Genomic DNA, 136,399 nt, shown 5'->3' on the forward strand with positions numbered 1-136,399 from the left:
AGTTATCCAACTGAACGCTAAAAATCAGTTCGAATGAATGTAATTTCTCAGCCGATAGGCTTACAGTAGCCTGGGAATATTTAACCTTTAATTTTTATTTGTTCCGCTATGTTTTCTTGCGATCAAACCAGTTATCTAGAAATCCATTATTCGCCTTGAAAAACAACAATTTCGCCACTCGAAAAAACATCCGGGAGACTGGGCACCAGCTTTCGGCACAATGATTTCTGGGACTGTTTGGCTTAGTGACCAGCGTGAGTTGTGATTGGTTAATAGTATCCAAGGACAATTTTAGTCTTTTTATAGAATTCCTTAACAGAGCTACGCAACAAACGTTTTCATTACTGTTTTATTAAAATGTTGATGTTCAACCTATTATATTCGCCGTCCCTCATTTTTGAGGAAGATTTGAAAAGTATCTGTCAGGAACTAGTCTATTTTCGTCAAAACAGGGCTTACGCCTTGTTTAAATGGAGAAACGTTGTCCCTGGTAGGAAGGTTACCCCCCATACCGAGCCACCCTAGGCGAGAGAGCTTTTCATTCATTTCTTTATAAAAAGCTGCAAAGTTGGCTCGGGGGGCTGGTTGATCCTGGGTAGAGGGTCACTCCATTTGAAGGTAGGGTAGCCTTGAAGGGTGAGCCAACGTTTTTCCATGTAAACATTTTGGTCTTTTGATCCGCCTACCATGGCTAGGGACAATTCTGGACGTACAGGGCTTGCGTGAAATCAGGAGGGCTAATTTTGCCTCGGTTATCAGGGACAGCTTTTCTCATATACAAACGCTCGGCGTTAAAAGGGGGCTCGGGCGAGAGAGTAACCCTCCTACCAGGGACACCTCTCTTCATAAAAACCGGTCTTTCGTATTGCTCAAAAGACTTTTGAGTGCATGTATTATCGTGGGAATTTATTATCGAAAGGAAAGTCGTTGGTCAAAAATAGTTCTGTTGATATGTGGACCCTAAAGGGTTTGCATTTTAATGGGGACTTTAATTTAAAGCTTTTAGTTAGTCGTCATTTGGCCGTTCGACCGTCTCTGGTATATAAATAGGTTGTAAATCGGCCGGTTTGTGAGAACAATATATTGATGCCGGACACCCTACGACAATCACGTGATTTTTCTTGAGCCAAAATCTCCACATCCCGTTGTGGAATCCCCTTGCATCCAAATCCCACATGCGTAGACATGTAGCCACGTGCTTCCAGGTCTTGAAGTCAGCAATGCCGTCCATTCTTATGTAAAACACGTACAACTCATTTTGAGTGTCAGGAACGAAATCTTTTATCTTCAAGCAGGATGTTTTGGATACGTCCAATACCTTGGCTTTGCTGTGAAAAATGGGAAAATACGATAATCTTTAATAAAACACGCAAATTTTAAAACATATGATTTACTGTTTCAGGGTAGACTCATATCAGAAGACGTGCGAAGAAGCCAAAGCTATGCACAGTGTTATACTGTCACAAAACACCGAGATCGCTTGTGTACACGTTTAACAGTGGGATTGTACCAGCAATGTAGCAGCTCTCGTAAGCTTGTTAAGTCTATTGGTCTTCTAGCTTAGCAGTAGCTATTGTTTTGGGGGCTAGGGCCACTGTTCCTGTTTGTTCTTTTTGTTCTGTTTTCTTCTCGAAGGGTATAAGGTAGCATGAAACCTTTTGAGAGCTTCTACATGACCGATTTTTTATCATGGCTTATGCCTTCGAAATTTCTCTATTGTTCTCAACAGTCTGTCGTCTTTTATGATAGTATAATATATGGAATAATGCATAACTTTGGCCCCTACATTTGTTAAAAACTGTGTTACAAAACAGAAACTACAACGACACTACACGCTTTGCAGTCTAGCAAGAAATAATATTATCAATTAGTTAATTAATACTTCAGTAATAGTTCGCATGAACGTTATCAGGATTCCTGGACGAGAAGTGGCAGCAATACTTATAGAAACATTGTTTCCCGTTCTTTTGTGAGGTAGAAAAGAAGCAATGTACTGTGATTTCCATTTGACACTGGCGGTATAAGCTCCTCAATCTTTGAAATCCGCTGACAGTGTAGTTAAAGTTAAAAATGACTGAGGTCGGCATTTAATTTTGTTTGGAAATCACTTCAGCCTATTAGAACAACATACGCTAAATTTTTTATCTACCAAAACAATCCCAGACACCCTAGCGCGCTCGTACTGGTGCCCAGTCTCTATCCACTCACCTCAGAAGACTATTAATCTCTTTCTCGTAGTTGTCCTTGTACATTTTATCTACATCCAGTTTTACATGTGGCTCTTTGTTAAGGGTGTGTTTCTCAAAGTAACGGGCCTGCATAGAACCTCCAACGTTGAGTCCCTTTCCTCCGAAGTGATAAGTCCGAGAGATGTCAGGGATGATACACTCACGTCCTTTTCTGTTGAATGATGCTCTCATCCACATGTCCCAGTCAACAAATTCGTCTGGTTTCGGCCATTTCTCCTCCAGTTCGTTTTTAAACAGCTTACGGCTCAACACCCTGAAGGAAATCAGATGATAATCATTTAGAGCGGGAACACCGTGAACTCCCGCTGTTAAGCCCCCTCCTCCCCTCCCCTCTCATACCCCAACCTAACTCAACCGTACCCTCACCCTAGCGCAACCGACGCAAACGCAAACGGAAGCAAGCGAAGCGTGACTTGTCCGCCATCTTGGAAAAAGACTTCAACTACGTGTGCGTATCTTGCGTTTACGTTGTACATGTGAACGTCGCTTGCATCTGAGTTTGCATTTGCGTGGCACGTGTGAGTCAGGCTTGAGTTATCACACTCTATTACCATTTGTTATGTCTTTTTTATCGGGTATCATCCGTGCGAGACGTAAAGTGAGCTAGTGAGAAGCCAGTGGAACTCTGGCCGTGGTCTTTGTGTTGTGTTCTTAATTGGTTTAAGACAGTCTTCTTTCACAATGCCTCTTGCTACTCAAAAATAAAAAGGGGCACCGAAAACTTGTTTTAGCAACCTGACGAAGTGCTGCGAGGTTACTAGAACCCCACCCCACTCCGGGCCTGTATGCGATGGACTAGTATCCCATTCAAGGCCCGTCTAGCACCACTATATAATGAGTTCTTGCTAGAATAAGAGGTAATAGCTAGAAGGCGAGGGTTTCAGCTGTTGAAAAGGTTGCTAACAATCCTCATTTTATAATTGCCACTTACCATCCGAGTCCTGGCATTGTATCCACTCTGTACAACATGGCGGGGTCATTACAAACATGATCATAACCCTGAAGTAAATTTAAAGATAAGTGCACGTCAAAAATAAATAACAAATCACTAATATTGCACTGATTTTGGCAAACTTCAGTCTATTTGGTTCGATCGCTGAGTTTTCAGTTACTTACTTCAGTAACAGGAAAATCAGTCCCATAGAGAGACTAATTATGTAGGCAAGCGTGGCCGAGTGGTTTGGGGTGCTGGTGTTGAAATCTGGAGGTCCCCGGTTCAAGACCTGCCTTGGCCACTAGCTGGATTTGTTTCTCAGTTGTCCCGAGTTCAAATCCTCGACCACGCTTTGTATATAGCCATTTGGTCTGCCTCCTGCCAGATGGATTTTTAACCTTGTTATGTTCATTTAAAAATATTTGTTTCCTCTGTTTCAGTGGCATGCCTGTAAACTAGCTATCTCGTAGAGATATGAAGCTAAGTGCATGACCACTATAAACACCATTTATTTTTATATTATTTTTATTTTTATTTACGAAGCCACGGGAGATATATGTACGCGTTGCAGACCGATACAAATTCTTACTCGCATTATGGTCACTCAAATAGACATTTTTTACCGATAAGGGTTTATTTTGATTTTCATTGTTTTGGAAGACATTATGGGATGCTCACGGCGCAAATTAATATACATTTTCCCCTTGGGCATCCCATAATAGCTAGAAAGTTGTCATATTTGTACCTGATCGTTCCAAGCTGATATACAGTACACAGTTTCGTCGTTTTCATAGACTGGAAGAAGCTGTTTGAAGTAGCTGAGAATATCCACGGAGACATCCAGATCTTCCTCAAGGATTAATAAGAAGTTTGCATTCGGATGTTGATCAAAGGAATCAATTATAGATTTCTTGTAATGCTGAAAAAAATAAAAAGCCATATTTAGAAAAAATATTGCAGCAGCAAAAACTCCCAGAAAATAAATGCGACTTAAACTGAGGTATTTAAGATCTCCCGAGGAATATCTTGCATTAAAAGTGACGGGGCGATCGTCGTACCATTTAGTCTCCATGGGGATTTTGTGCCCCGTAGGTGCCAGTCCATCGCAGGGTTATTCCCTAGCATTAAGACCGTCGGTACCCATTTATACACCTGGGTATCTCGTTATTCTCCGCGATCGAAATGTAAAGTACTAAGAAGAAGACCACTACGGATTTCATTTGAATTTCTGTTATATCTGAATGAATCGACAATTGGTCCATGATTGCCATTTCACGGGTAATAAGCTGTGCGAACGCGTGCGGATTTTAGCCAACCGGGGAGCTGTGACGTGCGATCATTGCTTCTAACGGCTTATTAAAGCTGTTAAACTAGCTTACCTGGCCTATTCTAGCGTTCAGCCGGCTAACTCCAGCATGTTGTTCAAGTTTGACTCCAAGAAGCCTGGTGACCGAAGCTGGTTCTGGCCAAAAACCATCGATAAATACAGTCATCATACTCGGATCCAGTCCCTCGACCTTCTGTAGCCCCAGAAGCATGCGCAGTAGATAACTTGGTCTGTTACTCGCCATAATTGCTATCGGGATTTGGAAACGGCTTCCATCTGGGAAAGGAGGTGGGTCAAGGTCCAAAGATACGGGGTCTTCACCTTAATTCGGAAAAGATAAACAGTACAGTTTTACCTAAATTTGCTGCAAAACATCAGGATCTGTTTTTGTCCGAGAATTCTTGAATTGAATCAAGTAACGGCTAGCCAGTCTGATGAGATACTAGTCCCCCCCCCCCCCCCTCCACTCCTCTGTAGCTGTAGACGTATTTGCGGAGGAAATAAGAGTGACCAAGGCGAGAATGAAGTAGCGTATTTTTATAACTCAAACAGTAAACGAGAAAAAGCTGACAATGCTCGATAACATTAGAATTGTTATTATTGAGAAGATCTCGGTACGCTCGCTCGACTACACGCTCCCCTGAGTTCCATGTGCTCTGTCACGTGACAATGTTTATGAATCCCATAATTCCACTACATAGCATCGTGTCAGGTTGCTCTAACTCTCCACTGGTAGTTATTTGTAAATCAGAGTGAAGAAACACGTTAAGAAGGTAAAATACCTTTCTCAAAGACACAATGCGAACGGACCCGGTAAGCGATTAAACCCGAATCGCTCGATCGGCCGAAGTCCAACTATTATACCACTGCATGCTGTGTCCTTTCCCCACTCTACGCCCTCCATCGCCAAATCAAATGAACAAGAAAGAAAACAAAACAACTTACATCTACAAACATCACCATAACCCTCGTATATGTCGCAGAACTCTCTTCTCCTCCTGTTAGCAATCGTGTCTTCCCAGTTGCATTTGACGACATTTTCAGGTAGAAGTTTAACCAGGGTGCGTATTTTAACAGGACTCGCCCACCCGCCAGATTTAGGTGTGTTCTGAAAGCTCTCCGCGTGAACAATCCGCTGATTGTTCGTTCCGGACACAACAAACGCCCAATTGGAGCGAAACTGGAGATGTTTTATAAAAGAACTGCCGTAACTTGACAAATAACTTACAGCCTCCTTTGACAGCTGAGCGGCAGCTTCATCCTAGGGTAAAACAAGATGGTAGTAAACCAGGGTATAATTTACACTCTTTCAAATTGACTTTGTTCTAAAAGCCGGATCACTTTTGTTACGGTTACCTACGTTTTGCGAAAAAATCTATCGATTAACATTTTGATTTTTTAGTCCCACGTACTTTCGAATTCCGCTCTTTGAGCTTTTCGCTTTGCTGTACGAATTAATTACGCAATAGACGCATGCCCATTTCTACAAAATATGACTCAGATCGTTTGCCTCCGCTAACTCATCTTCGATAATTTGAAAAACATAAACCCTGCAAACCATGTTGAACTACTTGCGCCAATTTTTTAAAATAAGGGTAGTTTTCCACACGTTTTCTGTTTGAAATTAAGTCAGTAAACCCACCTTTTTCATTTCTGACACGAGTTATTCATTATCTCTCCGCAGTAAAAAAATTTTAAAAAATCTATTGACTAGAAAATTTTCGCGCGAACGTCCTTAAATTTTCGCACGCAAGCGACAACCAATCCGAGTTGAGTAGGTATCGAGCGTGCGAAGAAAAACGTTCCTTTACTCCGGCAATGCTTTATTAACTTTACCTTTACAGCGAAACAGACGATCCTTCCTTGCCTTAGACCTTTTAAATACTTCACAAGCAAACCGCTGTCCGCTTTAGATTCATAAGTATCGTACCATCTGGACGACATCACAACGCCTGTTACTTCATTTAAGACCACCACGTTTAGTCCTCTTAATAACATTTCAGATGTATCCCACCTCTGTAAAAAGAAAAGAAAATATTAACTGAGGACTTATTTTCCTGGCTAAAGGTCATTTTCTATGTAAGCTATGTCTTTAAACTGAAGCGGGGTTGTTACGCAGCGAAACTCTTGGCTCAGGTAAAAAGAAAGACTTTATAAAATAGACCATACCACGACTTGAAAACCGTTCAAACTGAAGCCTATATTGGCACTTAACTTCGATTTCTGTAGCTTGATTGACTAGAAGTATTGATTCCCCCCCCCCCCGGATGAAATGCTAGTCCATGACAAGTTACCCCTGGAATTTTGTCAGTCTCCCCTATCAGTCTTTTTACCCCTGGGTAGAGATAAAAGCCGGAGGCTGTGTGAAAGAAAAGTCTGTTGCCCAAGAACACAAAACAGTGATCCCGAGTCCCGACCAGGGCTCGAACCCAGACCGCTCGATCCGGAGTCCGGCGCACTAACCATTAGGTCAGCGGCTTATAGTCGGTTTTACAGAGTAGATGTGTGCCGTAATAACAAATATTGCTGGATACTTACCCTTTTTCCATTTATTGTTAGCGTTACGTTTTCTTTGCTGGAGTACACTTCCAATTCCAAGTACTTCAACTCTAGAAAGTAAAAGTGGGTACTGACAAAATATACATGTGACTTATGCTGTTACTGTTGGGCCTTAGTTATCCTAGCTTTCTTTAAGGTGTTTTATAGAACAGATTTTAATTGAGTGTCGTAAAACCAAAACCAAAGTAATTACTCTGGCCAATCACAAAGAACACAGACAATCCAGTGAACCAATCAAAACTCGAAGCAAATACATGTAGCTGGCACGAAGCGCGGGAAAACGTGCGCGAGCGAGTCATGATTGGTTTTGGTTTTACTTCTGATTGGCTGAGAAAGTGGCGCGAAATTTTTAAACCAATCACTAAGCGTAGGGAACGCAAAACCAAAGCAAACGCAATTTAATTTCGACACTCAAGTGAAAACCGCTCTATGATGCGCTCCAAACACGAGTTGCTGACAATTTGTAATTTGTACGTACGTCGTTCAGAACTCCCGAGCCATTTGGGTTGTTGGGAGCAATTTTGTCTTATATATTAGAACACGGAAAATGATTACTTGGACCTTAAAATTTACCCAGTAGAGCGTTTTTGCACTATTTCAGTTTTGCCTAAATTTTGTGACTTATTTTTACTGATTTTTTGTGATTCAAATTTTTTTTTGAAACGTTTTAAGTATGCATGAAGGAGTTTATATTTTTCCTAGAAAGCATATTTTGTGCCCTTTCAAATGAGATATTGGAGACTTTATAGCTGTAAATACTTTTGGAGTTATTAAATAAAACGTGCGACATGGTCAATTTTGTATTATTTTTGTTGTGACAACAACGAGGTAAGGGAAAAGAAACTAAATGCCGGGCCACGTAGCCTGAGACACGTGAGAGAAATAATGAGGCTACTTGTAGTCAACACATTTGTAAGGCCACGAAGGATGGGCAACAAATTCTACACCAGTTTTCTCAAAAACGTTTAACATTAGAAAGCATCGAAGAACGACAGAAAAAGCTTAAAGTCTATTGGCCAGGTAAGGGTTTCTGTAAGTACTAGTGAGATATAGCATGCAATATATTTGTTATGTATTTTGTTTTTGGAAATGAGAATTTAAGAGAGAATGATCTTGCTAGCTGCCGGAGAAAAAATATATTGCGCCTAGTGCCTCTTGATTTCCATGGTCATTCGTGCGAATGGCGAAGGTCGCACGAGACTGAGAATTAAAATTATTATTAAAATTTAAATTATGGTTCCATTGTCACCATTATGAAAGACTGATCGTAACTCTTTGTGTTCGGGCACGCTAAAACAAATATAAAAAAAGTAATGGTCATTAATTACTCTTGGCAGATACAGAAAAGATAAAATTATTCCGTCTTCTGACATTTGCTTTTAGGTTTGCGACAAATTTTCCTCACAACACTTGTTGATTCCACAGTGAATTTCTCCTAAGAAGTTGTAGACAATAAGTTAAGAATATTGCCTCAGTTAATATACCACACAATTTTTGAACATTCACTGATTAAAGGAAACATTTGGCATCCAGTGGTGAGCCGGAGTTTTCTAATTCAAGCTTTGAGCTCACTGATAGCGCTAAAAGCGAATTATTTTATAGAAGGACAACTTAAAATAAAAGTAAATTGAAAATCTTACCTTTGGATGTCGGACTCACAGGTGATTCATTCTGAGTTCTTTTCTCGGCGTTGAAAATTGAAGGAAATGTCGTTTTATCTTGCCCTGTGTTTTTTAATATGGCCAGTTCTGTAGCAGTTTGAAGAACGAAAACCATGTTAAAAATGATAATTCCCGCAGCGGAAACGAAAAGAATCCAAAATACTAAGCGACCGATGACTCCGCGGCTTGATCTCTTCAAAACCATGATGATAATTCACTGTTCCGGTGATATGTCGCTTCTTTTACTTTTGCAGTGAAGTTACTTTCCCGCAATTTTTTTCAATAAACGACCATAACGTATTCTTCGCTAAAACCAGCGTCGGAATATCATGAAAGTCAGAGAAACTGCAGGTAAAATTCTAAATGCTGCAGATATCTCGATATTTCAGCGTTGAGTCGTTTTCCCGAGGCTGTTCTTGAAAGCGACTCTATTTCGCCACCATAAAGGTCTGTTTCAAAAGCCAACAATTTCGTATACCTCGAAAAAAAACGAAGCTTTAAAATTTTAGCTGCTAAACGGTGATGGATTTTGTATAGATGTTAACAACAAAAACGTGAAAATACAATTTCGCTTTAAATTTGGTTGTTTCTTAGTAACGGAATTTAATTCTTTGAAAGAATTTTTCAACGTGTACAGTCAATTCATATGCCGCGACAAATGTATTCAGAAGCTTTATTTTGTTGAAGTAATGTAAATTAAAAAGAAATCCTGCTGCAAGAGCTTTTACGATTAATGCAGTTATAAACTGTTTATGGGCTTGACAATATTTTTAAACGAAAGAATCTTCCGTTGCTAAAATTCCCTTTTGTATAAGAAACTAAAGGTAAACTCAAAACAACTTGCTCACAATTGATAAAAGAAATCTTGGTTGTTTACCATTTACACAGGGAAACTGGTTGATTCATTTTTTTTCTTTTTGCAAATTGTAAGCAAATTCCGAACGTAAATTCCGAACGACATTTGGCGTGTTCAATTTAACGAAACCAACCTCGTCCCCAGGGTCTTCTCGGCGACGAGTTTTTAAGCCTCCATCTTGGAAGCGGAGTAGACCCTGGGGACGAGGCTGTACCAAAACTTACTCGGAGCGCCTGGAACTGAGCTGAGTAGCCGAGTATATTAACCGCGTATACTGGTCGAAACTGGTGAAAGGACTGGAACTGGTAAAGCAAATAATAAGCACATTTTCCGTTCGGTTATTCCGGTTGGTAAAGTTGTAGCTTTTCAGACAACAGCTGACAATGTTTCCGTACAAGCTGCATTGTACCAACTTTGTTTTCTATCGAGTCATTGAAGATCAATTTTAACCCAGTGCAATCCGTTTGACCATGTCGTTGTCCTTGTTAAATTTTGATCATTTATATTCCGTTTAAGCTTTCAAGCATTTATTGGCTGTTCTTCTGTCGAGTTAGGTGTTACATCACCCTTGCGAAGTTTCAAAGAAATTTATGACCAGTATGTCTTTGTGGGAGGCGCGGTGGCCTAATGGTTAGCGCGCTCGACTCCGAGTCGAACGGCCCCGGGTTCGAGGCCTGGCCGGGGCGCTGCGTTGTGTTCTTGGGCAAGACACTTTACTTTCACAGTGCCTCTCTCCACCCAGGTGTATAAATGGGTACCGGCGAATTTACTGCTGGGGGGTAACCCTGCGATGGACTAGCATCCCATCCAGGGGGGGAGTAGCAATACTCCTAGTCGCTTAATGCTACGGAAACCGGGATAAGCTCCGGCTGTATGGGCCTCATGGCTCGGAGACAGACTTTACTTACTTACTATGTAACAGAATTACTCAATAATACAGCTAGCCTGGGGCTTTCCACAAGTTGCTCGGAAACTTTTTGGCAACTTTTCAAGATTCGAGCAACTTTTTCCCCTTCGAGCATCTTTTTTCCTCTCGAGCAACTTGTTGCGTTTTGAGCAATTTCCAGACCTAAGATCTCCGAAGATTACCCGAGTGTTGTTCAAAGGCCATACGAACGTTTCCGAAGATCTACGAAGTTTGACGAAGATTTTCGAGAAACGTAGACGTTTCAACTTTCGGCTCATTCTGCATTAAAACGTTACAAAAACTCCTCAGCAAACATGACGTCATCATTTTACAAATTTTCCTCTTGATATGTTATTTAGATACTTCTTTTGCTGTAAAATTGCATAAAACTGCTTAGAAATCTTTTTTTTGGTTAGAAATCTAACCCTCAAAGGGAAATTAGCATATATTTAAAGAAATTAACTTGATTAGAAGCAGCGTTTTGGATTTTTTGGAGCAACTTTCGAGCAACTTTATTATCAGAAGCAACTTTTTTTTATTTTTGGAGCAACTTTTGAGCAACTTTTTGAGAAATTACGGGCAACTTTTTGAGAAATCTCGAGCAACTTGTGAAAAGCCCTAACTCCTAGCCTAGTTCCTCTAAAATGACTCTTTTAAAGTTCACAGATGAATCAGCTAAATAGACCGTACACATTTTTTTATTCCTTCCTAACATAAACACAAACATATGATTTATTCAAGATACATCTTGAAAAGGGAAACACGAGGTTGACCCTATAGCGTTTCCCCAAATAAAAAAAATTAAAAATCATAATATACTATACACACTATTAAAAAATAACAAAAACTTTGTTCAAAATATTTAAAGCTATTTAAAAACTATTTAAAAACCTATTTACAACATGGCTAGCTTTACAACATGTTTACAAGGTTGTTTGATTGCTTGGTTGTAACAAGCGAACTTCCATGGCCCGCACTAGGTAGAGCTTCTCTTGTGCGCTTCTGTCGACCTCATCCTTTAGAAGTTTCTCTTCTTGTAGCTTGGACACTTTTTCTTTAAGTTCATCATTTTTATCCCGAAGCAATTCCACAAATCTGTCTTTCCTTTCCACTGACATTCTTAGTCTTTCCATTTCAGCTAAATACGACACGGTGGGCACAGAATAGCTCAAAATCGCTCGCCATTCGTGTGACTGGTCGCCATATTGGATGTGTACAGGCCCGCAAATGATCCCGACCCGCAAATGATCCCGGGACTGCAAATGATCCTCAAATTGGACCGCAAATGATCCCGGGACCGCAAATGATCCCAAAATTGAACCGCAAATGATCCTCGGACCGGAAACAGTCGCCTAACCGTAAAAGTTGGATATGCGTGGACTAAAGAATTTGGACAGGGGATTTAAATTTATTTAACCCATTTCTTTATTAATAATACAACAATTAGAAAAACAATTAACGCGAGAGAGTGTACCGTATTTGAACGATTTACTAAAGTACCGTATTTTCTCGATTAAACGCCGGGCCCCGAATAAACGCCAGGTCTCCAAGCTGTATTTGAAAATAAACCCCTTTAACATTTATTTAAAGTGTAATATATATGCTTTGGAAATGATGCCTACATATATGGCTGTTGTAAATAGTGAATGAAAATGATTTCTTAGAAACATAGAGCTTGAACAAACTGCTGGAATCAAAGAAACGCCGGCTCTATCGGGCCAAGTTTGAAATAAACGCCGGGGGCGTTTAATCGAGAAAATACTAAATTTAAAACCACAACTGTATCAATATAGCTGATAAATATGCTCCGATTAGTAACCTAAAACGTGACATAAAGTTTAACAATCCAACCAACAGAAATATGAACTCTCTCCAATCAAGGGATGATTTATTTGCGGCGAAATGCTTTAAGCTGATAGCCATTCACACGCAGTCACGCAGCGTTCATAGCGACATTATAAATGTCTAGACGTAAAGTCTGGAAGAAAGTTGAGTTTTGCTGCTGATTTCTATCATATCGATCTCCGACTCTTGTTATCGAGCTACTCTCTTTCGAAATCTGTGGTAATTTTTTTCTTTGAATGTCCTCATCAAGTCACTGAAATAAATTCTGACACAGGCAACTAAAAATTTTCCCAAAAACTGACTTCATTTTCGCGTAGCTTTCAGTACAGATTAATTGACAGTAAGAAATTTGCACGTGCAAAAGTTGACAGCTCTATGCGTGCGGTATGCAAATAAATTTACCCAGAGACGCTGTAACCGTTTACTGTATTTCATTTTATATTTGCAAGAACGAATTGTGAAGGAAAATGTGTTTTCAAATAACGGTTTCAAAATCTGTCATAATCTCCAAAATTCGCACGTAGAAATTTTGTGCGCTTCCAAGGAAAAGGAGACTCGTGTCTACCAAGGCAGCATTGTACAGGAAGTGGTAATTAGACAGCAGAGACGTCTTCGAAGATTCATGTTTATTCTTTAGGTGTGTTTTCTAAATGAAAAACTTAGATGGTCACACGTTAATTTTGTTATTTCGCGCGTTATTTTCACCGCTTTTAATCGTTGCGTTTTATAATGCCTGAGGCACTTGGTCTTTTACAAAAATACATCCATAGACGATTCATAAAGTCCACGCCATTCCAAGTATTCTGTTGTATCATATACACAAATCATTTCCGGTACTGGGATCATTTGCGGACCAATTTGGGATCATTTGCGGTCCCGGGATCATTTGCGGGCCGGGATCATTTGCGGGCCTGTACAGATGAGGTCTATTTTCGGCAGACTGGGTACGAATTTAGCGGAGCAGGAATTGACGTTTTTTAGCCCTTCCCAGAGGGCCCTATGAGGTTGGAAGCTTAATGCAAGGAAGCCATCATTGAAGTAGGAGGAAAGAGCTTTTATTTGGTACCAAATAAAGGTAGGTTTCTCTGTTTTTGTAGACATCACGGCTTTGATATTTTAGCCGCTTCGTGTCCCAGTGCTTCTAAAATGAAAAGTGGCTTTTTTCGGCTCCATTCATTTCCGTCAGTTTCTGCTAAAACCTTTTGATTTTGCCATCATAGCATTTACTTAACAATTAGACTACGAGCCCAAGTTTTCTATGAGCAAATAGTCAACGAGGCGCAGCCGAGTTGACTATCGCTCATAGAAAACGAGGGCGAGTAGTCTAATTGTTTTAGTAGAAACTCTAAAGGATTGCAGTCCAAAACCTACAATATTGTGCACTTTGAAGACAAAAATCAAGAGAATTTACCGCTTAAAGAGCTACGCGAGCGCGCGACTGTTTTCTATCGGCGAATAGAAATCAGTGGGAGAACCAATCAGATTCGCGGATTTCCAATAGAACACAGCTAAGTTTCTACTAAAGTAGGTTAAATTTCGATCGTATGTTTTTAGTTTTTTAAGAAAGAAGCCTGCGCCTTTAGGGTTACTCGTGTTTAACGGTGTAATTTTGCGATTACCTTCGAACAGAGACCGCTACTATGGTTACATAATAAATCGCGCTTTTCGCAGCGAAATAAAAACGATTTGGCATTTTATTGGCGTTTATATGATAAATAGAATATTTCATGGCTGCTCAGAGATACGAAATTTCTCTTCATGCATTGAAAAATAATTTTCAACACTCAAAGAGCCATGTAATATCCTGTAGCTCAACAAAAGATCACAGTATTAAACATATTTTTGCAGTTTCATCTACCTTGTTTGCTTTGTTTGTTTATATTTTGTTTTGTGTTTTTTTATATATAAGCACATAGTACAACAGTACATACACCAACTATACTGCTGTTTGTGAATATTTCAGAAATGTAATAGTACTAATGAGGCCCTGTTAGGGGTGGGGGGGGGGGGAGTCTTAATGTCCCCGTCTGAATTTCAAATCTTTTCAAATCACTATTTCAAAAGTTTGCATGTCGCTGTCGGAAATTCGAGTTCGTCCATAGCCACTGATACTGACGGAAATGTTTGAGTCCAGAAATATTTGTCGCCAAAATATTTTCTATTCTTGATTATGCCAAGTTGATTTGTTGGCACAGAGTGAGATTTTGACTTTCACTTTGGAGAGCGAATCAGTTAATTGTGACACCAAAGAAGACACCTTCCTATGGGGTTGGGGGCATGCTCCCCCACAAAATTATGAAAACCAGAAGTAGCTAAGACATGTTTTCCTTTGTTCTGAGCGGGTATAAAGAGAACATGGAGAGAGTTGTTTTCAGAATGATGGATCATTTTGTATTTATTTAATTAACTAAAGCAGCAACTTTCTACCTCAAAATGAACTTTCAGAGCACAAGATTGCATTTGTTCAATGCATGAGAATGGTCTTTACAAAGTACATGATTGGAACACAAAAGGGTAAATCTGGAAAGATGCCGCATAAAAAAGTGCCAATTTTGCTGTCGATTTTGCTTTTTTCTTTATCATCGTCATATTTTCACGGGAGCATCTTGTCGTTCGTCATCATTTCAGCTTCTTCATGTTGCCATTTCAGAGCCATGTTGCCGGTTGGAATTTATCCCTAACAGGGCCTCACTAATGCGCCTGTCAATGTCAAGCCCCAGGGAGGGGGAAGGGGGCAGACCCAGGGGATTTTGACATTTATTGGAAGCCAGAGTCAACTTCCCCACCCCTGGGCACCTAATGAATGTCAAATTTCACATATCTCCTCTTATATTTCTAACCCAGTAGACCATTTTAGATGAGTGCAATGTTTGAACATGGCGGAATCAGTTTTTAAAGGTTATATTTTGCTCTTAATAGTCTTCTATAATAAAACCATTATGACTGCCTAACAGAATAAATGTGCTATTGTGATTCTTCCTTTTTTCTGCATCTAGTCAACTTGTCAACAAATCACATTTCTGTTGGCAGGGGGATCCTGTGAAAAGATCATGTGGCTCTCAGCGGGCAACCAACTGATCAAGCAGGCAACATAGACAAAATGTCACCTTCACATTTTGAGAGGAAGGAATATTTTGTACGTATATAGTAGGGCAGTGCAAAGAGCAGGGAAGGGTCAGTAGCTATTTATGCATAATTTCATCTTGTAACAAGCAGTCATGCTTTTAATTGTTCAAAAAAACATTAAAGTTTAACATAGCTTCTTTTTTGAGCAGATAAGTGTAAGGTTTGAAGTGATTGTGACTAATTTAAAGGTCATATAGATTTTAATAACAGCAGTATTTTTCAAATATAGCACAGGTAGTTATAAATTTGAATCACAGCTGTTATTAATCCTTTGAGTCCCAAGAGTTACCAACATGAAATTTATCCTAACATTAGACACAAAATAACATTTCTTTGATCTTTCAACAAATTGTCCAAACTTATGCTACAGGGAAATGTATGTGGATAAGTCAGGAGTATTGGATACATTGGATATTGGGACTTACTGGTAAAAAAAATGTATATAAACAATGTTTCCCTTGGCTCCACCTTGGCAAACATTAAGATTCTTTTGAAACAAAATAAAGTTTTGCCTTCAAGTCCAGTAGTTAAGTTCTTAAAATTGCATGTGAAGTGCTTTCTTCTCTTACATACAAGTACATGTATACAGTCTGAAAAGCATGGCTCATATGCTTTATGGTGAAGTCCTTTTAAACAAATAGCTCTATAGTTTTTTCTGTGCCAATGCAGTATAATGCCTTATACTGCATAAAGTATAAACAACAGCACTAAAAGATTTAATGTGCTGATGGAGAACAATGGCTTAAAAAGGTAAAGTTTTTAACTTATTTGGTACAAAGTATTTGTAAACAACACCACTAACATTAATTTTTCTGTGCTAATATTGAACAATGGCTTTAAAAGGATAAGAAATACTATAGAGTATTTGTAAACAACAGCACTATTAGATTTTCTGTGCTGATGTAGAATGATGGCTTAAAAAAATAAGGAATAACAGCACTATTAGATTTTTGTGCTGAGGTAGAATAATGGCTTAAAAAGAAAAAGAATAAAATGTTTTCAATTTTTATTGTACTAAGTATTTATAAAAAACAGTATTATTAGATTTTTTGTGCTGATGTTGAATGATGGCTAAAGAGAATAAAAATCAGTGATTTTGACTGACATGTCTACATAGTATTGTTTTAGCACTGTACTACCTGTGACTGTGAGTAACAGCTTTTTCACCTACATGGTTAGCACGCCCGACTCTGAGTCAAACGGCGATGGACTAGCATCCCGTTCAGGGTGGGGAAGCAATACTCCCAGTCTCTTAATGCTGCGGAAACTGGGATAAGCTCCAGCTGTGTGGGCCACTTGGCTCGGACCCTTTTAGCTAAATGTAGGTCTTGATGATTGACTGCACAATGGTGTTGTGAATTCCCGGGGGGGGGGGTACTCTCTAAAATTTACTACCGGGGTGTGCTGTTGAGTCTCTGTTTCAGAGTTTCATTGATAAACTTGATCAAGATCATGTTTAATCAGTATTCTGGGGAAAAATCACCCCTGTTCCAGAGTCAAAAGGGTGATTTTTATAGCCTGTTCCAAAGTCAGGGAGGCAAAAAGAACTGATACCCTGTTGAGCCGCACATACTTGAATAGCCCTTATATGCTCCCCCCCCCCAGACATGAATTCACAAAATATCACAACATCAAGTATGATTTATTAATGGCAATTTTTGTGCTTAATGAATGTGATACTATATTTCAGTCTAAAAAGGGCACGTAAATATCATTGTAAAGCATATGTTAAGCTACATATTTCCCGGGGGGGGGGGGGTTTATGTCAATTGTGTTGTGGAAAGCCATAAGTGTTCCATTCCCCAAAGTAATATGAAATAATTAATTGGCCTTTGGTAATTTTATACATGAAGGCCATGTCCTTTTCTTCAGAGGCGAGGACTGAAACTTTGCCTCCACACTTTTTTTCAGTCAAGGTTCGTTTGAAATACGACACCACCTCTGCCTCTGTCATCCCGGAAAGTATAGAAAAAAGCTGCTTAACCGGTCTTAAAGTGGTAAAGGACACAACTTCTGCCTTCTTGTTGCTCCCAAAGTTTACGAACGGTTCACAAAATCCATCAATACCCTTTATCATCCTCAGTAGGACGTTAAAAATACCATAGGGAATGTCACGCGAGATTTCGGCATAAAAAGGGTTTCTCACCCGGCGTCTTCCTGCAAGGCGTCGATAAATTGCCTCCAGCCAAAGCCTTGATTCCGTATAAAATATGGTTCCAGCGTATACGGGGTACCCATTCAAAATTTTAGCAGCCTGTGTTGTGCCCGGAACGTGGTTTCCGATCAAGCCGAACAGCGGAACCAAAATTTCCACACTGGCATCAACAAAATAGTCGCCATTTTCGTGGCCCTTTCCGAGTCTTTGTAGCGACTGTTTGAGCGTTTCTGCTAACAATTTGTTGTCCTCGGATGCACCTTCTTCCATTTCTTCATTTTCAATATCCAAATCCATATTCTCCGACTCCTGATCGTCTTCCAGAACTTTTTTACGAGCTTCCTCAACACTAATCGAATCCGCCATGTTTTAAAAATTTGCAGCATTCGCGCGGGAAACCGCTGAACACAATGAATGGCGAACATGAGCGATTTTGAGTGGGCTTGTGCCCACCGTGCGACGCTGAACTACTCGAGTACAAGAAGAAAATAAACAAGGACCACATCAGGGCGATGACCAAAATGGCGTAGTTAACTCGTCCAGAGGCAACCATTTCCGTAATCTGTGCTGCAATATCTACAATTAGGAAAATAGAGGAGAAGAATTACGACGCCTTCAACCAACGCAGAAACTATACTTTCGTTATCTGCAAACGTCAAAAATGTGCATGGTTCAAGTTTTATCGTTCGTGAACAAAAGCAAATAATTTTTTTCCTTTGCAGGAAGAACTCCTGTTTAACTTCGCTCTATACAGTGCATCCCCAATATACAGTGAACCCTGCATGTTTAAAACGAAGTCCCTTGGTGTAACGAACGATATTCTTCAGCCTGATCAAAGTTACAAACAGTAAAATGCCGTATTGAAACAGAACCCCGGTATTACAGAGCCATGCAGGCCTAGCCTGAATTTTCTGAAATCTACACCGCGGTCAAACGTCTCAGGCAGCTTTTCTTTCTCTATTTCGGCGAATTTCGTTCGTGGTGAAACGTTAGTATGAGCAAGGATAGATAAAATAGTTGCTGAGTCCAAACATATTCCCATTTCCTCAGGTAAACGAGTATTTTTTTTCTTTTTAGATGTTCCGCATCCGAACCAAAGTGCTTTGACAAATGGCGCCGACAAGTCCATATATATCGCCATTTTCAAACACGTAGAACATTTTTAGTAAAGCTCCAAAACACAAAGTAAATCCTCAGGATATCGGTAATGTATCGAACTTTGAACTGTACAAATTAAAACCTTATCTTTCAAGTACTTTTCTTGTTTGTTTTTTTTGCAATTTTTTATCGTTTGACCGCGGTCGAAGCCCTAGTCCCAGTCCCTGTCGGGGTTTCACTGTAAGGCTGAGAAAAGAGAATTTATTGCAAAAAGTTCAATGCCATTCATGAGTCTTGCTTGATTAAACATGTTTTGTAACAGGGGCAAACTATATATATCTCTTTCTTAAAAAACAAATTTATGCAGTTTGCCGCATGTTCCTAATGTGCTTAATCAAGCAAGACTCAAGAATAGACACGCAATTCATGGCAATTTTTTTGCAATCTCTTCGAGTCCCGAGTCAATTTTTCTTCTGATTGGGATCTCTAGCGCTAGCGATCGTTTTTTGTAAAAATTGCCGAATCGAAACAAACAGTGAACGTTTCGAAAGTTCATTTAGCTTTCGCATTAACTATACCAGACTATTACCATTTGCATGCACTTAGTTTATACCATTGTTCGTTTATAACACTTACTTCTTATATGAATTTCAGACCATTTCATCTTTCTTTTACTATACCGCTCGAAATTTGCAGTGTTTCAAGTTTTTCACCAAGTTACATTCCGTTTGCATTTCTTGAGGGTCTATTAGAGGGGGTCGTTCTGTCCGCAGGCCGCCATGTTTTTCTCTTTGTAGACCGCCAATTTCTTTTATTTTCTGCTGAGACCGAGGCCGCCATAATTTTCTTGACCGTAGACCGCCAGAAAATTAAGAATTTGTCCGCAGACCGACGCTCAAAATCGGCTTAAACCGCCAGACCGCCAGAATATAATAGACCCCTCTTTCTCTTGCCGCTTTTTCAACGACCTATCCAAAATATTTGCAGGCCAAACCTATTAAAATGCAACACTCTCGTTCCTACAGAACTGACTGTGTTTTGATTAATTGCTTTAAGTAAAGTCGTAAATTAAAGTGGTAGCAGGGAAAAATCACAGCAAGTACTCACAGAAAATGTATCGCATTTGGAACATGTCGCTACAACAAGTATCTTCTTCTGCTACATGTCACCGCTACAATTTCTCGGTGGGTGTGTAATAAAGCCTTGTTCTCATATAATCACCCCGATCGTTTCTATCGCCTCTGTCACTTCAAATAGTTTTCTTGCGATCGGGGCGATTATATGAGAACATTACACAGACGCTGCTAACGTCTGCGGCGATTGGGGCCATCACGATCGCTTGGATCGCCCGTGTTCTATCCTTCTAGCTTCTCTTTCCCTTCTTCGCCGTAAAACTGCAATAACTGAGAAGATAGCCAAGTTTTGCTCTTTCATTGAAGGTTCTCGTTGTGCTGGATATAGGGCTAAAGTTTTTGTATTTCGTAAGTCTTCGCTCATGATACCAGGCGATCGGGACGATCATATGAGATCTAGAACCCCCTGATCGCTTCCATCGCCTACGATCGTCTCAATTATTTGCAAACGATCGATGCCATAGAAACGATCGGGGTGATCATATGAGAACTAGCCTTAAATGTTGTGATTTTGTCCCTGCTCCGAGTCGTTTCAATATATCCCTGCAACATGTCCTTTCATCAAGGTATATATCAACCTATACTCTGCTTATGGCCAGCCTATTGAGATATAACAAAACTGGGCCTGTCCTTACAAAACTGAATACATGTTTTGCAAATTATAAATTAGTAAATGGGTTTGCTGGTTACATCGTCTAAGGATTATGTCACGCTAAAAATGAGTTTGAACGCACCTGTAAGCTTGTGCTATGTGTAGCCGGCAGATTACGGCGATCAGACAAAACCGGTGGACCTCAGTCGCCTTAACCTTTCAAACTCCTCTAATAGTCTGCCAACTATGGTTCAGTTTATAGTTTTACAACAGCAGAAAACTTCGATCGATTTGCTTGCATTATAGTTTCATTTAACTGCCACAACAGAAGATCTTTGACCTAGTATTTTCAATAACACATCGTTCACACTTGGGTGCCTTTACAACAAAAGACAATTGTAGATGAATTCTTAACAAACTTCAAAGAGAATTGACTACAGAGTCCATTCTTGATAACTTCATGAATAACTGAATTAAATCACTTGAAAGGCCAAACATAATGACCGGATTTTAAGGAGAGGGTGGGAGGAGGGGGGGGGGGGGAGGCAGGAGAACTATCGCGCGCGAAATGCGACCACGTAAACAAAAGAAACGGTCTTAAATCTTCCACAATTTAAGGTGGCTCTGAAACTGCTCTCGCGGAAACCCCACTCTTCCGCCCGCTTCTCTCATTTTTTTTTTGTTTTGCGGAACCCCCACTCGGGAGCCTGTTCGCAGGCTAAATCTGACGAACCTTCCTTTTTTTCAATTTTCCACACATTTAGTAACGAGTCAAAGTGCAAGGCGTTTAATAGTTACACTAACGTAATACACAGAGAACAGAAAACATATCTGTAAGCTTTTCAACAAAGCTTGCAGTAAAATTCAGGGGCAAATGTCGAAATAAGTTTCATCTTGTTTTTCCAGCATCTCTCAGTTGGTGCCTTGGTGGACTTGCCTTGCCTTGCTAGACTGATACACAGTTTTCCACGCCAAAAAACTGCGCGAAAAGCGTCACGTGTTTGGAACGCGCGAGGCCCGGTAGAACGCGCGCGATGTGTTGGTCGAGCGCGCGAGAGTCTAGCGCGCAACGTACTTGTTCACTTCCTGTCGGCTGTATTTGAGTCCAGGTTCCCCCGTCATTTTACGCCATCCTCGTCATTTTTTTCCTTTTCCCTAACAGCGAAAGAGGTTTGGAAGGAAACCGGATGGATGAGCTGTTTTTGAGAGACAAATTAGTCTCCGATCAGTCAGAATTTCGGGCTTTGCTACTTCATAACGTCGTGTTATTGCTTGATTGATACATACGTACTTCCTTTACAAGGTACATTTTCTCCTGTGCGCTTTTCTCGACCACATCATTACGTTTCTCTTCCTGCAGCTTGGACACTTTTTCTTTAAGTTCATCGTTCTGATCTCGAAGCAATTCCACAAATCTGTCTTTCCTCTCCACTGACATTCTTAGTCTTTCCATTTCAGCTAAACAAGATGCTGAACTATTCGAGTACAAGAAGAAAATAAACATGGACCACATCAGTGCCATGACTAAAATGGCGTAACTAATTCGTCCACTGCCGACCATTTTCACAGTCTGTGCTTTCTAAAAAACCTGATCAACATAATTTAATTCTTTAAAGCTGCAGCGGTCGTTGGATGGTAAAAATAAAAGTTGCTCTTTCTGTGACCTGTCCGTTCGTCTTTGTAGTTGATTTGAAAGTTCTTGAATACACAATCTTGGTTTTCGTTCGCCGTTATTGCTGGAAATTTCGTCAGAACGTCTGCAAAAGTATTTATAAAATATGAGATTCCATAACCACAAATTCTTGCCACACAAAAGTGACCGAACTAGTTCAAAATTTATGCTAGTTAATAGAAGGAAGGAATGATAGAGAGAAAAAAATAGAAAAGTAAATAATCGCTCACCACAGCTGATCTAAGTAATGTTCACAGTGTCTCCTATATATAAACTTTAAACACCACGTTTTTTGGTTATCAGCAAACGTCAGCTTGTTAATTTTTGATTCTGTTTACTTTTCCTGCAATCGTTAAATAAATACATTAATCAGGAAAATCAAAAAAAAACACTTAAACAACCAATCGCGATATAACTTGCTTTCAGTGTACAAACGGCAGAAGGCAAAAGTGGGATTTTTGCAGCAAAAAAAAAACGAGATAAATTTTGCTGTACTTTCGACTTAACTTGTGAAATTATCAAGTGGAAGAAATAACAAGACTATTTTTTTATTTAAGAAGATCCACTCCTTTATGTTGAATTATTATAAGTTAGGCCAAAACTTAATTGTTAAGGCAAAACAATAAACAGAGGCAATATTCATATTATACAATTACACCAAACATGTCGTTGTATGCTAAAATTCGTTAATTCGTTTTTTCTCGCATAATCAACGTGTTGACCAAAACCAAATTATTCCCCGTTATAGCTAAAGAGTTTTTCGCCACGTCAGTAATATTATTGGTTCTCACAAATTGGAAATATTTGTACAGGAGAGAAAATGTTAATGTTTCACCATGCATCGCACTGTCCGTATCATATGACAACATCCCGCTGAAAATAAATATTTTTGACCGACCTCTGACCACTGTTTAACTCTCCAACGTGTTTTCCTTTTTTGTGGCAAAACAATGTGCTGAATTTTGGCTCATTACCTTTTTAAAAATTGTAAAGTTATCTTGCCTTGAATATTTACTTGAAGAATTTATAATTAATAGGCTTTCAAGCTAACATTTATGGCTGAATTTCAAGTAATGCCGCAACTCACTTCTTCGGGGTGCGCGCGCGGTTCAGACAAAAAAAAAAGTCAAATACAAATATGCAAATCAGTAACAAGATTATTCATTAGCGTTTTTCTGCCAAGATCGACCAGCTGTTTAAATAAGAATATAAATTCACTTTCCAAATCCCCAATATATTATTACGAAACGAGGAAATTACATGCACTTCTCAACCGAAATGAAACACGCTTATTAAGCGAGCGTTTTTAAACTGATCAAAATATCCATCAACATACTGGCTGAACAGAAAATATGGCGAAAATATAGAATTATCCTAGCTAACCAACAGACTGCGCAGTGGGGTGTTGGACGAAAAAAAATCGGCGAACGAAGCTAGCTGAAGAACGGCGAACGAAATGTGGCCTACGGGCCGGGGAGAAAGCTCACCGAGTTTTTATTTCGCCCTATACGCCAATGGGCTGTTTGTTCGCTATACTTGTTTTTATGCAGTTCCCCGAAAAGATAAAAAATATTGATGGCTTTTTATTTTGACTGACGTTGTTACACAGCTTCAAAGTGTACTAAATTAACGTACCTTTTTTTACCCCTGGTAAACACCTCTAAGAAATTGTGTCCTGATGTTTAGCAAGGTCATATACGTCAGTCTTTTCAATGAGTGAACGTTGCGTCGGATACTGTGAATATCTCCTGGTTCATCTATGCATATTGATGAAGTTTTAGTGGGTTGTATACATGTACGAACACACAACCGTATAATTAATAATTATAGTAATTTTAACTTATTAACTATTTATTATTTATAACCATAAATACTTCACCCTGCAAGCTAACCTGAAATCATACTCTCCCCTCCCTTCGTCTTTGCAAGGGAAAAAAAATGCCTGATCGCAGGTTACCTGCAAGCAGGCTCGCGTTTTGAGAATACACACGTGACTGGTAGCCTGCGAACGCAGACGGAGCCGCGAGAAGTGCGAGACTTTTCAGATCTTCTCATTCGCTCGCCGCCACGTTCTCGCGATCGCAACTCACGCGCGTGTATTTTGTTCAACATTTATTATTATTTTTAATTATCGTTTTAGTGAAACGGCTAAGTATCAGTGAGACAACAAAAATTATTAGAGTTGGGCCAGATACTTCTAAAACACTTACGCGGAAATGTTTTTTTAGAGAAGAAAAAGTCGAAAAGAGATATTGGAAACAATTGACTTTTCGCTATTAAAGTGATAAAAATCATGTTTTAGTTAGTGTTTTGCTATAGATCCCTTTAGATCAAATTGGTACGGCTCTTAGGGGTAAAAGAAAGCTCGACCTCCACCGCTCTTTAAAGTAATCGAGCCTAGGGAGTAGGCCTGGTCCCCGGGGGGCACTCCCATATGAAAGGGGCGGGGATGCTCGTCGGAAATTTTGAAAAGAACCCCTAAAAGAGACCAATCTGGGTGTGGCTCAAGCCTTTCTTGACCCCTAAAAGATACCAAAAAACTAAGAATGGAGTTTATATTTGTATATTTCTTCGTGTGTAACCCTAAACGAGACCATTATGGCTAAAAATATTGGCGTTTTGGGCGTTTTTTCCCGAAACACCCTAAGAGAGACCAAAAGTCCGAAATTTACACCCCTAAGCGAGACGACGAGCATCCCCGTCACTTTCATATGCGAGTCCCCCCCCCGGGGCCTGGTCCGATCGTGCTCGTAAAATGCTAAAAAAGTTGCTCACTGGAATGCCAAAAAGTTGCTAAAAAATTGCCAAAAATCCAAAACGTTCCTAACTAAGTTTCTTGATATTTTTATATAAACGTTTATTTTTCGCTTTACCTTTCGTGCTTGATATGTGCTCTAAACCTATATTTTGCTCAGAAAGGTAAAACTTGATCGAGGTTGCTATAACCGCAACGAGTTGCTCCAAACACCAAACGTTGCTCAAAAGTTGCCGAGCACAATCAGAACAGGCCTACTAGGGAGTGAAACATAATTCGAGCCACACCCAAAAACCAGAATCTGCTTTCAGAGTTTTCTACGACTTCTTACAATCGTGGACAAAACCAGTTGAGACATACAGTAAGTTAAGCGCATAACTAAAAACATTTTCAAATTTTGCCATTTCAGCCCCCCCCCCCCCCCCCCCCTTCAAGGTTGCTTTTATACACGAGGCATGATTTTAGGTTCAAACCAACATTGAGAAAGAAAGACAGCGTACTCTTTATAACTTAACGAGTTTTGGGGTTTGGTGGTTTGTAGCCTGCGAGTAGCAGACGGCTTTTTCGGCTCGAGTTAAAAGCCGTCTGCTTTCGCAGGCTATGGGCTTTGCGGTATTGGTTATTTTTTCTTGCGGTATTTCGGTAATTTAAATCACGAACTGCGATTTGGGATGTTCTTCTGCGGGAAGTGTATTCTTAGCATTTTAGTCGACGATGGTTGGTGCAAAAACGTATCCTTCAGGCCGTTTTCCGACTGTATTCGGGCTTCTAGTCGTTACGAAAACAACTGAAACAGTCCTATTCCATTTTGTCACACGAGTTATATGAAATGGTAAATTATTCTAATTAATCTCCAATTTTATTGTTTGCCCTCGATTTTGCCTCTTTTTTGGCCGCGACAACGAAACCGCTGGCTACGCAAATTAACTATGATGTTGCCTTATTTTCCAAATTTTTCGCCGTTATTTTTATTTTTCGGTATTGCGGTGTTCGGTACCCCCTACGGTCCCCCTCAACTGAATAATTCACTTTGAGTCTCTCTTCTCCGCAGAGGTCTCTTTCGTGTTTCGTACGGGCTGGGAAATGGGGAGAGGAACGGGGAGAGGTGAAAAGTAAGCGCGCGGAGCCTGAAGAGAATCGAAACCAAAGCGCGCGGGGGACACTGCCTTCCTCCCCCCGTGTTTTTCCGCCTTCCCCCACGAACGGAGGCCTCTGCGGAGGAGAGAGACTTTGAGTAATGAGTGACAGCGAGCAGAGGTACAACAAATCAATCAGTTAGCTGAAGTCCCCATAAAATAGCTCATTCTTGTTTGAAAGGAGAGAGCATTCTATTTTAAAAACATTTGAACAGATTTCATGTAATGCAGAATTAGCTAATTCATAATACAGGATCGCGTAGTGGACAATGTGGGACACTCGCTGTGGGCTAGAAATTTAATGACATATAACACGCTGGCTTGGCGACGTCATTTGCGATAAAAAATATGTCAAATGCTATTTGTCATTAAACCCTGTATGCATTCTGCCCTCTGCTTCAGACAGACTGTCAAATATTTATAACTCATGAGTGATCCACTCTTTTATCAGGTCTTTAGCTGTACCATATCACAAGACTATTGTAAAGGTCAAAAATTTAGGATTCTTAATTAGTAGGATAACTTAATCATTTTGTGGGTCTTGTGTAAATCGCAAGCTTGTTCCATTCATGGTGCATACAGTCGAACAACTCTTTGCTGCAATGTTAGTTTGTAACTTATTCAGTACAATTTGTTTTTGACTTATTTATGCCGCCACTAGAGCCTAGGATATTAGTGCGGACATCTCTACTAACCCGGTATACCGTTTAACAACATTCGAGTCTGTTCCTTCGATGTTCGTGTTTAATACTTAAATATAAACGAGATTAGACTGTATTTTTTTTACTCCTAATCTTATCTTACTCTCTTTTGACTTACCGGACGTTTTCCATGGCTTCAAGTTGACATTGTAAACAAGTAACTGTGGTCTGATATATCCCTGTAGTCGGTTTAAAAAGTCACGTCACGTTAGTCACGCAAGAGTTCTCTCACGCAATAGAGTCTGGAACGAGCGAGTTTCCCCGTGACGAGGGAGAGTCACGCTTGCCACCCGGTACAACAAGAAAACTTTATGTCCGGCATAAAATGGGCCACCACAGTAATGATCCTCGATATCTTATAAACTCTTCGAGTATTTTATGTGTCATCCGGCAGAAAAAGTATTTCTCTCTCTTACGCGTGCGGACATTTTGTGAGATGTTACATCAAGTAGTATTTGAGGGTTTACCTCTGATCGATCTGCTTTGCACGCGCGTTTTTCGCCCGGTCGGCTTTCTGCAGCCCTGCAGTAGAAGTTAGCGATTATATATGGCGACCAAAACAAGGACTTATGGCCGAGGAATTCTGCGTTTTACTTCACTGGAGCCCTGCAGACTGCCAGGGCAGACAGTAAAATCAAATGGGGTTCTTAAACGTGAAGTCGACAATTCCCGCGTTCAAAATGGCGGCGAAACGCACGTGCAGAATGGTACTGCAGGTAGGCTTAAAACGCGTTTAGTCTTTTCCGTCCCAGACGTAAAATAGAAATTCTCTGTACTGATTTTTATACATTTTATGAAAATCAAGTGGTTCATCAAGACAATATCCACTAGTTAATGAAATATCTTTCATTAACCTAGCTTAGTTTTTTTTTTTTCAAAATATGCCTCTCTCCAGGGCATTTTGTGGTTGATCAAAATGGTTAGAAGTCCCGTCTATATATCTAAGGGCAGGCCATGTACTGCTATCAAACAGACCTCTTTAGCTACATAGGTAACCTGACTTATTTCAGATCATGTGTTTTTCTCCAGAGAATTGTTAATTTGTCTACAATTTTGGAAGTTATTCATTCATTCTAACGTGAATGTGTTGGATTTGAAAGAGAGAATTCTTCAAGGTAACATCACGTTGCCTAAAATCCCGGGGGGGGGTACTTGGGTAAATTTTTGTTGGGTATGTGCCGCTGGCCTCTCAGAACCCCTACCCCATTATAGTCTTATTCTATGGCCAATTATAGACCCCATCTTAGTCACTTTTGGGTAAATTTAATTTTTACGACCTCAACTTAGTCACTTTCTGGGAGCTGTTTGTCAAATATTGAACAACAGCAATAAATACGGTAACATTTTTTTCAGCGAATATTTCCGTTCATAAATCACAACTTGCCAGATTTTTGTACTCTCAAAATCTCGGAAAAGTGTGACCCCATTCTAGTCACCCTATAAAAAATGCTTGAAATGGCGACCCTATTATAGTCAGTCCAGTCGTGAAAATGCGACCCCATCCAGCGGCACATCCCCATTAGCCCATTTATAGGAAGTGCCCCCCCCCCCCCGGGCCTAAATTGGGACATCAAACAAACAAAGCTAAGGAGGTCTTTTTACCAGCTATACCTGAACTCCTTCGTCCCCAACCCCCACCCCTCCCACCCCCTGAGTTAAAACCGATAGCCTCTTAATAGGTGCGTTTAGAAAAGATTAAGGCCATGTAATGTTTTCCCCATCTCAATTGAATTTTGGCATTTTCAAAAAAAAATCATCAATTTGGGAGTTGTCTTGTACCACTAACTTCGCCCCTATGCCAAAAATACCCCACACCCCTACCCACGGGCATTTTGCACTCTCCCCAGTTTTTGCCCGCATACAGGAACAACGATGGTAGCCTGTCAAACTAAACAATTGATCTCTACGACTTCATGGAAATGTAAGGGACTGTAATCACTAAGGAAATGTAACTAACTAATGACTGAAAAGATACAGTCATGTAAACTAACACCACATGTTTTATGGCTCGCTGGCATAAAATTTTTGTACCTTTTGTTTTTATGGTGTTTTATTTTGATGGTTTAGCAAAGCAAAGACATTCCTGACAACTTAACTGCATGAGGGTTCAATTTGCATCAGTTAAAAATACTGCAAAGGGAATAAAATTTATTTATCACCAGTACACTTGGGCAAATGATCAATTAGCAAATGTTTTGAATAGACCAGGTCTACAAACTGCACTGAAATCAGCTGTAAAAGCAGAGTTTTGTTTCTAATTTTTTAGAAGGAATGCCAACATTACCAGTACAGAAAGGAGATAAACCAGTAAGACTTCTTGCAAAGTACAACTATAAAGGAAACCCATCCAAGCCTGGTGGATTTGACGAGTTGACAGTAACACAAGCAGAGAAACTAGAGTTTTGTAGAGCACATTCTTCAAATCCTCATTGGTGGGAAGCAAAGAACACTAATGGAGAAGTAGGATTTGTACCTGCTAGTTATATGATGGTAAGGGAGTAATAAATATTGTGCATTTTTTAATATTTTATTTTATTTAAGAAATGTATCCTCGATCTAAATTTAGCAAAGTCAAACAAATTTCTAAATAATATTAACACCACAGATTAAAAACTCTTAGAAGAGTTTTGGGACTCACCTACAAGTACATGGAGTGATCTTTTCTTGTTAAAATCCCAAAAGCTATTTTTCCAGTTTTTAATTTGATAAAGCTGTGGCAAGGTACTTATGTACATGCATGTGTGCTGCAGGAGAATCTTCACGCTACTAAAAACAGATTGTTTACTACCTTACTGTAATTTTTTTTTTGCGGGACTTAATGTTCGCAGTTTTCGCGATTTTCAAAAAATCACGAAATTAAAGACCTGCGAACATTTATTTTAAACCTTTTCTATTGTATTTTTTATGTTTTAAACATATTTTTTGGCCAAATCGCGAAATTAAGTCCCACGAAACATGCCTGTTCCATTTTGCGAAATTCAGTTTAGTAACAATAAGGTAGTCTGATTGCTTATCTCTTGCTATCTTCTTATCTTATTTTGTTGTGTTGAGATTAGTTACTGATTGTTTCACATATTGCATGCACAAGGCCTTAGTACCTCCTTGAAACTTGAAATAAATTTTAAGCGAGAATGTCTAAAACATTTTATAAAAGATAATCACCTTTGGTGTGTGTGTGTGTGTCAATGGGAGGCGCGGTGGCCTAATGGTTAGCGCGCTCGCCTCCGAGTCGAACGGCCCGGGTTCGAGGCCTGGCCGGGGCGCTGCGTTGTGTTCTTGGGCAAGACACTTTACTCTCACAGTGCCTCTCTCCACCCAGGTGTACAAATGGGTACCGGCGAATTTACTGCTGGGGGGTAACCCTGCGATGGACTAGCATCCCATCCAGGGGGGAGTACCAATACTCCTAGTCGCTTAATGCTACGGAAACCGGGATAAGCTCCGGCTGTATGGGCCTCATGGCTCAGACACAGACTTTACCTTTTTTTGGTGTGTGTAGGTTCTTGAAGAGAAAATTTCTGAACTGCCGTGGCTCGCAAACAAGAAGCAGGAAGTAGAAGAGGAAAGGCCTGTTGGAAAATTTGGTGAACCCACTTTCAAGCCATATGTATCAGGTGAGGTAGTCTAGCTGGGATAAACTATAAACAAGTTATTTATTTCTTAAGAACTTAAATCATCTATGTCTGCTACATGTATTTGAATGCTTTAATATTTGAAGGGATATAATAAATTGTTTAATGTACATGTATAGGATATATATTTACTTTTTCACTCTCTTTCACACTTGTACATGTATTTGACAAATTATTTATCACATAAATAAAAGCTGCTTTCCTACTATGCAATGGTGTAACATCAGTTGCTATTTGTAATACTCCTAATACTCCTATGTCCTCCTGAGGTAGGCATGGTGGCCTAATGGTTAGTTCACCGGACTCCGAATCGAGCAGTCCGGGTTCGAGCACTGGCCTGGGTCACTTTGTTGTGTTATTCAGGGATGTCACTAAGGGCCGGCTGCCGGCTAATTTCACCAGCTGAAAGAGAACTTAAATCCAGCTGAAATTTCACATGAAAACAGAGACTAAGATTAACTTTTAGATCTGCCATGGCCAGAAAAGCCAGCTGGGTTTGTTGATGAGCCGGCTTAGTGTTTTCTTAGCTACATCCCTGGTTATTGGGCAAGACACTTTACTCTCATAGTGCCTCTCTCCACCCAGGTGTACAAATGGGTACTGGCGACATAATGCTAGGAAGGGTTACCTGCAATACCTAGCATCCCATTCAGGAAGGAGTAGAAATATTCCTAGCTGCTTAATGCTACAGAAACGGGGATAAACTCTGGCACTATGGGCCCCATGGCTCGAGGCTTTCCCCTATGTGCATCTAATGCATCCTACAAGTAGCTGGAGATTTGTTTCACTGGGTTTAAAGTAGACGTTCCTTTTTTTCTTTCTTTTTCACAGCATACGGCAACAACTTAAACAAGTCAAATGCAAGTGAAAATTACTACTGTGAAATTTGCGACAAGAAGCTGAATGGACCAATTCCTTATGACGTACACTTAAACAGCAAAGCACACAAGGAGGAAGTGGCTATAAGAGAAGAGTTTAATTATTAAAAAATATTATTTATTGAAACTCTTCATGTATATGGACATCAGATTGAAGGGAGCCTTTACTTGCTGTACATGTTTTATATAAGTTGTCTGAATTATTTCGTTGCTGTTCACTTGTAGTAACAATCAATTTGAAACTTAAATGCTTACTTGCTTAAATGCTCTTGAGGCTTGCTTGCATATTATAGTTAGTCAAACTTGATTGAATGATTTTATCTTGAGTGCTACATGTATAAAGAAGGCATGTTCATCCGAGCGAGATAAAGTTGGCAGTGATCCAGATAAGAGAGGGGGTCTCAGGGCTACTTCATTGCAGCACATGTTACAGTTTGTGTTTAAAAATGCAAAAAGTGTTTTTGTTCAAGTTTGTCCTCTGTGAGTTTGTTGGTCAGAGGCATTGCTGAGTGATTTGATTATTTTACACATAAGATAACTAGCTGCCTGATACTTCAAAATTGGACAGTGAGAATTTCAGAATGTGTTAAGTACCTTGATTAGAATTATAATGATGCATTTTATATTTTGATAGTTATTTTTATAAAGAAAATCTCACTAATGATTATTTAAGACATATTATTTAAATAAATTATAATTTATACACTTCAAGAACATGGATGTTGAAGGTTTTAGTTGTTGTACTTGATACCTTAGATCAGCTTCCTATCAAGCTTTCACTGTACTCCTATAGACCTTTCCCGCATACCACTTCGGTGTGTATGAACGATAGCACCAGAACGAGGGTTGGGTGGACATTATGTACATTTCTGGTATTTTTGTCCACCCTAATCTCGACTCGGTGCCATTGTTGGTTGGGATGCATGAAAGGTCTATTCTGCTTCCTTCCAAACACTAGGCTCCAATGCTGGTTTCTTTAGTCTTATAATGATGTCCCTCTTCTCCAAACACAAACTAGTCAATTATTCTTGATTTAAGTGACGTACCGAGTAAGACAATTTATGTACACTAAATCTGATGCCTACGCCTATCTTTTTTGTGTCAAACATAGCTCATGTAGTTAGCCTGCGCAGCTGGCGGTTTAATTGGGGTTTAAAGTGCACACAAGCAAGCAGCGAAGCAAGTAAAAAAGGGGGCCCTTATCCTGGGGGGAGGCTTAGCCCCCTGCCCCCAATATTTCCGAAAAAATAAAGAATTTCTAAGAAAAGAGTCTCTAAAGTCCCCCCCCCCCCCCGTGATTGGAAAAATTCTCCGCGGCCCCTGTTACAGTCACATTTCATGAGAAGACTGATCCACAGTTCACAGCTATGTAACCAAAGCACATTTCATGAGACAAAATAGGCATTTCACAGTTTGCGGGAAACTAAAAGGGCTTTCACGGATCACGGAAAAAACCCTTTATCACCCCCTACCAAATGCGCATTTCAAGTGTCACAGTCTCCAAAAGAGCGCGGAGCTTGGTTACCCTGTGACTGCGTGGCTACCAAGCAACCTCAAAATGTGGGCAACAATGCAGCCATGTATGTATTCTACTCGTGGGTTTACTCAGCGTTATGAGTCGTTTAAATTGGAACCCTAGATCTAATCGATGTACACTTAGTCATGAAGGAAGCAAATGGTTAAACCTTGTGAACTGAAGAGAAAGAATCGGCTGAACTGCTCCTCATAAGGATCTAACATGAGTTCCTCCTGGCAGCCTAACCCAAATGCGAAACCTTTTACTCCGGCATCGGCCTACTTCACTCTCCCAATTCCTTGCAAGAAGATCCGCATACGAAAGAAAGGGATTTTAAGCAGAATCATTCAGTGGATTTTAGTAATAGTTTTATGTGTAACTGTGGTGATAAATTTTATCTTTATATGGGATACAACCAAGAAATATAGTCGAGACAGAAATGGACTAGGACTGAATTCTAACACAGCTGAAGAGAGAATATCACAATTTGAAGGCAACGAAAAAACAGGTTTGTTATGTAAAGCTGATCTTTTAAGCCGATTTAATATTATATACAGAAATGTAGTCCATCTGCGCTAGCAACAGTTGTCCAAGTCTCTGAGAACACAGAAAAGCTATCGCTGGCATGGGGATAAAATTACTGACAGAGTTTGAACAACTGCCTATTGTTTTAGTACAAGCTTAATTATTGAGCGACACTTGTATTTGCATTTTGCATCAATTACTAGTGATCGTCAAGCTTCCCATTTTGTTAAATTTTGATAAAACACTAGGCAGTTAAATTCAAATCATCTTTTAATTCCAGAATGATTTTTATAGGTAGGTTAATGTGAATACACATTTGGCTCTCTTTCCTTTTTTGACTGCATCAATATTATTATTATTGCAAATCCATTACATATGTTATGACTGTATGTTCAGCTTTTCACAGAGAAGTCACAAAAGAGAGCAACTTGTCACTCAAAAGGTACACATGTATACCTTTTTGAGTGACAAGTTATTCTCTTTTGTAGCTGTTCTGTGAAAAGGCAAACATACATTACAGTTGAACCCGGGGGGGGGGGGGGGGGGGGGGGGGGGACTCGTATATGAAAGTGACGGGGATGCTCATCTTCTCGCGTAGGGGTGTAAATTTCGGATTTTTGGTCTGGTTTAGGGCGTCCGGGCAAAACGCTACTATTTTTAGCCATAATGGTCTCGTTAAGGGTTACACACGAAGAAATATACAAATTTAAATTCTATTCTTAGTTTTTTGGTATCTTTTAGGGGTCAACAAAAGGTTGAGCCACACCCAGATTGGTCTCTTTTAGGGGTTATTTTCGAAATTTCCGACAAGCATCCCCGTCCGTTTCATTTAGGAGTCCCCCCCCTGGGAGTTGAACCTATCCTTACGGACACCTCACAACATTACACACACCTCCTTATTGCGGACAGTTCACTTGGTCCTGAAAAGACCAAAATTCATATAAACTCTTTACATAGCAAGAGAGGACCTGTAATATGGACCATATCTATAAATAACAGTAAAAGCCCTCTAAGAGGACATGTGGTTACTGTCTGCAGTAATAAGAACGACAATCATGAGAGAGGAGTTGTATCTTTAGGTTTAATGGAGAGTACCTTATTGGTACTTAATTTTGCAGGTACGGTACTTAATTTCACAGTTTTGATGAGACAGTATTTACTGGTGTTTTATTGTCGCGATTTGGACAAAAAATATGTTACAAACATTGAAAATATGTCAAAAAACATTAAAAAATACGCTTTAACCTACAATGCACTCTAGTAAGCCTGTCACTGTTAACAGCTCTTTGTATTTGTATGGGAAACGCAATTTTTACTTAAAATTGAACATTTTTTGATTCAAGTAAACTGGTGGAGTAGAGGTTAGAATGGTCGCTCCTGATGTGTTCGACTCCAGGTTCGACTCCACCACTTGCCATGTTTTTTTTCTTTTCTTTTTTTTGTTGTTTTAAACATTTTTTTTTTTCTTATTTTCTTTTTCTAAGTGTCTAGTGCAAATATTGCATTTAGCTGCGCATGCAAGTCCCAAAAACTCCATTTCAAGTTCGTAGTTTGGGTTAAATTTCGTGCAGTGTGTCTTGCTCCTTAACAACGTGCAGTGTGTCTTGCTTCTCCAGGAACGAAGACTTTGAGACCTCAATGTCCACTTTTTTCTACCGTTGAGTATTCTTCAGATATTTATTTATTTATTTATTTTAACATGCAATGTAATTTCTGCTTGATTATGTTAACATTTATTTGTGTTAATTGTATGTAGGTTCTCTAGCTGGGGGTCGGAGGATAACAATTGAGGTTCAATCGAGCAAGGATGTAGCTTCTGTTACTGTGGATGGCACAAAAGTAAGACTTATACTGTTGGTTGTATTTGTTGTGGTTTAATTTTATCTTTAGTTAAAAAAAAAATTTCAAACATGTTTTTTTTTATTTCCCTTTGTTTCAGATTATGATAATGAATATGAGACAATGAAAAATAAAAATCAAACTGAACTGAAAAATTTTAAACCAAAAATAGATTTAAACCACAACACATACATGTACATGTACAGAAACTGGGATAATCTCCAGCAGTGTGGGACGCTTTTGACCTATTGCAGACCTTACCATATCAATATTGAATGTGATAATTGTATTGAGTTCTGAAGTGGCCAATAAATGATGATGATGATGATGATGATATTTTGATGTCAGGTGTTGGAAGCAACTGATGAACTAAAGAGAGGTGTGAATGTTGCAGTCCTCAACCAAATGACAGGTGCTGTCATGGCAACAAGGTCATTTGATACATTTGCAAGTAAAGAAGATTCAGATGCCCTGGTTCTGTTTATCAATATGGTTTCCGATGGAAGAATTCTCTGCTTCACAATAAGGGTAAGCTGAGTACTCGATCCAGGAAGAGTTACCGTAAAAACTCGTGTATAAGCCGCACTTTTTTGCCGAAATTTTTGGCTCAAAATCGTGGGTGCGGCTTATCTACGAGACCATTGCATGCAATATTACAGGGCATCTGGCAGGATGCGGTGGTGCGGCTGTGCGGGTCCACATAAATCTGCATAAATCGCTCACACTGCATCCTCCGCATCTTCTGGGCTTTTTTGCACATAAAACTAAAAAATTGCTCCATATAAGCGACAAAGCAGCTCTTTACTATCCTCACAAACAAAAATTACAAAGAGAAAGATCATTTTGAAAAAGTTTTTCCTCTCAAAACAGCGATGAAAACCACGCTTTTCGTTCGTGCACAATTTTAAACCTCCAGGCGTTCCATGTGTCTTTTGGCGATGGGCTTGGATACTAGTGCCTGGTTACTAAGCTTCGAACGCATTTTCACGAACACAGCGCAAAATTTGATGTTAAAACTGTGATGAATGAAGAAATACCTGTCAGCGAATGGCAGACAAAGATCAAAAATATCAAAGTTGGCAGAAATGATGTTTTTTCTATAAAGTTCTAAAATTCTGGGTAAGACTGAAGTATTTTCCGTTTATGTGTTTATAGTACATCCTGTACATCGATCGGAAAGGCTCAAGGAATCAACTTTAGCTTTTATATTGATTGTTGAAATTTCCACATACGATAATCCAGCATTTTTCATAATCAACTGGGCATTTTTCCGCCAGTTTTTATTTTTTCTCAAAATCATTCTTGAAATTTGGGGGTGCGGCTTATCTACGAGTGCGGCTTATACACGAGTCTTTACGGTATTATTTTTATCTAAGGTAAAAATTATAACCGGTATTAATTAGTTGCAAAATGGAGCTACATGTATACACTGTAGTTGTGTCATGTATATGAATTTCACATTGTATTTTCTTGGTCCTTGCTCAGGATGAAGGAACCTACCAACTAAAAAAGACAGCACGGAATCTTATGAGCACACTTGGCAGTGAAAACTTTAAGAACCTAAACTTCAGAGATACATGGGCATTTGTGGTGCAAAAACGAGGGGCTGTTAGTGCAGAGGGGCACAGGAAGGCCCCCAATTTTGACACCTGGGCTGAGCCCCTTACAATTCAGGCCTTGGTAACTTTACAGTCAAAAGACACAGCTTCTTGTTCGTGGGAAGATAGCGACACAACAAGAAGGAGAAGGGAGTTTTGTGAGAAGTTTGAAGGATATGGCAGTGTGTGTAGCTGTAAGTGATCTGACAATTTTTTTGGTTGTTGTTTACAGCAGTGATCATTGTATATTTTCTAAGCACCATTTAGCACTCAAGGGACAACTGAATGGAGAATTGACTGACTGGCTGACTAACAGCAACAGTAACAGTAACAGTAAATCTTTATTGTGCCTTACACTCCAAAGGGAGGTATTGGTCTAGTTACAATAAAGGTGTTATAGCAACTATGCTAACAAATTACTTAATAACAAACAATGAAATTACAATGCAAACGTTTACGGTAATTATTGGACTATTAATTATACAACTATTTATTGATATAACTTTCAATTTAAAATTTCTTTTCTTTTTTGAAACATTAGGAAGATATATTTAGCTATCATTCTAGAGGTAGCATAACCCATTGACTCCCGAAGGTTTTACGCGCGCACCCACCCCCAAATTCCCGGCTCTTTTGCAGCATTTGACACAGACGTGCGAGTAGAAAAAATAAACCATATGCGCAGTAAATTCAGACAAATAATTCGTTTCTGAAGTAAACTTTTAATGCAACTAGACATGTTAAAAGACTAATTTATGAATTTAAATGTTTATCAACCTTAAGAACTTGATCCCAAACCAAGCTTGAAGGCAGAGGAAAAAAATTATTCACTTCCGCGCGTCATTTAAAAACTCACAAAAACACGAAATCTTTGAACAAAACATAAAGCAATCTTAAAAAAACTCTGATAAAATGTTGGCATATGTTATGTAAAACTGTTACTGGCATTAATTTAACAGCAATGAAGTATTATCCTGGTACAGAAAAGCGGTAATTGGAAGTGATAAAATTATTTGCGAATCATGTTGTGAAATAGAGCAAAACCGCTTTGCAAAACAACAGAATTCCTTCCACAAAATATACACTCACAATGCTTTCTATAAATCTCAAAGTCAATAAAAATACTTGTTTGAATTTTCTGAAGTACTGTTGTAAATCTTTTCGCGTTGAAGGTTGTAAAACACAATTAAAATCTTAGCGACTAATAAATCAACAACGCGACGGCAAGTCTGCCGAAAGAGATGCGTATCAGATAACACCGCGTGCACATCAAATCTGTTCGCTTCAAAAGCCTAAAATTCCAAACTAAAGCTGGACAAATGAAAGAAACTTGAAAGAAAGTTTGTTTAAGATTAATTCTCATTCACGATGAAGCAAATAAATGTCTAAAAAAGCTTAAAATTTCGCAAATTTTAAAGCCGTGATATTCCGCATGCACCATGTTCAAATTAAATATTCGAGCTGAAGTGAAAGTGTTTTATTTCAGTGCGACGGCTTTGGAAGGCATTTTTTAGTCAATCACTGTACCGATCTTCCTAAAAATTCCTTTCAAGTTCGAAGCAAATATTGTACATTACCATTTTGCTTTCTGAAGCTTTGAGAAGCTGCATTAAACCGTGATCAAGGCCGTGAATTGTAGTCAAAACACTTTAGAAGCGCCATGACACGAGGTAATCTTGGCAGCCGAAGGAGAGAAAAATTTCTTCACCAAAGCAGTTTTAGCACTCTGTTATCCATTAGTTTCCATTTTAGATCCACTTTAAAATCAATCCATGTTTTTTCATTCCATATTTAGCTTAAAAAAGGTGTTTCTCTGTGTCCAGAACGGCAAACAAGACCCTAGAAGTTTGTAAATACATCCTGCGAGGCGCCATGCTTTTCTTGTACATTTTCAACGCACGTATAAAGGCGAAAAACCTCCTTTCTAGGACCCCTAGAAATCTCTAAAAATATGCGCAGAAAACGGATTCTGATTGGTTTATTTGCCCTTATTATCTATAGAACAATAGGAGAACCAAAAAAGCTCCAGGGAGGGAGGGAAAGGCCTTTTGTCAACACGTGGTTTTTACGGCCGGTTGAGGCCGGCACGGGAATTTGGGGGGTGGTTTTCGCGCGGCCGGTTACGGCCGGCACGGGAGCCAATGGGATAATTATCTAGTTTAAGAAGGTACTTTATTTATTATTCAGAAAGAAAGATAGACAAGCAAACCGTTTGGCCAACTGACCAACCGACCAACCGATTCACGCTGACTGACTGACAGACTGACTGACCGTCTGTCTGACTAATCCACTGCCCAACTGACTGACTGACCAACTGACCCACGGCCTGCTGACTAACTGACTGACTGACCAACTGACCCACGGCCTGCTGACTGACTAACTGACTGACTGCTTATCAACTGACAGACTGACTGACTGCCTTACTTATCAACTGACGGACTGACTGACTGACTGACTGACTGACTGACTGACTGACTGACTGACTGACTGACTGACTGACTGACTGACTGACTGACTGACTAATTAAATGATTGACTCACCATCCGACTAACTGACTGGCTCAACTTGTACATGTACAGTGTAAATATTGTCTTGATTTACTTGGCTTTCACATTTTTTTTACTACCAAAGTCATGATTAAACCATGCCGTATACTAATTCAGCAAATTTTGTATCCCAACATGATAATCCTCTAGTCATTGATTTTCTTTTTTCTCATCACTTGTTTTCTTGACGAATTATTGATAATGTTAGGAGAAATTACATATTAATCCTGGGATTTCAAGGGTTAACTTATCTCTGTTTTCAGCTGCCTGTGCATCATCACAACTAACACACTTAAATTAACTTTCTAGTAAATAAATAAACTGCATTATTTAAAAAAAAAACTTTCCACATTTTACTTTTACCAGGTTCAAACCCCGCCCCACTGGACATCAAATCAGACCCCCTACCAAATGGTCAGAAAATGACCCTCCCAGTAGCCATCATCGCCAGCAACAGACCAAACTACCTGTATCGCATGATCCGCTCTGTTCTTTCTGCCCAAGGAGCAGATCCCAGCAAAATTACTGTGTTCATTGATGGATATTTTGAAGAGCCTTTGGCTGTGGCACGGTTGTTTGGCATCAGAGGGATCCAGCATACCCCCGTCAGTAGTAAGAATGCAAGAATTTCACAGGTGACTAAGGAGGGAGGGATAGAGGTTTAGATGTGTGTTTGACTTCAGAAGAATCTAGCATACCCCTGTTGGAATCAAGAATGTGGGTCCCTAAGAGAGGGAGGGGAGGGAGGGATTTAGGTTAGGATTTCTTACATGTACAGCAGTAGAACAAGATGATTGGAAATGCTCACTGTCTCATGCTTAAAAAAATTAGAACTGGCTAAAGGTTAATCCCTTTTACAGCTGTTAATTGGGTCATCAGGCAACCCTTCTCCCCATTAACGGCTGCTTAAACCTGAACCACAGTCTTTTCCTTTTGACCCCAGTAGCTCTGACAGCTATCAGCAAAAAAGAGACAGTTGCCATTTGCTGAAAAGCTGTTAATTGGTGTAGTTGGTGAGTTCTGACGCAACTTGCTTAGAATTATATGAGCCAAGTCGTGATTGGCTAATTCGTGGAAAGGAAGGTGGTTCGAGCTGTTGGTGGGGGAAGGGAGCATTGCTTGACAAGCCCAAACAATGAATGAATATGTTGTAAATAAGACGTTCCATTTCTTACCCACAGCATTACAAAGCGAGTTTAACAACAACATTCAACTTGTATCCTGATGCGCAGTTCATGATCATACTGGAGGAAGATTTAGATGTGTCGACTGATATCTTCTGGTATTTCTACCAGTTGTTACCACTACTTGAGTCAGACGAGAGCTTGTATTGTGTGTCAGCATGGAACGATCAAGTGAGTGTAGCTCAAATTTGATAATTTCCCCTCTTTCCTTATTTGTGTTTCTCCCTCTACCTATCCCTAAAAGGCCTATCTTAAATGCACTTCCCTCCCCGCACCTTTGAAAAAAAGCTGAATCTACCACTTTCTGACTGCATTGAGTAAATAGAGAGGTTAAGCAAGACATAAACGGCAAACGGCAAAAATAATTCTGATTTTGCACGCTTTTTCTTGAGCACTTAAATAAAGCCAGTCGAAAAATAGGAAAATAATCCCTTAATCACAGTAAATGCAAACAATTTCCCTAAATTGTACAAACGGCTAAAATCAGACACCAAAAGTTTGATTTTTGCCGCTTGCCGTAAACGTCATGCTTAACCTCTCTAATGTCTCAAGCTAAAGGAGAGACAGGGATATAGCTAACAAAAAACTAAGCAGGGACATTAACAAGCTCATCCAGCTTTTCTGGATTATGTACCTTCAAAATTGCCCCCAAGTCTTTGTTTTTTAGTAAAATTTAAGCCCTTGATAAGCTTTCTTTCAGCTAGTGAAATTAGCTGGTAGCCAGCTCTTAGTTACATCCCTTTGGAGAGTTTGCTAAACATGATCACAACATGAACACAAATTTTGCATATGATTTATCAAATTCTAATAAAAGATGTTTTAGTTAAAAAAAATGTTTTCTCTAAGAAGCAAGTCCGATCCAAAAGCCTGGGGCTAGTGGATTTAATCTATCACTTGCCCTGGACAAGTGAGGGTTTTGGACTTATTTGTTGGCAGATGAAGGAGGCTATTAAGAAAGACCTTTCAGGCTAGCATGCAATGGCTCCAACCTGCCTAAAGGGCAAACTGGAAAATCTGTTTTCATTTCACCCTATTGTATTAATACATACTTTAGAAGTTGTGTCGCCATGTCGCCATGGTCTACAACAAAGCAGCTAAACCTGGTCATTATTATTTTGATTACCCTGTCCTTGTCTGTTATAATTCTGGTAATGTTTTGAAAATTGTGGTGTATTACCTTATTACATGAAATTTTCGCGACACGTTAATTTCGCGATTTTGAGGTGCACATATTTCGCGACACTTAAATTTCGCGATTTTGCGAAAATTTTGTATTTTGAATCACTTTAATTTCGCGTCTTTGAGTGAGACACAATTTACATTTTCTTGGCAATATACTTTGACATGCCTTTGAATTATATAAAACGACTTCATCAAAGAACAATATAACGTCAAAATTAGCAAAATCGCAAGGGGGACTTAATCTCGGTAATAGCAACAACAGAGCAGTTCTCACAATGTCTACAAGTGAGTCAATTGATGACAATATCAATTACTAACATATTTGAGTCACTTAATATTCGCGTCATGTTATGTTCGCGACACTTATTGTTCGCGTCACTTTAATTTCGCGATTTTTTTAGAATCGCGAAATTCGCGAAATTAACGTGTCGCGAAAATTTCATGTAATAAGGTGTTCCCTACTCAGTGCTCATCATGATCAGATAAATTATCCCCACAGTCTGTGTAGTTTAGAAATGTCTAATAATTTCTATTTCTTCAGGGTTATGAGCACACAGTTGGTGACGCAGCCTTGTTGTATCGAATAGAAACCATGCCCGGGCTTGGTTGGTAAGTTGTTTTATAGAGCGGGTTTCAATGGTGAGTGTCGTAAAACCAAAACCAATTGAAAGTAATTACTCTAGCCAATCACAAAGAACACTGACAATCCAGTGAACCAATCAAAACTCGAAGCAAATACATGTAGCTGGCATGAAGCGCGGGAAAACGTGCGCGAGTGAGTCACGATTGGTTTTGGTTTTACTTCTGATTGGCTGAGAAAGTGGCGCGAGATTTTTAAGCCAATCACTAAGAGTAGTAATGCAAAACCAAAGCAAACGCAATTTACTTTCGACACTCAAGTGAAAACCGCTCTAGAGCGGTTTTCACTCGGGTGTCGAAAGTAATTCATATTTGCTTTGGTTTTGCATTGCTACGCTTAGTGTTTGGTAAAAAAAAACCCGTGCCACTTTCTTATCCAAACAGAAGTAAAACCAAAACCAATTGTGACTTGCTCGCACACGTTTTCCGGCGCTTTTCATCGGCTACCTGTGTTTACTTCGCGTTTTGATTGGTTCACTGGATTGTCTGTGTCTTTTGTGATTGGCTTAGTGATTACTTTGGTTTTGGTTTTACGACACTCAACTGAAAATCTTTATAACACAAAGTGCAAAAATATTGACGGATTCTGAATGGAAGAAGTTGATTTTCGTTCGTCGTGACAAAATTACTCCAAAGGGTAACCAAAGGACCTCTGAAAGCTCTAAAGCTGACACAGAAATTGGCAAATATTTCTGTAGATGAACCGAAGACTTATAAGAATTTTAGAAAACAGAGCTGTGCTCTAGCAAAGCCTGAGTTCCACAGGCGACTTACTTTTTTCTTTAGGCGACTTGTGCAACTTTGCTATCGTTAAAGCTTTTAAGAGCTGGGCACCCAAGATTTCTTAGATTCAAGCCCTGCATTTATACTAAGAGCACAGCTTTGCGGAAGCCTTTCAAAGATAACCCAAGAGCTTCCGAAGATTTTCGAACGTTATCAGGAGGTCTGGAAATATTTCCGATAGAGTGTCGGAGTTTGCCGAAGATCGCCTTCAAGCTGTCCTTCATAGTCTTTCACAGTAACTAGTTTTCTATAAATAAGTAATGGCATGTTTCTTCCTAAAATTAGGATTGTTCTCTTGTGTTTTCAGAATTTCTCTAACGAGCGCTCTTCCTAAGCAAGAGAACTACATGTAGACTACTGCCCCAGGCAACTTGAATAATTTTGGTTAGTGACATTTTCTTTTTTTCCTGCAGGGTTTTAAAACGTAAGATGTACAAAGAAGAACTCGAACCAAAATGGCCGACACCAGACAAGTTCTGGGATTGGGACATGTGGATGAGGCTACCTGAGAACAGACTGGACAGGGAGTGTATAATTCCTGATATTTCACGCACGTATCATTTTGGATCAAAAGGTCTTAACATGCATCCGTATTTTCAAGAAATGTACTTCAAGAAGCATGCACTCAACACAGAGTCAAATGTCGAGTTTGACGTGGAAAAAATGAGGAAGGAAAACTACGAGAAGGAGATTGAGCGCTTGCTAAGGTTAGCAATTAACGTTTGTTCTGGTTTTGCATTACCACGCTTAGTGATTGGTTTAAAGCGCTCGCGCCACTTTCTCAACCAATCAGAAGTACATGTAGAACCAAAACCAATCGTGGCTCGCTCGCGCACGTTTTCCTGCGCTTCATGATTCCTACAGGCATTTGCTTCGAGTGTGGTTTGGTCAATGAATTGTTTCCTTCTTTTGTGATCGGCCAGAGTGCTCTAGATAAAGGTATTTGGCGAAATGGTAGAGCGACCTGACATACTGGGGATTAAAGGGATTAAAGCCACCTAGACTTACATACAAAAACATTGGCATGTTGAGTGACCACATCCTAAAGAAAATGCCAGTTTTACACCCGCTTTCAGTGTTACGTGCATAGCGGCTTTTTATCGACATCCATCTTTCGACGTGCTAAACAAACAAGCCGGATCGAAGTCCGCCAACCATAGCCCACTAGCAAGACCTTCTAAACTTGTGGGGGGGCTCATTTCAAACAGCACGTCATAAGACAATGTCGAAAGGCAATACTGAAAGATGGTGGCAGAAAGGTACATGTACATGAAAGCAGGTGTAAAATTTCTGTTTCTTTTGTTTTCACAGCTCTTCAACAACCTTGGATCACTCTAAAAATCCCTGCACAAGCGAGGACTTCGTTCCCGACGAAAAAGCCAAGAACTTTATATTTTACATCAAAATGGACCACCCAACAGATTGGGTCACTTGGAAAGGCTTAGCCAAATGCCTCAAGATATGGGACTTGGACGTGCGAGGTTTCCACAAAAGTATGTGGCGTTTATGGATCAAAGGAAACCATATAATGATTGTTGGCTGTCCAGCTTCCCCTTATTGCAGTCATAAACCGGCTGATGTGACTCCTATCTTTATACCTAAAAAGGAAGACGAGCAGTCATAGTATTTTTACAGCGTTTTTCGGATGACTTTTGGGCTTGCCGAGCTCTTTTATTGGCCAAAATGGAACTGTCAACTGTGCCGCGTGTTGGTAAGACGCGGCTTTTGGCACGCTTTGCCACCGATTGGCGGTTGCATGTGTTTCCCGCGTTTCGTGCCACTCATAACATGTTTTCCCGCGCTTCACTGGTAACATGTTCTCTCGTTTTCCCGCGTTTTCTACTGGTTCCACGTTTTCTGCGTTTGCACTGGTTACCTGTTTTCCCGCGCTTGTCACCGGTTACCGTTTCTGATTGGTCCATGACGCTGTTTGCAGACCACTGATTGGCTGTTCGTTTTAGTTCTACGACAGTCAGTGGAAAACCGCTTTAAAAGTACTTTCATGTCTGGAACAGTACCCCGACTCACATATTTCTCGAAATCCTTCGGGTAATCATCGACAGTGTTCGTTTTCCCGAAGTCTTACGCGTTCGTGGTCGGCAACATTAAGCGTGAGATTTTATATTTAAGAAATTAAAGCAAATAGGTAATTTATGATAATTTTAATTTTGAAAGGTAGATTTGCACTAGCGACGGAGTCCGAATCGGAGTCATGAACGCAGGAGTCCCACAAACACTTCGATTCGCAATCAGAAGCGAAAGATTACACCTCCGATTGTGATTTGTAATGTTTTTATGAACTGTTGCGCTTCTTATTCCAATTTGGACAATATCGCTTGTGTAAACCAACTCGAAAGTGACGAGATAATAACCCTTTTTCGATACAGCAGGCTTTGGAGGTTAAAACTAAAACTTAACTTATATAGGTTTCTTTGATCACTAAGAACTTAACTTGATTTTAAGACTCCAGATATAAGAATGTTGGTTAGCGTTTCCTCAGGATTTAAAATTAACCAAGGTCATGTCGTAATCTTAGGCGACTCTGTAGGTGATTCACGCTTGTCATGTTTTAGTCACGCTTGGTCAAGCGATAGACCTTATGCATGATTACGTCAATTACTCCAAGCGTCGTTTACACTAAATTAATTTAAAACCTCTACCACTTTCATACTGATTCCACAGCTTGCTGCTTTGAGAATTTGTTTACAATAACATTTGCACTTCAAAAGCGAGGCTTGGGGTTAGCTGGTCTGACGTAAACATGCACAAGGACTATTTAAGTAATTCTTATATACAAGCTGGTCTACAAGTGAAATAAAATTCTAGATATATAAAGACCCAGTTTGGTTGGAAAAGTTGCCTGTTGTCCTTTTTAACCTGAGCAAAATAGTGTAACCACAAATATGAATTAAACTGGGGACCGATTTTCTTAGCCATGCGCATAGTATTCGGTTGCAACTAAAAACACGATCCTTATCGTGAGGCCCACCAATTTAAGCAATAGGAAAAAAAGAAGCTTGAAAAAATTCGAGGCTTCAACGGGATTCCAACCGGTGCAATGCAATGTTCTACCAACTGAGCTATGAAGCCACACATTCGCCAGGTCATTTTCGTTGGTTCCTTTGCCTTTGAATTTTGTCTTTTCTTTGACTTACCGGCCAATCAGATTTAAGAAAAAATCGAGGTTCAGACAATCTCGTACGACAATCCGTGGACCCTGGGATTGAGCACACAGCGGTTAAACGCCGCGCGCGTACGCAGTTTCTGCGCAATTCCTGCCGAAATTCTCCATACATAGTTTATGCACTGCTTATGGATGGGAAATCTTATAATATTGGTCTCCACTGAGTTTTCAAGCTTAAAATTTTCTTTCATCTTGCAAAAGTTTTGCACACTTTTAAGTCAAATTTTTAGAAAAGTTCGAGGTGGCGAAAACCGGACGTGACGTCATTTTTTGCGTTTGACCGCTGTGAAGGGTACGGGATTGGGGCTTAGAGGTCGCAGTAGCTGTTATTGCAGTTGCTGCCAGTTGCTGTATATTCTTTTGTTGAGAAGGTATGCAAACGAGGCGAAAGAATCAACACCATGAGAAGGGTTTGTCAAACTGCATGCTGGGAACTGCAACTGACAGGTATTTTTGATGCTGATCAAAAGGATCACGGCCTCTGTCTAAGTAGTCACGTAGTACGAATAAATGGCTCAGAAATTACATGCGCCCTGACGTAAGCAATTATTTTTGCGTACGTGAAAAGGAACAGGTTAAATAATATAAGTTGACGTTATTTGGAAGGCAGGGTGCGGTTCGTGATAACGTTATTGGGAAACGAACGTTTCTGTAAATTTTTAGACTGGATTCGCCTGCCATATAAGGATCTAGGGGACGGCAGGCACAGTATTCTACACGTGCGCAATGCTAGAAGTTCGAATTAAATATTTTCGCTTTTTAATTAATTAAACTTTCTTTGTACAATGATCAACTGATGGAGTGATAGTGAAAATATTTAATTGGTTCTTTTGCCATTTGTGGATTATGATCAGCCGAACCAAGCCGGAAAAACGCTGTATCTTCAAGTTATAAATCAAGCGGTCTATATGCATGATTGCCGGCACGATCGTTTAATACCATTACTTATGTGAGAACATGTATAGAAGGAAAGCTCTGCAGTGTCATATTTTCGAATTTTAATAAAAAAAAAAGATGAAAGCGTTCTGTTAAGTTACCGAAAACCGCCGGGGCCGGATACTGATTGAGTATTCAAAAGTAAAGTTATTTGAAAATCAAACAGGAAATGTGCTGTAATTTTCCAACATCGGCGTTTTAACTGACTGCTTCTCAGTCAGCGACCTTATACGCTTTTGCAAATAACTGGTTTGATTCAGAAAACAATGCTAGTTACAATTCATACCTTTGAATAATTCATCAGCCACAATCTTTACTGCTCTCTATTCAGCCTTGCTTCAGATGCTTCCTCGTTCTTTTAAAGAAAAGATTTAACTTAAAGCCTCCGGTTTTGTTTGGGTTTGCAGAGCTATCCAGAACCTCCTTATTTATTAAACAATTTTACAACCCAAACGCAGGCAGCAAATGTTTCCGCGAGAAGGAGCAAGTCGCACTCTCAGATCTTTTCAGTTGCAATTCCGTGAGTTTTTACATGTAATATATAGGTTACATTTTTGGGTTTCATGATAGTGAGAAATACACCTTTATGTATTAGGATTTCAACGAAATTTCTTTTGCTAACGTTCCTTTGAATAGAAACGAAACCGGGGGCAGGTGGCAATTTCTTGGAAGTTGAGGGGTCGTACTGCTGAGACGAAAACAAAACATCAAATTCCAGTTAAAGGAAGAGAAACCCAAAACAGCGAGTAACAAGAAAAAAAGGAAGTCGAACTCTTCGGTAAAAAGAACAGATTGACTGATACAGCCGTTGTATTTTCTGCGTACATACAGTACTGTAAAACAATTTATGTACATTATATTTACACAGTTGAAACGCATTTTTCACTGTTCAAAATATTGTCGTTGTTTTTATATCTGCACGTCGTGTCAGAATCCAAGCTATATTTGAGGACCGAATTTTTGCTTGGTTTTTCCGAGAACACAAGACGGCACTACCGATGTAAGGTTACCTTCTTATAAAATGAACGATTTCGTTTTACATACCCTAGAAAATATTATTTTACGTGTTATATTTACTCACAGAGTTAAAAAGTTTCACTTAAACTGAAACACAAGAAGCTCCAAACGTTTCTTTGGAAACAATCGAAGTTTTTATCGCTTAGTGAGCGACGAGACATTCAATACACGAACGATCTGCATGTGAACTTTGTGTTATTTTAGATTATTCTAAACTGGATATGGGTATTGGGATAAATACAGCTTTACAGTGTGAGGAACGGCCGGTAAATCTTTAACACCATTGGCGAGGAGTTGGTTGTTCAAAGCTTTACGACACAAATGCTGTAGACTTGAAACTTCTTTATACAACGGGCTCCACAAGAGAAACTTCGCAGTTCCTGAATCTTCCCAGATTCCCGAAGCGCCTTGTTCATCCCCTTGTAAAATCTTTCTTGTCACAAGCATATAATAAAAGACCATTTTCACCACACAGTCGAACCTGGGCGCACAACGACGGTGGAATTCTTCGTTTGTTTTCGCCGTGAAAGTGTCTTTTTTGTCCAAAGAGAACAGGCCCTCGCAAAAAACAATTCGGACGTTTGTAATTCCGGCCGCGGTAACCAGAGTTATGGTGAATAGGTGTTTAGCGTCTGTACTATCACGGACGAGAAATTTTCCGACAGGCTGGTCTCGCAGTAAAGCTTTCGCTTTAATTCCACTAATTGCACCCCAATAAAATCCACTTTTCTCCAACTTTTTGATTGTGGGATCTAAACTCGATACGGCGTTTAAAACGACAGCACACATCGATTCGTACACAGTAGAATACGCACAGTTTCTCCTCTGCTCGCTAGCTCACCACAAAATGGCTAGTGCTTTGTTTTTCTTCTTATCCATAGTTGTATTATATCTTTGCTAATTCCTTGAAATGAGTTCGTTGTTTCTTTCTGAAAATTTGTGAAGTCTGTTTCGTAACGATCATCTCAAGTCGTATTTATACCCGGTCAACGTGAGAAGTTTAATGTTTCCGGGAAATACTGCTTCCTCCCGTCGCCAAGGCGATTCGCATTTCGCAGAAACATACCGGAAGTAATGAGGACACCTGAGTTGCACTGTAAGCATATTTAACCCCAAACATTTCTAGGAAAAGGAAAAACAATTAATATCAAACGTGGACAGTTTAGCATGCAAACTGAAGCAATATAGACTTTAGTTTAGGGCTTACTTTCAGTGAGAAACGTTCAGGTTCCCGAGGAACTAAAATATTTGGAGATTGCTGTGGAGGGCCGAAAATTGCAAAGACGTCATTCACGCCTACGACCTGCCGGCTGGACCGGAACACAAAGACATGCACCCTTTATTAAGGGTGGGCCGATACAGGTTTTTCAAAACGATACGATATCGATACGATATTTGCCTTTTTTCTCGATATCGATATCGATATCGATATTATGACGTCATTTCCGTCCTGACGTCATTAATATGTCACGTGATTTGTTAAAGAATTCAAAAGACAGTCCTGGCGTTTTAGATGTTAGCCACGAATGCTGATTTTTGGTCTTTTTGATTCACTTTTGCATCAAGGCAAGAAAAATTCAAAATTTGACAAGAACAACAATATTTGTTTGAGCAAAATTGCATTTTTAAACCTTAGGTGCTGACCAGGAGACCGCAGGCTCAGGTCACGTGTGCAGTATCGAAAACGTATCGAAAGTGCGATATTTTTCGAAAGTATCGATACTTTTCAAAATTGTCAAAATATCGAGGTATCGAATATTTGGTATCGAGTATCGGCCCATCCTTACCCTTTATGTCTTGTTAGTTATTTTGATTTCAGTTCGCTTATTTCAAAGAAACTGCAACGAATCTTAGAATGGCTACGTGAGTTAACTGAAGATAAAAAAAACTAGTTCCCATTTAATCTGTTGTGTAGTTTCCTTGAAAGGACAGGTTAGAATTGTTAAGTGAACAAAATTACACGGATCGCTTTGTCAGAGCTTTGCAGTTGAAGTAAAGAGCTCCCTACTTTTAATTTTTCCTTGTATAGGTACCGTATATGTATTTTCCGAGAAGATTAATATTGAAAACAATGTGCATTTAGTCATGACTACCTTACTCAAAACTTTGAAAATACTTGTTGAACTTGCTACCCCCTTTTTGCAAGCTACTATGATGAAAATCTGGAACAAACATGCAAAATTAGACGTGTTTTACATCACAATTTCCATGCGATGTCGAAATACCGGAAGAACACGCAGCATCACGTACGCTAACTAAACAAAGAGAGAAAAAAGTATTTCAGAGTATATGTCGTTCTAGAGATTTCCTATTCAAGGTAGCTAGTTCTTCGCCAACTGAAAACAGACAATAACATGGAAACCCTGCGCTTAAATCGAGTATGAAATATTGAGCAGGAAATGATTAATTCGGTTTTCCTAGAATCAAGATCAGAAAGAAAGGTGATTGAGGTTACATATGGTTCTGAGTTTCCGAGAAATCGTCCTTTAAACTCTTTGGGAGGGGACGTTACATGATCAAGCCTTCCCTCGGGAGTAGACTGAGAAGCCCTGACAAAATCCTGGGATATGCAGAGACAGTACTTGTATTTGAGATAAAACATCTCGATAAATTAAAATTTTTAGACTATTATTGTGTTGAGAAACCTCTCTTTAGAGTTGGAAACACGCTACCAAAAAGGTAATAAGAAATCTAAAGGAACAAGAATGCATTAAATCGGGGAAGATTGTGACGGAGTCAGCCACAAACTTGAAAATTTGAGGCTAAATTTGTAAAGATTGACCACCTTCGACGTAGCATGACTTCACCTTTTCTCTACTTAAATTTTTAAAATTCTGAGAATTTTCTGGTTATTAAATAAAGACTATTGTCCAGTTGATTGTATTCCTATATCTCGGCAATCCGTTTGTCTGTCTGTGAGTTAAATCGGGAATTGAAGCGCATTAATTAATATTGAATACATGTGAATACAGGTTTTTAATCGTAGAAAAGTATTGAACATTTCAATGTTCTTAACCAGGAACTGATTGTATCTTTGTCACCAACATCGATCCAAAAATAGACAGCTAATATTCACGGATAACCGGCCAGGAATATTGATGAGTTAGAAATAAAATCCCGATCCCGATTCGATATACCTCATTATAGGAAATTAACGATACATGTAATTAACGCGAATTTAAAAAATTCGCGTTAATTTCATGTACCTTAATTTACATCATTGTTAATTAAAATCACATTATTTTCCAGCATTGTTATTTTAAGACACCATTATTTCCGGAAAAGTTATGTTTAACCGACATTTACTTCTCCGTCAAAGCTGCAGGAATAACACAGGCAGTGGAAAGCACAAGGATGGGATGTATTCCATCCCTGGATCCATTCATTTAATATCAGTCACTATTTGGTCTGTTTAAGTATCTTTGTTGTGTATGGTTTATCAGAATCAACCTCAAGTTCTGTTGTTGGACGTTGTTGTTTTGTCCTTAAAATAGCGCAGGTTGCAATAAAAATTACTACGCATCAAATTCGAGTTAATTAACTGCATGCAAGCACACACTACACGATAATTCGCGTTAATTAAATGCATGGTAACATAAATTTTCGACAATTCGCGTTAATTTTATTACGCGTACATTTTGTTCGCGTTGTTAAAATGCTTCGTTATATTCCTATAATAAGGTATACCGAAAAGGAAAAGGTTTCGAAGTTTGTTCTTTTTCTGCATGAAGAAGATCAACCTATGTAATCAAACGGACAAAAGGCCATTTTGTTTGTGTAATATAAGGACCCCACCCCCTCCCCATAAGGACTACTCTCTTCAGAATGCACCCCACCCCACCCCACCCCCTCGCGAAGCGGGATGTCGACTGGATTCTAAGAAAGCGAAATGTTTCCCGGAAAAAGAAGTTAATTGTTGATTGGCAGTCAGAAGTACGACTAGTAAAACTAGAAATAAAACGTTATCATAACTCTAAATCGTAACAGTCATATTGGTAAAAATGTCCACCTATTTTATTACTTTGTGTGTAGTCTTGATAAAAAAACGTCCATGTACTTATCGTCATAAACTGTTTTCCTTCTTAGATTTTTTATGCACAATAATGGACCGAATTAGCTGAAATTTTATTCATCCATAATAATAGTACAAAGTCCACGTTTTTTAGAGCGAAACGCCAGGTGTTCCTTCTAAATCTATATTTAACAATAATGTTTTTATTCCATTCCTGCTAAGAGCTTTTTGAAGTCGATCAAACAGTTTCATCCAACGCCATTAGACCGGCTGAATCGATCAAACATTCTAGAAAAATATGGTTCATTTTGCGTCGAATATTCAGGGTTGAAATAATATTCGGTCGTATAGTCCGGTCATATACCTTGGCGCTAAAAGAAAAATGTCTATTATTGTCGTTCGGGGCTTTAAACACAAAATACTTTGTGAAAATAAGTTCTGTGGTATACAGACTGCGGCTTACAGCTATATGAATTCAAAAAAAGGGCTGAAATAAATACACAATAACACAGCAACTAAAAACACGGACATTCGCCATGTAGCGAGGTGGTTCAATTTCAAACATCAAAGACGATTAGTTTTCCAATTCAGTTCCCAAGAATAATCTCCATGTAAGAACAGAAGGTTGTCAAGCAAATGAGTTGAGAGTTGAATCCTTTATCAACAAAATTGAGCAAAGCTACACAACTCGCGTGGCAAAAGTCTGTCTTTGTTGCAACATGCCACGACCTTGGAGCAAACATTTAAGATTTATCCCCACATGGAGTAATTAGCTTTGTTTGGTTTTTCTGGGAAAATAACACGTATCGAGTTCTACGAAATTGCTTCCGAAATTTCTGGGAAACGATTCTTCCAGGAAATGTCATTCTGTTTTAAATCTCGTGTTGGCCTTTGTTGGTCGCCAGCTGTCATAGGATCAATAAACAAAAGCAAAGTGTTCATTTTCCAAAAAAACAGGTTTGAGAAGGTAAACCGCTCGCCTTAAAATTTAATGTTCGTAGAAACAGTGCCACTATTTCGCAAGCACACAAGTGTATCCGACAACTTCGGTTCTTTCTGCTTGCGTGCATCTTTTATAGTTTTACGTTGGGGGGGGGGGGGCTGGTCCCGTACCCCTCCCCCACTGCGTACACATATTAATTTTTTTCTAAGAAAATTAAACGCTTCCCGGAAAACATATTGATTGACATGTTATTCAATTCACCAATGATCGAGCGTGCCAAACGCTGTGGGAACTTTAATCAGCAAAAAAAAGACACAAGGGCGAAAGCAAGCGGGAGCAAAAATTATGTATAGAATTCATCATTTATTGTATTAATTATTGATTCTGATTGGTACTCCGTTTATCTGTTTTATTCGGCCTAGGGGGCTAGTCAAAAACTGTTTTCCAGTATTTTCTAGAGCTCTGTTTCAATTATAACGACTCGATTCTTTTTACCAAACTTGCTTGAGATCGTGCTGAGAGAATATCAGCCCTCAAATAACTAAGAACATCATTCTATAAAGAGAAAACGATGTTCATGCAGCATGAAACAGCGAAACTGGTGTTAAAATCAAGCGGCTTGAATTAAAATCAGAGCGGTATATTTGCCAACCTTTTTGAAGTCAAATGCGTGAGATTTTCGTTTCCACATTACTCCAATTTCCGAAGATTTCCGACGACTTCCGGACATTACCAAAGGTTTCCGAAGATTACCCGACGAGTTCCGAACGTTTCCGAACATTTTTTCCCGACAACATTAATATTAGTATGTCACTAAGCTGGATATAAATTTTCTCGAAAGAAAAATACATCTCTCTTGACATCTGCGAAGCTTAGAAGGTGACTGAAGGCTTTCAACTGTGTACATTATTGCCCGTGTGTAGTTAGCGATTTCGTTTTCTTTCGCTCCAACTGAGATCGACGAAATATATCGTTGGCTCTACCCTGGTGGAAAAGGTCTTTGTCACAGGAGGTCATGTGACCAGCCGCAAAGGGAGGAAAAGAAAAGAGAGCCTGGTATCGAGGTTGTTGGTCAATAAGACATATAGCGAAATGTTTTGTAAAAAACAAATCATAAAGATATGGGAGTTCGACAGTCAAATAAAACTCCTTAACTGATCATGAACAGAGCTTTTACTGAATAAGTAGAATTCAGTATATATTTAATATATTTATAGCAATAGTGTGATTAAATTTGACGTGTACTACTAACTACGCTGAAAGCAAACGGTTTCCAAAGAGACCGTGAAGCATAATGAATTCTTGGGAAAAATGCTATTGTTTTATCGTAGCTCGTGTCACTGACATCTTTACATAGCAAGTAAGATGTTCTAACACCCAATACTCAGTATACATTTACCTTAAAACCAACAGAAAAAAAATGTTAACAAAACGCGAGTGAAGTCGCTTTCGTCGTATATTTACACGTGTAGACATTGTTGTATGCGTTTTAAGTTAATAATGGCCGTTAAAGCTTTGCGAATATTTTTGGCCGCGGTGGTCCTTATAATGTCGATAGCAAATTTATTATTCATTGCTGAAAACTGGAACATGGATAATATTGAAAGAACTGCGAAGCGATGGGCGTTTGAGAAAGAGGATAATAGCAAAATATTGGTGAACGAAGCTATCGAGAAGACTTCGGTAGAAGGTATGTATATCATTTACTTTCTAATTACCATGTGTTTGAACTGAAAACTAGATATATTATTATCAAGTAATGACGGAAAGGGACCTTGTTTCTGCTTCTTTAATTTGTGTACGAACAATTATACCCACTTTTAGTTCAACTGAATAAAGGTCAATAAAAGTTTGCCTTTTTTGTGGAAGTACTTAAATGAAATTTAAAAACTAAACAAATGGCTTTACATTTTAACCGTCAAATGAATAAATTATATTGGCACTGTTGATGAAGCAAAGAGCAGAAACAAGGCTCTCAATATATTTTAAGCCTAATGGGTTTACAGATGGAAAATATTAACATTCAATAACAGAATGCTCTAATTTTTTGTGGACCGTCAAACAACCTTAAAGTCATTCTGATTAAGGTCACTCTACAGTTATAAGAGCGGATCACACATCAATCTGGAATAAGGAAGCAAAGCGGTCGACTAACATGAAAGCAGTAAGGAGCTAATTCAGAGCAGTGCACAAACATGAAAGGGACTAAAAGTACACAAGAAGGAAAACAGATTTGCATTGTCTGGCATTTACGTATATATCGTTTATTTTGCCTGAGCGGGAAAAACTGATTTATGCCACGATATAGGTAATGAGTCAGGCCGGGACAAGCTAAGGGTCTGTGTAAGGCACGGAGATTCACACGAAAATTATTTCTGTTGATACCTAAACATGTTCAATTATAACTTTAACAGTTTTAAAGTTTATCGAGGGAAAAATTTGAATGCATTTGCTCGTATGTGTTTTACCACTGGGTACTTGGATGTTGTTGATAACCAACCAAACATAACAATAAGGTTATAAAAGAAAAATATAATATATTCACAGCATTTTACAGACAACGAAATTGAAATCAGGGGTAGTTGCATGAATGATTCAAGTCGTAAAATCATTTCCGGTTCATGGCGTTTCTTTCTTTTTTCTTTTTTTTTTTTTTTGAACATTTATAATAACACAGCAAAGTGATTTAGCTTATGCTGAAGATTTGTGGATTAAAATGAAAAAAGGAGCGCGATGAATTGCCATATTTACACGAATGTGTGTAGCAAGTTATAGATGAATGAACCTTAGTGACCAATCAAAGTGCCCGTTGGGCTGTCTCGTGTTTCAGATCAGTAAAGTAGCACCCGTTGCTAACAATCATATAAGCTCAGAAAAACCATCTCCGGATTCTACAATATTAATTCTCAAATTTCATTCTCAAGCATTTGCAACAGCCTGTGCTATACGAGCATCGCACCATGTGCCCTTTCTACACATTCTACTCAAATAGTCAAACCAAGACTGCCCTTCCAAAAACTCAACAAAATCTTCGCAATGATTTCTAAGGTATTCAACAACTACAAAACGCACTATCTAAAACGCACTACGATTCGGTACTTTCATACTTAATTACTTACTTCCCTATTCGCCATCGGCGCTCAGGGCAGCAAATGACTTGCTACCGAGTCAAATATCTGATGACTAACACTTCGAAAAACGAAAACAGTCTCCATTTCCACCACAATCATAGACTGCAGCTAGTCGTATCTTTTGCGAACGCATGTAACGCACTCGGTCTTTGTATAACAGGCCCGTAGGGAGGGGGGTGCGATGGGTGCGTTCGCACCCCCCCCCCCCCCCACGAGCCTTGGAAGTCCGCTCATTGTGAAAAAAAAAAAATATATATATATATATATATATACTATAAAGTAGAAAATTGAAGTCTTCATCGACTATAAGAGTGCTCAATAGTTAAACTAGAGCAGTATAAATGAATTTCACAGTTAGACTATTTGATCTTTTTAATGCTACTCAGAGTTTCATGCTTCTTGCGAAGCAATCATCAGGCAACTGCCAAAATTAACGGATACATAAAGAGATATACAAAATTTGAAAATACAGAACAATGACTACTAGCGTGACATGGAAAGACACAATTGGTTGAGATAAAGAAAACTTGGTGCGATGTTTACAAAGGTCGTGTGACATTTCCGGTGGAGACTAAATTTAAACTAGAACGGTTTTCAGAAGGAACTTTCTTGAGTGTCTACAACATGATACCAGTTCATTTCTATTGTTTAGAGTGCACATTTGTAAACCGGAAATGTGCACTCTAAACAATAGAAATGAACTGGTATCATGTTGTAGACACTCAAGAAAGTTCCTTCTGAAAACCGTTCTAGTTTAAATTTAGTCTCCACCGGAAATGTCACACGACCTTTGTAAACATCGCACCAAGTTTTCTTTATCTCAACCAATTGTGTCTTTCCATGTCACGCTAGTAGTCATTGTTCTGTATTTTCAAATTTTGTATATCTCTTTATGTATCCGTTAATTTTGGCAGTTGCCTGATGATTGCTTCGCAAGAAGCATGAAACTCTGAGTAGCATTAAAAAGATCAAATAGTCTAACTGTGAAATTCATATATATATATATATATATTAAAATAAATAAATAAATGAATAAATAAATAAATAAATAAATAAATAAATAAATAAAGGGAAATGGTATTTCTGTACTTCGACTATTTACATTCAATATGGTCCTTTGGGTTGAAGATCCACCATTTGAAGATTCGTGTGGTATATTTTAGACCAAATTGTGTGATTATAGGTTAAATTCAACGATACATTCTACCTAATGTCCTTCATAGTCGAACCATTCGAAGTGCCATTCCTAGGCGCTGCCAAAAGAGAGGAGACTGGGTACTTGTTGGGCTCCGAAACACCCAAGGACAATACTAAAAGATCAACAAACCGACTCTGGCTGATTTATGTAATAACCATTTTGACACTAAAATGAAGAGACCTATCTTTTTCCTGTTTTCCTTCTATGTGCTGCTGTCATTTTTAGCTAAATAAATTGTAAACTACGTTTTTGAGGTTCTGTTTCGAAAAATGTGATTTGAATTTAAAAATGTACTAGAATTATTGTCGTCGTTTTCTTCACTTTTACCTGCCTTTTCTCCTAACAAACTGTCTTCAAAACGCACGAAATGCCTATTTTTTCAAAATTTCCTGGGAGAGGATACCCCCAGACCCCTCCCCCCTACATTAACGCGCCTGCGGCGCTCAAGATTTCGTGCCACAGTCGCTCATACACACCTCCCATGAAAAATCCTGGTTACGGGCCTGTATAATATCTTAGTACGACAGCGAGAGGTCTGGCGCCAATGTAAAACTGTGAGTGGGACTGGGGAGAGACGCTAAAAGTTTTTTCTCGCCTCGCAGGCTCACAACGTTCGGCGCATTGCGCCTTTCAACGACTTAAGAGAACAAACGACTGTTTTGCAGTCTACCACAATCACAAGGAACAAGACCAACTGCACGTAACCTATTTCTAAGTTGTGAAAACGAAGTACAATCATAACATTCCCTGTTATTCACCGTCATGTTTTCACCGAAATTAACAATAGGCCATAGGACCAGGAATCTTTCCAATACACCACACATAAATAACATTTTATAATATACAGAAAATTTTTTATCATAACTAAATTTCCAAAACCTATATGCATTATTCCAGAATGAAGAAAATATAAAACTTCTATATTTTCCCCCTTCCCATCACCCACCACTCGCGCTTCGCGCTCGCTCAAAATCCCTGCCTCTTTCCAAAACTCTCCAAAATCCGCGCGGCCTTGGAAAAGCCTGTGAAGGAGGCAGACGCATTCTGATTAGGTTAGAATGGGTCATCTTTCATCAGCCCCTTGAAATTGCCTGGATGGGGGAAGGGATATGGGACGGAGATAATGTAATCTCTGGTTTTTCTTTCTACGTCATCTGCCACTTGACATTAATTGCTCAGATAAGGCAGGAATGATGGCGAAGAGGGATTTTAACTACATACGTAATACGCATTTTGCATGGGTCTAACTCGATAATGAATCCTCACTTAGACAACAAAACAAAATAGAACCGGGCAATAAGAAATGACTAGTACAAGATATAAACGAAAGAGACAAGTTATATTTTACGAGTTTTTAGTATTAGAAAGAAAACAGACATTTGCTTAGATGATATCGGGAACAGGAATTTTGTTTACCTTAGCGTAATACGCATTTTTTCATTTTGTATGAACCATTTAACTCAACAAGAAATCCTCTCTTAGACCACAGAGCAAAATAGAACCAGACAATTAGAAAGGGCTTGTACAAGATATAAGTTAAAGAGACAAGTTATATTTTATGCGGTTTAGTGTAAGAAAGGAAACAGACATCAAAGCGGTGTAAATAAGCAAGCAGCCTTTGACCTTACTGGCGGCAAAGTATCGTATTCGTATATCGGTTGTCACGCAAAAAAGGAAATAACGCTACTAGGCACGTCTATAAAGCCACAGGGCTTCTTGTTTGTGTCTTTCTTTAATACTGCGACGAGTTGACCTTTAGCATGTGTCTTAGTGAATGGGGGGAATTCAGGGAATTTTGAACTGTTTTCCAAAATGGTTTAGTGTAATACTCGAATTGAACACACGCAAGGAAAAAAATGTCCAAGGGATCTACAAGTTGTTTTTTAACTAGTTTAATCAGCGCAAATTTCAACTTGCACCAGCTAGTAAAGGCACACATCTGGTTCGACTATTACGGTCTATTACATCTTTGAAATCCGAATCTAAAAGATTGGAACGACAAAAAAAGTTTTTTTTTTTTCTGACATATTGTCGACATACCTACAGTTCTGTATTATTCTGTAAGGAGCAATCCTGTTTAAGAACAAAGCCGAAGATGAGATACCACATCAATATTTCTGTTTGCGTGATAACTTCATTTAATATTCTCCTTTTGACACATTATTTGACATATCTGAAAACTGCTCTGACGTCAACAACCCTTTACCCTAACACGCGCCAAAATGGTTTTCTTGTAACGCAAACAGAAATTTGACAACAGCTTTATCTTCTAATTCATACTTTAACAATTCCCACCGCAAATATAATATCAAAACACAAACCTACCGTAAAGATAAATTCATTTTCCATGTAAAAAACTACCTATTTAAGCAACATATGTGAGATAAAATCTCCTTATCAGATTTGGCGGTATTACTAAAGATAGTACTTCATGTAATATATTACATTATACACATACCTCATAATGCAAACATTTACACTATATGTCTCACACGCGTAAATAAGCACTTTAAAACTCGACAAGAGAAAACGCGCAATACGAAGAACAGCATCCCGGTGCATCTTATCAGCAAAATGTATCTATGTAAATATGGCTATTTCTTACCTTGTTTCCTTGCTACTTTATCACTTCGTTACCTTACGAGAGGTCTTACACAAAGCACTATTGTGAGCTACCAAGTCTACTCGGATAATCTCGTGTTACGTCACGGTCACGTCGTTCACGACGTGACCGCGACGTAACACGAGACAAAAACGTGCGGGGAACTATGCGACAATTGTGTCCGAGGTGGCCTGGGGATAGTTGGACAGTGGTCAATGGCTTCACGTCCGACAATTGTGTTTTCTTGCAAATCCACTCATTTGGTGCTTTTCACATCATTGTCTATTTAACAATGAGACTACGATCGCGTGTACGTTTTCTTCAAAAGGAAAAATATTATCAAAAAAAGGGAAGCCTCGAGCCAAGTGGCCCATACTGCCGGAGCTTATCCCGGTTTCGACAGCATAAAGCAGCTAGGGATATTTCTACTCCCACTGGATGGGATGCTAGTCCATCGCAGGGTACCCCCAGCTTAATTTCGTCGGTACCAATTTATACACCTGGGTGGAGAGAAACACTATGAGAGTTAAAGGCCTTGCATGCCCAAGAACACAACACAAATGACTTCGACCAGGTAACCGTTAACCATTAGGCCATCGCGCCTCCCGATAGAAGGTTTCTGACTGCTATTCTTTATAAGAATCGTGTATCATTTGATAAGTCGAGAGGTTTTTAGTACATTAAGTTTCACTTCAGTTCTTGATTCATCTTTGACTTCTCCCTTATCTTAATTCCTTTATAAAATTGTTCGCTGCTGTTGTTAATTCCCAAACATGGCCAACATCTTAGGATGAGCTAAGACCCCGTTCTCACTAATACGTTTTCGCCTATCGTCCACAGTGATACGATCGAATTATGAAAACGTCAATGGCTTACTTTTTGAAAACGCTGATCAGAGTGGAGTCATTTCAAAACGGGGCCCTATCTGAACGTACAGTATTAGTGCAGACAGGGCCTACATTTTCAGGGCAAGACAGAAGTAAACATCGTCGTTAGCAAAAGTTACAGACGTACCACCAAAAGTTCAAATAGTAAAATCAAAAGCTATTTTAATATTTTAATCCCCTTGTTCTGTCTTTCTACAGCTACAAAAGAGGATGAAGCTCTATTGACAGCTGGTGATATGGATATACAAGTTCATTCAAGTAAAGAGAAGGCGTCGGTTGTTGTTGATGGCAAAGTGGTGAGTATAAGTCAGTAATCAAGATGAGTAATCGACCTATCATCGAGCCTGTAAGATCCAGACCGAGATGTTTTTCCGTCATTTATGCGCCAAGTGTAAAACACGCGGGCCATAAATTAACAGGGGGAGGGAGGGGCCAGGGATAAGGATCTGTATCTTACAGTGCGAACCAAAAAGCGAGGGTTTTTTATGAAACCTGCCCTAAATGATAATGTGGGCAGCAATAAACTTCATCTTTATTAGCTTGCATTTTGTTATATGCAAATTATTGTCCTATTTTTTTTCATCATCTTTTTTTCATCATCTGTCAATCTTATTGTTCTTCGAATTTAAATTAATGGTTGTTATTTCCATTTCAACGGTCACTTCTGCATGTGAAAATGTATGAAGAAGCATACGAAACGTCAAGTAAAAACTTATAATTTTTTCCAACATTGCGTTTGCGTGTTGTTTTTGGTTAAGCTACGATGGCCAAAGAAAAAGAGTATGTTTATGGGGTAGTTTGTTCTATCTCTCGCTTTGAAGAAATGAACACCGAAAAATAATCGGTTCTTGAGATTGTATAGTTTTTAACCAAAGTTGCTGTTTTCTCAACACATTGACTGACATATATCTTTTCATTTGCAAGGTATCTGAAATCGACAAACAGCAAATGCGAGGTATCATCGCGTTTGTTTTAAATCAGAGAACAGGCGCCCTCATGACCGTGAGAGCGTTTGATACATACGCGTCTAAAGACGAAGGAAAAGAAATTATAAAGTTTCTCGAGATGCTACAAGAGGGAAGAATCGTTTGCTTGGCAATAAAGGTAAAGTATTTTAATTATGACCAGAGTACAAAAACTATCCCGCAGGCCCCTTTCAGCGTTAATGTCCAAGATCAGTCCAGTTTATCCCCAGAAAAGGGTACACGTGTCACGTGATTAACCCTTTTAAGATGGTGGCTAGTTTTCTTATCAATTGCCGCCATCTCGAATGTCAGCGCCAAGCATAGCCTGGGGACGTGGTCAGTCACATTTCTTTTAAGGCACTGGTTATTTCTTTCAAAGCCATTTATTTTGTCAGGTTGCTTTAACAATATGCTCCCTTCCTATTGAACTTCTACTCAGGACTTGTCGTTCGCTTTTAGAGGAGACATCCACTAGATTACCGGGACATGAGGGGGGATCGGAATAGCTTAACTCTGGTTTCTCGATGTAATATGAAGCGACCAAGAGCGATTCCATTACCATCCATGGCTGAGTTGTTCGTCCTTCCTGCATATTTTCAGGTTTCTCCTACACTGATTTTCGCCGATACCCATTTACACTCCTGGGTTAAGCAAGTCACAATCCTCCGAGAACAAAGTGTCTTGCCCAAAACGAAATACAAAAAATTGGGGAGGGCGGAGGATGTGTGAAAATTGGCCCGTTCTTGATGTCGAAAGAAAGGAGGGATGAAATAGGCGCCTTTCTTGTCCTAATAAGGAAGGGGCCTAACTTAAGAGAAAAATTCTCGGTCCTTTAGAACTCTGCAGAACAGTGAGCTCAGAACTCTTGGTCCAAAATCCAAACCACTAGTTATTTATACGCCATTACTTTTCCCATTTATATTTTGTGCTCAAATACAGTATCACATTTTCTCTCATCAACAGGACGAAGGAACAAACAACTTGGAAAGCGACGCTCGCGGCTATATTGAGAAGTTAGGAAGCGGTTACGTGAACATTGTCGGCTGGCGAGATATGTGGGCATTTATATTTCAGCGAAATAGCAGCCAGAAAAGGGTATTCGCGGAGAGCCATCTGAAATCTCCAGACTTCGACAGTTGGGCTAAAGATGTTTTGATCCGAACGTCTGTAAAACGAGAGATGGGTGTGTCTAGCGAATGTGGTTGGGAGGAAAGCGACAGCAGTCTGCGAAGAAGAGAGTTCTGCCAGAAATTCGAAGGATATGGGCGGGTTTGCCATTGTGAGTACTCTATTAAAGTTTTTGTAAGCCTTAAAGGAGCTACGTCAAAAAAAAATTGGGAAAAAAATCAAAATTTTGGCAAATTTTTTTTTAAGTTTGTCATTCGTAATCCATCTTAATCTTTATCAGTTGAAACCATCCTTTGTTTATTTTCGGACTTTTATTACTCCGTTGGGGTTTTACTATATAAGAAAACCGTATTTTGAGGTTTACTACAATGTCAAAGTAATCAGAAATTTGACTTAAAATACCGTTACATAGATCCTTTAAAGATCGGATCAACCGTATCGAGAGTCAACGAGGAATAAGAATTGGACGAGACGGTTTTCTTCAACTGTCATTGACTATTGTCGCATGCAGTGAAACAGCTAAAGGGTAGGCGAGAGAACCCTCTCGTCGACTTTTGTACATTTCGTGATAATTTAAGCAGATGGCTCATCCATTTTTATCCTCGCCATCGTTTAAACATTCCCACTTAACAATTGGTTCATGCTTAGCGAGTACCAGTGAGTACTGTCGAGTTATTGTGCACGCGGGAAGTTTGGAGAGCACGAAAGAAGCGTAAGAGTTTCCCGAGGCGATAGCCGAGAGTAACTCTAGCTTCTTTCGTGCTCTCCAACCTTCCCAAGTACGCCATCACTTGATAGTGCACAGCTAAACACATGAACGAATTGTTTTGTAACATTGCCGGTGGAAATGTAGATCTAAACCCGCTCGAAAAACTCGCTCGAGAGAAAAAAATTCTGGCGAAGCGATTTGCTCACGCTGTCAGCTTGCGCTATTGGATTATGGCCCACGCGCGCTTTCGTTTCGATTCTCTCCAGGCTCCGCGCGTGTACTTTTCACCTCTCCCCATTTCTCAGCCCACTCGAAACACGAAAGAGGCCTCTGCGGAAGAGAGAGGGATTATGGTGCACGCTTACGTATACTGAATTTCGGTGCGCGCCCCTGCTAGCTATGTTATAATTTCTAATAGGCTCATGTCGTTTATTGCGCGAGAGTTCCCTGTGATCAAGGAATGTTCCTGGTCTTCCTGTGCTTCTCAAAGTCACGCTATCTCATCTTTTTTTAAGGTACGGATCCAGAGTCGATCGATTTCAATCCTCCCGCCCTTGAAGATGGCGGCCGTATTGACTTACCAGTATTAGTCATGGCGGGTAATCGCCCGCAGTACTTGTTCAGAATGCTTAAGTCGCTGCGGGGGGTCCAGGGGCTGAATCCTGCCATGGTAACCGTGTATATTGACGGCTTCTTTGATGAGCCCGCCTCAGTTGCCCGAATGTTTGGCCTGAAGGTTGATCAGCATGAAGGTGTTAGCAAAAAGAACTCTAGGATTGCTCAGGTATGTCAATATTACGTAATGAGTCGATTTAGCGCCCTCCATCGAATAAGCGCCCTCTTACGAATAAGCGCCCCCATTTGAATGTGTTTTTGTCAATAAGCGCCCCCATTCTAAAAAGCGCCCTTATTGTGGATAACTGTCCCTACTGAAGTCGTCGACGTCGAATAGATAAACTCATGAACATTCACCGTACCGTACATGTATATATTTACTGCTAAAAATGAACAATTATTTTAAAAGTAACTGAACTTTCAACAATTTATTACTGTTACAGTTTCTGTTATTGTTAGTTATTTTCATATTTATTAAACTTTTGTTATGAACATTTGGTTGTTTCTCAAAAAATTAAATAAGCGCCCTGTCCCAAATAAGTAAAAAAGTAAATAAGCGCCCCGGGCGCTAAATCGAATCATTACGGTAGTTATGGTAACAAAAGCAAAATCATAGCAATGAATTCTCACCTACGTAATCAACAAGAAAGGAATCTTATAGGCTACATTCTAAAAATGTGATCTTTCCTTGATTTCAGTCTGTTTCAGTCTAAGTCAACTAGTGAGTTGTAGAATCTCGGAAACTAGCGAAACTAGCGCGAAAATGGCGTGACATAAGATCCTAAAGCAGAGCCACAGAACTTGAATAACTCGTCTTCATAATACAGTCGACCCCCCCCCCCCCCCCGCCCCGACAGGTAAGCAGACACTCCTTTGAACATAAAACGTCCATTAACGCATGTAGCAAATAATTCTCGAAACAAGCACGCACGTCCCTCAGCCAAATTGAAAATTACTTTAAAATGTAGTGTTTGTATATGGCCAGGACTATAAATAAGTGATGTCAGGCTTTTCGAGGTCACGGTACCTAAGTACAAGTCTGCGCGTTTGAATTATTAAAATCTACCAATTGGTTTTTGTACCCAGCACTACAAGAAGTCTATTACAACATCGTTTGACAAGTTCCCTGAAGCCAACTATGTGGTAATCATCGAGGAAGACCTTGATGTGTCAGTGGATATTCTCACCTACTTTAACCAGCTTCTTCCAGTCTTGGAAAACGATGAAAATGTGTATTGTATATCAGCTTGGAACGATCAGGTTTGTAGCGTTAAAAATGTTGTGCATGCATGAGGTTTGCTTGTTATTGAGGTTATTGGAGTAAGGAGGGAGTTGATGTGGCTGGCCACTTAAAGGAACATAGGGAGTACTTGAGGAAAGAAGGAATTGGTTCGTAGATACCAGGACTGGTGCAAATAATCCTGTGAATCAGAACACCCCCAAAAGTACCCATACGTTAACGCCCAAAATAGACTGACTTTTTCAAACCCAAGAAAACTACCCCATTTCACAGTAACAGAACTAGAGATGCTTAAAGGAACGGGAGTGGGAAGCGAAGTGAAAATTGGCACCTTCTTTCCCGTGAAAAGGGAAAAAAGGGAGACCTGAGTAAAGGTGCGGTTTACAATACAATACAATACAATACTTTATTTAATTTTAATACAATACTTTATTCAATTTTAGTTTGTGCCCGTCTTTTATGCTTTAACATGGGCCTGGGCGCTGAGGGACTCCCTTTCCATCCGCCGGTGTATCAAAGATCACAAACTATGTTTGCAGTCGAAGAATAGTCCACAAACTTACACATAATACACGAATCCCCCAAAAAGTTACCGTATTTTAATATTTTATACTCAAAATATTCCTTCGCACCAACTGAAAAGGCATCCGCCTTACTCCGCATTACTTAAATTTTGCCGCCATTCTCGGGAAAGACATTGTCTGAAAAATAGGGCGGACTGTAATGTGAATATTTGTTGTTTTGAACACAGGGTTATGATTACACAGTCCATGATCCATCCATGACTTACAGGATTGAAACAATGCCAGGTCTGGGTTGGTAAGTACGGATAAAAAAAAACAACAATATACAACTATGAGCAGTCCCTTGTCCCGCACCGCTGCCAATTTGGCAACACGTATGATTTTCCCGCCCAGTTTTCTGTTACTGTAACAATTAGGTTAGTGAGTTTTCCCTCACCTTTTTTTATTTGAGCTATAGATGCTGGCGGTGAAAAATAACGACCACACCTGTGACCTAAAGATCCCCAAATGGGATTGTCTAGCCGTAAAACAGATGGCTCAGCCCAAGCCGAACACACATACCGTATTTTCTTGATTAAACGCTGGGTTTTCAAGATGAAGTTTTTAAGACTCTCCTTAAGCATTTATTGAAGGTTTAATAAGCTGTAGGAATAATGGCAAGGAAGAACTCTGTCAAAAATAAAGAGTTAAAGCCTTTGCTTAATGAACACCGGCCACGAATAAACCAGGGGAGTTTAACTGAGAAAATACGATACTTTTCAAATGATAAATTTAGAAGGAGAAAAATGTATAATTTTTTTTTATTAATTAAGGAGATACACCTTCCTTCACAGTCTCTAGTGAAATGTTTGTAAAAGTACAGCGTTTATTTCGTTTCAGGGTTCTGAGTCGCAAGTTGTACAAAGGCGAACTGGAGCCAAAGTGGCCTGCTCCCGATGTCTTCTGGGATTGGGACATGTGGATGAGAATGCCTAGCCAAAGAAAGGACCGTGAGTGCATTATACCGGACATCTCTCGCACCTATCATTTTGGGGCCTCGGGCCTGAACGTGAACCCAGCAATGAACGAGGCTTATTTCAAGAAGCATGCCTTGAATACCGTACCCAACGTCAAAATAAACGCTGATATCATGTACAAAGACAATTATGAGCAGGAGATAAATCGACTGATCAGGTAAATATAGGCGGCTTCACTTATAACAAGAACAAAACACACACTTTATTGTCATTTTTTAGGCCAGGCTAAACCAGGAAACATTGTGTTGGAAACATTGTTCCTTGTCATGATTCCTAGGTAGCTAAATTAGCGGGAAGCAAGGAAAATGTTTTGCTGCCCGAGTGGCTAAACTAGGAAACAATGTTCCGAGAACAAAGTGTTACGCATGCGCATAAACCGGTCAACATTGTTTCCATGGTGGCTGCTCAGGGGGTGCTAAACTGGGCAACATATGTTTCGGAAGCAAAATTTGTGTCCGGGAAGCAAAAATGTTTTTGACTTGAGGCAGAAACATTTTTTGTTTCCTTGAAGCAAAATTTGTTTCCGCAACATATGTTTCCCGCGTTGCTAAACTGGAAAACAATTGCATTTGCAACAATGTTTCCGCAACAGTGTTTCCTAGTTTAGCCAGGCCTTAAAATTACACTGATTTACATAACACATACAATCAATCCTGTTTTGCACTGTTACCCTAGGGGTATAGGGTCGTATAGCTAACATACTAACTGATCGCTGAATGCAGGTTGAACAGTTTACTTCAGGTCGATGAGGCTTGAAGAGCTTTATATGTCTCTTCCTCATTTGTAAAAAGAAATACGGGTATTTTGATTATTACTAGAAGCAGTTATATGCTTCTGTTACTACATGTAGTTAAAAAAATGTATGGTCATATCAGAGATGTAAATAAACATGGTTTCCTTTTATGAAATGACCGTTCGGTTGACCGCAGGTGAAAACGAAAATACTACCGTAGGGACTTTCTAAAATTTACAGTTAATAAGGGGATTAATTTATGGGACTCTAAGATCTTTTAGAACGCTACACCCCTCCCTCATTTTGATTGGTACGTTTTGAGCATGCGGGTTCTCCGGTCTGGGTTAAGACGAGGAAGGAAGAGTTCAAGGCCTGGACTTCTAATAACTTTGTTTTAAAATATGCAATTGAAACAAAATTCACCTAATCTTCCCTCTTACATATGTAAAGTCCTGTTCCTCGAGCCAATAAAAATATATGCTCCTTGAGTTAGAATTAACCCGTACCAGATAAATCCACTAAAAATTTGAGATGTGCATCTAATACTTCTATTTCTTTCTTCTTCACTTCCCTTCACTCCTGCAGTCAAGCAGAACTTCTTGATCATTCAAGGACGCCTTGCACAAATCCCAAAGACTTCGTCCCTGACACGAAAAACAAGATTTACCTGTTTTACATCAGAATGGATCACGCTAAAGATTACACCACATGGATAAACGTCGCCAGATGTTTTAAAATCTGGGATTTGGACGCGCGCGGATTTCACAAGAGCCTGTGGAGAATGTGGATAAAGGGTAATCACGTGATGTATGTTGGGTGTCCTGCGTCACCGTATTGTAGTCACAAGCCTTCTAATATTGAACCTATTTATATGCCGAATAAAGAAACAAGACCGCCCGATGACAACTTCTTTGCCAGATAAACTGAAAATCAGAGGTCATACCTAAAAAGACGTAAAGGGGAACTAATAGACAGAAATGTGAGTGATGGAAGATTAAAGTAACAACAATGCATGACTGTTTCCAGTGATTTGCTTGGCAGAAGAAAACACTACTGAATCCGTTTGCTCCAGGAGCCTACTGGTTTGCTGGAAGTACGTCTGGATATACACAACTAAAGGTGCATGAGCGTCCATTTCTTCTGCAAACTTTGTCTGCCTTGAAAAAAAAGATGTTTTTTGACAAGATAGTTGTAGTAACAGACTTAATGCGCTTACAAACAATTTACCAGTAATTAGGTGTTAACATTTCAGAACATCACTTCTCTTTAAGTTTGTAGTCCTCATATAAAAATGTTTTTAGTAGTTTAAAAGGACCCTAGTCAGCCACGCCTTTGTTTTTATTTACATACGAGAATTTTGCTATTATATTTTTCGCAGAGCGTGTATAAAGGAAAGAGATCACTGTGAAACTGCTAAAAGTAATTAAACAGACTTCAAGTGCAATAAGATTTCGCTTCGCCATACAGTTTTCATAATTTCAAAGGCATCGAAAATGACGGAGGCTGACTAGGATCCTTTAGGTTCAACTGATAAACTTCACTCCAAACAAACAAAAAATGATAGAATAACTAGTCAAAAATAAGCACTGATAATTTTAAAAAGCATTTGTGGCAGTTTAAGACCTTACAAGGATGGACGAGGATTTCTTTTCAACATGCAAAATGTCCGAATTTAGATGGCAGAGAAAATGGCGGAGGCTGACTAGGATCCTTTAATGTGTAAAAGACGCTGTGCAACTTGTTGATTTTATATAGCTTGGAAGTGAATTCCTTAAAATTGGAACAGCTTTTTTGGCGAGGATTAAATCGTGCCATAAGTCTATTAAACTTCTTATTTTGCGCAAAGAAAATAAATTAGAATTAAACGGCCCTGTAGCATTAAATCTCAGAAAATAAAAGACTTGTTTACAAAAAGTCCTTGTTGTATCGACCGTACTCTTTTTACAAGATTTGACTCCTTAAAGAATTAATTACGAAAAGAAAATAACGATTTTGATAGAGAAAACATAATGTTCCGAGAACGTCTTCTAAGATATCCTGTTCAGTTCGTTTTTGTACACACAGCATAACAGGTGTCAAGTGCGCTATACATGACTCGTTTTCAGTCTTACCCGTTTACATCATTCCTGAGAGATGTGGTATACAATTTTGAGGGGGGAGGAACAGAATAGGGAGGTTAGAATGGTTAGACATTCTAGTCTTCTCGGAAAAGGACGATAAACCGTAGGTCCCGTCTCCTGTATCTTCAGTTAAAGAACCCACACACTATTCGAAAAGAGTAGGGCACGAAGCTCCCGGTGTTGTGGTCTGGCCTTTGAGACGTGAATAAGTAGGTGTACAGAGCTTTTGAACATATACACATGAAAAATGCGCTATATAAATTCATTATCATTATCATTATCAAGTGCGAAGCGTAGTACTCGACGCAAAGCGCGAGACGGCCAGACGGTAGGCCCTTCCCGATTATGCTAGCGTTTTTTTCGGCATAATTTGGCTTAACGAGCATTTTTCGGCACCTTTTCTCGAAAAAGAATTACTAGCATAACCAATGCTTTTTTTATTGGCACAAAAGGATACAAGGCCGAAGCAAGCGTGACCAAAAATTGTGATTGGTACTCCGTTCATCTGTTTTATTCGGCTTTTGGGGCCAGTCAAAAACTGTTTTCCAGTATTTTCTAAGTAACAATAATTACAATATTAGACCGGGTAAAATTTCTAGAGCTCTGTTTCAATCATAACGTCTCGTAAAGAATATTCTATTAACCAAGCTTGCTTGAGATCTCAAAAAACTAAAACCGCTGCTAAAACCATTTTATAAAGCGAACGATGTGTGTGATGTTCATGCAACATGAAACAGCAAACCAGTGAATACTAATACTATATAATACTATATAACCGTGCATGTCCCTAGTTTTACCTTGATTTTTTATTTATTTATTTATTTTTTTTTTTTTATTTTTTTTTTGTATATATTAGCATCTCTTTTTAAATTATATTTTTAATGATTTTAATGTAATAGTAATGTCGGTAATTAATTTTATTGTAAATAGTCGTGCGTTTTTTACATGAGCCCCTGGCTCGAGAGATTGGGCAACCACTCCCCACGTGTCGACTTTAAATAAAATACCTTATACCTTATACCTTATAACGGGTCCAAAAATATACGTCGGTGGCATGGGCCCTTAACTGAACTGTGCTTTTATTACTGAATCCGAAGAATTTAGTGTATATTTAATATCTTTATAGCAATAGTGTGATTAAATTTGACGTGTAAAGCAAACGGTTTCCAAAGAGACCGTCAAGCATAATGAATTCTTGGGAAAAATGCTATTGTTCCGTCGACATATATTTTAGCCTGCGTGGCCGGCGTTCGAAGGGGAGGGAGAAGGGAAGTTCGAGCGCGAAGCGCGAGAGAGAGCCACGCAGGGTACATATATTTAAGAATTGGTTCATGCTTAGCGTGCGACTGCGTATATCGAGTTTTATTATTCAACACATGCGCGCGCTGCCCATATATGGTCAAAATGTTAACGTTATCAGTCATTCGTACATAACAGATATCCTGCGATATACGTAGGTTGCGAAGATTCGTCCGAAGTAATGTAAAATGCAAAATGCGTTTCGTTGACAATTTGTTGAATAATAAAACAATTATCCTGCTCAATCTTGCGGAATATCGTCTGATTTTAGCCAACTCGGCCTACGACCTCGTTGGCTAAGTATCAGGCGATATTCCGCGCAATTTCGCAGGATAATTGTTAAATGGATGCACGCGGGAAGTTTGGAGAGCACGAAAGAAGCGTAAGAGTTGCTCGAGGCGATAGCCGAGAGCAACTCTAGCTTCTCGAGTGCTCTCCAAACTTCCCAAGTGCATCCATAACTCGATATACGCCGGCACAGCTAAAGCATGAACCAATTTTTTTATAACGTAACGACTACAAAGTTGGTTAAAAACAGCAAAATTGTCGAGTTTTGAAACACAAGAGATACAGCAATCAGCCTTCCCTAAAACCACAAAAATGTTATAGTTAACTCAACTACGCAAAACAAAAGGATTGATGCGAAATGTTTAATTGAAGATACTTGTAAATGTACAAAAAGAGCGACTGAATGAAGAAGAAAAACAGCACATATTAAATTTAAGCTTACGAGTTACGAGATGACCGGAAAGCTGACAACTAAGCTTAAATTTTATTCAGTGTACGACATAAAATTAGGCTCGACACTTCTGTAAAGTTGTAAGCTTACCTTTGAATCTTGGTCTTGTCCTTTCTACGTCAAGTCAAAACTTGTTAGACTCACACTTTGAGCTTATTTCAATTTCGCTACCGTGGAGCCGTAAACTGAAGTACAATGTAAACGCTTGCTGTGTTCGACTTGCACAACTCAAGGCGTAAAACTTCCAGAAAATGTACTGCTTCGGATCTTCCCGTAAAACTTAACTGTTTTCACAGTTTTCCAGGGCGTATAGACGACTTTGGAGGAGATTGTTCGAGGAAATCTTTGAAAGAAAACTCCCTTGTTCGCTCTCCTCGCGGGTTCATTCAACTCAAGAAGTGAACACCGCGCCACAAATTTTCCCGCCTTTTCGCAATATCACTTCGTTTACGCACAGGCCGCCCAGACGTTGTATTCGATTTAGGTGATTATATTAAAGACAATGTATGAGAGTACTTTGAAAATTGCTCTAAATAGAACTTGTATGAAAGATTTGAATAAAAATGTCTTACCTTATGTTTATCTTGCGTTATTTTGACATTTCTGTGCCTCTGGAGTGGGTTTAAAGCCGTTTAGACGAGTTTTTCTTTCCGACGTTGTGCTTTCAAGCACAACATCGGAAAGAAAAACTCGTCTAAACGGCTTTAAGAAGATCATGGTATAAATCTTTATCTACGCACGGCCGTGCGTAGATAAAGATTTATACCATGATCGCTCAATAGTAATTAGATAAGGCTTGCGCGCGCGTAATTATAAAAGCGCGCGCTATGTTATTAATTAATTGTTGGGTGCGTTTTAAGTTAAATACAGTCTTTTTTTATAAGAACGTCTAATTTTTCGGCCGGGGCTGAACGTTCTTAACTTTTTCGAAGATTTGAACCTAAATTGTTCTTAAAATGTTCTTATTTTTTAAATTTTAAAAACAAAGTGGTATTGCAGTAAATTCATTCCTAACCTAAATGTACATGTTCACGTCACCAGTGAGTGATGACAATGTTGGTTACTGGTTAGGATTTGAATAAAGATGTGTTCATTTCGTACATATATTTGTCACTTACAACAAACAGGAAACTAAAATTTGTTCTTAACCAAATTTCAGCCTTGGGCACGTTCTTAGGATGTTCTTAAATTTTGGCCTTTTTTCAGCCTCAACGTTCTTATAAAAAGGTTCTTATAAAAAAGAGAGGGTAATGGCAGTTAAAGCTTTGCGAATATTTTTGGCCGCGGTCGTCCTTGTAATGTCGATAGCAAATATATTATTCATTGCCGAAAACTGGAACACGGAAAACATTGAAAGAACTGCGAAGCGATGGAAGTTCGAGAAAGAAGTTAATAGCAAAAAACTGGTGAATGGAGCTATCGTGAGTAGTTCCGTAGAAGGTATGTGTATCATTTACTTTTTAATTACCATGTGTTTGAACTGAAAACTATATATATATATTATTATCAAGTATTGACGGGAAGGGATCTTCTTTAACTTGTGTACGAACAATTATACCCACTTTAAGTTCAACTGAATTAAAGTTTGTCTTTTTGTGAAAGCATTAAAAATGTAAAAATGTAAACAAATGGTTTTACATTTTAACCGTCAAATGAATACATTATATGGCGTGCTGTTGATTAAGCAACGAGCAGAAATAAGGCTCTCAATATAGTTATTTTAAGCCTCATAGGTCTAACGGATGGAAAATATTAAAATTTAAATAACAGAATGCTTTAAATTTTTGTGGACCGTCAAACAACCCTAAAGTCACTCTGATTAAGGTCACTCCACCGTGCAGTTATAAGAGCAGTTCACGCTTCAATATGGAGTCTGGAATAAGGAAGTAAAGCGGTCGACCATCATGAAGGCAATAAGGAGCTACTCCAGAGCAGTGCACAAACACGAAAGGCACTAAAAGGAGATAAGAAGGAAATCAGCTTTACATTGCCATATCATTATATCGGTTATTTTGGCTTTCTCTTAACCTTAGCGGGAGAAACTAGTTTATGCCACGATACAGGTAATTAGCCAGGCCGAGACAGGCTAAGGCTTCGTGTAAGGCACGGATCGGAGCTTCACACAAGAATAACTTTAACAGGCTTGAAGTTTAATAAGGGAAAAATTTTATACATTTCTTCGTATATCCTTCGCCATTGGGTACTTGGATGCTGTTGTTAACCAGCCAAACATAACAATATGGTAATAAAAGGAAAATATAATATATTCACAACATTTTACAGACAACGAAAATTGAAATGGGATACTTACATTAATGATTCAAGTCCTAAAATCAATTCCAGTTCAAAGCGTTTCTTTTTTTTTTCAGTTTTTATTTTGAACATTCACAATAACGCAGCAAAGTGATTTAGCTTATGCTGAAGGTTTGCGGAATAAAATGAAAAAAGGCAGCGCGATGAATCGCCATAATTAGACGCATGTGTGTGCTAAGTAATTCATGAATGAACCTAAGTGACCAAAAACCTATGGGGAACTATTCTGTCCGAGGTGGCCTGGGGATGGTTGACAGTGGTCAGTGGCTTTATACATCCGACAATCGTGTTTTCTTGCAATTCCGCTCATTTGGTGTTTTTCACATCATTGTCTTTGCGCTCATCGACAATGATCGCGCGTACGTTTTCTTCAAAAGGAAAAATATTATCAAATATGGGATTAAAAAGTATCTAAAAATTGTCTAAGATAAAAGGTTTCTGACTGCTATCCTTTATAAGAATCGTGCATCATTTGATAAGTCGAGAGGTAATGACGAGCTTAGCCACCCACGCAGTCGTTCTTAGGGGCGATCGTGTTAAACTCCTTCCCACGAAGAAAGGAGTGTAACACGATAGCCCCTAAGAACGACTGCGCGGGAGGTTCATGGCGGCGGTGAAGTGAAGTTAGTACATTCATTTTCACTTCAGTTCTTGATAAATCTTTGACCTCTCCCTTGGCTGATCATAATTCCTTAATAAAGATGTTCGTTGCTGTTGTTTATTCCCAAACATGGCCATGGCCAACATCTTAGGATGATCTAAGACCCCGTTCACACTAATGTGTTTTTACCTATCGTCCACACTGATCGAAAAATGCTTTTTGGACTGAAACGCTGTCCAGAGTGCAGACAATCAAAAACAGAGCCCTATCGTATCAGGGGCACCCAACAGAATATTTCGTTAAAATATCTGTTCGGAATAGGATTTGAGATCTAGAATTTTCGGGACATTCATTGTAATCTTTTTTGCTTGCCTGCCTTTCCTAGAATTTTCGAATATCTAAAAAATGGTATAATTGTTCATTTTTAACGGATTTTTACTCTAAAAAGGTCACCTAAAATTTTGGGGAGCCTTACTCTGGCTGGAATTTTTTCGAAAAGGTAAGTTTTGATACCTACGGATCACAAGACTTTCAGCTAGGAAATCCGAACAGATAAAAAAATTTTAGGGGATAAAAATATGCCTATATCTACCGTTTAAATACTAAAATACGTTCAACGGTGCTATCTTTAAGTGGTTTTGAACTATATTCTCGATGGGTGCCCCTGTCGTATCTGTGTAGAAGGCGAAAGCAAAGGCTTTCGAAAAGGCGCAGGCTGCGTTTTTAATCATATCAATGTGGACGATAGGCGAAAGCGCATCGGACAACAGCACATCAATCAACCGGCGAAAACGCATTAGTGCAGACAGGGCCTACATTTTCAGCACAACAGAAATACTATGACTTTCGGGTCGACAAGCCAGTCAGACAGGAATAAACATCGTCGTTAGCAAAAGTTACTGTCGTACCACTTAAAGTTCAATTAATAAAATCAAAAGTTATTTTTAATATTTTAATCCTTTTGTTCTGTCTTTATACAGCTGCAAGAGAGGATGAAGCTCTCTTGACAGCTGATGGCATGGATATACAAGTACGTTCAAGTAAAGAGAAGGCTTCGGTTGTTGTTGATGGTAAAGTGGTAAGTATAAGTCAGTAATCAAGATGAGTAATTTACCTCTTATCGAACCTGTAAATTGACAGGGAGCCGAGGAAGGGGGTAGGGTTAAGGATCCGTATCCCCGGGGGGGGGGGTACTCAGAACAGTTTTATACGGGGAGGCTCCGCCCCAAGTTCTAACCCCTTACCCTTTTATATACCATTTTTGACAGAAATTGTACCCCTTTCATATACCTTAAACTGAAAAAAGGTACCCCTTTCATATAACTAAGAGACATGGCGTAGACTTAAAATACGACGTTTTCTTGTCATTTTTATGTAGCGCTTAATAAATTAAAATAATACAGCCATAAATGGCGTCTGTTCGAAATATTTTAATTGAAGGCCCTTTTAAATAGCCAAATGACAGATTTCCATACTCTTTCATATACTTAAACTCGTGAAATCCCTACCCTTTTATATACCTGAAGCCTGAAAAAGGTACCCCTTTCGGGCGGAGCCTCCCCGTATAGGCCATTATAGGGAGTACCCCCCGGGTCCGTATCTTACAGTGCGTGCCAAGAAAACGAGGTTAATAAGGTTATTTAAGTTGTGTTTATGGAGTAGTCTATTCTATCTTTCGCTCTGGAGAAAGGAACACAGGAAAACAAAAAAGAATAAGTTCCTGAAAATGTATTAGTCTTAACCAAATTGCCGTTTTCTCGACGCATTGACTGACGTGTATTTTCTTATTTGCAAGGTATCAGAAATCGACAAACAGCAAATGCGAGGTATTATCGCGTTTGTTTTAAACCAGAGAACAGGCGCCCTTATGGCTGTGAGAGCGTTTGATACATACGCCTCTAAAGACGAAGGACAAGAAATTGTAAAGTTTATCGAGACATTACAAGAGGGCAGGATCGTTTGCTTAGCGATAAAGGTAAAGTATTTTAATTATCACCAGAAGAACAAAATTTGTTATCACTCAAGTGAACTCGTTCCCAGGCTTCTTCGAGTGTTAATATTCAAGATGGCGGCTAGTTTTCTAATGAGTTGCCGCCATCTTGAATGTCAGCGCCAAGCATATCCTGGGGATAAGGCCCGGGGGGGCACTCCCATATATGAGCTATATAGGTATGTGCCGCTGTGAAGGGTATGTTTTTCAAGGAGTTTAGTCTGGGATAGGGTGTAGAAATCAGAGAGTTTTGGTCTAGAATAGGGGATCATTTGCCAAGAGAACTGATCAGTGGTATGAAGAATTAAGTCCAGAATAAGAATAGGAACTCGGAAGAGAAAGAGGCTTCCACAGACGTGAATAAAATCGTTGTGACAACGTTTGTTGACTTACAGTGATGCAGTTTTTAAATCGATTTTAAAAGAAGCAAGTCTGGAATAGGGTAGGGATTTTCGGTATCTAGTCTAGTATGGGGTTGCAAAATCAGCTGAAGATGGTCTGGTATAGGGTAAGGGTTTCAGAGTCCCAGCGGCACACCCCCACCCAAAAATATACAGGGTGCCCCCCCCCCCCGGGGGATAAGGGTAGCCATATTATTTCAAAGTCCTAGTCAGGTTGCTTCTTTAGTTTTTAATTCCTTTCTGTCAGGTTGCTTTAACAATAAGCTCCCTTCTCATTGAACTTCTGCCCCTTGTCATTCGCTTATAGAGGAGACATCTACTAGATTACCAGGACATTTAGAGCTTGAGAGATCGGAGCAGTCGTTTACTCCGGGTTTTCCAAAATCCTCACCACTAATTGTTTATAAGCTTCCACTTCTCCCACGGTAGAAACGGAGTTAAGGGAGCTCAATTACAGCTGGAGCACCATTGAAAAACTGGCTAGAGATAGGCAGGGTTGGAGAAACTTCGTTGCTGCCCTATGTGCCACACAGGCATGATGGGCAGTAACTAACTAACTGTAACTTCTCCCACTCATATTTTTGCGCTAAAATATCACTTTTTCTCTCAACAACAGGACGAAGGAACAAACAATTTGGAAAGCGATGCTCGCAGCTACATTGAGAAGTTAGGAAGCGGTTACGTGAACATTATCGGCTGGCGAGATATGTGGGCATTCATATTTCAGCGAAATAGCAGCCAGAAAAGGGTATTCGCGGAGATTCATCAAATATCTCCAGACTCCGACAGTTGGGCTAAAAATGTTTTGATTCGAACGTCTTTAAGACGAGAGATGGGTGTATCTAGCGAATGTGGCTGGCATGACAACGACAGTAACCTACGGAGAAGGGAACTCTGCCAGAAATTTGAGGGATATGGGCGTGTTTGCCACTGTGAGTACTCAATTAAAATTTTGTAAGCCTTAAAGAAGCTACGTCACGAACAATGCATCTTGAAAAAATTGGCAAGGTTTTTCAAGTTTGTCTTTTGTAATCCATTTTAATCTTCGTCTGTCGAAACCATCCTTGTTTATTTTCAGACTTTTATTACTCCGTTGGAGTTTTACTATATTAGAAAACCATTATTTTGAGGTTTCTTTCAATTTCAAAGTAATAAGAAAAATTTCAACCTTATAGAGAGTTGACGAGGGATGAGACTTAGACGAGGGTTTTCTTCAACTGTCATTGACTATCATCGCGTGTAGTCAAACGGTTAACAGTGTGGTAAAGCGGGGAGGGGTTCCAATAACGAATCACGAGCATAATTTCCTTTAATTCATAAACAACGTATATTTTTTATCATGCATACATTACTGAAGAAAATGAGCTTCAACCAGTTAGTTAATTTGCGTAACATTTACCTTTCAATAGCTTATTAACAAGACTTGATCTCTCAGGCTAGTTCAGAGTATAAGACAAGACCTAAAATGCATAAATCAAGCCGAGTGAACGTGTCCTCCACACAAAATCAGTCTTTGTCTTCATGATTCGTGTAATTTGTCGAGTGGTGCTTCATTAACTTAAATTGATTTATGAGTACGTAATTTATTTTCGGTTTTTACAAACGTGTTCAGCCGGAATCACGAATCACGGTCCTCAAAATAATCACGTGTCATACTAGACTGGCAATTCACGGATCTCGGTCAGATTTGAGCTGTTTTCACGTGTCACGCAATAATTGTTGCTCAAGTCACGCGTTAAGCATAAAAGAATACGCGAGAGAAAACTCTAGTCGACTTTCGTGAAAATTTCTGCTGATGGCTCATCTGTTTCATCCTCACCATTCCCACTTTCTAATCGGCTCCTAGCCTGTCGTTTAAAAATATTGATGGGTGTCCTGTGATCAAGGAATGTTCCTGGTCTTCCTGTGCTTCTCAAAATCGCGCTATCTTATCTTCTTTTTAAGGTGAGGATTCAGAGTCGATCGATTTTAATCCCCCAGCCCTTGAAGATGGCAGCCGTATTAATTTACCTGTATTAGTCATGGCCAGTAACCGCCCACAGTACTTGTTCAGAATGCTTAAGTCGCTGCGGGGGGTCCGGGGGCTGAATCCTGCCATGGTAACGGTGTATATTGACGGCTTCTTTGATGAACCCGCCTTAGTTGCCCGGATGTTTGGCCTGAAGGTTGATCAGCATGAGGGTGTTAGCAGAGGGAACTCTAGGATTTGTCAAGTATGTATTAGTAATTGCTATAAAGGAAAAATCATAGCAATGAAAACTCAGCTACATAACCAGCATGAATTGAAGGATTTCTATTAGACTACGTTCTAAAAAACTTGATCGTAACTTGATTTCAGACTAATGGGTATTAGCTATTTAGTTGGAGCATCTCCGAACCTAGTTTGATCTAGCGTGACAAAAGCTTCCAAAATGGCGTGACGTAACAACGCGTCGAAACTTGAAATCATCGTTGTTAAATATACGACTGTTGAATTGTAGCTGTAATCTCGTACCCAGATCTTCTCAACCCTCGGAGAGAACATCTGGTAAAGTCGGACTTTGCTCGCGTCAAATGTGTCAGAAATCTGACACACGACGCGACTACGCATGCTCGGCAATTAAGTGGATGAAAAGCTCACTTGGCCGTTAAAATAGGTCATGAACTACTTTCCTATACAAGGAAAGACAAGTAACACAATCTTGAGATAGAGTTGGAGAAGAAAAAAAAGTTGACGCGTACAGGCCGGCTGTAAGCGTTAGATTTGCAAAGTTTTTCTTCTATCTTTTTCCTCACGAAAAGTGTTATTTTATAACAGATTGTACTACAAGCATGAACTTCAAACTCTAACAGTAGCAACGTTCAAAACAAGAAAGCGTTTTTATAAAAGCCTTCAAATCCAATTTTGTTCTTACTAGCTTACGCACGGTGCGCGCGTACAAAACAAAGTTTGCATCATCCGCGCAAATGCTGATGCTCTTCATCAACCAATCAGAATGGCGAACTGAGCGGACTTGAACAGATGTTTCTTACGAAGTGAGTAAACATCTGGGTACGAGATTATTGTAGCTGATATAATTTAATAAAATGCAACGAATGTACTGAGACGTTCGCACGTTTCTATGATCCCAATCTCGAAATTGCTTTTTTTTTATTTTTTTTTTTTAATATTCAGCACTACAAGAAGTCGATAACAACATCTTTTGATCAGTTCCCTGACGCCAACTCTGTGGTAATCATCGAGGAAGACCTTGATGTATCCGTGGATATTCTCACCTACTTCAACCAGCTTCTACCAGTCTTGGAAAACGATGAAAGTGTGTACTGTATATCAGCTTGGAACGATCAGGTTTGTAGCGCTAATAAGTCTAATAGAGCAGCTTTCAATTGAGTGTCGTAAAACCAAAACCAAAGTAATTACTCTGGCCAATCACAAAGAACACAGACAATCCAGTGAACCAATCAAAACTCGAAGCAAATACATATAGCTGGCACGACGCGCGGGAAAACGTGCGCGAGCGAGACACGATTAGTTTTGGTTTTAGTTCTGATTGGCTGGGAAAGTGGCGCGAGATTTTTAAACCAATCACTAAGCGTAGTAATGCAAAACCAATGCAAACGCAATACACTTTCGACACTCAAGTGAAAACAGCTCTAATGTTGTGCATGCATGTACTTTGCTTGTTATTGAGGCTATTGGGGGTAGGAGGGAGTTGATGTGGTTGGCCATTTAGAGGGACGAAGGGAACGAAGAAAGTACTTGAGGAAAGAAAGAGACTTGTCGGACATACCAGGTGCAAATGAAGTTGTGAATCAGAACACCCCTCCTCATCATCATCATCATCATCATCATCATCATCATTTTGTTTACCCTCGGATTTGAAGAGTAGCTTATACAGCTAATATCTCCGAGCATTTTACAGTAAGCAAAATACAACGGGCAAAGACCAGATCACAACACCGGGAATTCCATGCCCTACTCTTTACGATAAGCGTGTGGGTTCTTTTACGTCTCCTGCTGACCATAACACTGAAGATGCAGGAGACGGGGCCTACGGTTTATCGTCCTTATCCGAGAAGACTAGAATATCTAACCATTTGCAGATGTTATTGCAAAGGCAGCATATTCTCCTCAGTTATTTTAAGACCCTGAGTGTTGGTCCGGTCTGGGACTCGAACCCGAGACCTCCCGCACTGTAGTCCGTCGCTCTACCAACTGAGCTAACCGGTCGGCGGTTAGCTTTCCCCTTCCCAAGTACCCATACGATAAAAATAACGCCCAAAAAGGACTGACGTTTTCAACCCCCCTTCTTTAAAGGGACTATGTCACGGCTAAGTTAATTTAATGTTATTAAATTTTGCCAAACACCCGCTATGAAACTAAATGTTTGCAAAAAATTAATTTTATGATTCTAAATGACAAAACCATAGCTTCACTGCAGCCAAATGTGTTTCCCGGCGTTATAATTTAAAGTTACAAGCAAACAAGATTAACATTGAAAACTGTTCCGCCGGATCACTTTTCAAAAACCCATATCGCAATCCGTTTCAATCTTCGTCACTTTTGGCCATCCGAATCTTTTTTTGCATTTGGTGTGTTATTTAAATATTCCTACACTGTTTTAAGATGTTATTTTATATTTTTAAACGAATTTGATGGACATTTCCTATGCCTAAGTTTGGCTAAAATCCGTGACACAGTCCCTTTAAGGTGGCTCCACAGGCTTATCACATATGATGTGGCGCGCACTAGTGTTATATTTTGACATGTGGTTTTGCATTCGTTTTTACTCCCAGTTCGCTTAAACTTATCAAATGCTATCAGCAATAATAAAATAGTGTTCTAAAACTATCTCTGTTAAAATGATGGGTTCAAGTCGTGAATTAAGACTACCCAAACAAATGCGTTTTTTAGTGTTTATGTGGCTTTAAGGGCGATTTTCTTTAATTTCCTTCGGTGAAATTTTCCTTCATTTTACAGTACATGGATAGTACCTGGAAAAAAATTTAAACAGGAAAAAAGTTGAGGTTGTAAAAGAAGATTATTTGTTATCTTCAAATTTGTATCTTTTCCCTCTGCGTAAAAACAGGCCTTATAGATTTCCTAGAAAACCAAAATAATTGCAACCCCTCTGCCAACTTTTACGAAATTTCACCGAAGGAAACTCGAGAAAAACTTGACGAAAGTTGCCATTTTTGCCTCATACATTTGTAACAACAACGTCAGCAGAATAGAAATTCGCCAATATCGCTATTTGAGCATGCGCCAACGCTGAAAGTGTTTACTGGGCGTTTGATGCAATTTCATGGAGAAAATCTACAAAATTATAATCTTTGGAAGTTTAAACAGCATTGTTCGGCCTTGAAAACCTATTACGGGTAAAGTTTTCCTTTGAAATGTTTAACATAAATCCGTGGTTGATCATGTTTGTCTGAGCTTGCGTCAGCTCGCGCGCGCAGATTCCGAATGCTTTCATCATCAGCGCAAGCAGTCAAAAACACTATGGAGCCTCCTTAAGTAGAAGAGGACGAAGTGAAGATGAGCCCTTTCTTGTCCGTAAAAAAAGGAGGGGGACCGGAGTGAAGGTACAGGTTTTTGTGCTTCAACATGAGGCGGGCTCCCTCCCTCCATCCAGTGTTCAACTCGTTATCTCACTCGTTCGCTGCGCTCACTCGTGAGATTTCGATTTGAACACGAGAAGATAAATTTCATATCTCCAAGCAACCATGTATTATTTTGTTTATTTTATAAACCTACTAATAACGAGGTTTTTGACGATTTTCCGAAGATTTCCGACCATTTTCCGAAGATTTCCGAAGATTTTCAAAATGTTGTCCAAAGGTCATACGAGTGTTTTCGAACATTTTCCGAACTTTTCTCGAAAATTTCGAAGATTGCCGAAGATTGCCGAGGAAAATCCGAAGATGATTCGACTTAATATCGATAAACTTTGGCTCATTCACCATTGAAACATGGCAAACTTGTCAGCACGTGATTGGTGATATCAAACACGTAAAAAATTATCGTAATTTTACACACGTTGAGATACTGTTTTCTCGGTGGTCAAAATCCCAATAAACAACCGCAGTTTATATACTAGTTATGCAACGCTTTCGAGTGGTATACTATGGAATATCCCACGAGTCACTTGAATTTTCTCGGTATACACACGAGCCTTTAGGCGAGTGTGTATACGAAGAAAATACAAGTGACAAGTGGGATATTCCATATAATTAACAATTATCCTGCGAAATCGCGCGGAATATCGCCTGATACTTAGCCGACGAGGCCGTAGGCCGAGTTGGCTAAAATCAGACGATATTCCGCAAGATTGAGCAGGATAATTGTTTTATTATTCAACAAACTGTCATCGAAGCACATTTTGAAGAAAGAAAAACCGGAATTATACATCGCTTTACAAGATTTCGGACGAATCTTCGCAACCAACGTATATCGCAGGATATCTGTTATGTACGGATGACAGATATCGTTAACATTTTGACCATATATGGGCAGCGCGCGTATGTGTTGAATAATAAGTATACCACGAGAAAGTGTTGTGTAACTATTTTATACCATGCCATAGAAAATACGCTTACTAAATTTCATCGAGAATAAGATCGCAGCGCACGATGGGAAGGTTGGGTTGAATACCGTCGAATATACAACGGCTTTCCTGTATTCTGATTGGCTGTATTTTCTATGGCATGGTATAAATAATAATATAAAATACTTCACAAAGTTCCACTTAAAACTCACTCCGCATTACTTAAATTTTGCCGCCATTCACGGATAGGAACAATTAGAAAGATATTGTCTGAAAAATAGGGACTGAAATTTGAATATTTGTCGTTTTAAAACAGGGTTATGATTACACAGTCAATGATCCATCCATGACCTACAGGATTGAAACAATGCCAGGTCTAGGCTGGTAAGTACGGATATTCAAACAATATACGACTATGAACAGTCCCTAGTCCCCCGCCCCTGCCAATTTAGCACGACTTGACATTTTCCCGCTCAGTTTTCTAATATTGTATTATTAGTTTGGCCGGATTTCCCTCACGTTAACTGGGATAATGTATAGCATGTTTTATAATGAGAGCTTTCGATGCTTGTGTTGGAAATAAACGACCATACCTGTGGCCTAAACGTCCCTAGATGGGATTGTCCAGCCGAGAAACAGATGGCTCAGCCCAAGCCGAACACACTTCCGTATTTTCGTGATTAAACGCCGGGTCCTGAATAAACGCCGGATTTTCAAGGTGAAGTTGTAAAGACGCCCCCCAAGCATTTATTGAAGGTATAATAAGCTGTATGAATAATGGCAAGGTAGATCTCTGTCAAAAAAAAAGAGTAAAAACCTTTGCTTAATGAACACCGGGCACGAATAAACCAGGAGAGTTTAATTGAGAAAAAACGGTACTTTACAAATGAGTTGTGATAAATTTAGAAGGAGAACTAACTACACACCTCTCTTTTTTTTTTTTTTTTTTTTTTTAGATAAAGCAGGTTATTGATTAACACTGACTTACAATACATTACAATACATAGCTTACTTACAATTACAATACATTACAAATAGCTTACTTACAGAGAATAATTTACGTTACACAAAGGGCATGCAACAACTAAATAAAAAAGAATATATTACAGAGAACAGGAAACCTGGGTGCCTACTTTTGTTGTTGTTATTATATCTATTATTTCTATATATGTTTATTTCTATGTGTCATAAAAACTGGAAAGTCGACTTTGCCGATATTTCGTGTTTATTTAAAACACTTCATCAGGGTATGAGTTGCCCTGATGAAGTGTTTTAAATAAACACGAAATATCGGCAAAGTCGACTTTCCAGTTTTTATGACACATATAATTTTTTTCTGGATTCTATATCGCGACAGAGGATGTTGTTGATTAATTTTATGTTTATTTCTATATACTTATTTCTATAGTTATTGTTAAGGGTTACAACTGTATCTGTTTCTTAGATTTATGCATCTCTATCTGAATTCTACTTTCAAGAACGGCCATGAAAGCTTCTCTCTTTACAGTCTATAGTAAAGTGTATGTAAAAGTGCAGCGTTCATTTCGTTTCAGGGTTCTGAGTCGCAAATTGTTCAAAGGCGAACTAGAGCCAAAGTGGCCTGCCCCCGATGACTTCTGGGATTGGGACATGTGGATGAGAATGCCTGAGCAAAGAAAGGGCCGCGAGTGCATTATACCGGACATCTCTCGCACCTATCATTTTGGGGCCACAGGCCTGAACGTGCACCCAGCAATGAACGAGGCTTATTTCAAGAAGCATGCCTTGAATACAGTATCCAACGTCAAAATAAACCCTGATATCATGTACAAAGACAATTATGAGCAGGAGATAAATCGACTGATCAGGTAAATAACGGCGCTTTAATTAATTAATTAATTAATTAATTAATTGATTACAACAACACACACTTTATTTTCATTTTGACACTGATGCGAATCTAATTTACATTTTTTAAGAAATCTGCTTTCTTTTTTTTTCAGCGAAAGCTAGTGCAGTTTAGCTTTCGAATTATCAAAAATTACGTTTGTACACAAACTTTCAAAGGGTTAACAATCTCTTCTAATAACTTTGTTCAAATACTATTGAAAAAAGTTCACATAATCCTCCCTCTTTTAAAAGTCATGTTCCTCGAGCCACCAACTTGACTTAGTATTAAGGTAAAAAAGGTAAAGTCTGTCTCCGAGCCATGAGGCCCATACAGCCGGAGCTTATCCCGGTTTCCGTAGCATTAAGCGACTAGGAGTATTGCTACTCCCCCTGGATAGGATGCTAGTCCATCGCAGGGTTACCCCCCCAGCAGTAAATTCGCCGGTACCCATTTATACACCTGGGTGGAGAGAGGCACTGTGAGAGTAAAGTGTCTTGCCCAAGAACACAACGCAGTGCCCCGGCCAGGTCTCGAACCCGGGCCGTTCGACTCGGAGTCGAGCGCGCTAACCATTAGGCCACCGCGCCTCCCACGACTTAGAATTAACCCATACCTTAAATCCACTAAACATTCGTGATTTGCATCTAATACTTGTATTTTTTTACTTCACATCCTGAAGTCAAGCAGAACTTCTTGATCATTTAAGGACGCCTTGCACAAATTCCAAAGACTTCGTCCCTGACACGAGAAACAAGATTTACCTGTTTTACATCAGAATGGATCACGCTGAAGACTACACCACTTGGATAAACGTCGCCAGATGTTTTAAAATCTGGGATTTGGACGCTCGCGGATTTCACAAAAGCCTGTGGAGAATGTGGATAAAGGGGAATCATGTGATGTATGTTGGGTGCCCTGCGTCGCCGTATTGTAATCACAGGCCTACGAATATTGAACCTATTTATATGCCGAATACAGAAACACGACCGTCTGATGAAAACTTCTTTGCCAAATAAACTGAAGCTCAGAGTCGAGGTCATACTACAGAAGCCGTAAATGGGAACTAACACAGTCAACTCTCTATGTCTGTCTTAGAGAGGTGTCCGTCTTATGGGGAGTTAAGTAACAGTAAAATGACTGAAAAACGGCAGGGACGGGACCAACACCAGGTGTCCGTCTTAAAGAGGTGTCCGTCTTATAGAGGTGTCCGTCAAGAGAGTTGACTGTAGACAGAAATGTGAATGATGGAAAGTTAAAATCACAACAATGTATCATTGTGTTTAGAAACACCTAGACCCGTCTGCTCAAATTACAGTTCACCGATTAACCGACAAAGGATATTAGCGTCAATTTGTTCTCCAAGCCTTGGCTGTTTTGAGGAAAACATGATTTTTTAACAAAATAATAATAATAGAAGAAGTAGCAAACTTAGAACGTATTTAACAGTCGCAATGCAATTACATTTCGAAATAACACTTCTCTTTAAATTAGTATTCCTCATACAGAAATGTTTTTAGTTAAAAATATAAAAGACGCTACGGAACTTGCTGATTTGTTATAGCTTAAAAGTGAATTACTTAAAATTGAAACAGAATAAAGAAACGCGCGTTCATTGTTGTTTAGCTTTTTTGGCGAGGATGAAATCCTGCCAAAAGTTTTATTAAACTTCTTATTTTGCGTAAGAGTTAGCGTCCTTGTAGCGCTAAATCTCAGAAAATAAAAGACTTGTTAAGAAAAAGTACAAAAAAGGCCCTGTTGTGTCGACCGTTCTCTTTCCACAGTATATCAAGCTTTTAGCGTACAATCATTGACAAACAGAGTTTGTTTTTAAAAAAGATCCGCACATTTACATTTTCTTTTAATAAAGGCGCTAAGACTTTGGATGGCGCATCGTCGTTTGCAATCTGTTTTTAAGTTTCCACAATCTTAACCATTCTTGTTATTATTTGAAGTGTTATTTTTAACAAGTCCCTCAAATGCGTGATTTGAAGATAATCATGAAAAGCTTACATTTAAAATTAATTTTGTAGAGTTTTGAGTGAGATAAACTTTGTCTGAGTTGTAAGGTTTCTATTGCTGTTTCAATCATAGTAAACTATATATAAACAGTTTACGTAAACAACGATTGCTGTCTTTTTCAAATGGTTTTCTCGAACTTGTCGGTTCCTAGGTTACCTTAGGCGATGCGGTAACAATTCCCCACTTGTTAATTTTATTCCATTTATACCGCTCTCTCCACATCATCAATGCAAATGGAGCAAGCTGCCGGCTTAGACAATATTTACGTGTAGCATCGCTTTCTAAAAGTCGCTTATAATCGCCAAATCGTCGAAGAATGCCATGAAGACTCGCAAAGACTCCACTTCAAAACCTATGCCGATTTCCTCGGCTTGCAACATTGAAATACCTTTCTCTGGAATCGCCGTTTACAGAGTCCAACGCAAATTCACAATGGCGACACTAATTCGAGTTTTATTGGGACTGGCAGTGTTTTTAACTTTTCTAGGAAATATATTATTTATACTAGAGACGAGGAAAATGAACATTGAAGGCGAGAAACAACTTGTCGATTACCAAAACGATCGTCAACCGCTTCCGCGATCACGTGACGTCACCGGAAGTAATGTTGTGAAGAAGAATATTCCAAGTAAGTATTTTGGCCTATTGTTAAGTTTAGCTCACTTGATAAATCGTGGTTTTTTTATAATTTTTCGTTGATTTTATTGCTCAAATCTGATTGATGCAACTTACTAGAAATCGCGAAGTAGAGTTTTAAAGTTTTCCATATATTTGTTTGCAAAATTCTGCGGTCTGCTTTCGCGGGGGATAGTTCAAACTGATGTTTGAAAACTGATCAAATTGTCAAATTTGAAGGAATTTCTAAAATAGATACAGTCGAATCCCGATAACTCGAACCTTCAAGGGAAATCGAAAAACATTCAAGATATCGGGAGTTTGAGTTATCGAGGGTAAAAATTAGTAAGAAAATGACCTGAAGTGGAATCGAGAAAGGTTCGAGTTAGCGGGAGTTCGAGTTACTGAAGGTTCGAGTTATCGGGATTCAACTGTAACTTTTCACTGAGATAGCTGACTCTCCGCTACTCATTTTTATGTCTTTTGATGTTTAGGTCAGTTAGATATACAAGTTTACTCAAGCAAAGAAAACGCCTCCGTGGTAGTGAATGGAAAATTGGTGAGTATATACAGTCGAATCCCGATAACTCGAACCTTCAAGGGAAATCAAAAAAGGCTCGAGATATCGGGAGTTCGAGTAACTGAGGGTTCGAGTTATCGGGATTCAACTGTACCACAACAGTCCTTTCGATCACTGTTCTTTATACATTTCTAAATATTAGAGAGAAAGGACCTAAACAAAAACTGTAACGGTATTAATTGTTCAAAATTGGTCAATTTTAAAATTATTGCTATCCATTGCCAGCTTTCTTCTTTCGGGACCGATGACGCATGTGTCACGGGAAAGGGGGGGGGGGGTAGTAGGGGAGAGAAAGAGGAGGAAGTGAGAAGGTCGAATTCTATGAAATCGAAGGCTCTGGTTACAATAATAGTGACCTTCAGATTGGAGTACGAGTAAGACTTTTCAAACCTAGCTTATGCTTTCAATTATCACAATTTACACCAATAGAATCATTTTTAACTGGTCAGCAACAGGGAGGAGTGAGGGCTCTGGAAACGTCACTGGATGGAAATTCAAAAGTCGTACTCGTACCCCCATCTGAAGGTCTCTAATGTTTTTGGAATCGTACGTTAGTTTAGATTTTTGAATGTGACTGTATTTTCTTTTCACTTTAGGTTTATGAAGGAACACAGGCGAAACATATAGGAATAAATGTTGTAGTTCTTCATCAAGCCAGAGGCAATGTTATGACCTGGCGAGTATTTGACACATATTCAACAGGGCAAGAGTCCAAACAGCTTGTAGATTTCATCAGCGGTCTGCCATACGGACGGATTCTTTGTTTAGCTGTAAAGGTACGGCTACCAGATTACATCACAACAGTCTTGCTCCCAGGGTTTATCTTATTCCCGTCCCCTAAGAGCGCGAGGCAGGGCGGGAAGAACATAGAGCCTGTGGACAGTTAGTGTCATTCCTTAGTATTGCATTGCGCACCCCCAACTGCGCATAATTTACTGCACCTTGCCTTTCGAAGACAACGTTCGCGCACTTCCTTTATAAAGAAAACGTGTACTTCCCTTAACATTTGCCGCCTCTCGCCTCATCTGGTTTTTCCTTTCCTGACCGATTGATGCCATTATCGTTGGTAGCCAAGCTTTTTGCAATGGACAATGTCATATCTGTTCTAGTTTAGGCCTGGACTGGGTCGGCTGTGCCTTGATTATTAGCTGAAGAAAGGCCTATATAAGGTGATTATAAAAACTAAGTTAGATTCACGCTGAGGTTTGGGATAAGGTCATTAAAGAAAGGCATCTTATATATTAATTATATTTGCGGGTGTTTAGTGAATCAACTGGTGGTGTAGTGGTGAGGGATGAGGATCAATTTAGGTTTCTGGGAAACTGCTCACCTACCCCTCCCCAAACCTAACATTTTGCCCAAAGCGATGAGAAAGGGTTAATGTTAGGTTTGGGGAGGGGTAGGCGAGCAGTTTCCCAGAAACCTAAATTGATCCAGGGATGCTAGCATGCCAGAGGTTCTGGGTTCGATCCTGGTTTGTGAGATGCATTTTTTAAGTAGAAAAATAACCCTTGATGATAGCAAAAAAAAAAAAAAAACATTCTTAGTGTCGCTAAAATGGCATCGACTTTTTACGAGAAGAAAACATGTCTCGCCTCACACCTCAATTTTTCCGCTCGCATTTTTCGCTCCCCAAGTCTACGTTCTATGGAAAAGGCTGCATGCTCGAAGTTCAGTTTAAATTCGTTTTCGACCCGATTCTGGTGACCAAAACGTCGTCATCATTCTTTTAAAGTCAATCAGAACAAAGATGTAGCTTGGAGGGAATCAACTATACTACAAATATAGTCAACTTTTATTGTTGTTTCATATAACGTTATCGTTAGTGTTACGTACGTTATCGTTATTTTTATCGATACAGCTTAAATCTAAATGTATCTGTAAGTACCTTATCTTATGTTGCCTCTTCAACAGGACGAGGCGACAGCAAATATTATGAATTCCGCTCGAAGCTTCCTAAAAAGCTTGGGCAGCAGTTACATCAACCAGTTACAATGGCGAAGTATGTGGGCATTTGTAATACAGCGGATGAACAACGAAAACTTTGTGTACGCTGAGGGAATTCAACATTCACTGAGTAATGACCAATGGGCGTCTCCTGTCAGCATTCACACCACAGTTCCGTTCAGAGCGGAGATGATTGTAGAATGCATGTGGGATGACAGCGATGCTAATCGACGAAGGAGAGAGTTTTGTGATAAGTTTGATGGATACAAAGATATTTGTAAATGTAAGTAATTTATTTTACTTTGTAATTTACTTTTTAATTATTATTGTTATTTTTCTCGCCGATTATTTCTCAAGGGTGAAGCGCGCTAGCCATAAATCAACGAGGAGAGACGAGGATCCGAATCTGCCCTTACAGCACGGGCTGAGAAAACGAGGTTAATTGAAGGTTATAACGGTTTATTATATCTTTCGCTCTGGAGAAAGGACAACATTTCATGTCAAGATCGCGGTAAGCGGGCCGTTCTATAAAATATGGTCCGTAAAATTGACCAATCGCGGCGCGCGTACTATCTGAGAGATATAAAAGAAATCAATGGTTGGTGCAGTTACTGCAGTATCACTGAAATCGAGATAATTCAGTTTTATTTTATTCTTATCCAAAGGTGAGGATCCTGACTCGCTAGCTTTTGACCCTCCCCCATTACCAGACGGCAGCCGGATCAGCCTCCCTGTGTTAATTATGGCCAGTAATCGCCCACAGTACTTGTACAGAATGCTCACATCGCTGCGGGGGGTCCAGGGGCTGGATGCTGCCATGGTAACAGTGTTTATTGACGGGTTCTTTGAAGAGCCCGCGTTACTTGCTGGCTTGTACAAGCTGAGGGTTGATCAACATGAAGGTGTCAGTAAACGCAACGCAAGAATCGCTCAGGTATTTGTTGCGCACACTTCCTAACCTGTCAGATTACCACTAGTTTATAACATAAAGAGAAAACGGGGGCAAAATTGCTGCGATGAAGTCATCCACCACAACTCTTACCGATTTTGGAGCTTTACAACGGTTCCTTAAGCATGAAGACTAGCGGCATTGCTCGAACTCGAACTACGCCATCCCGGGAGGGTGGGGTGAGGGGGAGATTTCCCCAGTAACAAGAGTCCCTGATGCATTACACCCTTGCAGCAGCTGCATTGAGCCAACGCGCAAGCCACAGATCTTTCATCTATGTTTACTGAACACGTATAAATATATTGTTGGTATTTTTAGCATTACAAGAAATCGCTGACTGCTTCCTTTGATCGTTATCCCGATGCAAACTTTCTGGTTATTCTTGAAGAGGATCTTGACATTTCAGTGGATATCCTCACCTACTTCAAACAGCTTCTTCCAGTCTTAGAGAACGATGACAGTCTCTACTGCATATCAGCTTGGAACGATCAGGTAATAATTTTGATATCAGACCTCGCACTTCAAGATAAATTAAAATTAAAATTATGAATGTTTTCTTCTTCCAATCACATTCTGATTGGCTAAAAGCATTGGATTATCTTAAGTGATCAACAGAACAGAACTCTTACAATTAAGTAAGAAAAAAAAAAACAAAGAAATGAAGGAATCAAAGGAAGGAGGGAGGGTGGGGGAGAGATCAAAAGGAAGGAGGGGGGAGAGTGGGTGGTTGCGATGGATGGGCGAGTGGACTTGTGGGAGAGAGGGAAAAGGGGGAGAGCGGTAGAGAGGGAGGGAGGGAGGGATGGAGAGCGGTAGAGAGGGAGGGAGGGAGGGAGGGATGGAGAGCGGTAGAGGGAGGGAGGATGGGTGGGAGAGAGGCGAAGAGGCAGGGGGGATGCAGGATGTAGAGTAGGTGGTTGGGATGGATGGGTGAGTGGATGTTTAGAAGAGAGGGGAAATGGAGGCAGAGCGGTAGAAAGGGAGGGGGGAGAAAGAGGACGGGAGGAGGATGGGTAGGAGGGAGGGCGGGTGGGAGAGAGGCGAAAAGGAAGGAGGGAGGGAGAGTGGATGGTTGGGATGGATGGGTGAGTGGATGTGTAGAAGAGAGGGGAAAAGGAGGGAGAGCGCTAGAGAGAGGGAGAGGGAGGGAGAAAGGAAAGGAGGGAAGGAGGGAGGAATTAAGAAAAGAAAGACTATCTAGCATTTCTGGGCTAATAACGAACACGGTACACTAAAGGATGTAGCGACGCAATTTGAACTGCAGAAGTCAAGGCTGTCGAAGATGGTGGGTTGACTGTTAAGGTTTGAACCAAAAACTCAGTGGAATTTTGTTTTTATCAGGGCTATGAACACACAGTTAAGGACCCAGCCATGATGTATCGAGTAGAGACAATGCCAGGGCTAGGATGGTAAGAAATGAATTTAGCCTCAAACTGGGCCTAATGCAAGATAAAACCACCTTGTGTTGGGATGGGGCGAGGGCTTTGGTAAGATGCCACCTACCATGCTGCAGAAGAGAGGAGTAGATCCATGCTGCAGGAGTTGGAAGGAGTAGGCTACTCCTGGGAAAGAGCTAAAGCAGTAGTAAAGAACCGTGTGCGCTGGAGGAAACTGGTGGACGCCCTATGCTCCCAAGGGGGTGACAAGGAACAATGATGATGATGATGACCTACCTAATGAGCGTAATGGACAAAACGTCCAATCAACGACGACTTTAGAAATGGGCGAGATCACAAGCCTTGTTTGTGATGTCCGGCGAGTTTTTAATTAGAGATGTTTTGGAAATTACATTTTGGGACAGGATTAAACCTTACCGACAAAAACGTCGTTTAAACCACATTCTACAGAGGCGAATAACAAAAGGCGCGTTTTTTTTTACCCACAATTCTGAAATAAGAATGGTTGGTACAGAACGGCTAGGGAAAAATTCGGATTGCCTGCGTTAAAAAAAGGCCCATGTAGTCGAGATGATATGCACGGTCCTGGCACGAGTAAACATTGAGTAACAAATATGGCAATTTTTCTACTTAATAAAGAGGAGGAAGAAAGTATGAAGACTGTAATGGACTGCCAAATGTTCTAGCAGTATTATTCAACAAAGGAAAGGAGATACATCTCTCGAATCACGGGCAATGCAGTCTGCCATCTTGAATTTTCATTAGCAACATTCTGTTCATTCTGCCCTTGGGAGCAAAATGGATGGAATGGCGTTCTGTCCATTCTGGAATAGGAATGCGGAATAGAAAAACGTGCGTATTTCACATTCCAGCCATTCTCAAAATAGCGCCCTAAATCTACGTATTAAGAGAGATTTTTTGTGTTTATTTCTGAATATTATCTTCTAGGGTTCTGCAGAGGAAACTATACAAAGACGAGCTAGAGAAAATCTGGCCTGGGCCCAAGGACTTCTGGGATTGGGACATGTGGATGAGAGACCCGGATCAAAGAAAGGATCGCGAGTGCATTATACCGGACATCTCTCGCACCTATCATTTTGGGGCCCAGGGCCTGAACATGAACCCATTCTTTCAAAACAGTTACTTCTCGAGACATGCGATTAACACTCAAGCCAACGTTAAGTTGGATGTGGACGTCATGTATAGGGACAACTATGAGAAGGAAATAGAGAGGCTATTGAGGTAAAATGACAGTAAAAGTTAACAAAAAATACTTCTGACAGCTTTTATATCGGCTTCTAGTACAGTTCTAGTCGATTCTAGTAAATATGTTCTCTTGGAAATCCACCAATTGTATTGGTTTTCTCTCCATGTGTACAACCACTGACAGGGCTTCTTTGAAAGGGAAAATTCCTCTTGAGTTTTGGCTCAAAAATACCAAACATTGTAGGTTTTTTGATAGTTACCCTTCGTTTTCGCTTAAAACAAATTCGGGCTCGTAGTCTAATAGTTAAAAAAAGTTTGACCCTGAAATATGTTCCCGAAGTTTCGAGAGCAATATTTAATTACAATTTTGAGAACAAATCTTGATGAAGCCGAAAGCTTCATCAAATGACGTTACAATCGTCCAATCGCCCAGTTTTGGTACGCTTAATTACCACTCCTGAGTGCAGGTCCGCCAAAAATTATCATATAAATGAGCCAACTTTAGCACCCCTCCCCCGTCTTTGACCTATAAAAATTTAAAGAGCTGCTCAAAAGGCTAAACAATATACGCGTCCCCCGTCCCTTCTCCGTTATTGGAGCAAGAAAGGACACAGCAACACTCACACTCTAATTTTTGGAGCAGGAAAGGGCACATTTTTCACTTCGTCATCCCTCTTTTTTGAGAACCGTAGCATTCGAAGAAAGGAGCTGTCTGTATTTTAATCTTTTAAACTGAAGCATAAAATTCCGAAATTTTACATGTAATGTTGTTTTGTCTAACATCTGTGGGGTTTTTTTTCAGGGGAGCTGAAATCTTGGACCATTCCAAAACACCATGTACCAACCCCAAGGATTTTGTTCCCTTCACAAAGGACAAGATTTACGTTTTTTACATTACAATGAACGATATGTACGACTTTACTACTTGGAAAAACCTGGCGAAGTGTTTAGAAATCTGGGATTTAGATCCACGAGGTTATCACAAAAGTTTATGGCGTATGTGGTTGAATGGGAATCATGTTTTGATTGTCGGGTGTCCAGCATCACCCCACTGTATTCATAAACCAAGTAGCTTAGGACCTATTTACATCCCAGAGACACAGACAAGGCCACCGGACTAAAATGAACATCTTATTAGGAAAACGAAAATGTATGTTTTCGTATGTTTCAAGAGGCTATAACAGAATCCCAGATCATTACATAACGCGTGGTTATGCTTTCTACATCAAGAAGCTTCAAGAAAGAATTTACAAATATTTCATTACATTTGAGGCTCGATCCCAGAACCTCTCCCTCTTTTCCTTATCGCGTACATAAGCTGATGAAGAATCCTTTCTAATTTTCGTGTAACAGTCACTGCAGAAACCATAACGTTTAAATGTGCCAAGAGTGAAAAAAGCTAACTAAAAGGTCTGTAAAAAGAAAATAAAGTGAAGACAACTTTGAAGACGTATTGAAGATTTTTATCTTTGAATTCTCCTGAAAAATAGATTATTGGCAATTGCCATACGTAATCATTTCTTTTAGAACTAAAAGCGACGAAAATCGAACTGCGAAAAAGAATATAAGTTCAAAAGATTAGCAATTTATCAATAGACAGCTACAGCTCTGTACTTTCAGACATTTGTAACTTTGCGGCCGGTAATTTTGCAAAGTAATTCCACTCCGTTTCGTTTTGTGTCACCAATTTTAATCCAATTTCTGTCTGGAACGAGCTTCCATAGGCGTACGGGCCGGGGGGGGGGGGGGGGCAGGGGGGTTTGCAGCCCCCCCCCCCCCAAATTTTGGGCAACCAGGATTTTTTGGGCAGCAAGAGAAAGTTTGGGTAAAGCCGTTTTTTAAGAAGTTTTATTTCGAAGTGATAGATATTTTCTATTTTAACCTGAAGACGGCGTGTTAAAGCCAGTTAACTAAATTCACATGAGACAGTGGTTGCTTAGCACCTGATGAGTTTCTGGTTAGTAGTGAAAGGGACCATTTGTTGATATACATATTTGTAGTTTTTTTTACTGTTGGGCACTGTACTGCAAATATTTGTCACAGTGAAACACCTATAAATATAAAAAAAGCTTCTCCGCGTTGCTAAATTTTACAAAATCGACTGTAAGATTCTGGAAGCCGAGCAGAAAATGTGCGCGAGTTTTCGTCGTGTACGTGGATTAGGCTACATAACTGTTTCAGAAATGCTGGAGACAATGCAAGGGAATGATCTATTTGATAAGTTTTCAGAGTTTTCTTACGTGGTTCATATCCATGCAATGATACCTGCTACATCGTGTTCTGCAGAACGATCATTCAGTGCGTTGCGCAGATTGAAAACTTACCTCCGCAGCACCTGATGGGGCGACAACGTTTCAGTATGGCCAAGTAAAAAAAACAAAACAACTGTTTTTGTCCCCACCCGCTTCATTTTTGGGACCGCCTCTCTTTTTTTTATTATTTGTTTTTGGAAAAGTTGGAAATAACAAAAAAAATTAAACCCGTGTTACGCTAGGTCCGTACTGGATAGGTCAATTACCTTGCAGGATTTATTTTCTGGCCTAGAGAATTTGACGATGGAGGATAAAACATCGATATTCGAACAACACAGGTATGGAATGCAACAAAATAATAATAATAATAATAATAATAATAATAATAATAATAATAATAATAATAATAATAATAATAATTTAATAAATAAACACTTTATTAACCAATTTCTAAAAGAATTACAATGATTTGACTATTCGAATAAGAACTTTATATATAAACATATTATTTATTTATATTTATAATAATAATAATAATAATAATAATAATAATAATAATAATAATAATAATAATAATAATAATAAATGAGCCCACCCGCTCTCTCTTTTATAGAAATCCGGAAGAGAAACATTTGTTTTTTACTTGGCCTAAATTATTACTTGTCATCGCACTTATTAGCATTAAAAAGGCATATTCCAAATTTGTAGTCAACAGTGACATGGATCGTTTTGCTGACATCTTCGGCCGTCGAAATGGTAGAGACAGCTATTTCTTTTAACGTATTTTTTGAGCTCATAGGGTAGATTCTTATGTAACAATTTTTCACTTCATTTGAAAGCCTATGCTAGTTCATGGTATGACCCTTATTTCTTCTTGACTGCTTCGTAAAAATTTGGGCAAATGTCTCACCGCCCCCCCTGGCAAAAAATTGCCCGTACGCCTATGCGAGCTTCTGTAAATACGTTTAAAGGACTTTAGTCATCTTACGCCATTTTCGATGCCATTGAAATTATGAAAACTGTATGGCAAAGCGAAATACTTTTGCACTGTTGTAAGTTGTGTTACTGTTTGATTACAGTTTCACGATGATCTCTTTCATTTATACTTGCTTTGCGCAAGATATCATACCGAAACTCTCGATTTTTGTGTCAAGGTTATTTGTTACTAGGATTTGTTTGCTCGCAGAAGACAAATATATATAGTTCGGTTCAATTAGCACTGTACCAACATGCATTTTTTGTGGTAAATATATATATGGTCTTGGAAAACAAAACAGTTTCCTTTATGTAATTAACGAGTTGCGGTTGTGCACGGTCACGTGACCTTCTTGACGACCCTTAGTTTTCAAGATCTCTGTATCCGTCTGTTTGCTCTTTTTCGCCACATGTTTCACGGTAGAGACCCTTTACTGTTTATTTTATATTTAGATCAGTAGTTTCACTTCCAAAGCAAGCCCCTTCAGAAAATCGCAACCATTGGGGGACATTGGGGAGAGGGGGTGGAAATAAAATGGAATGGCCCTCAACATATAAGGGCATACGATATATGATGCAATACATATAGGAGCCCTTATCATTGGTCGAGTTTTTTCAATAAAATGTTGAGTGCAATCATAACTATGGTGCAATCTCCAATCTATTCCGACCGCCATTGTCCTTCAAAAGCAAGACGTCAGGAAGTTAGAAGACGAAGGCGAAGAAAACCAGAACATTGGAGCTCAAGTCTGCTTCTTGATCTCTTAGTCAACACGAAGGTAAAAGCTTTATGCATCCTATCTGTGTTACCACAATTTTTTAAGCTTAAAAATTGCTTCTTTCGATCTTTGTCCTTCAAGAGCAAGACGACGTCAGGAAGGTTACAAGACGAAAGCGAAGAAAACCAGAAAATTGGCGCTCAAGTCTGCTTCTTGATCACTTAGTCAACACGAAGGTAAGAGCTTTATGCATCCTATCTGTGTTACCACAATTTTTTAAGCTTAAAAATTGCTTCTTCCGATCTTTGTCCTTCAAGAGCAAGACGACGTTAGGAAGGTTACAAGACGAAAGCGAAGAAAACCAGAAAATTGGCGCTCAAGTCTGCTTCTTGATCACTTAGTCAACACGAAGGTAAGAGCTTTATGCATCCTATCTGTGTTACCACAATTTTTAACCTTTTGCCGGCTTCTTCTTGGAGTTAAGTGTTTGCAAAATCTGTTTACGAATTTATTCACTTTCCCGCCGATGCAGGATAAGAAAGGTTTCTTTAAAAGGGATCCCGATTTCTCGAACCTTTGGGTATCAGTTGTTTTCTTAACCCTCGAAATTGAGGAAATAAGTTTTATGATGAAACAAAAGGAGCTAAAGGGATGAGTTATTTAGCACCGTTTTGAGTCACGTTCATTTTATCTTAATTGGCCGCCATTATTATGTAAAGATGTCTTGCGACGATCGAAATAACCAATTTGTTCAAAATACTGCTGCTTCCAGCCTCGTAAATTTCGATGGAAAGCATGCTTTTGTCATTTGATCTTAGGAAGTAACGTTTTAATCGAAATTGATTGCTTGAAAGGGAAAACCATTGGTTTTCACAGCCGCGGCGTTAACGCGAAGGTGAAAGCTTTATGCATTCTATTTGTGTTACCACAATTTTGTAAGCTTTTGCTTTTCCTAGATGTTAAGGACTCACGAAAATCTGTTTACGAACAAAGGTTTCTTTCGATGGGATTCCGATTTTTCGAACCTTTGGGTTGTGCTTTTAACTCTCGAAAAGTAAAGAGTATTGAAGGATAAGGTCGCATGGAAACTTATTATTCACATCTCGCTTGCATTGAATTCAGCTTTGAAGTTTCTAGAAAGAATGTTTCAGCTGACCGCAACATTTGAAACAAAAGCTTGTTTACATATTTTAAAAGTGCGTTTATGCAAATGTTACTAAAGTTGTTCTCGCTCATTTTATTCTTATTTTTTCAGTGATAGCATGAAATTTTTACTTTGATGTTCTCTAATTATCAGGACTTTCGCTTTGTTGTCGAGTACGTTCGAGAAAATAAGTTTTTTGATGGAACATAAGGATTAAGACGGAGGCGGCGTGGCCTAGTGGTGAGGGCGCTGGACTTGTAATCCGGAGGTCCCGGGTTCAAATCCTCCTCCCAGCCACTAGATGGATTTGTGTTCGGTGGTCCAGACAGATAACTGCACATGGCTGGAACAGCAAGCACCTGGTGCCCTCTTACGAAGGGATCCCAGAAAGCATGGCTGATGCTGACCAGCAGTGACTTTTGATAAGTCTTCTATTAAAAGTTGATCTTGTAGACTCTTGTAAAAAAATGAGAAGTGCATGAAGCAGTAGCAGTTGCAGCCACAGGTAGCACTTGTGGTGGTAGTGGTAAGACTTAATTTAACTGTCAACAGTAAAGTTGAAAGTGGTGGCTATTGAGAAGTGATAAAAAAGACATATTTTATATGAAAGACTAATTTAGGGAAATGGTCAAAGCTATTGTACTCAGACAGGACCCACCACTCTACAAAAAGACAGGTGGTTCTTGCATAGCCCCCCTACCCCTATGCAAGGCAGGTCGTCATCGAGTACACTTGTCATGACCATTCCCTTAGAGCAGTTTCTATATGTAACAACTAATTAGCAAATGAATGATAAACAAAGAAAAAGAAAAAAAAAAAAAAGAAAGAAAGAAAAAAAAACAAAAAGGAAAAAAAAGGAAAAGAAAAGAAATAAAGAAAAAAGAGAAAAGAAAAAAAAAGAAAAAAGAAAAGAAAAAAAAGAAAAGAAAAAAAGAAAAGAAAAAAAAGAAAAGAGAAATAGAAAAAAAAGAAAAAGAGAAAGAAAAGAAAAGAAAAAAAGGAAAGAAAAAAAAGACAAGAAAAAAAAAAGAAAGAGAAAAAGAAATATATGTTAGTAACATAATTAATAGAGGAAAATGGTTATGAAGCCCAGCAAAGTTCTTTGTTATAAGTTTCTATTCGTTATTTTGGGGCTTGACAGTGCACAAAACTTGACACGACAAAATATGACGGTGTTCATGCAACTAAACAATAAAAACATTGTGATTACACCACAGGCAGACCACCCTATGTGTTCGTGGTTAATAATTGTTGACAAAGGTCATATGTTGAATTAATCAATGGCGTGTATAGAAGACATATAGAGAAACATTGTCTTGGCTTCGATTTACTACAAAATATAAAATCTACTCTAAATGATTCAATAAAAGTTAAGATGAAATGCTGAATATGTCTTGTGTCGTGTTTTTTTTGCCGCCCCGAGCCCTTTAAGACGTTTATTTTGCGAGATCATTTAGCGACCGGTCGCTAAATGATCTCGCAAAATAAACGTCTTAAAGGGCTCGGGGCGGCAAAAAATCACGACACAAGACACATTCAGCATTTCATCTTAACTTTTATTGAATCATTTAGAGTAAACTTTTATTTTGTAGTAAATCGACGCCGACGTAATGTTTCTCTATATATCTTCTATATATTATGCGCCATTGATTTCAACATGACCTTATGTCAACAATTATTAACCACGAACACATAGGGTGGTCAGCCTGTGATTACGTTACTCATGCATAGTGTATAAGCACAAAACTTGCAAAAGACGTGCACTGTCATGGACCTTCCAACCTAAATCTTGGCCTCTTTGTTTGTTCCTTTGATGCTTGCCAGGCTTTTTAACCATTTCCCTCAATTAACTATGGTTAGTCATTGACTAATTAAGAACTCAACAACTAATTTAGAACTTATTACATGAAGTTTCACTTATTTACAGAACTAAAATTGGACTGTATTGTTCTTGAGAGGAAAAATTACATAGTATAGGTTTAAAAAAAACTTAAGAACTTGACACGACAAAATATGTGTTCATGCAACTAATTAATAAAAAAATTGTGATTACATAACTCATGCATAGTGTATAAGTTGTTCGCTTCTATATAAGAAGCGGACAACAATGCTAGGTCATTACCTCCACAATATTCTATTCTTTTAAAATAGTTTTCTTTTATTATCAAATTCTCACTATTTTTCTTGTCACCTTTTTACGCATTTTTATTCTGTAATTTTTTCACACATTTTTACCCTATATATTTATTCATTTGCGCCATTTTTATCATTCGTTAAAGGCTGCAGTTTGGCAGCCGAAAGCTTATATTTTAACAAATTTTTAACCAGAGAACGTCTCAAAAACATTTTATTAAGAACAGATGTTAGTAAAAAAAAAAAAAAACTTGTCTATAAATCGTGTCAGGTCTTTCTGTCTAATACTATTGAGGGTCAAATTCTCCTGGTCGGTAGGGGTTAACTTTCCACCATAGATGCCACGCACTGGGTCCAAAACTTGTCACAAAGGGTAATTTAAAAGCTAAAAAAAAATATGTTTTCCATTGCCTCAACATTGACCTCCCAAAAGGGGTTTGTCTGAACTCCGACCCCCCCACTATGCACAAAGCCTTTAGACTCTTAAAGGATGACAGACATGATGGTATAAAATTTTCAAAACTTAAGGTCCTTAAGTAAGAACTACCAGCCCTCAGGCAAGTGCTTAATTCACTGCAAAGATTTTATTGTATAATTTAGTTTTATTTAGATTTTAACATTTTTATTATCCTATTGTCAGTATTTAAGTTTTTAAAGTTTTGTTTTTATGGTTGGTGTGATCTTAAGGTTTTTTACTGACTTAATAAAGTGTAGATCTATGTAGATGATTTGGACATTTTATGGAGTCATTTCTATAGTCTATAAGAGTACAGATCATAAACAATTTTGGTAGGTTTGTTTTGTACAATAACACGGAAAGTTTACTGGTGAAATAGATAGAAAATCAGTACAAAATTGCGTGTGCATGTGACAGCTTGTAAGATCACATTTTTTCTAGTTGAAGCAACAAAGGTGTGAGTTTTGTTCTAAATATTCTAGCTGACTTTTTACAACCTCGAGTTTCTAGAAATAAGTTGGTCTTGTGTTGTACGTGTTACTGGTAACGTTATTCCCATCATCTCATAGCTTTCTACCAATAGTCCGGCGGCTTAGCTCGAAATTTTAGTTGAATTGTGCACTTTTTGATACAAGCATGAAACTTGGCACAATGAAAGTGGTCACCAACAGAAATTTTTTCAGATATAGTGCCAAGCCTGAAAAACACCGGTTTCCATGGAAACCTTAGTTATTAACCCTATTCAGACCGGGCTTTTTGGGGTCTTTTCAGACCTCCGTAACTTCCAGAATATTTAAGCAATCACAATGAAACTTAGGGAATATATAGTATGTCTAAACACCTATCTTTTGGTATACGTCACGGGGGAAGATGACGTCACATGACGTGACAATTACATCATAATGTCAAAACAGCCGCCATCTTGGATCCGCCATCTTGGATTTTGAATTTTTTCCAAAACGTCATAAAACCGCCCAAAATTACTGCAAAGTACTCAAAATCAATAAAACTGTGCTTAAAACCCGTAAAAGGATGAAAATAATTGCATTAAAATTATTTTTCATCAATAGAAACACGAAAATTACAAAATTGGGAAAACATGCCTGTCAAAATGCCATTGCCATGGTGACGTCAAGTTCCTGACACAACAACTTACCCTACCAAATTATTTCCAGATCAATTTTAGATAAACTCGCAAAGTTTGGTAGCGTTTAATTGAAATATTATCTTGAAAAAGTTATTAGCGTTCAAAGTCAGCGCGGGCACTTTCCGCCCCGGCCCTCCCGGTCGGATAGGGTTAAAATCAATGAAATTTCGTGAAATATTTGTTTGTCCTGGTTTATAGACAAATACTATTATGCCAGGTAGTGAAACCAAGTCGCACGTACAAAATTTAGAATAAAATGCTGTAATTTAGACTGTTCAGTCACAGCCCTATATTTTCCTATTTTTCTTCTGTTAGCGAACGGTTCACCGATATTTGCGAGAGACCTGGACGCTTGCGCAAAACGAAAGACGCGAGGGAGCAGAGGGCGGGGGAACGAAAAATCTTTTCCCATGCAATAATTTCCTATTAAATTATTGGTATCAAACAGATGGTAAAAAATAACAATTGTAAGCCTAATTAAAAGCATTCATATCTGTATTTATGAATAAAAATCAACAATAAAAGGTTTATAAAAGTACAAGAAGAAATACTTTGTGGGGAAGGGGCAAAGGGGCCTCTCGGCTGAAAATGTCATTGCTGTTTACTAGCTGAAAATAGAAAATTGGCGTTGGCACTATATCAAGAATTGATTAGTATGCGAATGCTTGTAATCCTGCAAAGTTTGGTGCTTGTATCAAAAATCGCACAATTCAGGAGCTAAGCCGCCGGACTACAATGAGCACGCCACTTTTGGGGAGAGTTGAAAACACTGACCCCCGATCCGCGGACTACCCACTGACCCCCCACTTCGCGGATCACCTACGGACTACTCCGCGGACTACCCTTACGGAGTACCCCTACGGAGTACCCTATAAAATGAAACGAATTTATGTTTACGGGGGAGAGAGACAAGAGAAACCTACCTGTGCCACTTGCACGATCGATCGAAACAGCCGCCATCTTGTTTACCTCGATCCAGTCCTTCTTGTTACAAACTCAAACGGGACTTCATCGGCTAGTACTAAAACCAGGAACGCCGGAATACCAAAACCCGGAACAGATAAAATGTATATCGTGTAACCCTTACAAATATAAAGAGCTAACCGTAAACAGGCTAACCGAAGTTCATAGTAGGCTAACCGATGAATAGTAGGCTAACCGAGGTGAATAGTAGGCTAACCGCAGTGCATAGTAGGCTTGCTATTCACTCCGGTTAGCATACTATTCACCTCGGTTAGCCTACTATGAACTTCGATTAGCCTACTATTCATCGGTAAACATACTATGAACTTCGGTTAGCCTGTTTACGGTTAGCTCTTTATATTTGTAAGGGTTACACGATATATTTTATCTGTTCCTATTCCGGCGTTCCGGCGTTCCCGATTTTAGTACTAGGCTAGTCCCGTTAGGACTGGATCGAGGTAAACAAGATGGCGGCTGTTTCGATCGATCGTGCAAGTGGCACAGGTAGGTTTCTCCTGTTTTTTTTTTTTTTTTCCCGTAAACATAAATTCGTTTCATTTTATAGGGTACTCCGTAGGGGTACTCCGTAAGGGTAGTCCGCGGAGTAGTCCGTAGGTGATCCGCGGAGTGGGGGGTCAGTGGGTAGTCCGCGGATCGGGGGTCAGTGTTTTCAACTCTCCCCCACTTTTGTGTAACTTTTCGAGGTGTTGTTTTAGACATGGAGTGGTCCTGGCTAGAGCAATGTCTTGGTTGTGTCGTGTTTTGTTTTGGGGGTGACATGTTACTTTCACAGTGCTTTTTCTCCACCCAGGAGTGTTAGTAAAAGTTATGACTAACAGCAGACTGTTAGGCTAACCTGAAAACATGTTTGGCCATATCCTGTGATAGGTTTGCATCACATCCAGGGGGAGTAGCAGTTTTCCTTCATGCTACAAAAACATGAGTTAAAGGGGCAGTGCCACCAAGAATTAGTGCTACTTGAAAATCCAGGGAGGGTGTTGAAAATCCACTCATAGTGCCCTGGCCTTGCTAAAATGTACTGTTACTAGTCATGAAAATTGTTAAACTGCAGTCAGGTGTGGTTATCAGGACTGGTAGAAAAGAAATGGCATAAAACTTGAAAAAGTTTTGGAAGAAACAAATCACATAAAACCCACTGATTACAGTTTATTCACATCTTAAAGAAATTAAAATTCATGTCTTTCTTTTGTTGTTTGGGTTATTCTGTTGATCAGTGAGTGCACCCTCATAATTCTAACATAGTTTTACAAAAACTTAGAAGACTTTTTGTGACACTGTCCCTTTAAATGCATTGATAGGCCACCTATCTGCAATTATCCTTAGACTCATGGCATAACCTGTTTACATGGTGGTAGGGTAGCCCCGCCCCGCTAGCTGGGTACCCTGGCTAAAAGGGCTGAAACATAGCCCGCCTTTATATGCAGAATCCAAAGCCCTTCTTTGCGAGTTGAGACAGCACCATTGAAGTGTGTCACAAGGTAAGAAAACCACGAAGCTCTAAATGGTTCACGTATAATATTACTTTTTATACCACGCCATAGAAAATACAGCCAATCAGGATACAGGAAAGCCATTGTATATTCGACAGTATTCAACACAACCTTCCCATCGTGCGCTGCGATCTTATTCTTGATGAAATTTAGTAAGGTTATTTTCTATGGCATGGTATAAAATAGTTACACAATAGCTACCAGTTGGACTTTCACACAACGACTTAATTCCCGGGTAGCCGGGCTAGCCCTGGCATAACAGTTTACATGCACATTCTCAAACTCATTAATTATTCATATCGTTATTAGCCTACCAGAACGCCCTATTCTGGTCAGGTGGATGAGTTTAGAAACCCAATGAAAAACGAGTTGAAAACCACACGTGTTTGGAAACGATTTTAAACCCGTGTGTAAAATGTTTCAAAATCTGCATATTCATAAAGCAACACAACAACATTACGTTTAAAAAATCGCTTTTCCGATGCAGACAATAAATTTCACCGTCAAACATTCCATTACGAAACTTACACACAATCGAACAGTTATTCAAGTCCACAAAATAAAAAGGGCTTACTGAGAATTGACTGCTTTCTTGTTCGATGCTATCTCTTCTTTAGGTTTACTTTCTTTAAAGAGACGCCACATGGTTCCAACGTTAGCACTTTCAATGTCCACCACTCTATGCCGTTCCAAAAAAAGAAGCCGCCCATTTGTTTTTGCAGGGGCTACACTTTGGAACCGGGCCCTTTCTGTGCAAAACTCTCCTTGTCTAAATCTATTCGCCACGGCGAAGCAAAGTACTAAGCAGAGCGTTCGTTTCGATCAAACAACCAACGAAGGGGGAGATATACAATCAATAATTATTACAGAAAGTTGTGAAAATCTAACAAGTGGGTGTCAGATAGCCTTGACAAAGCCAAACACTTGGATAAGTTAACCTGTAGCAAGTATGTGACATGATCGAGTTCCATTGTAAAAATATAACAAATGAAAACAAACCTGTTCGAATAGGCGCTGCTAATTACATAGAAAAATCTCGATGATTTGGTAAGTGCAGAATGCAATATGGAACAATTGAAAGTATGTTGTTTTATATATGTTCGTGTTTATTTGCTTTATTTTACTTTCGGAAAAACTGTTCACAGGCTACTTGTATTCTTTCCCAGGTGTTCCTTACGCTAATCTTTGCAAACGTAACACGACACTTTTGTTCTTTTGTAACAAAATACTTTTGTCTTCCTTGAAAATGCGATAACATGAAACTTTTGTTTTTTGTTTGTTTTACGGCGGCATCGATGACATTTGTTTAATTTAATTAAGTTACGGTTTAGACTGCACGAAAGACGATTCTCAAAAACTAAAGAAACAAATCTAATCAAAAAACATATTTTTCGACAGGTTTTTTAAAACGCAGTACAGCTAGGATATTTGTTTCCTGGTTATCAGGTGTTCACGCCGAAAATCCCGGTGCAAGTTTTTGCATACCTAATTACGAAAGCGCCGTGAAAGTCTCAAAATCTAATTAAATTAATTTGCGGTTTTTACTTGGCGCCAAGAAGTCTGCAGGAAGCCTACCGCAAACACGCAATACAAGCGATGTTCATGATAGTTCCAGAAAACAACGTCTACAGACTAATCTGCGCATGCGTTTGGTGTAAATTACGTTGAGTAGTACCACAAGGAGAGCAAAGGGTTTTCTGAAACAAATATATACGTTTGAGATCTTCATATGAAAGTAACGTAGATGTGCTCCAGGTTTTACCTAGGGGTACGGTCAGGTGCTCCCCACCCCCACCCCCTCCACAAGGAATAATTAATTAATTGATATTAATTAATTAATTGGCGATTAAAAGTTTACACCGCGTTAGCGGTCTAGGGGTTTAGCAACCGCCAACCCACCAAACCATCACAATAGTGCATTCTGCACTAAAAACTATCTAATTTTCTTTGTTGGAGAAGTAATTTCAAAAACTCGTGCTTTGAGTTTCACCAGGTTTCCAAACGCTCGAAAACAATAAAACCACTCGGCCTGCGTTTGGAAACCTGATGAAACCCTCGCACTCGTTTTTGAAATAGTACATGACAACCTGCCTAAAAGGGTGCCCCAGGCAAGGAGACATTAGGTGCTGTCAGTTAACAGGGCTACCCTGTCTTGCAGGTAAACACTTCAACAGGTTTTTATGCAAAATGTATGAAAAGTTGGCTCACTCAGGGTAGCTCATGTAGGTGGGAAGCCCCTAACCGGGCTACCCTCCGGCCACCATGTAAACAGACCCTTAGATAATTATAATTTACACTGGGCCAAAGAGTCACATATATATCCTACTCCTACCTGAACTTATTCTGATCTGGTTACCCTATTTTTCTTCTGTTTTTGTTGTTGAACTTGGGAAAAGTATTCCGAGAGAACTGGATACCAGTGCAAAATGGAAGGTACGAGGAGATAGAGCTTTGCTCAACCCCCGCCCCCTTATGCTCTACTGTTTCTCTCAAATTCTTTTGCATTTGTTAAAATGAAGAGGCTGTAAACAGACTAAGCATGAAGCGACTAAAGGAGTCTTTTTTACTTTCTACTGGATGTGATGCTAGTACCTCACGAGGTAACTCACCTAGCCTGTGAACAGGTTCCCTAGTGGGGGTACAGGGCAAAAGAAAAAGAAAGCCAAGAAGAACAAGCCGGAAATAAATCAAAAAGATAAGCACAATTGTCTGACAGATCTTCCTTCCCAGACAGGGCTCTCTATGCCCCACTGGAGAGCCTCAGTTTGCAGGCTTTTTCTTGAACAGCAGTTGGTAATTGGTTGTGACAAATGGATGCTCCAAACTAAGAAATCTGCTGGAAGACTAGAACCCATTTCTGCATATTGTACTACCCTTACTAAGAAATGAAGGCTAACTGCAAGCAAACCGGAGTGGATATGACTGCATGCAAACCAAAAAGGAAGTTCTAATGAAAGCAAACTGGAGTCAGTCACCAACCAAAAGCAAACCGGAGCGGAAGTAATTGTAAGCATGGTGGAGTGCTTGGGTTCCAGTCTCCCAGTGGATTTTTGATTTTGCTGTATCCATTTAAGCCATGTACAACTGTATGTTGGTAATCAAGCCTGCTACCCTAACCCAAGAACACAACCCAATCACTTGAGCCAGAGCTTGACGTAGAGTCCAGCATGTTAACCATTTGGAACCACGCCCCCTCTGACTCTTATGGCCCCTTTACACGACAGAAAATATAATTACCTTGGAACTGGCTCAGGTAGAAATGGTTGCATGCCGGTATCATTTTTTTCAAGATGTGCCAAATATTTTTTGTCTTGTAAACAGACCCCTTAGTTTACAAAGAAAATGTTTAGGTTAACCCTTCTTACCAATTTGAAGGTGTCAAAGCCGTAATAATGATTATATAGTTTAAAGCGACTTAACAGGCACATAGTAGGGGGGGGGGGGGTTGAGAAGTTTAGACAAACCTTCTTTGGGAGATAGAGGTCACTCACAATATATTGAGACAATGGAAAACAAACTTTCAATGTTTTAGAAAAATGTATAGTCTCCAAAGGAGGATGCCTGTTTACAAGTATTTTGTCTACTATTTATTTTCAGTACCGTAGCAAGGGTAAAATAAGTGGAGGGGCACGCGAGCGGCGGAGGCGCGAGCCACTAGGGGGTCTGGGGGCATGCCCCCTCAGAAAATTTTGAAATCTAGAAGCTTGGAAATGCTATTTCCAGCGTTCTCCAAGAGCTATTTGTGATTTACGCATATCGCGAATTATTTACTTCCTACACTGTCTCAGCAAACCACTGAAGAGAGTATAACACTTGCAACGTCAAAAGAAAATCGACTGTCTCTGTATCTTGAAACCAGCAAATGGTTTGTTTTAGTTTTTGGCCGTTTAACATTGTTGTGCATCACCCTACTGTACATTAAAAAAATGAAAAGAACTACAAATGTTATTGTTTCAAACCTCTCGGTAGATAAAATTTTATTTTCAACATTTTATACAGGTCTGTTTTTCCTTTTTGGGAAAAAAAAAAACTGGGGGGGCACGGGCCCCCCCGGCCCCTCCCCTTGCTACGGCACTGATTTTAACCCCAGGTCTTTTATGAGGGGAGCGGGTGGATGTTAGCAAATATTTTGACTTTCTTTTGTTTTGACTTTACCCAATTTCATTGTCCTTATTTTCTATTTCATTGTGTTTATTTTCACTTTTCTGGTGGATTGTAGGAGGTGGCTAGCAAATCCAATCCACCCTCCCCCACCCACCAGATCCTCCCCTGCTTGGATAATACTGAAATAAATAAGTGTGTGCACAATTAAAAATTATAACATAGCTAGCAGAGCCGCACAATCAAATTCAGTATACCTAAGCGTGCTCAAAATCCCGATGGAGCACGCTGATGACGTAATCGACGAGTGAAAATCTCACCGAGTAAAGCTCATACGCTGTGTTTTGCGAAAGTGATGACATATTGTCTTTGGAATATGAAAACTTAATCCTTCAATATTTTTTCAAGGATATGAGCTACAAGGTACGAGACGGAGAGCGACAGAGAAAATAAATTTGATTTTGTGAAGTATTGTGCATGTTAAGCAAAAAAAGTATGACTCAGCTGATGAATTTTTGTTTCATATTCTTTTTTTATGGCAGTATTAAACGAACACCGCAATTAATACTGCTAATATGTAGACATGGTAGGACTTTTATCTTGCACAGGTATCATGTTAACATATGTTCCCCAAAATTAACTAGTAGTCAACTTTTACACCTAACAAGCACTAAGGCAATATAACACTGGACTGCAAAAATGCATTTAGCCCTTTCTTGTGAGATATTTTAATATGATATTTTATAATTTGGTAAAGGGGGGGGGGGGGGGATTTAAATCATGAGCATATTTTCCTTAAAATCTCAAAATCAAATAATTTACCGTTTAGACCATTTCATGAATAATTAGAGATATACATTATAATTACCTGTACACATTTACCTTTCAATTGCCTAGTAGCAAGGAGATCTCCCAGGCAAGTTCTCAGTGTGAGACAAGACCTGAAAAAAATGTATAAACTAATTGAGGCAAAAAAATGCATCCTCACACAAAATCACTTTTTGGCTTCAAGATTTATGTCTTCAATTTATGTATTTGCTTTTTTCGAACGTGTTCAGCTGGAATTGCAAACCACAGTCCTTAAAAGTTAAAATAAGCAGATGACACGTCTTACTAAACTAGCAAATTATTCACGAATCAAGGCCAGATTTGAACTGTTTTCGTAACCCCCTCATTTTTGCTCATATTTGTTGTACACAAACGAAAAAATTCTACCGACTGAATTTTCTGAAATCATATAGAATTCAATCTTTTTGGTTGGTTTATAATTAGCTGTGTTGCCATGGTTAGGTAACGCAAGAAAAAGTGGCACGCAAAAATTACGAATGCAGTAGCTCATGTAACTTGCCAATTTTTAGCTCATCAGCTGCAACCGTTTGGTCATGAGTGCAAAATAAAGGATATAGGTACTTCAAAGATTAGAAAAAAGTGTTCAGCCACCTTAACAGAAACGGTCAAACTTTAAGCTTAACAGTTGGAAGCACGTACAAAATCGTTTTTGAACAACTATTTAATGCGATGTGTACCTTGCAAATAGCTTTTAAAACAGTGTTTGTCACCCAAGCTTTGACTTGATGTAGCGTACAAATCTTGCACGCGTATTTTCCCTTTCATACTGAATAAATGGCGTGGAAGATTTTTTTGCCACTAACATCGACCGTACCGACGAAACAGTCGGGACACAAGGTACAATACATGCATCCGTACATGAGGCAGCTATTGAGAGGAAAGGTTTTTTTGGGCGGGAGGCTGCGGTCGCACGAAGGTACCCCTTCCATATACCTGACAGTCGTGGTATTGACTTAAAACATAATGTTTTCTTGTTATTTTCAAGCAGCGCTTAATAAATTGAAATAATACAGCCATAAATTGCATCTGTTCGAAATATGTGTCCATCTACAGGAACCCCAAGCTTTATAGGAGAAATAGACCATGTGACCTTGGCCTGTTCCACGCGTTCGCTCCCCCGGGGGGTACTCCCTAAAATTTACTACGGGGGTGTGCTGCTGAGTCTCTGAGACTCTGGACCTGTTCCAGAGAAAAAAAGCTGAATTTGCGACCCTGTTCCAGACAAACATTGCAAAATAGGTACCCTTTTCCAGATTTTTTTTTAAATATCCACAATGGAAATATATGTAGATTCACTTGACTTTGTCTGTGGCTCGGAGATAAAGCGATGAGAGGAGCGGAGTTTCATAGCTAAACTTGATCGTGTTTAATCAGGAGAAAAAATCGACCCTGTTCCAGAGTCAAAAGGCTGAATTCTATACCCTGTTCCAGAGTCAGCGAGGCAAAAAGCACACCCTGTTGAGCGGCACATACCCGTAAAGCCGTTATATGGGAGTACCCCCCTCCCCTGGGCGTTCGGTTAGTTGAAAAGCAGCGGGAAAAACTGGATTAGCGCGAAGGACTCAACGGAGAGTGTCAAAATTGGAGAGGGGACTTCTCCTCCACACCCCTCCCCTAATTTTTCGCCCACCGTTTTTCGCGTTGCTCCCCAACTAACCGAACGCCTGATACAGGCTAGTCATCCTCGGAGACCCAGGGGCAGTTAGTGGGCAGTTAGTGGGCAGTTTCGCTCCACTAACTGCCTAACCTCACCCTGGGTCTCCGAGGATGCAGGCTAGTCTGACCTTTGTTCAGCGTTGTGTAAGTGTTTTAATTTAAGCGTAACGGCGACCGATGCGTTACGTCGAAATTTTAAGGATTTGTATGGGAAACTGACGATTTCTATTTCAGTTCAAAAATGCGAACGCAGATCCCTACCCGACTTCCTCTGTCTCCGTTCCACTTGCGTATGTAAAATGTGTAAAAAATGTAAAAAGAATGTAAATGTTGTTTATAACGCCGGACTTTTTCTTTGGTATTAGTAGGGGGCATCAGCGGCAAGTGAGGAAAAAACGTCCCAAAACCCCTCAAAATCATACAAAAACAGACAAACAACAATAGGTAAGTGATCTTTATTTATATGGCTTACAGTTTATTGTAATTTTCGCATCAGCTAGCAATCAATTTTCGCAGTTTTAAAATAAAGTGATACAAACTGATACGGGAACACCTAAACAAGATTTAAAAGAAGCTGTAGGTAGTAACTTTGATCGTGTAAACTTACTTTGCAGATGGCAGATCCAGGAACAGAACCGGAGTCCGCTGAAGTAAGTTAGAGCTTTAAAAAGAAATTAAGAGCTTACTGACTGAGCAGCTTAATCTCGTACCCAGATCTTTTCAACCCTGGGAGAGAACATCTGGTAAAGTCCGTTTTTGCTCGCGTCAAATGTGTCAGAAATCTGACACACAACGCAAGTACGCATGCTCGGCCTTTTAGGTGGATGAAAAGCTTACTTGGTCTTTATAAATACGTCATGAACTATTCTCCTATAAGCGGAAAGACCAGTTACTAAATCTTGGGATAGATTTGGAGAAGAAAAAAGGAGCCACTCATGTTTTGCTGATAAATTCAAACCCTCAACCCACTGCTTTCAATGGTGGTGAAAAAGAGCGCGCGCTGTTTGTCGCGTACAAGCAAGCTGTACGCGTCAGATTTGTGAAAGTTTTAACACATTTTTTCTTCACACACATGGTTATTGACATGTTTTTTAACTAACAAACTTGAACTAGATACTGTTTCTGCGGCTACCTCACTTAAGAAACGTTCAAAAGAAGAAAGCGTTCTTAATAAAGGCTTTAAAATCGGCGCGTGCAAAACGAAGTTTGAATCATCCGCGCGCAAATGCTGATGCAATTTATCAACCAATCAGAATGGCAAACTGAACGAACTTGACCAGATGTGTACTACCGTGGTAAGTAGACATCTGGGTACGAGATTATGCCAACGCCAATGTCCTATTTTCAGCTAGTAAACGGCAATGAAATTTTCAGCCAAGAGGCCCCTCCCCCACGAAGTACTTCTTCTTGTGCTTTTATACACTTTTTATTGTAGATTTTATTCAAAAATACAGATATGAAAAAAGATTTTTCGTTCCCCGCCCTCTGCTCCCTCGCGTCTTTCGTTTTGCGCTAGCGTCCAGGTCTCTCGCGATTCATTCTCCGATCCCAGCGTTCGCCGTTCGCATAGTTAGTAGAGTTCGCTAACAGACGAAAAATAGGAGGGTTGTGAACAGTCTAAATTACAGCATTTAATTTTAAATTTTGTACGTGCGACTTGGTGTCACTACCTGACATAATAGTATTTGTCTATAAACCAGGACAAAGAAATATTTCACGAAATTTCATTGATTTTAATAAATTACGGTTTTCATGGAAACTGGCGTTTTTCGGGCTTGGCATATATCTGAAACAACTTCTGTTGGTGGCCACTTTCATTGTGCCATTTTCATGCTTGTATTAAAAAGTGCACAATTCAACTAAAATTTCGAGCTAAGCCGCCCGACTAAATGCTCATGGGTTCTATGTAGCTACAAAAGGCCAACGTGTCTCTCACCAAATCAACACCATGAAACCGTCTATCATTATCCTACAGAGGGGCAATCCTCCTGCGTTGGGTGCAAATAAAGACATTGATTTTAGCAACCTCTACTGTAAAATATGTAGCGTTTTTCAATCTTTTTATCGTTGAAACATCTGCAATTTTTATATAAGATTTTTAATATCTACTAGTAGTTTAAGAATTGTTAGCAATTAGTTCAGCGTTTTTACCTTTTCACTCTATTTATACACGACCCCTTAATTAAGCTGCCTAGCTTAACCCGTATCGTGTCTAAATAAAAGTTTTAATTTGATTGATTGATTTTTTTTTTTGATTGATTGACTGACTGTCATCGGCCGTGCATAGGAAATGATATAAAACAAAGTTGGCATATTTCTTCCTTAGGAGGATGAAACAGGAAGCTCTTCAGGTGGCCACGAAGAGAGCATTCCGGGCGGCCAGGAGGAACACGAAAACTCTCCTCATATGTTGGTCTCGTTTGAGGTATTGTACTGAGAAATATATGTATGGATACAAATAACGTGTGAAACGATTACAAATTTAACATTTCACAAACATTATTCATTTCAGACCGGCTTATCAAGTTATATGTTGTCTTTTCTTTTTAAAAGGAAAATTGGACTTCAGAGTATGGAAACCCTGTTCGATTTTGTACAGAGGGAGACGCCGAGCCGGGTCTAGTGGTTGAGTAAGTAGAATTTTTAAGTATTCATAATGATCCCGGGGGGGGGGGGGAATACTCCCATATGTGGCCTATATAGGTATGTGCCGCCCGATAGGGTATGGTTTTTGAGGTTCTCGGTCCTTAAATAGGGTATCATTTTTGCTCCTTTTGGCAATGTGTTCCCGGTGTGATCCTTAGATAGGGTACCTAAATTCTATTAGCTGAAATAAACGCCCAGCTAAACGAAAAAAAAGGTATCTAAAAACTGAATTTTCTCTTCAGGTATTAGTAAAGCGATTTTATTTTTCTTGCCGTGCGCGGTTAGCCGTTATTTGGGTCGTCACGGAACGCTTCTCCTCCCCTTGAATAGGGTGTCATTTTTCGGTTTTGGGCATTAAAAAGGGTATCAATTTCCGCTTTCTTTATCCTTAAATAGGGTCAGGGCTTAAGAACCTTGGCGGCACACCCCTATCCGAAATTTATGGGAGTACCCCCCCCCCCGGGATAATGATTAACCATCAGTACACTTTGCAGCTAAGTTTTTACACTGTGAATAAACTTCAAAACTGACCAGCTGATGTGCCCTATAATGGCTCTTATTATAAACTTGGAGTTAGTATGATCGACCGGGTAAGAGTAGTTCTGAGAAGAACTGTTGTTGGTGACCAACAACAATTTTTTCCAGAACTACGCTTTCCCGGACGATCACTCTATATGAGCTAAAGCTAATGATAAGAATGTCAAAGAGCTAACGTGAAGTATTTTTCAGACTTATAAGCTCTAGGTCATTCATATTTTTACAATCGAACTCGAAACAGCTGCCTTTCATCCACTTTCCGGCCAGTGTTTCGTTTTTGAACTAAAGTAAAAGAAAACTCACAGTCAGACATTTTTCTTGCTTACAGTGGACGGCGGAGCTGGTTCAGGAACCAAGTTTATTTTTTAATGAACAACCGAAACAAGTAAGGCTTCAGTTTTTTTTTTTTAGTTTTCATTGTCTTATATTCATTGTCATAAACAAGAGGACTTGTTTGAAAATTTTTATAAAATTTAGTTTTATAAACCACACATATCCACGCACCGCTCTGAGGACAAAGAAGTGTGTCGGCCTGCTTCCCTTCCCTCCCCCTGTCAGATATAAGCCAGTGAATTATACTCGGGGTAGCTGGATGGAGGGATGTTATTGTAGGTTTGTCTGTTTCATTTCTAGAGATTTTTTTCTTCTAGTATCGTAAATATACTCCTCGTTTTACCAAGGGCACACGGTCAGGTGCCCTCCATCCCCTCCCCCTTTACAGAAATAATTAATAAATTGATTAATTAATTGGTGATTAAAAGTTTACACCGCGTTAGCGGTTTAGTGACTTAGTGGTTTAGCAGACGCCACCAACCCACCAAACCATTACAATAGCGCATTCTGCACTAAAAATGACTCACATGCATTCTCTTTATTACAGACTGAGGAAAACATTGATCAAAGAACAGTGAAAAGTAATTTAATCGCTTTGATATGCATCTTGATTTTGTTGTGAGCTTTCCGTTGGTAGAACAGGGGAGCGACCAGGAACTATGTTATAAAAAAACTAGATGTTTGTAAGAAAAAAATGTGAATACTATTTGTGAGGAGAGAAATTACGTTGATTTAGTTTGATTTTATTTATTTGCATTCGCTGATAAAAACATAGAAAAATCCAATGTATAGAAGTTATTGTTTTGGTTTTTAAATAGCAGGTTAATGTTCCAGATCATTAACCGTAGCAGTCACCTGTTGTTTTGTTGAAGATCATAACTGTAATTAGCGTTCAAGTGTAACGGAACTCGCACTTGCCTTTTGTATAACTGTTATCTACCTGCCTTGTTTTGAAAGTGATTAATGCTGTAAAAGTTAAATTCCGCTTAAGCCAATCGTGCTTTCTGAAACGCATGATCTAATGTTAGTTAAGACTTGTACAAATTATATGATGTAATCCCGTTTTTCCTTGTACATAGAAGTGCTTTGTAAAATATTCTTTGGTTATGTTTGTTGGATTAAACTGTATGGTGGACCCAAGTCTGCCTGTTCTAGTTGGTCTTCGATGATAATATTCCTGTAACAGATCCTGGACTTCCGCAGCTAGCGTGTGTTCCCCTAGAGTTGAGTTGCTACAGAGATATCACAGTAATTGTCTAGAGATCCGAAAAACTTATTATCACATATTGTGGAAGAATATGGTATTAAATTTCAGAGCTTTGTATAAATTCTGGTCGCTTATTTATAACTGTAGTTTTGTTTGTTTGTTTGTTTGTTTATTTCATTTTTTCCCTCCCTATCTCTGCCTCCATTTTCGTTCTCCCCATTATCCCGCCTCGAATCGCGGGCCCGTGTGATGTCATCATGTAAGTGGTCACCATGTGGAAGTCATCTCGTCCAAACAACAGCTTTACTTTAGACTCTATTCATTTTATTTGCTCCTTTATTGCCCTTACTGCTTATTTCCACACTGTAGATTTGCCATTCAGTTTTTTGGGACATAATAATAGAAAAAAATCTACAACATTTTCATTTCTTTCTGCTGTTCTCATATAAAGGACTTCGGAGTGTTGGATCTAGACTTCCAAACAAATAGACCTTTTTCGCTTGGACGTTTTGTTGCCCCATTACAGACCATGTGATGATACTCTTGAGAATTCTTGCTTTCAAATTTTCAGATAGACGCGTGTATATGAATGAATAAATTTTATGTGGATAAAAGGAAAATTCTCTAGAGAACATCACGTGGTCTGTAATGGGAAAACAAACCGCCCAAGCGAAAAAGGTCTATTATGCGGGGGCCTGGAGTACAAAGATGGGGGACACAGGTTGGAAAAACCCTGAAACCCTAGACCTCTCTTTTGCGTGTCGAAAATAATGAAAATACTGGAACTTGTGAACTTGCAAAGCGCCAGCTTCAACCGGAGATTTAAGAGATGTTGTTTTACACATCAGTATCCCCGTTAGCTACTGTAATTTGCAAAGCCCATCTTTTGTGCGTCAAATGAAAATTTGAGAGCATGATTTCTCAGTTCTACTTCCTTGCAGAGACGTCTTCTACAAAGTGCCAGCTTTACGGTTCAAAAACTGTCGATTTGAACTTAAACGCAAACATCTGAATTAAATTTGTTAAAACAAAGATGAACAATGTTCTTAAATGCGCCACTCAACCCTTTGAAAAGACTTTTCCTTAAGGATTGAATCGTCCACACACTGTCAACGGTATTTCTTCAATGCTCTGCTGGAACTGAGGTTATCAAGTTGAATGTCAGTAGCTTCGTCTTGCTTCTTCTTGAAGTACTTTCCACCAATAAACCCCACAATGCCTCCACCCAAAGCAAGAGCGGCTCCGGCTTTCAATCCTACAGCCAAACCCACAGGTCCGCCGCATATCCCTCCTACTGCAGCGCCAATCAGAGGATAGGTGACGGCTTTTAGTTTGCTGGCCTGAAAAAAAAGCAAAGAAAAAACAATCCTGAAAAAATAGCCAAAAATATTGTCTCTTTGTGCGCTCAATAATTCTTCCCTCCACTCGGAAGACGTCGGAGATTTGACCGAAATTCGAAAAATTCCATACTGTGTTTCTGATTGGTTAACTCTCAGTGTTGAATCTTCGTGCACAAATAACAACCAATCAGACACTACAAATTGAAATCTCTGTGTGGAGCCGTCATCAGAATCCAATTGTCATAGTCGACATGACTGTAGCCATACAACCACGTCAGGCATAAAGGTATAACGGTGCATGTCTGTAACGCGCATGTTACCTTTCATCATAGGTACACAATGCGTGCAGATAGACAGACAAATTAAATTAAGGGCGCTTTCCGTTTGTCAGAACTGGCCGGCCGGCCCGATGGTTTTGAATGTGAAATGAGCCTTTTCCAAGAGATTTCCCCCTACATCCACTGGCACAACAACAATGTTTAATCTTTTTGCATTGACTGATTTGACAGGACATATCTGACTAACAACGGAATTCTGTTCTCAAATATACCGGTCTGGCCGGCAAATTTTGACAAATGGAAAGTGCCATAAGTCAAGGTTTTAATTTTTTCTTCCACTTACCTTTCCTAAATGGCTGGCTCCCTCTTCAACGTTGACCTGTGCACTCTCAATGTTGCTTTCGATAGAGTCGATTGTTTCTTGTTGCTCCTAAATTTTGAAAGGGGGTAAAGAATAATACTCCTATTTCTGAAACTTTCACCTCTCATCTTAAGAAATTAAAATTGTTTACTGTTTTCCGGGATTTTTTTCCGAGGTTAAGAATATTTAAAAATCGACGTTTCGATCAGTTTCACTGATCTTCTTCAGGCTGTTGTTAAAAATGACAAATTATATGGCGGATTGTTTCTCCTGTCTGGCAAGTTTGGTTGTTGATTTCTGCAAGTTATCCGCAAATTTCAAATAACGGCTCCCGTACCGATCTCTAATCCTATTCCTAGAAACAATCCTACCGATCTCTAATCCTAGAAACAATCCGCCATATTGTCATTTTTAGTACTAAAAATTGGTCTGCAGTATGTGCGTGCATCTGCTGTGGCTTTTTACCGTTATAATAGTAACCTTTTAAAACCTGAAAATTTCGAATGTTATTCAGAAATGCAATTCAACCTAGCTGGGGTCACTGTGTTGTGTTCTTGGGAAGCTGTTTGTGGACTAGCATCCCATCCAGGGGGGAGGGAGAAGCAAAACTCTTAGGGGCGAAAAAAAAAATCGGCGAAGAAAAGTCAAGAACGTAAAAAATAGCTATTTTTTTTTGTTCTTGACTTTTCTTCATCGATTTTTTTTCCGCCCGTATAGACTTTCCCCCGCCCCCACTAACTGCCCCTGGGTCTCCGAGGATGTATGCTGGGATACAGTGCAAGCACTGATGAACCATCCAGCTCCTCTAATCTCAAGGACTGGAATGGATGTAATTGGAAACCTAAATTGCAGGGGTGGATCCAGGATTTTTCTGAGGAGAAGGTGTACCAATAAATCACATTTGTTTTTTCTTTCTTTTTTTTTGCAGAATACCAGTTGTATTAGAAAGCTGCAGGTCATTGCAGGGGGGGGGGGGGTGCACCCCTGCACCCTCCCCTTAGATCTGCCCCTGAATTGACTAACATATTACAGCTAAAACTGAAAGAAAAGAATGAAATAAGGAGTTAAAATTCTTGACATTAATGATTTTGCTTTCCATGAGTTTCAATTTTAACCAATTTAAGACTGCTGCACATATAAAGAATATTAAACAAACTTACATGGACTAAAGTTGAGAAGTCATGAATCAACTCATTAAGTTCCACTAAACCCTGTTGTAGAAAAGACAAAATATTCTTATCAGGTTTACCACACAATTTGCACAGGAGATTCAAGGGGGGAGTAGCGATACTCTCAGTCGCTTAATGCTACGGAAACTGGGATAAGCTCCGGCCTGTATGGGCCATTAGGCTCGAAGCAAACTTTACCTTTACCTTACATTACATGTAAATTTCAAATTGGCTGCTTTGGTGCAAAACGGGGGTGGGGGTGGGGGGGGGGGGGAGGGGGTTCCCTCTCAGAGGCACATTTGGTTGGTTAATTCCAACATTACCATATTTGTAATGTTTGATATAAGGTAGTTCTGGAAGGCTTGAGTGGATAATTTTCAGCACTGTATCACATCTATTTCACAGAATACACAGTACAAGTAATATGCTTAATGACATAATGCTACAAAAACCCATGGCCCACAACAATGAAAAAAAAAAAACCTGACCTCTCTCAGTGAGTCCCAGGAAGCCATTGCATCTTGTTCTACTACAAGCTGGGACTGGAGTTGTTGTGGGTTGCTGGTCATCTCTGTAACATCAAATGCTACAAGAATAATTAAGAAAGAAGCGAGTTGTTAATTTATAAATCAGGGTTGATGCTGATTGAAAGTTTTTAAAAAGAAATGGTCACCGATGAAGGTCACCAAAGTGACCAAATTGTTTTGATTTTTGAAAATTTAAATCATCATCAACCTTGATTTTTAAATTTTATGTCATGCCTGATTACGACAACAGTATTTTTAAGTGTGTTGTTATTGCATGTGGTTGGCTGGATATTGGCCAAGTTTTGTCTTTTGGCATGTTTATGGAATGAGGTCCATCCGTGATTACCAAAGAAAAAGATATATGGGGCCAGTATCAGCCATCTTGACTGAACAAGCTTGGCCAATAAATGATATAATTCATGGATTTATTAAAGAACGTTCACCACTTTTCTTGCAGGACACCGTAGGCAATCCCAATCAGCCAATATTCAGTAGCTCCATCTTGCCTGCTCAGGGAGCCAATCAAAGCAAAGGATTCCGTTCAACTTTCCCACTCGCAGAGCTATAGACTTGTCGTCATAACTTAGGGAACTTCTTATTGATCAGAAGGAATGAAAAATTGTAAGAAACAGACTTAAGATTACCAGTGTTTCTGTTTTTGGCAAAAGGCATTCTCTTGGGCTCTTTGTCCTGCTTTTCACGAGTGTACATCTGCTGGACCTCTCTGAATGAACTCACTCCAGCTAGAATCTCTTCCTGTATTGGTTTGATTCGCTCGTCAAACTCTGCTAAATCTGATGACTGTATTTGATTTCTTGTGCTTTCTATTTCTTTCATGTGTGACTTCAGTTGCTGTGGATTGAAGACAATCATGATATTACATCTAAGGGCATGCTATAACAAAGGCATTGTGTTTTTGACTAAAATAAATTTCAGAAGCTCTCCTCGGCTTGATTTCCGCCACTCTCTCAAGTCCAGCCTTTGTTCCTCTCGTGGGGAGGGGTGCAGGCTCATTTCCCAAACGACGGCTGGTATATAATTAAGCCTACAGCTGTCGGCCAAGTTAGTTGAAAAGTGACAAAAACTGGAAAATATTATAAACAGGGTTCAATTTGTTTTCGGACTCCAAATTTTTTTGTTTATTAAACAAGTAATCAGTCTTTTTTGCTTAATAAACAAGTTTGACTAATGAAAGTTGCTTATTAAACAAAAAAGACCCTATTTTTTAATTGATAGACAAAAAAGGTGGTATTTTTTGTTTATTACACAAAAATTTTTTGCTTATTAAACAAAAAACCCGCGCGCTTTTTGCTTATTAAACAAAAGTTTCACAACATTTTGTGCACACGAAAATCTTTACCTTCGGCCGCCATTACATACAAAAATATTGAGAGGAAAAACATCGCTACGGATGAATCATTATTTTAACAACATATATATTAGAAGTCTCTACTGCTAGATCATTCCACTGAGGGAAAACAAAGGCATGACTTCCCTTTTAGGAAGAATATTTTCCAAAAGTTTGACTACGCAGCGCGATCGATCGGCTGCGTTCAACGAGCTGCTTGTTGGATGCTCAAGTTTTAAATCGGAAACGAGCCCTCGTCATTTTATTAATTACAAAATAAAAACATCAAGAGATTTCTAAAAGCAGAAAGAACCGGGGATTTGAACGAAGATGGCCTGTTTGTCGTCGAGTTTGTTGGTGATATTAGATCTATTTTATAAACGACGAAATGAACAACTTTCTAGCGATGTGTTTTACGCGGTCATGAAATTTGTACTTTGCAGCGTAATGTGGGAAAAATAAGGCTCAACTCCGTGCAAAACCTCCGCAGCAATGGATAAATCATTGTTAAATGAAAAACTTTTAACAGAAGACTTGTCTGCTGCATCCTATTTAAGCGACCTTTCTTTTTCTGGAAGAATATTTTCCATGCATTAAACGTTGTGCGATTTCGCGGCGAGCGATCGGCGATTCCGGAACGAGCTGCAAAGTCGAAAGTTTTTAAGCGATTTCTAGCAAATAAGGAGCTTTTTGAAGGCAGCAAGAGCAGAAGATTTAAATAAACACAGCTCTATAAATATAAAGTCGTAGTATTAAATATGCAGTCGAGATAGCCGGTGATAAAATCTATTTTTAGACACGTTGACAAAATAAACAGCAGAGCTAGCTGTCATGTTCAAACGATTCACCCGGCAGACAGGGAAAATTACCACGGTCAGAAAAAAATTCTTTTCGCGTCAACTTTCAAAATTTGTGCTGAATTCCCGTGCAAAAGCTCGAAAGGACTTAAAATTCCTAGGTTCATTAAAATTAAGCGGAGTTTTCATTCAAGAACTGTATGTATGAAGCGTAAGTCTAGCTAACGATTACTTTCACCACGGACTTTTTTTACAACAGACTTGAAATGCCAGCTTATGTTTTGAATATCAAGCAAGAATAGCGCCTTTTGTTTATTAATTAAAAAAAGGTATAGCTTTTAGTTATCAAACAAAAGTGCCACAACATTTTACGAACTTCATGCAGTCACGAGTACGGTGAAATCGATCTTGCAAAAGAAAACAGCGTAATGTCATACATGTAGACAGCTAATTAGAGTCACCAGTTTTCTTGAAAATATTTATAGGTTTTAACCAAAACGTGGCACGTTTTGTTTATTAAACTATTAAACAATTTGCTTTTCAACCGAAAACGGGTCATAACAGTCTAGTTTGCAAACACATTCGTATCTTCATGCAGCTACGTAACTACGGACAAAAATATTTGCGAGCAAAAACAACGCAATCATTCCACCCGAATTTAATACAATGAGGCAAAGAGTTTTCTGAATGTAGCAAAAATGGGTCACTTTATTCTGGACAGGGCGAAATAAACAGTAGCGTGGTTTGTATATTTCCGCGATTCACACGAAAGTAGTTTGTACTTTACGCGACAACTGGACAAATTTGAACTGAATTATGTGCCGAGTGTCGGTGAAGTAAAATTTAAATAGAGAGAAGGAACTGTAAAGCGAAAACTAGTGTGAAAACGTTACTGAAAAGAAACTCATGTTTTCAGTTCAGTGTTGACTTCTCGACGCGACTGAAACGAACACTTCGGTTTGATAAATAGAATTTAAAGGAAAGATAAAAACTCTCGGCTTTTTGCAATTCGTCGAGTTCGTTCGTACTGTAAAATTGACTTAGGTGCAGACAATGTACACAGGAGAATATTCATTCAAAAAACAATCAAAATAGACTTGTAAAATCTGAGAACACATTCGATTCGTAAACCAGAAATATTTACGAGAAGATCGATCAAGAGATAAAATGTGTGAAGTTTTAACGCATTCCGTCGAAATGGATTTTGGAAATGAAAGCTGGTGTTTAATTTGACGGACAATCTGCTGGCCAAAGATTTAAAACAGTTCATCGCACAAGAATTTATTTGTACTTGTTTTTATACGCTGCCCAAAATAATAATAACAAAAACAATCAAAACAGACTTGTGAAATCTGAGAACACATTCGATTCGTAGATCATGCAGAGATATTTACGCGAAGATCGATCAAGAGATAAAATGTGTTCTTCGGTGCGTTTCCGCTTGATTAAAAAACACACGTCCAGTAGAACAGAAAAATAGCAATACAGTTATTAAAAGGCTTTTACCACTCAAGTAAACAAAGTCTTTTCACTGAAAGAGTTTTAGTTTGAATCAGGATTCCTATTTGAAAAGTAATGTCACGCAACTCGCCGGCTAAGAAAACGCGAGAAAAGGTCGTTTTGTTAAATCTAATTGCCCTTTATTTTGAGCGAAAGTAGCTACAGAAACTTTTAAAACATCTGGAGATTTTTGAATGATCGTTTCGAGCGATCGTTTTGCCGGGTAGAAAAAAAAAACAGAGCTTGACAACTGGAAGCAGTTTAACTTACAGTTTTCGTTGGCGCCAAAATGCTTTGCGCGGGAAAAATTTCAGACAGCTTTTAAAAAAGCTTCGGCAATTAAATTCAACACGACAATGAAAATACAATTTTTTGGTATCAATCCACACTTTTTTAATAAACTTCAATATCAACTGACTGATCGAGAGAACAAATATGAGACATATGAGCTCACCTCTTAACAAGTCACAAGAACATCAGGGCCACGGCGCGGCGTCCTTAGCACAGAAATTTATGCACGTCTGTAGATTCTTTAGTTGTCTTTCCCTTTAAATATTTAAACCGCCATCAGTGATTTGACCTGCTAAAAGTGATATGACTTGCAATTTCTATGTTATACGCTTACAAACACTGTCCGGCCTGGTACATGTACGTATTGAACAGTGTCCAGCACTCCGTTAGTAAGTCTTGCTTACAAACAGAACAAAACGAATAGTTCTCAACCAAAATTGTTTTAAAGTTCGCTCCTGTTTTCTCGAATACGGTAGTCCCGGAACTCGCATTATAAGTCGCGTATGCACGTGTAGATTTCAACGGCGGTTCACCTCAAAAATGACGACGAATTAAGTCCAATCAGCAAATCGCAGAATAGGCCATGTCAACAAATCTTGATTCCCCGACTGAGTTGAAGAAGGCACTATTTCTCCAATTTAACCAATTTTCGTAGCCAAAACATTTGCACAAATGTCGCCACCGCCGCTATAAAGCACAGAACTGTCGACTAGCCGAAAAACTTACAGAGCTCCAATGTTCACCGTTAAACCGTTGAATTGCGAACACGCTGCTTTGATCGCTTATGGCGCGTCCACAGTGACCAATGACAGCGCTTGCTGTCATAAAGGCACGTGACGGGAACCAATCACGGTGCTCGCTGTCAGAAGGTGTCAGTCACAGATTTGGATGACACGCCTATAATGATGAACGTGAGTTCCCTTAAGGTGGCTCCATAGGGTTTCTTGACCGCGCGAAGACTGGGTACGAAAGGGCGAGCTTGAAATGCCGGCAAATCAAAACAAATATGGCGGCTTCACGCGAGCGTGAAATTTTCGGCGAGAAAACGCGAGACTTGCTTCCTGCCAATGAAATAACACCTGTACTTTCCTGTGTTGAGCAGATTAAAGAGTTTACAACACCCTAAAAAGGTTTTTACAACGTCCGCGGTGCTTCTGGCCGCTTTTGCGAAGTTCGTACGATCGAAAGCAAAAGACAAAATAAAAAATAGTCTCCGCGATTGTGGGATACTTTGAGCAGAATTTCAGAGATTCTGCTACATAAAGGATTAGGGTATGTCTCTAACTAACCTTGGGGTTAACAGATATTCGCACAAAAACCGACAACAACGGGAAACGCTCGTCTTTACACATCAACCCGTATGGTTCGAAAGTTCGCGCATGCTCAAATAGCGATCTTGGACAATTTCTATTCTGATGACGTAATTATTTCGGGGCGAAAATAGAAAATTTCGCCTGGGATTTACTAGAGTTTCCTTCGGTGAAAATCCTTAAAATTTGGCAGAGATGTGATACCTTTTTAACTGCCCATTTTGCCGTTTTTTTAAAAAAATTTGTAAGCCAGTTTTTTTGCTTGGTCAAAAAAACACAAAATAACCAAAAACGAAAAAACGACCTGGACAACCCCCACTTTTTTTGTTTTTAAAAGTTACTTCTCATCAGATTCAATTAATTGGGAGATTTTCAAAACTTTTCACCGAAGAAAATTAAAGAAAATTAAGATCAAAGCCACAAAAACACCAAAAAATAGGACTTTTTAGGAAGATGTAGCTCAAAAGCAAAGGCTGTTATTTTAAAAAAGAATAATGCACAACATATTTTAGTCCTTGTTTTTAATATTTCATCAGCTTTTATTAAGCTAGTTTAAAAAATAACGCGAAAATGATCTCTTGATGGGTATCACTTGTGCGCGCGCCGTAATATCTCAAAACCCTACGGAGCCACCTTAATCGTTAGAGCTCTGTAAAGTTTTTCGGCTAGTCGACAGTTCTGTGCTTAGCGGCGGTGGCGACATTTGTGCAAATGTTTTGGCTACGAAAATTGGTTAAATTGGAGAAATAGTGCCTTCTTCAACTCAGTCGGGGAATCAAGATTTGTTCACATGGCCTATTCTGCGATTTGCTGATTGGACTTAATTCGTCGTCATTTTTGAGGTGAACCGTTGAACCGCCGTTGAAATCTACACGTGCATACGCGACTTATAATGCGAGTTCCGGGACTACCGTATTCGAGAAAACAGGAGCGAACTTTAAAACAATTTTGGTTGAGAACTATTCGTTTTGATCTGTTTGTAAGCAAGACTTACTAACGGAGTGCTGGACACTGTTCAATACGTACATGTACTAGGCCGGACAGTGTTTGTAAGCGTATAACAAAGAAAATGCAAGTCATATCACTTTTAGCAGGTCAAATCACTGATGGCGGTTTAAATATTTAAAGGGAAAGACAACTAAAGAATCTACAGACGTGCATAAATTTCTGTGCTAAGGACGCCGCGCCGTGGCTCTGATGTTCTTGTGACTTGTTAAGAGGTGAGCTCATATGTCTCATATTTGTTCTCTCGATCAGTCAGTTGATATTGAAGTTTATTAAAAAAGTGTGGATTGATACCAAAAAATTGTATTTTCATTGTCGTGTTGAATTTAATTGCCGAAGCTTTTTTAAAAGCTGTCTGAAATTTTTCCCGCGCAAAGCATTTTGGCGCCAACGAAAACTGTAAGTTAAACTGCTTCCAGTTGTCAAGCTCTGTTTTTTTTTCTACCCGGCAAAACGATCGCTCGAAACGATCATTCAAAAATCTCCAGATGTTTTAAAAGTTTCTGTAGCTACTTTCGCTCAAAATAAAGGGCAATTAGATTTAACAAAACGACCTTTTCTCGCGTTTTCTTAGCCGGCGAGTTGCGTGACATTGCTTTTCAAATAGGAATCCTGATTCAAACTAAAACTCTTTCAGTTGAAAGACTTTGTTTACTTGAGTGGTAAAAGCCTTTTAATAACTGTATTGCTATTTTTCTGTTCTACTGGACGTGTGTTTTTTAATCAAGCGGAAACGCACCGAAGAACACATTTTATCTCTTGATCGATCTTCGCGTAAATATCTCTGCATGATCTACGAATCGAATGTGTTCTCAGATTTCACAAGTCTGTTTTGATTGTTTTTGTTATTATTATTTTGGGCAGCGTATAAAAACAAGTACAAATAAATTCTTGTGCGATGAACTGTTTTAAATCTTTGGCCAGCAGATTGTCCGTCAAATTAAACACCAGCTTTCATTTCCAAAATCCATTTCGACGGAATGCGTTAAAACTTCACACATTTTATCTCTTGATCGATCTTCTCGTAAATATTTCTGGTTTACGAATCGAATGTGTTCTCAGATTTTACAAGTCTATTTTGATTGTTTTTTGAATGAATATTCTCCTGTGTACATTGTCTGCACCTAAGTCAATTTTACAGTACGAACGAACTCGACGAATTGCAAAAAGCCGAGAGTTTTTATCTTTCCTTTAAATTCTATTTATCAAACCGAAGTGTTCGTTTCAGTCGCGTCGAGAAGTCAACACTGAACTGAAAACATGAGTTTCTTTTCAGTAACGTTTTCACACTAGTTTTCGCTTTACAGTTCTTCTCTCTATTTAAATTTTACTTCACCGACACTCGGCACATAATTCAGTTCAAATTTGTCCAGTTGTCGCGTAAAGTACAAACTACTTTCGTGTGAATCGCGGAAATATACAAACCACGCTACTGTTTATTTCGCCCTGTCCAGAATAAAGTGACCCATTTTTGCTACATTCAGAAAACTCTTTGCCTCATTGTATTAAATTCGGGTGGAATGATTGCGTTGTTTTTGCTCGCAAATATTTTTGTCCGTAGTTACGTAGCTGCATGAAGATAAGAATATGTTTGCAAGCTAGACTGTTATGACCCGTTTTCGGTTGAAAAGCAAATTGTTTTATAGTTTAATAAACAAAACGTGCCACGTTTTGGTTAAAACCTATAAATATTTTCAAGAAAACTGGTGACTCTAATTAGCTGTCTACATGTATGACATTACGCTGTTTTCTTTTGCAAGATCGATTTCACCGTACTCGTACGACTGCATGAAGTTCGTAAAATGTTGTGGCACTTTTGTTTGATAACTAAAAGCTATACCTTTTTTTAATTAATAAACAAAAGGCGCTATTCTTGCTTGATATTCAAAACATAAGCTGGCATTTCAAGTCTGTTGTAAAAAAAGTCCGTGGTGAAAACTCCGCTTAATTTTAATGAACCTAGGAATTTTAAGTCCTTTCGAGCTTTTGCACGGGAATTCAGCACAAATTTTGAAAGTTGACGCGAAAAGAATTTTTTTTTCTGACCGTGGTAATTTTCCCTGTCTGCCGGGTGAATCGTTTGAACATGACAGCTAGCTCTGCTGTTTATTTTGTCAACGTGTCTAAAAATAGATTTTATCACCGGCTATCTCGACTGCATATTTAATACTACGACTTTATATTTATAGGGCTGTGTTTATTTAAATCTTCTGTTCTTGCTGCCTTCAAAAAGCTCCTTATTTGCTAGGAATCGCTTAAAAACTTTCGACTTTGCAGCTCGTTCCGGAATCGCCGATCGCTCGCCGCGAAATCGCACAACGTTTATGCATGGAAAATATTCTTCCAGAAAAAGAAAGGTCGCTTAAATAGGATGCAGCAGACAAGTCTTCTGTTAAAAGTTTTTCATTTAACAATGATTTATCCATTGCTGCCGAGGTTTTGCACGGAGTTGTGCCTTATTTTTCCCACATTACGCTGCAAAGTGCAAATTTCATGACCGGCGTAAAACACATCGCTAGAAAGTTGTTCATTTCGTCGTTTATAAAATAGATCTAATATCACCGACAAACTCGACGACAAACAGGCCATCTTCGTTCAAATCCCCGGTCTTTTCTGCTTTTAGAAATCTCTTGATGTTTTTATTTTGTAATTAATAAAATGAAGAGGGCTCGTTTCCGATTTAAAACTTGAGCATCCAACAAGCAGCTCGTTGAACGCAGCCAATCGATCGCGCTGCGTAGTCAAACTTTTGGAAAATATTCTTCCTAAAAGGGAAGTCATGCCTTTGTTTTCCCTCAGTGGAATGATTTAGCAGTAGAGACTTCTAATATATATGTTTTTAAAATAATGATTCATCCGTAGCAATGTTTTTCCTCTCAATATTTTTGTATGTAATGGCGGCCGAAGGTAAAGATTTTCGTGTGCACAAAATGTTGTGAAACTTTTGTTTAATAAGCAAAAAGCGCGCGGGTTTTTTGTTTAATAAGCAAAAAATTTTTGTGTAATAAACAAAAAATACCACCTTTTTTGTCTATCAATTAAAAAATAGGGTCTTTTTTTTTTAATAAGCAACTTTCATTAGTCAAACTTGTTTATTAAGCAAAAAAGACTGATTACTTGTTTAATAAACAAAAAAATTTGGAGTCCGAAAACATTTTGGGAGTCCGAAAACAAATTGAACCCTGTTTATATAAAACAGACTGGATTACAAGGTTTAAATTATGGGACACTTATGAATAGAGTTAACGGTCATCTTTTTTCTACCTGTGTTCCACCCAGGTCAGGGACTTAACATGGTTTTGACAATTGTGTCACCCATAAACTATTAATTAAAGTTAATTATAATATTGTAAAATACAAGTTAACATGTAATGTAGTCTACAAGAAAGATGTAGCTTATGTTGTCATAACTCATATGTGGGGCAAAAAAAAAAAAAGCCTGAGTCCAGTCAAACCCATGACCTTCGCCACACCAGTCAGATGCTCTAACCACTGAGCTACAGGGAGAATCATGGTGAGCTTGATCATGCATGCGCACTTCAGAAAACAACTGCCATGAAATATAAGTTATTTGTAGATATTGTACCAATTTACCTGCACTGTCCTTGCAGCATTTATTTGCTCTTTATTAAGTTCAAACCAAGCTTCTGAGCTATAAAACTGCAACACAAAGTTACACAATTTTTTTTAGAACCCAATGCATGAGACATAATGTAGAGTGGAAAACACCCTTGCAATCTACTGCAAGCTACGACAAAGGGCCCCTCCCCCTAAGCTTCCTTTAATTGCCTTTTAATAATCTCAATCATTTTAAACTTTTTACAATTTTAATAAATACTACTCCATGAAGCAAATTTAAAAGTGGCTCAGCACTGCTGGTGCTGCATACTTGGAGTATTTCTACTAGTACCTTATTGTTACTTATTCTCGTGGATTAATTTTCGCGATTTAAAGACCCGCGAAAATTAATTTTAAAAGTTTTCTATTGTATTTTTTATGTTAATTATGCATTTTTGGCCAAATCGCGAAAATTAAGTCCTGCAAAATATGCCTGTTCCATTTTTGCGAAATTAAGTTACCGTGAAAATAAGTAACAATAAGGTACTTCCCAGTTAACCCCCTTCCCTCCCCACCCACCCATCAAGTTAGGGTGGAGAGATGCACTGAACTGTATCTTGAGAGGAAGGAACCTTACCCAAGGACACAACACAATGACCCTAAAAAGGCTTAAACTGACCTGGAATCAATAAATCACTGCACCTCTGAAAGATTTAAGTTACATAAAATCTTACCTTTTCCATGTTTATCTTGTGTTGCTGAAGTCTTGCAAGATCGGCTGGAAGGGCCACTTGAAATTTTCGCAAAGTTGGTTCAAACCTCCTCAGTGGATGTTTTGGCAGGTAAGCCATTGACTCACCCACTAATAAAATCATCAAACAAAAAAAAAAACTCATTTAGAATACCTATTAAGTCATCTTCATATTTTCCAAACTTTTCTGTGGCTTGGATTTTTGACAAGATCTTGCCTCAACAACTCATGCCGTGAACATAACATGATGTCCCTGGCCAGGGCTGGGTCTATATCAAAGCCAGCTTGAAGCCCCGCCATCCAAAAAAGACATGAAACTAGACCTCATCACACACTATGCACACACTGTTCCCTTCAAAACTGTTGCTTATACATATAAATGTTTAAAACTTTTAAAATCCTCCACCTTCAAACCCAAAGTTTGGACAGTCATTGAAAGGTTAAGCTTTGCATACCACATATGCACAGAAATGTTATTGTTATTCACCTAGTTGCTCAGCTCGTAATAGGCCATTTCCGAGTTACCCTTTGCCTCTATTTCAAAACGAGTCTATGTGCGATAAATAGCCTCTTTCTTTTACTAGTCTACCGCTCTTTTTATAATGTTTTGTTATAAAAGTCATACATGCATTTTCACTTAAAACTCTTAGCAAATTTGAGGTGGTGAAAACCAGAAGTGACATTAGTTTTCTGCCATTGATGGCTGTGAAAAACTTTATGAATATAAATTAGCACTCTCAAGTGGGGTGGAGGGGGGATTACTCCAGTGTGAAAGGGATGAGTATGCTGGTATCCGGTCACCTCGCCACCAAGCAATCTCGCCACCAAAACTGGTGTATTCCTCGTTCCTTAATCCATGAGCCGAGGTGGTTTCGCTTGGTGGCGAGTAGGTTGGTGGCGAGATTGCTTGGTGGCGAGGTGACCGGCATTCAGTATGCTTGCCAGAAAATTTAAATTGAACCCTGAATGGAGACCAGTCTAGCTGTGACTCAAGTTCTTTTGGCCCCTAAGGACGCAGTGGCTATTCGTATGGCACCCATACACGGACTTCAGTTTGCTATTCGTACGGGGGTCCTCAACCATCCCCTTTCATATGGAAGCCCACCCCCCCCCCCAGCTCTTAATAATCTTAGCAATGGTTTATACTTTTGCACCTCTCTCTTAGTACTTTAATATAATGGTAAATCCTGTTAGACAGGTTATGACACAACACAGAAGAATTTCTTTGTTGATTTCGGATCTTTAACATCACTAGCTAAATTTAATCTAAGCTTATATAAATCCTACATATATATTTAACCGTGGTGTTGTTTTAACGTTTTAACCAAACAATGCACCGAGGATCTTAGTTCATAGACATTTTAAAGCAGGAAAGTTTCTATACTTACTGTTCAAGTCAGCTGAATCGAAACTTGCCATTATTGCTTCCAAAATCTCAGTTTACCTCTTCATGAGCTGCACAATTGCATACAAACATAACACGGAAATAATACCTCGAAATATATTTGCGGAAAAAACACCCCGATTTAGCTTACATTTGCAACTTTGTTGTTTACATATTCAGGGCATCTATTCTTCCAAAAACGCAAGCTTTCTTCGGTAAATAAGGCGATGTTTTAACATACTGCGAGGAAATGATAAAAGGGGTATATAAAAGAACTCGTCTAGAGAAATATTCGACAAGAATTTGGCCGTAAAAACGACGCAATAAAACTCGTGTATCCAAAAATAAACGCAAACCAGAATTTCCGAGAAATTTTTGTTGTCTCGCGATATACTGCTGAACAAACTGCGGGCGTATCGGGGTACTCGGAGAAAATCGCCAGATTACGAAAAATTTCGGCGATTTCCGACTATAGAGCTCACGAACTCCCGAAGTGTGAACTCTTCCAATCTCGTACAAATATCCGTCTATTTGATTTGTAGTATTTTTTGTAGCCTGCAGAACAGGCGGTTTATTTTGGTAGGTGTTATATTTGAGAGTCCTTACACTCAGGAACAGTCTAATCAAATTTAAAGCCGGTATAAAATCTACAAAGAAAAGTGACTGCTTTGGTGGTGAACAAGAATTAACAACTGAAGAACTTCATATAACCTGAAAATGGCAGATTTATGCTGTTTACAGAGCAGTTATTAACATGAAAACAAAACTAAAAAATAATTCACTGCAGTAAAATAGAAGAATCGAAGGTGGGACCGGAAAACCCATTTGAAACCGGAAGTGGAATAAAAAAACCCATTGTGGTTGTGTATTGTGAAAAGGTTTGTACCTAGATCCTGGGGATGTATATAAGGAAGCTGTCCTTTGTCAACACTAATTCAAAAAATAAAGTAATGTTTCAGTCTTTTTGTTAATGATTGTTTAATAACTTGACCTCAAAATATGCATCAAGACGTGCGTATTTGAAAGAGCGTTAGCCCCTTCTTTTTTTTCCACTCATAAAATTTCCATGCTGTTCTTCATGAGTTTAAATGACGCACGGAAAACCCCTCATTTTGTTAAGAAAACAAAAGAGATAAAGGGAAAAGGATTCATGAAACAACATTGCATCCAAGACAGTTTTCAGTTATACCGTAAAATTCCGGTTATAACTGGGCTTATACAGCTTCGTAAGGGGTTTTGGGTGGACTTATAAACGGAGGGCTTATATCCGGGAGGGCTTATAAGCGGAATTAAAGAAACGTTTAGAAAGGAGCCACGGCAGTGTCGATCGAAATACGTTTTTAAGGAGGCTCGATGTAGTTTTATTAGCCGAAGGGTGGTTGTATTGAAAACTAAAATTATCAAGGAAGCCAATGCTCGATTTTTGCAAAAATACACCATATTAATCAAATATGACCAATTTTTATTTTTTACCCGTCACTTAATAACAAAGGTTACCATAGCAACCACTGACGTTTTCTTTTTTCTCAAACAAGCTTATTTCCGAATTAGACTGACTCTGTATTCATTTTATATGTTAATAAGATCTACCTTACGCAAAATTAGGAAAATCTTAATCAATAAATCAAGAATAAAGTTTATTTAATTCCTCATAATTTCCTACAATAGCATCATTTTTAACAAATTAAAGCAAAAACTCTTTCGCTTTTAGTAAATGTCTTTGATGGTGTAATATTCATATTTAGTGAGAGTAACTGCGCTTAAATAATACGAAACAATTTAAAAGCGCCTATTTTACATTAAAACGGGGTTTTTCTGAAAATTTCATTTTTATTTACTTGAAAACGCTCTTACAGATTTTTCTAGCCTGCGTGGCCGGCGTTCAAAGGGGAAGGAGAAGGGGAGTTCGAGCGCGAAGCGCGAGTGCGAGGAGAAGGGGTATCAAATGGTCTTTGCGAGCATTTGCGAGCATGCGAGCACATTTTTCTTGCGAGCACGAGCAGACAATTGCCTGCGAGCACGAGCACTTTTCAAAAACCTACCTTCACTAAAAACCGAGCATGCGAGCACTTGTAAAATTGTGCGAGCACGAGCAAATGAGCACCCACTAAAATTTTGCGAGCATTTGCGAGCATGCGAGCACTGCGACATTTTGAGGGACCATATGACCCCTAGGAGAGAGCGCGAAGCGCGATCGGGGAAGGGGGGAAGGGGAACGCCTGCCCTGACGCTATTGTTTTTTTCATACCGCCCCTAAAGTACTTGTCATCTGCTTGCCCTCTGTTTTACGTCTGGCTGTCAAAATTATCCAATCTGATTGGTGCCGATTTTCGCGGGGAATAAAACCCTTCATTTGAATTGCCTATCTAATTTTTTCTCTCTCTTTTGTAGAAATAGCAAAACATTCATGTAGATCAGGCAGATATATCTTCCTTGCACCCTTCAACTCGGATTTGTTAGAAGTTGCCGTTATGAGACTGAGAGACTCTATTTCAATCAAGCAGCGTTTCCGGTGTTGGAGTTTATGGCGTCGGATTGCAACCGGCCGTGACCCAAACAACTTATAATTCACAGCATGTAGCGGTTACCGGCTGCTATAACTTTTTATTTTTTCGCAAATTCAGTAGTTTGATACTAAATCCTGCAACGGCCGATTTCTTTCAAAGAATCAACTGCTTCGCAGAGAAATCGCTCAATCATAACATTCGCCATTGGATTCCTCTGCATTGAATGAAAGTGGAGAACAAACCACAGCCATCAAATTAATCGATTGAATGACATACATTTGACTGATCAGAACAATCAATTTTCACACTCTTTAAATTCTGACCAATCACGATTTTTGCGTCCAGAATCTGGACGTAAAAAACGACAAAAACAATAGCGTCAGGGCAGGCGTTCCCCTTCCCCCTTCTCCGATCGCGCTTCGCGCTCTCTCCTTGCACCTCGCGCTCGAACTCCCCTTCTCCTTCCCCTTTAACGCCGGCCACGCAGGCTAAGATTTTCTAAAATTTTGTGTACAGGTAGTCAATCTACTATACTTGAACATATCAAAAAATGAATACCAAGAGTCAGTCTAGATTTCGAGAAAATCAAGCTTGTTTGAGAACAAAAGAAACGGTCAATGGTTGCTATGGTAACCTTGTTATTAAGTGACGGGTAAAAAATAAAAATTTGGTCATATTTATCATTATGGTGTATTTTGGCAAAAATTGAACATTGGCTTGCCAGAGATTTTAATTTTCAAAACAACCACCCTTCGGCTAAAAAAACTACATCGAGCCTCCTTAAGTTAAAAACGCATCATAAAGCAACATTTAGTCCTGTTCATCCGGGAGGGCTTATAATCGGATGTATTGTTTTTGTTTTCAGATAGATGGGCCTATAACCGGGGGGGGGGGCTTATAAGCGGGGGGGGGGCTTATAACCGGAATTTTACGGTATTAGAAACTTCGCAATTCCTGGACAAATTTTCTCCCAAAAAATTTTAATAGTTACCGGTAGATTTTTCACATTCGACACCTGATCGAATACGCCTAGCAGATGAAGCATTTCAAAAACTGCACGTTATAGCCTTTTAAACTAATAAAATTTTAAACTTTACTCGCAATTTTGAATCACACACAAGTTTCTAAAACTTGTTTCGAGCTTGTTCGTAACCGGCAACTACTCAAACCGGAAGTCGAGTGAATGGCTAATTATAACTCGC

At 39.2% G+C, this 136,399-nt stretch overlaps 8 protein-coding genes and 2 long non-coding RNA genes across 11 annotated transcripts; 6 read left to right on the top strand and 4 right to left on the bottom strand.

Moving 5' to 3' along the window:
• Positions 1–203: 203 nt before the first annotated feature.
• Positions 204–9,279, bottom strand: LOC144629902 (protein O-linked-mannose beta-1,2-N-acetylglucosaminyltransferase 1-like). Its single transcript, XM_078488148.1, has 9 exons — positions 8,710–9,279; positions 7,049–7,119; positions 6,347–6,526; positions 5,456–5,771; positions 4,563–4,831; positions 3,929–4,102; positions 3,181–3,248; positions 2,209–2,502; positions 204–1,328 (listed from the first exon to the last, which is right to left on the bottom strand). Exons 1-9 carry the CDS (start codon positions 8,933–8,935, stop codon positions 1,007–1,009), a joined length of 1,920 nt encoding a protein of 639 aa, XP_078344274.1. The 5' UTR covers positions 8,936–9,279; the 3' UTR covers positions 204–1,006.
• Positions 9,280–21,213: 11,934 nt separating this feature from the next.
• On the bottom strand, positions 21,214–26,885 carry LOC144630081 (uncharacterized). Its single transcript, XR_013566450.1, has 3 exons — positions 26,825–26,885; positions 23,750–23,871; positions 21,214–22,199 (listed from the first exon to the last, which is right to left on the bottom strand). It is a non-coding gene; the product is annotated as an uncharacterized LOC144630081 (long non-coding RNA).
• Positions 26,886–27,186: 301 nt separating this feature from the next.
• On the top strand, positions 27,187–31,644 carry LOC144629447 (uncharacterized). The gene is made up of 4 exons (XM_078487651.1): positions 27,187–27,422; positions 28,973–29,196; positions 30,206–30,320; positions 31,170–31,644. The coding sequence occupies exons 1-4, from the start codon at positions 27,254–27,256 to the stop codon at positions 31,322–31,324; spliced, it is 663 nt and encodes a 220-aa protein (XP_078343777.1). The 5' UTR covers positions 27,187–27,253; the 3' UTR covers positions 31,325–31,644.
• A 334-nt stretch (positions 31,645–31,978) lies between these two features.
• On the top strand, positions 31,979–44,732 carry LOC144629424 (protein O-linked-mannose beta-1,2-N-acetylglucosaminyltransferase 1-like). The gene is made up of 9 exons (XM_078487627.1): positions 31,979–33,240; positions 35,014–35,096; positions 35,445–35,624; positions 36,582–36,888; positions 39,607–39,875; positions 40,422–40,595; positions 42,148–42,215; positions 43,442–43,735; positions 44,340–44,732. Exons 1-9 carry the CDS (start codon positions 32,955–32,957, stop codon positions 44,650–44,652), a joined length of 1,974 nt encoding a protein of 657 aa, XP_078343753.1. The 5' UTR covers positions 31,979–32,954; the 3' UTR covers positions 44,653–44,732.
• Positions 44,733–47,922: 3,190 nt separating this feature from the next.
• Positions 47,923–49,176, bottom strand: LOC144630482 (suppressor of cytokine signaling 3-like). The gene has a single exon (XM_078488839.1). The coding sequence runs from the start codon at positions 48,952–48,954 to the stop codon at positions 48,376–48,378; it is 579 nt and encodes a 192-aa protein (XP_078344965.1). The 5' UTR covers positions 48,955–49,176; the 3' UTR covers positions 47,923–48,375.
• A 5,290-nt stretch (positions 49,177–54,466) lies between these two features.
• Positions 54,467–69,774, top strand: LOC144629425 (protein O-linked-mannose beta-1,2-N-acetylglucosaminyltransferase 1-like). Its single transcript, XM_078487628.1, has 9 exons — positions 54,467–54,810; positions 61,137–61,234; positions 61,863–62,042; positions 62,867–63,182; positions 64,256–64,524; positions 65,442–65,615; positions 66,347–66,414; positions 66,999–67,292; positions 68,454–69,774. The coding sequence occupies exons 1-9, from the start codon at positions 54,603–54,605 to the stop codon at positions 68,788–68,790; spliced, it is 1,944 nt and encodes a 647-aa protein (XP_078343754.1). The 5' UTR covers positions 54,467–54,602; the 3' UTR covers positions 68,791–69,774.
• Positions 69,775–73,156: 3,382 nt separating this feature from the next.
• Positions 73,157–86,791, top strand: LOC144630958 (protein O-linked-mannose beta-1,2-N-acetylglucosaminyltransferase 1-like). Its single transcript, XM_078489313.1, has 9 exons — positions 73,157–73,466; positions 75,921–76,018; positions 76,736–76,915; positions 77,948–78,263; positions 79,276–79,544; positions 80,486–80,659; positions 84,175–84,242; positions 85,412–85,705; positions 86,408–86,791. The coding sequence occupies exons 1-9, from the start codon at positions 73,277–73,279 to the stop codon at positions 86,742–86,744; spliced, it is 1,926 nt and encodes a 641-aa protein (XP_078345439.1). The 5' UTR covers positions 73,157–73,276; the 3' UTR covers positions 86,745–86,791.
• A 1,189-nt stretch (positions 86,792–87,980) lies between these two features.
• LOC144629423 (protein O-linked-mannose beta-1,2-N-acetylglucosaminyltransferase 1-like) lies at positions 87,981–95,890 on the top strand. Its single transcript, XM_078487626.1, has 9 exons — positions 87,981–88,375; positions 88,857–88,921; positions 89,539–89,718; positions 90,857–91,172; positions 91,555–91,823; positions 92,157–92,330; positions 93,180–93,247; positions 94,184–94,477; positions 95,244–95,890. The coding sequence occupies exons 1-9, from the start codon at positions 88,069–88,071 to the stop codon at positions 95,560–95,562; spliced, it is 1,992 nt and encodes a 663-aa protein (XP_078343752.1). The 5' UTR covers positions 87,981–88,068; the 3' UTR covers positions 95,563–95,890.
• Positions 95,891–98,287: 2,397 nt separating this feature from the next.
• LOC144629451 (uncharacterized) lies at positions 98,288–117,004 on the top strand. Of its 2 annotated transcripts, XR_013566374.1 has the most exons (9): positions 98,288–98,447; positions 98,529–98,623; positions 98,705–98,799; positions 112,714–112,792; positions 112,963–112,998; positions 114,675–114,773; positions 114,902–114,978; positions 115,860–115,916; positions 116,412–117,004. It is a non-coding gene; the product is annotated as an uncharacterized LOC144629451 (long non-coding RNA). The 2 variants fall into 2 exon arrangements; XR_013566375.1 differs by lacking the exons at positions 112,714–112,792; positions 112,963–112,998; positions 114,675–114,773; ... (1 more) ...; positions 115,860–115,916; positions 116,412–117,004 and adding an exon at positions 99,685–100,572.
• A 369-nt stretch (positions 117,005–117,373) lies between these two features.
• On the bottom strand, positions 117,374–133,076 carry LOC144629443 (syntaxin-17-like). The gene is made up of 8 exons (XM_078487648.1): positions 132,695–133,076; positions 131,290–131,417; positions 130,592–130,657; positions 121,391–121,598; positions 120,708–120,805; positions 120,211–120,261; positions 119,033–119,119; positions 117,374–118,411 (listed from the first exon to the last, which is right to left on the bottom strand). Exons 1-8 carry the CDS (start codon positions 132,723–132,725, stop codon positions 118,181–118,183), a joined length of 900 nt encoding a protein of 299 aa, XP_078343774.1. The 5' UTR covers positions 132,726–133,076; the 3' UTR covers positions 117,374–118,180.
• Between the last annotated feature and the right edge of the window lie 3,323 nt (positions 133,077–136,399).

Source organism: Oculina patagonica, chromosome 11 (assembly GCF_052425735.1).
Source record: "Oculina patagonica isolate OP01 chromosome 11, crgOcupat, whole genome shotgun sequence".
Classification (NCBI taxonomy): Eukaryota; Metazoa; Cnidaria; class Anthozoa; order Scleractinia; family Oculinidae; genus Oculina; species Oculina patagonica.

Excerpts from the sequence above, each read along its gene's own strand:
- LOC144629902 (XM_078488148.1), bottom strand. The coding sequence starts at position 8,935 with ATGGTTTTGAAGAGATCAAGCCGCGGAGTCATCGGTCGCTTAGTATTT. Across the intron at positions 4,103-4,562 it reads TGAACGCTAGAATAGGCCAG|CATTACAAGAAATCTATAAT; the intron begins GTAAGCTAGTTT and ends TATTTTTTTCAG. Across the intron at positions 1,329-2,208 it reads GAGATTAATAGTCTTCTGAG|CAAAGCCAAGGTATTGGACG; the intron begins GTGAGTGGATAG and ends CATTTTTCACAG.
- LOC144629447 (XM_078487651.1), top strand. The coding sequence starts at position 27,254 with ATGGCGACCAAAACAAGGACTTATGGCCGAGGAATTCTGCGTTTTACT. Across the intron at positions 29,197-30,205 it reads TACCTGCTAGTTATATGATG|GTTCTTGAAGAGAAAATTTC; the intron begins GTAAGGGAGTAA and ends TGGTGTGTGTAG. Across the intron at positions 30,321-31,169 it reads TTTCAAGCCATATGTATCAG|CATACGGCAACAACTTAAAC; the intron begins GTGAGGTAGTCT and ends TCTTTTTCACAG.
- LOC144629424 (XM_078487627.1), top strand. The coding sequence starts at position 32,955 with ATGAGTTCCTCCTGGCAGCCTAACCCAAATGCGAAACCTTTTACTCCG. Across the intron at positions 35,625-36,581 it reads TTCTCTGCTTCACAATAAGG|GATGAAGGAACCTACCAACT; the intron begins GTAAGCTGAGTA and ends GTCCTTGCTCAG. Across the intron at positions 36,889-39,606 it reads ATATGGCAGTGTGTGTAGCT|GTTCAAACCCCGCCCCACTG; the intron begins GTAAGTGATCTG and ends TACTTTTACCAG.
- LOC144630482 (XM_078488839.1), bottom strand. The coding sequence starts at position 48,954 with ATGTGTGCTGTCGTTTTAAACGCCGTATCGAGTTTAGATCCCACAATC.
- LOC144629425 (XM_078487628.1), top strand. The coding sequence starts at position 54,603 with ATGCGTTTTAAGTTAATAATGGCCGTTAAAGCTTTGCGAATATTTTTG. Across the intron at positions 64,525-65,441 it reads AGAACTCTAGGATTGCTCAG|CACTACAAGAAGTCTATTAC; the intron begins GTATGTCAATAT and ends TTTTGTACCCAG. Across the intron at positions 67,293-68,453 it reads GAGATAAATCGACTGATCAG|TCAAGCAGAACTTCTTGATC; the intron begins GTAAATATAGGC and ends TCACTCCTGCAG.
- LOC144630958 (XM_078489313.1), top strand. The coding sequence starts at position 73,277 with ATGGCAGTTAAAGCTTTGCGAATATTTTTGGCCGCGGTCGTCCTTGTA. Across the intron at positions 79,545-80,485 it reads GGAACTCTAGGATTTGTCAA|CACTACAAGAAGTCGATAAC; the intron begins GTATGTATTAGT and ends TTTAATATTCAG. Across the intron at positions 84,243-85,411 it reads ACAATGCCAGGTCTAGGCTG|GGTTCTGAGTCGCAAATTGT; the intron begins GTAAGTACGGAT and ends ATTTCGTTTCAG.
- LOC144629423 (XM_078487626.1), top strand. The coding sequence starts at position 88,069 with ATGAAGACTCGCAAAGACTCCACTTCAAAACCTATGCCGATTTCCTCG. Across the intron at positions 88,376-88,856 it reads TGTGAAGAAGAATATTCCAA|GTCAGTTAGATATACAAGTT; the intron begins GTAAGTATTTTG and ends TTTGATGTTTAG. Across the intron at positions 89,719-90,856 it reads TTCTTTGTTTAGCTGTAAAG|GACGAGGCGACAGCAAATAT; the intron begins GTACGGCTACCA and ends CCTCTTCAACAG.
- LOC144629443 (XM_078487648.1), bottom strand. The coding sequence starts at position 132,725 with ATGGCAAGTTTCGATTCAGCTGACTTGAACA. Across the intron at positions 120,806-121,390 it reads TGCCAAAAACAGAAACACTG|CATTTGATGTTACAGAGATG; the intron begins GTAATCTTAAGT and ends TTATTCTTGTAG. Across the intron at positions 118,412-119,032 it reads GAGCCAGCCATTTAGGAAAG|GCCAGCAAACTAAAAGCCGT; the intron begins GTAAGTGGAAGA and ends CTTTTTTTTCAG.